The 133,333-nt window shown below is 44.6% G+C and overlaps 3 protein-coding genes across 3 annotated transcripts; all 3 read right to left on the reverse strand.

Annotated features, from left to right (window-relative positions):
* Positions 1-7,832: 7,832 nt before the first annotated feature.
* Positions 7,833-31,757, reverse strand: LOC119394612 (cytochrome P450 3A24). Its single transcript, XM_049415916.1, has 15 exons — positions 31,496-31,757; positions 29,032-29,128; positions 28,302-28,354; positions 27,295-27,391; positions 24,857-24,973; positions 22,083-22,097; positions 21,426-21,514; positions 18,808-18,953; positions 18,382-18,497; positions 17,237-17,381; positions 16,689-16,849; positions 15,242-15,333; positions 14,331-14,474; positions 12,348-12,510; positions 7,833-7,913 (listed from the first exon to the last, which is right to left on the reverse strand). Exons 1-15 carry the CDS (start codon positions 31,561-31,563, stop codon positions 7,833-7,835), a joined length of 1,584 nt encoding a protein of 527 aa, XP_049271873.1. The 5' UTR covers positions 31,564-31,757.
* A 4,159-nt stretch (positions 31,758-35,916) lies between these two features.
* Positions 35,917-94,604, reverse strand: LOC119393453 (uncharacterized). Its single transcript, XM_037660480.2, has 28 exons — positions 94,378-94,604; positions 90,441-90,537; positions 89,424-89,476; positions 87,231-87,327; positions 85,895-86,011; positions 84,404-84,492; positions 84,126-84,271; positions 83,760-83,875; positions 83,540-83,684; positions 82,264-82,424; positions 75,929-76,020; positions 75,074-75,217; positions 74,795-74,957; positions 73,833-73,905; positions 60,929-60,953; positions 56,886-56,982; positions 53,158-53,210; positions 51,078-51,174; positions 47,226-47,342; positions 42,466-42,554; positions 42,018-42,163; positions 41,277-41,392; positions 41,065-41,209; positions 39,449-39,609; positions 37,868-37,959; positions 37,328-37,471; positions 37,048-37,210; positions 35,917-36,105 (listed from the first exon to the last, which is right to left on the reverse strand). The coding sequence occupies exons 1-28, from the start codon at positions 94,440-94,442 to the stop codon at positions 36,025-36,027; spliced, it is 3,084 nt and encodes a 1,027-aa protein (XP_037516408.2). The 5' UTR covers positions 94,443-94,604; the 3' UTR covers positions 35,917-36,024.
* A 2,324-nt stretch (positions 94,605-96,928) lies between these two features.
* On the reverse strand, positions 96,929-121,662 carry LOC119393452 (cytochrome P450 3A41). Its single transcript, XM_037660479.2, has 14 exons — positions 121,437-121,662; positions 117,666-117,762; positions 115,819-115,871; positions 114,143-114,239; positions 111,883-111,999; positions 110,978-111,066; positions 110,705-110,850; positions 107,387-107,502; positions 107,165-107,309; positions 100,069-100,229; positions 98,635-98,726; positions 98,256-98,399; positions 97,977-98,139; positions 96,929-97,118 (listed from the first exon to the last, which is right to left on the reverse strand). Exons 1-14 carry the CDS (start codon positions 121,502-121,504, stop codon positions 97,041-97,043), a joined length of 1,566 nt encoding a protein of 521 aa, XP_037516407.1. The 5' UTR covers positions 121,505-121,662; the 3' UTR covers positions 96,929-97,040.
* Positions 121,663-133,333: the final 11,671 nt, after the last annotated feature.

Raw genomic sequence — 133,333 nt, forward strand, 5'->3', positions numbered from 1 at the left:
CCCAAATCTATGCCATTTAAGCATTCCTTCATTGCTACTAAATCTGCGCATTTATTTTGGTATCAGAAGCACGCCGTCACAATTACTGCAGGCTTGTTCAGTGTTGTTTTCACTGCGGAGAGCGTTGATGATGAAATCGATCACTTTGTGTTCAATGACCCATTCCGAAAAATAGATTCCCCGTGTGCCACAGAGTTAGAAGCTATCACAAGTACAGGTAACTTTAGGCCACTGTAGTAACGCGAAGATACGGCAGATTTGTGCAAATTGTTCTCGTTTAATCGGTATTTCGGGTAAAGTTTTGCTTAGGCGACAACTTTAATGTTACCTGTGAATAGGAGTTTTATAAGGTTGCTATTGTAGGTTATTGAGGTGAAGACGCACTGATTAATATTTCTGACTATGGTGTAACGCCAGAAGTAACGTCCGTTACTTTTTTTTCGGTAACGGTAACGCGTTAACTTTTTTTTATGGGTAACCCAGGGCGGTAACGCGTTCCCTTTTCTTTAGCGTAACGAGTAACGTATTTAGTTACTTTTTTTCGGTAACGCATACAACACCGCTTGTACGTAGCAGGTGCAATATCTAGGTATTTGCAGTTCTACGGGACACGATATAGCTGCATCTTCACACATGCATGCGCTCGCATATACAAGGGGTTTCAAGCAATGCGTCCGAAAATCCACAAAAATAAAAAAATGCGGAATTCGCTCTATAACAACTTTTTCTATGGCGGCGAACAGCTTTAGACTATTACGGCGTTGTAAAATTAAGATGAACTTTTCAGTTAAGTGAGACGGGCGCTTCATGTAAATAAAGCGGCAGTGGACGATTACCAAAGGTGGCGAGCAGACATCGCAGTCCTTATTTTGAGGATATTCAGGCACATTTCTTGAAAGAGCTGTACGACATCATCCATGGCGTCGCATGCTTTTGAAACTTACCAAGCTTGATTCTGATGGATGCCAGTGTGCTCGCTGTATTCGCTAAATTCATAAATCCTGAAAAGGGGGTAATTCCTATACATACAACACGGCGGATGTGTGAAGCCGTGTTCGCAGCTGGACTGTATATGTTTATTCCCGGTTGCTGACCGTGGTGACGCGATGTACTTTAACATGAACTTGACACGTGTTCAAATAAAAGGTTCAAAGAATGTACACGTGCGCACACCCTTATGATTTAGAACGTGCTCTCTTTTCTGCAAGCGTTTCGTGCGGGCACAGCGCACGTCTACAACCCGGCTGGGGGCCTCTTTGGGTCCCGTTCCGGATAATAGACCTCCAGGTAAGCAAGACGCTCACGCAGCTCGTTTGCCCTGCGTTCCAGCAGCTCGATGTAGCTTCGTATTTTCTGCAGGCGGTTGGGTTCCCGTATTTGGGCTGCGCTGACGTTTAAACCGCAGTCCTGGTGACTGCGAGCCTCGTGCTCAGGGTAGCACTCGCGCTGGGGCACTGATCGCTTCGGGGCACTGATCGAAGGAGCGCAGTCCGGGCACGGCTCCATGCTGGGCTCCAATGACTCCTCACGGTTGTTCGGCGACTCCATGGGTTCACCTGAAGAGGCCGAGAAAGCGCAGTTTATTATTTACTATTGCTGTGCAAGCTATGTTCTTGCGTTGCTCGTCCCCGCACGAATACGCCTAGGAACGTGGCTTACACTTCGTTTCGATAACAGTTACGTCTGTGCTGTAACGTGAGTGGATATCTTACGTCGGATCATAAGCTACTCTTCACATGCTGGTGTAGTCGGCGTGCCTGGTAAACACGCCGCCACAGTAATCTAGTGGTTATGGTGCTCGACTAATGACCCAAAGGTCGGGGGAGCGTATCCCGACCGTGGCGGCCGCATTTCGATGGAGGCGGAAGGCTTGAGGCCCTTGTACTTAGACTTAGGTGCACGTTGAAGAATGCCAGATGGTCAAGTATTTCCGGAGCCCTCCAATACGGCGTCCCTCATAATCATATCGTGGTTTTCGGACGTTAAACCCCAGATATTATTATTATTATTATTATTATTATTATTATTATTATTATTATTATTATTATTATTATTATTATTATTATTATTATTATTATTATTATTATTAACCCCAATTTATATTAATAGTAGCTTCATACAAATGTACTGCATAATATTGACCGCAGGCGCTGCACGAAACCAAAAGTATTCCTTAATGCCGATTGAGCGCGCAGGTCATTGCTCTTAGCGGAATGGTTTGATCTCAGCAATGTGTATGCACATCCCATCATAGTTCGATTGCCCACGCATTGTATAATGTCAATAGATAATAAACTGTAGCATGGACACAGATAGCTTGTCGAGCTCTTTAGATAGCTTATTATCAGGCGTTAAGTTTCCCGCGAATAAAACAGTGTCGCTTTTTAGGTACTGTGTTTGTTCCACGTTTTGTTACATAAAATAACATAGCTGGCAATCAGTATTTAAAACCCGTATGCTCTCACTGAAACAAAACTTTCCCATACAGTTAAAAGTGCAGTGTTCCAAGATCAATTGGTTGCAAAGTCGCTGGCATTGAAAGTTATAGGTTTCCAATTCACACCCCTATGGTTATATATCGAGTAATTTCATCATTTTTGTTTTAAATGCGAAGCATTTCTTAGCGAACCTCAAGCACTTTGGCCGTTTCTATCTACGTATCTATCTATCTATCTATCTATCTATCTATCTATCTAGCCGCCTACGTCTGGGCGCTCTCCTGGTCGTCTCCATAACTTGTAATATACCAAAATTGGCACAGCAGGGGATCAGTGTATGACGAACACGACTCACTGGTCATGACATGAATAATACAAAATACCTGTCGCGTACGTCATGAAACCCTTTCTCTCAGTCACGTGTGGCACATACCCGCATATCAGAGTTAATGTAATGCGGGTATGTGTCACAGGTGATACAGAGTCCCAACCGACACAGTAACGGCGAACACACACATTTGCACGCAAGGAAAGTGATAATAATTATAATTGTTGAGGTTTTATGCCCAAAACCACGATATATTATGAGAGATGCCATAGCGAAGGGCTCCGGAAATTTTGACCATCTGGTATTCTTTAACGTGAACCGAGATCGCACAGTACACGGGCCTGTAGCATTTTGCCTCCATCGAAATGCGACTGCCGCGGCCGGGATCGAACCCGCGACCTTTGGGTCAGTAGCCGAGCACCGTAACCGCTACACCACCACGGCGGATGCAAGGAAAGGGACGGAGCTCAAGACAGAACACCTCTGGAAGACGCTCAGCTATCATCCACTCGTCCACGTGGTCTGCAACGTGGACCACGTGGATTAAAAAAAAAACGGGGTCAATGCTTCCCTACAATAAATATGCGGAGAGTACCAGGCCTCTCATCATTACCGGTGACCTCAACATTGACTTATCAAGACCTAACAACGCCTGATCCGTATACTGCGTGAAAGACTGCTTAGATGTGCTTAGGGCATCAAAAGACCTCGCCGCCACGTACAGGACAGGAGGCATCATAGATCATTTCGTCGTAATAGGCCATCCAGGATTTCCACCACCTGTACTATACCTCGCACTTCGCTACACTTAGACCCCTCGTAGCCGCAATAACGAACGGATTCGATAACAAGTCCGGTCCAGCTGCTGGTGCTCACTGATCACCGTGATGATGACCTTGTTCAAGAGCTGTCAAGAACCCATTTTCCATATATACACACAGGTTCGTGAAACTTGCGTGCGTTCTCTGTCATAGCGGACAAGTATAAGCATAACAAGTGTAACACAACTGTAGCAACTGCAACTGTGACTGTAACGTACGTGCAGTGCGCCTGCGCGTGCCACTCTGCTGCGTACCATATACCTAAGGAAACTTTCCTGAATGAAGCATGGTTGTGAGTAACGCCTGTCCTGTGCATCTGTGTTCCTTCTTTGTCCGGTTCGGATTCGTGCTATCCAGTATTGAAGAATATAAGCACTGCATATCAGCTTACTGCGTCTGGTGTTGGTAACACCTATGTTGCTGTTGGCATCGTTACGCAAATGTAAACAACTGGTTATATAATACATATGTGACTCTTCAACATATGAGTGTGCCTATAACACTTCCACATTTGTGTGGCGTCATTCTGTAACGTTTCGCTCAATGTGAAAAATTACGCCACAGTCACCATCCCGCGCATGCTTCGCATAACATCGATTCCCACTGTACGTGGGATCTGCTGAATTTTTTTCTTCCTAACTCTTAACTAGTTAGCAAATAGCTGTGTAATTGCTTAATGTGCCAATAATAATAATTTCTTGTGTTTTACGTGCCAATTACCACGATATGATTGAGGCAAGTCCTGTCTCAACCTGACCTTGCCCTCACAGCCAAAATATTTCTTTGAGCCAATCACACTTTCTTTTTCCTTCATTCATTATCACGTGGTTTATCCAACAATAGAAGAACGACCCAAGCACGTAAAGATTACGAAACAAAAAAAAATTCAGCAGATCCCACGTACAGTGGGAATCGATGTTATGCGAAGCATGCGCGGGATGGTGACTGTGGCGTAATTTTTCACATTGAGCGAAACGTTACAGAATGACGCCACACAAATGTGGAAGTGTTATAGGCACACTCATATGTTGAAGAGTCACATATGTATTATATAACCAGTTGTTTACATTTGCGTAACGATGCCAACAGCAACATAGGTGTTACCAACACCAGACGCAGTAAGCTGATATGCAGTGCTTATATTCTTCAATACTGGATAGCACGAATCCGAACCGGACAAAGAAGGAACACAGATGCACAGGACAGGCGTTACTCACAACCATGCTTCATTCAGGAAAGTTTCCTTAGGTATATGGTACGCAGCAGAGTGGCACGCGCAGGCGCACTGCACGTACGTTACAGTCACAGTTGCAGTTGCTACAGTTGTGTTGCACTTGTTATGCTTATACTTGTCCGCTATGACAGAGAACGCACGCAAGTTTCACGAACCTGTGTGTATATATGTAAAATGGGTTCTTGACAGCTCTTGAACAAGGTCATCATCACGGTGATCAGTGAGCACCAGCAGCTGGACAGGACTTGTTATCGAATCCGTTCGTTATTGCGGCTACGAGAGGTCTAAGTGTAGCGAAGTGCGAGGTATAGTACAGGTGGTGGAAATCCTGGATGGCCTCTTACGACGAAATGATCTATGATGCCTCCTGTCCTGTACGTGGCGGCGAGGTCTTTTGATGCCCTGAGCACATCTAAGCAGTCTTTCACGCAGTATACGGATCAGGCGTTGTTAGGTCTTGATAAGTCAATGTTGAGGTCACCGGTAATGATGAGAGGCCTGGTACTCTCCGCATATTTATTGTAGGGAAGCATTGACCCCGTTTTTTTTTTAATCCACGTGGTCCACGTTGCAGACCACGTGGACGAGTGGATGATAGCTGAGCGTCTTCCAGAGGTGTTCTGTCTTGAGCTCCGTCCCTTTCCTTGCATCCGCCGTGGTGGTGTAGCGGTTACGGTGCTCGGCTACTGACCCAAAGGTCGCGGGTTCGATCCCGGCCGCGGCAGTCGCATTTCGATGGAGGCAAAATGCTACAGGCCCGTGTACTGTGCGATCTCGGTTCACGTTAAAGAATACCAGATGGTCAAAATTTCCGGAGCCCTTCGCTATGGCATCTCTCATAATATATCGTGGTTTTGGGCATAAAACCTCAACAATTATAATTATTATCACTTTCCTTGCGTGCCAATGTGTGTGTTCGCCGTTACTGTGTCGGTTGGGACTCTGTATCACCTGTGACACATACCCGCATTACATTAACTCTGATATGCGGGTATGTGCCACACGTGACTGAGAGAAAGGGTTTCATGACGTACGCGACAGGTATTTTGTATTATTCATGTCATGACCAGTGAGTCGTGTTCGTCATACACTGATCCCCTGCTGTGCCAATTTTGGTATATTACAAGTTATGGAGACGACCAGGAGAGCGCCCAGACGTAGGCGGATAGATAGATAGATAGATAGATAGATAGATAGATAGATAGATAGATAGATAGATAGATAGATAGATAGATAGATAGATAGATAGATAGATAGATAGATAGATAGATAGATAGATAGATAGAAACGGCCAAAGTGCTCGAGGTTCGCTAAGAAATGCTTCGCATTTAAAACGAAAATCGAGGGCATGCGCCTACCTCGTGTAACTGTGCCTTGATGGGTTGAAAATAGCACAATCAGATTCATTTATTAACGATGAACAGTTAACTGATTCATGAGGCTATAGAAAGCGTTTGAGGGGTACTGCGCACTGCGCTACACGAAAATCGGAAGGGCTTGCAAAGTTCTATCCCAGCGAATTCATGCCAAATGTCTGCTCTCAATTATTAGGACTAAGTAATTATCTTGGTGTGAAATGTCGTGTGCTGTTATCTACAGCCCACAAGGCACGTTGCAGTGGAGGCAACAGAATTAATCTTCACCACCTGGTGTTCCTCGAAGTGGACCTATTTCGAAGTAAACCTACATCGTGACCAACTACACTTAAGCAAACAGTGTGAAGACGGTGCTGGAGGACAGTGGCCCTAACCAGGGTGGGGGGTTTCACCTTCCCCCCTCCGAAGCTTTTCAATTTTGCATATGTATATATACACGCACACGTACAAACACATGGGAACAAACATAAAGTATGGCCGGACCCCCTCCTCCCCGGAAAAAAAGATCTCTAGCTACGCCCCTGCCGGACGTCATGTGAGGTCGATGTGCCAGTGTTCTCCGTCCTGGCACTAGGCCTACTACGCTAACTACACGAACTGCGGTTAATCAAGTGTTTCATTTCGCCATTACACAGCCTTACATCAAGTACGCGATGAAAATGAAAGCGAGGACGTGGTTCTATTAAAACATGGCTAACTGGCTTACCTCTGAGCTGGAATTCGGGGCGAATAGTGTCCAGCTTCTGATCTCCGAGTGCTCCCACCAAGCTGGGCGTGTCACTGATGCTCGCGCTCCGCGAGTTTGTTAGACGATGATGATTATTTTGCATTGTCTAGCCAGTCGTTCGGTGGAAGATGAAGAACACGCGCCTGCTCGCCTACGGCTCATCAGTTAACGGCGAAATTAATTTTTGTGTGCAACGGCAAAAACGATAGAGGCCAGCAATGAAATAGTACTGTTATGAAGACAAGAAAAGGCAGTGAAAGACAAATGGTCATGATGGTGAAGGTTGTGGTGATTATAATGAATATGATGATCATCATCATAAAACTGTTATTTATTGTACTTAAATGTTCGTAATTTTTACCCGAATTCTGATAATCCGACAGTCGCTCTTGTAATGGTTAGGCCTCGCGGAACCTTGAGGTTCAGCAGGAGCTCACCGAAATCACATAACTGAAGTGCACTAGAAGCGATCCATGATCGTTCAGCTTAGTTTTCAACATGTAACGCTACATGTTGAAAACAATAGTACGGGGTCCTTCCTTCATTGCTGATGGCATCTATATCGATGGCACATACAAATAGATGTTCACATTGAGAGGCAACTGAAAGTTATGGGATACTCAACACAACAAACTGGTGTAAAGTAAGGGTATCTGAAAAAAAAATGTTGAATGACAGATTTTCATCGCAGTGAAGGTTGTGAGAACGTGAGCTTTGAGTTAATTCCTTGCGCACCGTATGCGATTCCGAATGCATTGGGCGCCGAACAACACAAAGCGGCAGATTAGCAGAAGGCTAATGCACGTCGTTTTTGTTTTCTTGCCTGTTTTTGTTGCGTGAAAGCAAAGGTGTACACACAAATAAGTTTTCATTATTTTACAGGTTTAATCGCGAGAAGAAAATCACTCTCATCGGTCCCGTTTTCGGATTCCCAGTGTGATGTCCTTTGCAGTGAGGACGCTGAAACCGTTTTGGAATTCCAGAGGAACCTGCAAATAAGAATAGTGTCAATATAACTTGCCCGGATATTACAACCATAATCAGACATGCGCTTATAGATTAATAGTGTTTAAAACGCAGATTCCGGCTGGGTAGGAATACTCGAATAATACCAATATATAGGCTGCACCTATCGGAATTACAGGTCGCTATTTGAATAACTGTTATTTTGTGCGTCCTCAATTTCAAGCTGCAACGATCTACGAGCTTCTGGAAATTTATTAGGATTCCTTGCACATTCCGCGTTCAAGTTAGTCACTTATAAAGAAGGGGTACATTATCCCCAGTTTAACAAATGGAGCCATGACACCGAGTTTTATAAGATTGTCTTTTATATTTGTTTTTTTTTCATCATGTTGTACACCACAACACGCAGAGCCCGACACACACAGAAGTGCGATTTTTTAGCAGCTCTATTATTCATGCGACGTTAGTGTTACAGTTGCTTGAACAATTACATGACGTAACAACCCTTTCCCGTGTACGTCACGCGTCCACACCTCCCTTGCTTTGTTTTGTTGTGTCATGAATCAGTTTTATGACACCTGGTGTAATATTTATGGAGCGCTGACGCATTCATCTTCACGTGTCGATAATATATCGAAAGCCTCGAGAACCACTTTCTACGCTTTATTATGTATATGCGTAGTCTCTGTCTGCTTATCAAACAATGGCAAGCACGAACGCCATTTTATACACGTCGCATGAATTTCTCGGATCGCTTATCTGCTGGAAGTTATTACCGTGCTCTCTGATCCCGTATAATGTTGACGCATCGTTCTGTATGACCTATGTACCTCCGGCCGCTGCGTTAGTGGAATACTGCACACCACGTTCTTTTCGCATTCAGCGAACTTTTGTTCGCTGAATGTTCTATTACGCACGCTTTGTTAGTAATATTTCAATTTGTTCATTGTATCTTTGCCGGCATTTATAATTAGATCTTTGTAAGCAGGTAAAGAGGTTTGCGCAACTTGCTCTAGCGGCGCAAGGCTGGAACCAACAGCGGAGTTGGGCGGCCTTCCTGATTTCTCTTTATTTTTCTCCTTCTTCCTTCCTCTCTTTCTTTCTCTTCTTCTCTGCTTTAGGGGCGAAGCACCTTAGGACCTAGCTTTGTCGTCGACTCTCACTGTCCGCTGTCACGGTATATAAAAAAGCGTTGCTGTAGTCGAAGCATATGTGTGTATGTTACGATTACGAACATAAAGTCTCACATAAAAGTCATATGCAGCACTCAAAACACTCCTGAAATATCCAAATAAAAATGAAATCGAATAATAATCAAAGGCACTACGTTCCCGAAATCAACATAGCTGGCCATCACAATTCTGAAGGATGTGCACAGTGGGATGCGGAAGGTGTCGTGCCTGACAGTTTGTCTTCAATGAGCTAAACCCTGAAGAAATGCTTTCATGAGAGCTTGAGTCGGAGACAACCTTAGAAGTTCGCGGCATTTCCTCCTCAAAGGCTAAACATGTGCATGTTGCGATTACGATTACGAAATAAAGTACAAGCACAAACCCTTTATGCTAGTCGGTGACTTCAAAGTAGACATTATGGACAGTGACTGAATTATGCAGTATATGATGTCTCGATACGCTCTACGATGCATTTCATATGACTGGAAACAACCAGCAACCACCCGAGGAACATGCATAGATCTTGTCTTTGCCAACTTTAGATTAGATTCACTCGAAGAACCAATGGCTCTCCATTTCACAGACCACAAAGCAGTAATAACGAAAGGAAAACGGAATCCAGAACTCAAGACGATATACCAATTATTGCAAGCATTCCACAGAACACGCGTGCACACCGATGTTTCAACACACCGTATGTATCTTCGCGCATGCGGACAAGGCCACCAGGGAGATTATGGAGGTGTTTTACATCTTCAAAAAAGGCCCTAGTTGTGTAAGTGTGCCGTCTATCGCCTTGCATGACAGAGAGATTGCTTTCTTGAACTGTTTTGCTTCGTGATACTTTATGTTTAGTTACCCTTTGAATTTGTACTGTATCGCTGATATGGCATCATCGGCGTGTGCTCACGTGGGATAGGTTGTGCTTTAAAATGTGTGATTTCGTTGCTAATAAAGTTAGTTGTTAGACAGCGCTGGTGTTCGTGTTCCTTCTTCTCTGTGTATTCGTCGTTTGCGCTGAAAACCACTCATCATGTTTAACGCAATCCAACTCGCCCAAATGTCGGTTCTTCTATAGCAAGAGGATTAAAATAGAAGAGCATTAAAGAGGAACCAAATAAATAGATTTATGTATATGCACACTTTATGTCACTCAATTTACATTCGCAGTGGCAACGCGCGGGTGGCGTACGATGACATACCGGTACGATACCCAATGCTTCACCACTCGTCATGATTCACATTAGTGGAGATGCGGTGATTTTTTTCTGTCTTCATCTTCTCTTTTTCTTTCTACTTCATTTTTTAATTTCTCTATCTCGGTCTTTCTATCTTTTTTTCTTTCTGACCTTTCTCTCTCTATTTCTTACTCTTTTTCTTTGTTGACCTCTCTTTCTCTGATTATTTCTCTTTCTCTCTTGCTCTCCGCTTTTTCAATCACTTTTTTGTATCTGCTTCTTTGCATCTGTTTCTCTCTCTGTCTGTGTGTTTCTTTGCCTTTGTATCTTTTTTCTCATTCTTCCCTTTCTTTCTCTCTGTTTATCTATTTGTTTCTTTCTTTCTTTCTTTCTTTCTTTCTTTCTTTCTTTCTTTCTTTCTTTCTTTCTTTCTTTCTTTCACTCTCTTCTTTCTTTCTTTCTTCCTTTCTTTCTTTCTTTCTTTCTTTCTTTCTTTCTTTCTTTCTTTCACTCTCGCCTATCCGAGTTATTGCTGCATCTCAAGCCGGACAAAGCGGGAGAGCGCGCGTTGGATGCACGCGTTCGGGGAGCGAAGCAGAAGATGAAGAGGACGAAGAGAGGGCGCGGAGTTCATTGTGATGATAGTTTCGTATCGAGGCGAACCGGGGGTTTGCCAAGCTTAAACAAGTCCGCTGTTAAAACTGCCTTAACATAATGTTGATAAGTGACCTTTTTCCGGTTTCCGAGTGAGATATAGAGAGAATTTTCAGAAGGCACAGAGATCGGCCTCAGCTAGAGTGTTCTATCTTGCTACGTTGCACAGGGGAAAAGGGAAAGGGGAAAAAACGTTACGAAGGGTGATGATGGGGAGAGGGAGAAGTGATGCGTATATACAATAACCACGTAACGTAGTGGTTTTGCTGCAGTCTGCCCTTGTACAGGAGTTGTTAACTTTGTCTCGTCGCACATTGCCGACAAAATACCACTTTCACTTAGCGTTGCCACACCGATTCCTGTCAGCGTTTAAGTCAGAGTTTTTCGTTGCCACACGTAAAGTGGGCAATGCCAAAATAAATGCGCTGTTGTTTCACACACTTGTCAGAGTTCACAGTTTCCCAATTCATCACTGGTCTATTCTAGTGCGTTCAAATTTTGTGCTGTATTGCGTCAATGCTGTACAGTCATGGACAGCCTAAGCTGGAACGAAGTAACAGCAGACAAATACTGGTGGCCCGGCCCATCTGTGGAAAGAGGGCTGCCGCGAGATAAAACATGTGTTCGAGAGTGACCTACGCTGCTGCCGTGCGAATCAGCCGCTCTCGAACACATATTTACTCTCGTCGCAGCTTTCCGTTCTCGCGGCGGGGCTGCGCCACCACTATCAGTCGTCTGCTGTTATTGTTCCAGCTTAGGCTCCCCATGACTATACGAGCTTCTCAGGAACGAAAAAAAAGAACAGAACAACAAAACAAACGTAGTTCGGGAAACTACCTCGTTTTAATTTTTCTATCTGCATTCCCAAATTCGGAGCCTACCTGGGGCGGCGTAGCTTTGTTTACACTTTACATAATGCATGACAAGGACATAGTTCTTTATAATAGTTCCGAAAGGTTAGACTTGCACTTCGTGATGGCTCTTCTCGATGATTAGTGGGGTTTTTTTGGCGCAAGGGCCATGGGTGGCCATGGGTGGTGATGACTCTTCTCCTCTTGTTACATCCAACAGGTATGTTTGTTCCTTGCTGGATATTATTCTCTGTCCAAATTCATTCAACTTAATTTCTTAGCCAGTACTTACGTGGACGTTTGCACCCAAAACTGCACGAGCGCGTTTGCACAGAAGCATAGGAGCATGCAGTCACAGAGCGCATTAAGGCTGTCTTCGATGATTTACTCGCCGCGGGATGTCACCAAGAAATGCTTTTCATAGCACCGAACATTTCGTTACAGTAACAACACGAGAATCAAATAGGCACCGGCAGTACTTTCTTGTGTGTGCTTACTAAGCAAACTTCACGTTCGCTATGGTGAACTGCTAGCTTTTACATTAAATATCACGTAACCTGCTCGTGCAAATGCACTGTGCGTACGCCAGAATTTCTACTCACTTTCGTCTTCTCCGTGCGAACCACCTTGACGTTTCGAATAGTGTGCAGAATAGAAAGCTTCACTGCTTGCAGGGCGAAGCGCATGCCGATGCAGTTGCGCGGCCCAGCACCGAATGGCAGGTACGTGTACGGTTGGATGGAATCCACGTTGTCTTCACTGAACCTGCAAGGAGGCGACCATTTGTCGCTGTGAGCTAAGTCATCTCAAAAATAGACCGTGCTGACGTAGGGTTATGGCAGGGTATACTAGGCCAAGGTTCATTACAAAAAACAAAAACACGGAAGGAAAAAAGAAAGTCGAGAAGGCTCTCCCTGTAGCTCTCCCTGTGCCTCTTCTAGAGGATGAATTGAACTAGATCTTCTTTACTGTTTCATTTTTTAGGAGTTTTTTAAAAGAAAACGCTCAGGCTGTGCAATGTCTTTGAAGTGTAAACCTTTGTTCTTAAAGTTCCGAGACTGAGTCCATTAAAAAAATTGCGTTTAACAGAGACATAATTTTGCCCTTCGAAATATTTCCCCTTGCCGCCTATATGCAGCTTCCAACGCTTCTTGAGGTCTTGGAAACAGTTGGAAAACGCTTCTTCTGGCAGGGCTGTCAGCTCCTTTGTCGTGGAGTCTTGAATGGGTTCCACGCTTCCCATCCAGTGACCTTTTAGGGCTCACTTCACACGAGGAAACAGAAAAAAAATCGCATGGAAGATGTCAGGCGAGTATGGTGGATGGGGAAGTACAGTAATGCTGTGCTTGGCGAGACATTTTGTCACTCTGAGAGCACCATGTTTTGTTTTGTGCAATAATCCTGTCGACGAATGCAGCATCCTTCTCTGCCTCGGAAAGCAAATCAGCGCTAACTGATGCCCGCGTATCCTTATAGTCCTTTGTGAGGGAGTGTGGTACAAGTCTAGCATTCAGCTTTCGTTTCCCCATGTTCTCGCGCAAAATTTGGTAGCATGTTGTCTTCCTAATGCCGAGAGCATCCGATAGCATGTGGACTCTAATGGCCCGGTCTTGCTGTACGACCTTCCTGACGCAAGCCACGTTGTTTTCACTCCGTGAGGTTGCAGGGCACCCCTGCCTTCTGTCGTCTTCCACCGACGTTCTCCCCGAAACGAACCTCTCGTGCCACTCGAAAACTCGCGCCCGCGATAAGGTCTCGTTGCCGTAAGCGTCACGAAGGAGCTCATACGTCTGTGTGGCTGTCTTGCCAAGCTTCACACAGAACTTTATGCTTACACGCTTTTCGAGGTGGACGTCCATCTCTACAATCACTCCCAGTAGAATGCGCAGACGACCAGTGACAAGGTATTTTCCAGAGTTACTGCATATGCTCCCTTTAAGTAGCAGAGTTGCGCATCTGTCTTCCAAACGTCTAGAGCAACCATGCGTTGCGGAGAAGCTGACGCTCGAGCCAATTTTTGCATTTTTTGACGCCGCCGCCGCAGTGAACCGGATTGACACTAGTCATCGACAGTCAAGTTAATCACCGGACTTTGACACGCCAAGCGTGCCGATCGGCGACACGGTAGGCATGTAGCCTGCAAAAAGAGAGTGCAGCTTCGCCGCATAGCTTTGGTTGCTAGACTGACCTATGCGCAACTCTGCTACCTAAAGGTAGCATATACGTGACTCTGGTATTTTCCTACATGTAGTTCCACCTAGCGGCTGCAACAGCAATTAACATAAATAGTAGCTCAGGTTAGCCCGAAAAGTTGGCGCTGCACATACGCACCAAGATTTGTTTTGGGGAATGATTTCTAGAGAAGAAAATAAATCGGTCTCGAAACATCCTTCCATATATATTTCTTAGGTCATACGCCCGTGGTATTAATGTAAGGCCCGTGTGTTTTTCTTTCAACGTTCTCTTTGTTTACAGTATGACATGTCCACATGGGCTGAATTAAAAGGTGTAAATTGCAAGCCACAAAGCACTGAGTGTTATACATGCGTATACCTATATCTTTTATGCGGTGTTTATTTGCTTACCTGTCGGGGTCGAACTTGTACGGATCAGGAAAGTACTGCGGGTCATGGTGCATGGAGTACACGGGGATTGCAATCAGATCCCCTTTCTTCACTTTGATTCCTGTGCCTTCCAGAACGTAGTCCTCTAAGGGCGATCGCTCGACTCTGTCGAAATAAGAAGTGCAGTTGGGTAGCTGTCGTGTATATAATATTTGCACACGTTTGAAGCTTGCATTCCATAGCCATGGCTTTGCTTTGGCGAACTCTGTGAGTATACTTACGTTGGCGTCCTCTTTGTTTTACTTATATCTCTTCCTTGTACCATACCGAAATGTATGTTGACCAACTGACCAAGGCCCTGCTGAACATCCTTGTCTTTTCTTTTTTTATTTGCATGCATTTCGCGCATTGTTCAGATTAGAAGATTATCACCTACTCCGACGTCGCGACCTCTGATATGTCACTATTATGCACCAATTTAAAATGCAATGAAGTTGCAAGTAACTATAATTTAAGGCTGCAGGTTCACATATATGGGAACGCAGTATCAACAGTATCAATGTGAGCACTTTGTTGCGCACGCATATTACGGCACTGGGATTTTTTTTTTTTTCGAGAAATGTAACACCTGTAGACTCAAGTTGCAATTAACACGGCAGGTCAGCGAATATACAATTTGCTAAACGAAATCAAGAATTTCGCTTTAAAATCTAGCTTGGAAATTGAAATCAGCACAAGAACAGCAACCCGATATTAGGTCTTACACAACGAGAGAAAAAGAACGTCACTCTAGAAAAACCCCCGGCACGCTTTCAATTACAATATCAGCAACGCTGAAGCTAGGGATGCAGACTTCGTATTACATGTTAAAGTAACTAACAACTTTTCCTGCCGCTAACATTTTACCATATCGGCGTATCGCATAGCGTTACCTTGTGGCCGGAGGATACATGCGAAGAGCCTCAGAGACGACTCCATGAAGGTACTTGAGCTTCGTGATCACATCCAGGCTGGGGTGTTCTCCCTAGGACGCATGTAGAATACAATAAGATGCCAGAAAATATTCACAGGCACACTGGCTGGCCTTATTCGCCGTATCTCTTGTTCGTGTTCACCTATTCAATGTGGCTCACACCCACTGTGAGGGACTGGCCAGGAATTGAGTGGTTTTATCAATTTTTGTAAAACTTAAGAATAGGGTAATTTATAGAGTATACATGTTAAGAAATTATACAGGAAGCTTTTGCTGTACGACGAAATGTATATTGGTGTACTTCCCTCAAGCGCACTAACATTTATTTCTTCTTCCCTTTTTGTCACTTATGTTGACGCATGGCATAATGCCCTACTGTATTCCGGCAGTATTCACTTCATTGTTGTTTACTTTATTTTACTTTATTTTACCCTTATTAAAAGTTCTGTTGCACTGCTTTTAAATACTGGCAGCCGAAGCCCATGATCAAAGAAGAATGACGAAGTACATCGCATGAAATTTCGCTCGGTTGCATTTGTGGTATGAGTTCCTAGTTTTTCTCTAAATGAGCCAACTGGTAGTGCACAAGTAGTGTTGTCCTCCACATCAATGCTAACCGAGTTCCACGGGTTCAGTATTTCCGAGGTGGTAAGATAAACACAATATGGACATCGCTACAGGTTCTTTGCCCGTTTTGTGCTTACCTCTATTTTGCCTTGTTCCCATGAAGCAGCTGGATTAATAGCTTCAAGGTGGTTTAAATAGCCCCGCACTAACCTTTACGATGCCGCAATAGTCACCGCGCGCATTTCAGTTGAGGCAATCATTTAATTTTCACCAGCAATCTTTTCATGAACACGAGGTAATCTTTTAGGATCAGTGAAAGTGCTACAACGTGCTTAGCCGTTAATGGAACAAAAAGTTGGCAGCATTTGTTAAATGTTCCTGCTATGGACACCGCCTCATATTTCGCCTTATTTTGTGTTTCTGCTCACCTGATTATGTTAATTGCATCGAATATTTTCTCATCTTTCTTAAAGATTCACAATTTCATTTTACTCTTGTGTTCACTTTCACTATAAAAAAAAAATTATTACTAAGTATCCCTATCCCAGAGCATGCAGTTTATGACGTCGTTATTCTATTCATGCTGACTGCAAATAAATAAATAAATAAATAAATAAATAAATAAATAAATAAATAAATAAATAAAATTCTATTAAGATTGCCGTAGCTCACGCTGGCAATAAACGTAGACGTATATGACACTTGTCGTATAACACTCTGTCATTGGTCGCTGCTCGCATCTTAATCGGTGCGAATGAATACGAACTATATAGCCCAATTTATAAACATTCTGGCCAGTCACGCTACACTATACTCAAGCGTAAACTTGGACGGCATACGTGAATATTGAAGCACTCGTCGACTTCTTCCCTCAGTCTTTCCTGTGCCTCTGGATTGATTGCCAACAGATAGAGAGCGTAAGAGATCACAGATGACGACGTGTCCTGGCCGGCGAAGAAGAAGAGTACGCACTGCGCCATTGCTTCGTCCTCAGTCAGTGCTGAAAAAATACATGACGACGGTAGAAATCATTACAGCACTATTTCCAAACTATTTGTTTTGATTTATGCAAAAAAAAGTGATTTCATCGGTACAGGCCGGAACCTTGCAAAGTAACCCCGTTCTTATACTTAAAGCTTTAGCAATTTCTGCGCAGATCAGCTTCGCCACCTTACACGTAATCGTGTAGCTGTGGGGGGGGGGGGGGGGGGGGGGGGAGGGGGGGGGATGTCTACTGTACCGCAAAGCTTTCTTTGCGCACATACATACTATGCTTTCCTTGTTCTCATGATCTTTTTCCAGCTTTCTGGCTTTGTCCGTGTTACTCGACAACGCCTTTCCCTTGAACAAGGTGCGCAGAAACACATGGGGAATCAGAGAAACATACTTTTGTCTGACGAAAATGACGTGTCGGGTTTCAGTTCTGACCCGAGGTTGAACAGCTGGTTGTCACGTTCAGAAGCGTTCTCTGCTGCCGATGAAAGTTTTCCTTCCCTGGCGTCCATCATGAGTTGAAGAAAGTCCTCGTTTCTCTGACGGAGGGGGAGACCGAGAACTTTAGTGCGAAAAAAAAAAGCAGAGACGTCGGAATAACAGCTTTTTTGCGACAGGAGTTAGACAAATAATTTAAGAAAGAGAAAGCCAGTAGTGCGGATAAAAGTGCATAGTACACAGCGTACTGTATGTGTACAGAATGTGTACACTTGCTCACGGAACAGCGATGCACTATGCGCAGGGGCGTGTCATGAAGTTCTATAAGCCGGAGTTCAAAAGTGCACCTAAAGTGTTGGTCTACGGTGCTAGAATTTTCAACCTATGGGACATCTGTTGTCCAAACCAGACCAAGGGAGAATAAGTGTCCGACACCCTTTCATGTAATCAGGTCCGTCACAGAGATAGTGCGTTGCTTGTTTAATAGTGCGGCTGATTTTCGTGACCTATACATGCTATAAAGAAAATGAGAGTGGCGTCTTCATTTAGGCATCCAAATTACTTTGGTTGGTATTACCATCATTATTATCAGCCCATTTTATGTCCACTTCAGGATGAAGGCCTTTCCCAAAGATCTCCAATGCGCCCTATCTTGTGCGAGCTGGTTCTATTTTTTTTCTGCACAAGCTTCTGAATTTCGTCCCTTCATCCAACTCGCTGCCGTCCTCGGCTGCGCCCCCCCCCCCCCCCATCTCCGGCATTTATTTCGTGGCTCTAACTGACCACCGGTTGGTTTTTCTACGCTTTATGTGACCAGTCCAGGCCCTTTTTTTTTTTCGCTTAATATCAACCAGCATATCCCTGTTTATTCGTTGAGCCATTCCGTTGCCTTCTGATCTCTTAACGTTACGCCTAACTGCGCATTTAATCTGATCTTGTTGATGGTTAAGAATAAGCCGAGTATAGTCTTTATTGCACAGCAGAGCAGTGGTGTAACGTGCCGTCTCGAGAAGTCGATAATTGCGGAGTCGGTGTGCGCAAGCTTGGCTTCCGTATAAGCTCTTAATCAGCCTTTTAGAAGTTCGCAGCAACGCTACTTACAGATTGTCTGTCCTGTCGCCCCTTGATAATGTTCAGACATATCTCTTTGAAGTACAGGAATATGTCCGTATTGAAGGGTCGCAGCCCAAGGATTCTCGCTATAGCTGGGAACACAACTGAAAAGAAGAAATAAGGAATTGCGGACGTTAACACTAGCCATCTATCGACGTTAGGTTAACACAAGTAGCCTATCAACCTTAAAAGAAATGGCAATTAGGTGCTCCAAGAAAATATGTCGGAACTATCAGCAACAATTGTATCAAAAATAAAAATGAAGTGCTGTATTTTTTGCTAAACATGCTAACACAGTAGTGTGGAAAGCTGGACTCGTTGGCATGGTAGCATAATTGTAGGACAGCGCAAAAAATGAATGCGTACGCTTTGCCCTTTAGCGCGAAAAAAATGTGACCATGGTGAACTACTCACAAAATACGAAAAGGCGTGGCGTCACGCGTCCGGAAAACGCCTGTCGCGATTTGGTGACAAACTCGTTGGTTTGGTCTGAGTGAGAGTCCAACCTTGTGCCGAAAGCGCATCTTGCGATTACGTCCACCGCATAGTTACCGAAGAACCTGTGTGTCAAAAAAGCAAGCAGGTTAGACGTCGAAGGTTACCATAATCAACACCACTATAACCAGCATAATCATAATCATATTCTCTGCACCCTGCCTGACGAACGCCTCTCCCAAGAATCTCCAATCGCCTCTGCCTTAAGCGAGCTCATGACATTTCATGCTCAAACTCTCTAAACCAAGAAATTCTCGAAGGGCTCGAAGACAGTATAGAAAAAAACAACGGGACGGGCGCTGACTCGCAACCACTGTTTTTAAAATTAATGCAAACCAACTTGCCCAAATTTCCGTTCTCTTAAATTCTCGGGCGTCCTGGGCTGCTGTAGCTTTACCAGGTCGAAGTTGATTTTCCGACCATTACACAGTACAACGATATCGGCTTCGCGTATTTGCTTTCTCATCCGCGCTTCTGTATTCTCTAAGTGTTATATATATATATATATATATATATATATATATATATATATATATATATATATATATAAGTCATTCTGCAAGACTTGCAATCTGCTGGTCAAGAATCTAATAATATATATATATATATATATATATATATATATATATATATATATATATATATTATATATATATATATATATATATATATATATATATATATATATATATATAAGTCATTCTGCAAGACTTGCAATCTGCTGGTCAAGAATCTAATAATATATATTATAATATATATTATATATATATATTATATATATATATATATATATATATATTAGATTCTTGGCCAGCAGATTGCAAGTCTTGCGGAATGACTAATATATAGACATTTTATACCTTTAGTCTAGTTTAGCCGAGGCATGAGACCCATGTAGGGATTTTCAGACATAGCTTGTGACTGCCGTGCACGCGACTACGATGTTATTTTAATCTTGATACTGCTCACAGTCGCCAAGCTGATGAGTATATCTCGGACTCATGGTAGTCGGACTCATATATATATATATAATATATATATATATATATATATATATATATATATATATATATATATATATATATATATATATAAGTCATTCTGCAAGACTTGCAATCTGCTGGTCAAGAATCTAATAATATATATATATATATTATATTCTTGGCCAGCAGATTGCAAGTCTTGCGGAATGACTAATATATAGACATTTTATACCTTTAGTCTAGTTTAGCCGAGGCATGAGACCCATGTAGGGATTTTCAGACATAGCTTTGACTGCCGTGCACGCGACTACGATGTTATTTAATCTTGATACTGCTCACAGTCGCCAAAGCTGATGAGTATATCTCGGACTCATGGTAGTCGGACTCATATATATATATATATATATATATATATATATATATATATATATATATATATATATATATATATATATATATATATATATAATAAGTCATTCTGCAAGACTTGCAATCTGCTGGTCAGAATCTAATAATATATATATATATTATATTCTTGGCCAGCAGATTGCAAGTCTTGCGGAATGACTAATATATAGACATTTTATACCTTTAGTCTAGTTTAGCCGAGGCATGAGACCCATGTAGGGATTTTCAGACATAGCTTTTGACTGCCGTGCACGCGACTACGATGTTATTTTAATCTTGATACTGCTCACAGTCGCCAAAGCTGATGAGTATATCTCGGACTCATGGTAGTCGGACTCATATATATATATATATATATATTATATATATATATATATATATATATATATATATATATATATATATATATAAGTCATTCTGCAAGACTTGCAATCTGCTGGTCAAGAATCTAATAATATATATATATATTATATTCTTGGCCAGCAGATTGCAAGTCTTGCGGAATGACTAATATATAGACATTTTATACCTTTAGTCTAGTTTAGCCGAGGCATGAGACCCATGTAGGGATTTTCAGACATAGCTTTTGACTGCCGTGCACGCGACTACGATGTTATTTTAATCTCGATGCTGCTCACAGTCGCCAAAGCAAAAAGCTTTTATGAAGCGAATTGTTAGTTGTGCCTTCCAACAAACGTTCGCATCGGTGGGATCTCTTACTTTCGAAAACAACCAATCGATGCTCTTCTGCTTTTTCTCATTCCTTCTATAACTATGTGAGTAGGACCCAACATGGATTCGAAAGCTGCGCACTAACGCTAAAGACAAAATTTAGTGCGATAATTCGTCGTAAAACTCGGCACATTATCCATCAGCCAAAACACAAACGCGCTGTGAATGAACATGTCACTTGCAAAGAACAAAAAGGCTGCAGTGTATATTTTAAACTCATTATTGCCTCCTTTACCAAATACCGCGTTCATCATCTTCTTATTGCGAACGATTGAATCTATATCCCGCGTTGTTGTCTTCCCTATTATTTGCTGTCAAAAGTAACATCCTAGGTCAATATCCGAAACGTCTCTAAGAATACGAGCCGTTTAGGCTATTTCTGAAAAGAAAACAAATACTATTCCACGCCCTTACTGTTTGACGTCGATGTCCTCCTCATTTGCAGCCGCCTTTTTCAGATGCTCTGATGTGATCACCGCGCAGTCCTCAATCAGCGCATTCATCTGCGTGTATTTGTTGACGCCACTTATACGTCAGGTGTGACTACGACAACTTCAAAGCAATATTTTTTTCCTCAAGTAAGAATAACTGTTCGGCTAGTTGGTCTTCAGTGGTTATTGGTGGGGATTATCGTAAAAAGCACGCTTCACAATCGAGTCATCCGTTGTGCTGCACGCTTTTGAATGCGAATTCTTGAGCACTCGCCCTTAAAGCGTATGCGTCGTCGTGTGGCATCACTACGTATGATCTGTGCGAATGCGAGGTAGGATGCATGTAATTGCCTAGACTCTTTTCGCTCTAAGCACTTGTGTCCGTCCCCGTGTTTCCAGTGTGTGAGTCATCTTTCCAGTTCTCCTAAACGATATATTGTAATATATAACACACTCGTCTTATTTCCGCAGATATAACTTGACTTCTAGTTTATTTTCAGTATCGTAGATCTTGCAAAATACAATAAAGAAGAAAACGAAGCTAGCTGTCAAGTAAAAAAAAATAGTGGTAAAGTAACGCAACGAATTTGCACTGGTACATTCAAACAACATTTCTGGAGCTTCTATCAAGGTTCCACACTAATAGCGAATTCATCTGGTGTTTACCAAGTTACACTCTCTTCCATACATGCTTTATAATGATACGCTAAACTAAATGTCCTTTTAAGCAATACGAACAAGTCCGTCTCAGAAGTTACACCAACGAAACAGGCGTCCCCTATTGCAAAACCCAGCGCCACTGGGTACCAGCGTCCAGTGCCATGCCTGATTATGGGACCAGCGTCGGGCTGGATACTGGGCCGCTGGAGCGGCGTTTACTGGGAGGCGCTGGGTACTCAAGCGCAAAACGGCTCTACAGCGTTAAAACGGCGGTGCCTACGTGCCCTACATAAATATATTACCAAAGAAAATCATATAGAAAGCATTAGTGCAATAAAAAAAAAGAAAAAAAAAGCCGTATGAAAAAAAAAAAAAAAAGCTCCACTACGAGGACTCGAACTTGCCACCTCTCAATCTCCAAGCGAGCGCTCTACCACTGCGCCACGCTGAAACACGTCAACACAGCTGTAAAAGGGCTAGTCAATACAGTAAGACAGCGTTTCGTTTGACATTTCGGTGTCGCGTATTCAATGAAGACGCGATCTTCCTTTCGAAATCACGCTTGCTTCTTTATTCGACACAAACAAAGGGTGGCCGGCAACGAATTAAATGCCCAAAATAAAAAGAGCGCTAGGTTTCTTTAAGAATTCCCGTTTTAACTCCGAAAAATATCAAATGGATCGAGGTGCCGGGTACAGTTTCACGGCTGTTACTGCCGATTTTTAATAGCCGTTTCTCGCCCTTGCTAATTATGAACATGTACAGAAGCTTTATGATGACTCGTTCGATAAATACGCGCCTACATGAATTCATACTGAGTAGTTTTTCTCGCGCGGGCGACGATATTACTGCGGGGCGGGCGTGTCTGTATTTTGACTAGCAGTTATATCGATACCTACAACTATAAAACCGCTCCGCAAAAACAAATACAATTAGTTGAAAAAAGATGCCGGTGTGTTAGTTCACTAACGCGTACCAATTTACTGGTATGTGTTCTGACGTATGAGTCAGAGAAGTACCGGCGAGTGCGGCCGGCTGCTTTCGGTGAGCCTGCGTTCGTTGCTGAAAGCGCTTCGCATCGATGGTATGCCACCATATCGATGGTCATCGCTCCTTGTGCGGACACCGCACACAAGAAAAAATGGTTAATTTAGGTTAACAGATGTCCAGACTATACTTTACAGTAAATCTTACACGTTGGAATTGCGTGTACTTAAACCAAGAAGCGCCGGTGGCATGTAGACGGACTCGGCCGGTACGCTAGGCCTAACACTCGCTGGGAGCCGCACTGGGTAGGACCGATCTCAGCGCAGATGAGTTGCGATGGCTGAAGTTTGTGCACTTTAGCCTCGAAACCTTTTTAACTGTTACCTAACGCAGGGGCGTAGCCAGGGGGGGTTGGGGGGGTTCACCCCCCCCCCCCCGAAATTTTGCGTATATATGCACGCGCACATACAAATGCACGCGCACGAACATACATAAAGTATGATTGAACCCCCCCCCCCCCCGAAAAAAATTTCTGGCTAATCCCCTGACCTAAATGTATAGCCGAAGTAAGTGGAAGTACAATAATTGCCCGCGATGTGTTTCCGGTGTGGCGACATCGAACGACGGCTGTTTTTCTGGCCTCCGTTGGGAGGGGTCGCGAAGCCAGACCTTTCCTTGCCAACTGCACGGCGATGTAACGATTTGCTCTGTATATTCAGACCAACGCCTCCAGACTTATAAACATTACAATATGAAGTCATTACTGCAATACATCACGGATGCAAAAGTGATATATATGAGCGGCATGCACAAAATGTGTATTCATTGCTCTACGTGCTCCGCAAAAATTAACGACGTTTTTGCACAGCATGAATAAAAAAAAAGCGTGGTAGAAAGCAAAATGATCAGTGTTGGCTGCTTTGGGTTATTAACATATTTTTATCCACATTCGACCGGAAAACATTAAAAGTTACCGTGATTTCACATTTATTCACGTATGTCATGAAAATAGTGCGCACCTCCTCGTCTTTCTCTGCCAAGCTAGAATTTGTGACACATGTTTGGGACCCATTAGGATAGCATCTATCGATACCATCGAATCATACATTCGATATTCAACGATAATAAAAGCATTCTGCCGCGCACGATACTGAAAGCAGCGCGCGGCACTGGCAGAACAGTGCAGGCTCCAGTATATGCCAGCGCACGCCAGTGATAATTCCAGCGTCTCCAGCGCTTCCCAGTGAGCGCCAGCGTCACAGCGGCAAAGCCAGTGGCTCTACCAGTGCGACCAAGCTCTTTGCCAGTGCTTTCACCGGCGTCACAGTGAATTCGAGCGTATACCAGTGTTCCCAGTGCGGTCCAGCGCCAAGAAACGTACTGGTATCACGCTGGGGGTACTGGAACGGCGCTGGTTTTTGCAATAGGGTCGCCACCTTCAGACAAATCTATACTGCAGTGCAAGCCTTATGCATGGAGCACAAAGCGCAGGTTTCTATATTGCCAATGTTTTAACCCGGTCTTTATCCTACGTTCGTGTTAATGGCTAATAACTTTGTCTGCATCTTCGTTCTAGTGAAACAAACTTCAATATCCCGTTAAACGCATACAAGCTTAAAAAATGCGTCTTTGTCTCGATCCCCTGAGTTCTTTAGTGTCGCAATGTTACCGTTTATTGCCTACGAGCTATAACATACAAGTATTACAGCATTGTTATCATGCATTGTTTATCAGCTTATCAAATGTTACAGGGACAACGCCCATCACCTTTCTGAGCTTTCCAGTGGAAAATGCTGGACTCGAGGCTGGCCGAATCTTCCGCCATCGATCCAAGGGAACAATGCTCATCATGTTGTCCAACATTGGGTCGAAGAACTTGAATGTCTGCAACAGCATAAATTGGGCAGCTATAGCTCGGTGACCCATTTGTCGTCCTCTAAAGGAAGTAAGGCCGTGTCGTCCCACACTTCAATGTACTTGAATATACACATGAACAGTGATGCCTTGAACTGATGACACCATATTGTGATGAATTAAGAAAAGGTGACTTTTAAGGGCTCGTTTTTCTTTGTTAGACGCAATGAAAACTAACAGATAATAATGCCAAGGAAAGTATGGGGGATGTTATTTGTAGTAATTAGGTTATAAATATGAAGAAAGTAAAGTGGACGAATAGATAACTTGCCGCAGGTCGCAGGTCGCAGGTTCGGTCCCTGCCGGCTGCAAGTTATCTTTTCGTCCAATTTACTTTCTTCACATTTATATCCTAATTACTACAAATAACATCCCCTATACTTTCCTTGGCATTATTGTCTGTTAGTTCTCATTTACATTATGAATTACGAATTAAGAATGGGAGCTCGCTGCTACCGTTGCTTATTGCTTCTTTCGTGGCGTATTCAGAGTTGTGGAGTCGCCGCAAAATCCGGTTTTACAATATTGTCATTCGTAGTGCGAAAGAAAGGACACGTGCTTTGCATCAGGGCTGGGCAGTATCGCGATACAAGAGTATCGCGATAGTATTTCAGAGATACTTTTAAGTATCTGTATTTCTGTATCGAGATACATTTGAAAAATGTATTTGTATCTCAGTAGTGAAATACATTTACGATGTATCGCCTGTATCGCGATACTATGCTGGACACGGGTATCTCGTTACATTGCTGTTTTGTGTCGGAAATGAGTTGAGGTGTGTTTCCAAAGGGGGAATGGCGTTTTTTTTTTTTTGTGTGAAGACAAGCAAAGGCGCGCCGCCGGTCGCCGACAGATAGGGCGGCGATGGTTTCCGCTCAAGCACAGAATGGTCCATGTGGTAAAGCGCGCGACGCCGCAGACGGCAGAATCGCGGGGGCAGTGTTGTCGGCCTCTGCCGACAAAAGTCGCTGTCTCTCAAGGTCAGTGCAGCACGCCTAATATTTTTCGGGTGGCAAGCTATTACTTCGCGGTCCCCGTGCGGATACCGCCTTGGAGCAGGCTTTGCAGTGGTTCGCGTGCATTCAGTTCTCAAAGCGGCGGCACTTCCAAAAGCAGTTCCCGTAGTCGCGGCGGAAGGGACTAGAAGATGGCTGTCTTTGACGCGCTTTCAGACACATCTCCAATGTCAGGGTGCGTTCCTAATTGATTACATGCGTGAAACGGTGTTTTGTCATAGCAGGCTCCCCCACCGCCGGAGCCGACTTCGCCTGTTGCGGCTTTCTGAAATGGGTGCTGGTAGCGTCGGTGGTGGTGACAGCTTCATTGAAGCCGACAGGGTCACACGGCTTAGGATTCCGAAGATGGGGACAGACTTTGGATTCTGAACAGTCAGAACAACCCAAGTGAGGGCGGAAGCGTTTCGGTATCTAGATGACCCGAGAAATATCGCCACGCTGCAGGGCAATCCGGCTATGAAGGCGATATTTATTCACTATAACACGAATTTGTGCTCGCCTTCAGCGGTAGACAGACTTTTTTTCTTTCATGAGTCTTGTGCTGAGGCTGAACCGACGCTGTTTGAAGACAGCCTATTTGAGAAGCCTACACAGCAACCTTCTCAGCAAAGCAGATCCTATGTGCAAAGTAAATGCATACTTTTTCTCAATTCACTGGTGTTCATTAGTTATTCGAATAATTTGCTTAAAGTGTGCTATTTCTAGCATAGCTTAATTTGTTCGCCAAGTATATCGATTTCGGTGTCCAATCCTTGTTACTGTTGCTGTGAAATAGTGTATTTTTATTGCAATTGATACTTGTAATTATGTCATTATTGCTAATTATGTACTTTGTCCACCCCCTCCCCTGCAATATCTTAATGGCGCTGAGGGTACTGTAATAAATAAATAAATGAACTGAACGTTTCGATGCGCTGTAACTTTAATTACAACATTATGCTGAGAAGACACTAATAAGTGTCTTTGCGTAGTATGAGCATCCTTCAAATAAAAAAAGTATTCCGTATCTGTATCGCTGTAACTGTATTCCGGAATACTTTTCTCGTCTTATTGCAAAAGTATCTCCGAAATATCCCGTTACGTTAAAAGCAAATGTATCTCAGTATCTGTATTTTAGGGTTCCAGTTCATGTATTTCGATATCTGTATTCCGGAATACTTTTCTGAGTATCTCTGCCCAGCCCTGCTTTGCATAGTCAGTCATGTTTCCACACCTCAACGTATTTTCTATATCACAGTGCACGGGGGTGCGGCGGAGCTCTGGCGCATCACATACCCTTCGATTTGGCAGAGAAGGAAAATCCTTGACCAAGACTTGCTTCACCAGTTCGGGTTCGCCCACGAAAAGTGCCCTCTTGCCTGTCTCGAACGTTCTGCACATCATTAAGCAATAGGTCTTTGTGTATAACAGCATTACCATCAAGGGGAAAATCCGACTCGGCAGCATCTACTTAATTTATCTCTAATGCACACCATTTCGCAATGAGCTATGGCTCTCATGAATTGTGCAACTATGTCATGCTTTCTTTAATATTAAATGCAGTTCCTTTTTATTTAAAATATTACGTGGCCGATCGAATGTAACCGCCAGCATTACCGCCGCTCACTTTATTTTGTATAATACAAAGATGCGAGGAGGGGGGAGAGGCTGCTCTGCGTGCGCTGTGACATGCAAGGGCCCCCGAGCGTTTTTCTTTTATTATGTGATGTTCAAACACCGTTTCACATAAAGAAACATTATAACAACTTGTTTATCTTTATTTCTGGTCATATTGTAAAAGAGGACAAAGGTTGGAATGTTATATGGGTTAAAGTGTATTTAACATGAAAAATTAATTAATGAGCAATTGGCTTGCAGAACAATTCACAACTGAAAGCTCCCCCGCCATGCATCGAAGCCCTTGACTTTGTTTTATGTGCTTGAACAAGATTTCAGATGTTTCGCATTCATTGTAGCCTTAGAGGTTAGGCATCACGGGGTTAAGCGGAAACCCACTTGCAATATACTTTAGAGCGTCAAAATAAAAATATATATCTTAATGACATTCAAAGAACTTCTATATGCTGCAACTTGCTAAGCCAAGGAGAAGGAAATACGCCTGTTTCAGCATCCGCTTCATGCTATAATTTTATTTAGGCTGAATTATTATAATAGAAATATTATAAAACATTGGTTCACAGTGCCTGAATGGAATGAACAAAACGAAACTTCTAGACAGTTCTTATACATATCGTCATTTCTTTTTCACAAAAGGAACGATCTATTGTGACTGATAGACTCACCCAAATAATCTTCCATATTTGTTATACCGTGTGGTATCAAGCAAATGAAGAGGCTGCAAAATAAGAGGAGATTATAACGTTCCTTGCGCGGGATAGTGTCTGTGCGATTTTCTGCGATATACTAAAGCACACTTTGCAGCTGTCTCTGTGATCATATACGCTAAGCTTTTGGTATGAAGACCGCAATATTTGCATCGTGAAAATACATAAACCCAATGCGTATGAAAACATGAACTAGTGTATAGGTGCAAGTACCATAACATATTAGAACGGTCCTGTTATCGTATGCAAGTCAATTATTAAGCTACAAATTGTAGCGAATAGTGAAGAGGGGTTTAGAAAATCTTCACCGGCAAGCGTAACTTTGTAGTAGCATGAATGTGGTAAAGGAATGCTTCCTCAACTTTCGTTTTGCAAACTCATCTCGTCATTACGCTTAAGCATAGGAAATTGCATCAGCTGGCTGTAATTTAAATTATAAACATTCTGTGTTATATTGAAAGACCAAGCAGGTAGCTATGTATAAGTTGTCGCACGGTACAGTTAAAAAAAGAGCAAGCGTCTCTCATGCAGCCAAAAAAATTCACGGAGGACAATAGCGTTTTATCAGTAGATCACAAAAACCGGTTGGCACTCGTCAATGTGGACATTCCATCTGCACTTGAAGGGCTACCTTGTATTCAACCTCTTCCGTACGATATTGACGCATATAAGCACTTTCGTGGCTTACTTGGAACATGAGTTTTAGCGTGGGACCAAATATGAGCGCAAATGGCTCTGATGTAACATTCTGCTTCTTCCAGTAGTTGCGATCCCGAGAGGCGTACCTGCGAAGATTGCACAAATAACACTTAGTCGCGTGTATTATTGTTTGTAAGGTGCACTGCTATAAGACGACGTCTTTGCAACGGCACTGTTTTTTTTTTTCTTTTTTTAAGCGAAGTTCTTTAAGCTGTCGGTAACTTGTGCCCCGACGTAAAAAGCTATCATCATCATGAACCACCACGCGCTTTCCTCACTCTCATTACATTCTCCCTCCCCCCACCCCACCCCCGCTTTCACAGTTGCCTTCCCCTCCTTCTCTGTGCAGGTGAGGGTACGAAGCATACACGCACGAGAGCTAAGGAAATTACTTCCAGCCTTGAAGAAGACAAGTCCACTTGTCGAAACGTCGGCTCGAGCACCCACCCCTTGTTTACGGATTTTTTCATCGCAGCTTCCATCTTCCCCTTCCTGCCGTCTTTTTTTTTCTTTTTTTTTATCTTTACAGTAAAGCTGCTTAAGCTATCGGTAACTTGTGCTGTCGTGCAAAACTCCCCAGGGGAGTATGCACCACTGGAATTGGGCAAGCACTACTGCGCTGTAGAGCAGGTGCGGGTGTCAAACGAAAACGAACTCGAGAAAAAGAGAGATAGAAATAAAGAGATAGAAAGTAGAGAGAGAGAAAGAGTGAGAAAGAGAAAGAAAGCGATTTAAAGGAAGAGTAAGGGAAAAATAGACATAAATAAAGGGAGTAATGACATCAAAAGGTAAAGAGAGAGAAAAACGTAGACAGGGAAAGAAAGCGATAGATAGAAAGAAAGAGAAAAATTGAGAGAGGAAGAAAGAAAGGGAAGGAAGAGAGAAATAAATAGAGTGAGAAAGAAAGAAATATAAAGAAACCGATACAAGAAAGGCATACAAGAAAGAGAGAGAAAGAGAAAGAGAAAATAAAGAAAAACAACGAAGGCAGCCCAGCTCCGCACTTCCTTCAGACTTGACACCACTATATAGTGCGAAGCTGCCATAATTCTCTTTCCAAATCCATGCACACCTTAGAACTGGTTGCTCATGTACCACAGAATGAACATGCCGTGTCGAACCCCGTTGATATGCCGTATTAATTAATTAAATAACCCATGAGGCCTATTCGAACGTTACCAAAGTGGTCGCTCTGGGAGCGCCTCAAATGAACGCTCGAATGAGCTCTAGCCAACGGGGATAGAAAATGAAAGACAAGATACCGTCTTTCGTAAAACATTTTTTTTTTGTCAGCGCTCTCAGTTGGGCTAGTTGGTTCTGCATGACGACGATGTGGATGCACTTTGAAGACATAGACAGAAAATAGATGGGACACACAGCGCATTTTGTTGCCATTTACTCACATCGTATCACGACAAAGCTGACTTTTGCACCGCGAAAGAGCTTTATCTCAATGGAGTCATCAAGCAGTCTATAGGATTGGAAATGCGTAGGTCAACATTATTGCACAATTGTTGCCGACGCGCAGGTCGCTCAAGGACGAGTGGAATGGTGTGATTCGTGAGTAATGTATTGCCCTTATAAGACAGAACTTCAGGAGACAACTGATGCTTGATATGTCGGTAAGTCGTGCAACAAGAAATGCCACGGCAACCAGTGTTTCCAGTTCTCTTCGTCAGGGCAGTAACCAATGGTGCTGCCCTGACGAACGCAAGTCTCTTTTTTTTTTCGAAACTTTGGCTGCAGCGACGTTTCCTGTTTGATGACTTATCTTTTTCTCGCGTCTTTCAAAGCTTGCTCATCCGAGAAAGCAGTGCAGGTAGTGTACACGAGTTGACTGTACGTGCGCTCGTGGGTAAACTTTACTGGGATTTACGCGCGTAACCTGCCGAATGTGAGTGCGCTGTAAATTTGGGAATCTCGGATAATTTGGTGGGATTTAAAGCCCGTTTACGTCATTGATGTCAAAATTGAGTAATGGACAAATATAATAGATGGGCTGCTACGTATACTCGCAATATATTGTATGGGACGAGTAAACAGAACCGACGTTAAAAGCGTTAAGTATAAACGTGTGTTAGTGCGCAACAGAATGCGCACGAACAAGTGCCCTGAAGCCAGTGCGTCGAATAATTCAGTATATCCGCACTACACGCATGAAAACGTTTTTGTTTTGAGTGACACAGAAATTATGCATTGCACGCCTTTCACTAACGTGATCAGACCCTTCTAATTGATAATTTATTGTGCCAGCCTAATGAGACTTCTAGCTTACACATTTTCTTTATCAAAAGCTCAACTTGCCCTCTTTTAGGCTCTTGCTTTACTCTCCACTAATTCAATTAAACACCCCCCCGCTTGGCAGGCTGCCCTTTCTGGCTGCCAACGTTACTCGCATTTCACGTTGCCTTTCCTTCTATTTTAGTTCCCGAGTGAAAAGAAAAAATACTCACAGGTACAAAAGAACACAGATCGTTGCCGCGAGGATAAACCAGTCCGGTAATCCAAGGAAGCTCGCCATAATCTGCCTGCTATTGGTCACCTCTCGGCAAGCGCACACTCGTTCACAGGGGCGTTCCCAGCGCCCCACGCACAAGGAACAGGTCCGCTCGCTCTCCGTTGAAGACGCGTCGTTGCCGCTCGTGGACGCGCGCGCTCCGAATGCGCGAAGCGTTGGTTCTGCAGCGGTCGCTGCGTGATAGGGGCGCTAGCGGTGTCGACGTCGCCAGCGAGGCTACGCGTGTGTTGCCTTGAGTACGTAGCGATCTTTCTGCGCGATGAGAGGGAGAGGAGAGGGGGAAATCCGGGGGGGAAACGAGAGGAACACATATAATGCGAACGGCTAGTTGCCAAGGTCGCCTCCCGCCTGTGTATACAGTCGAGGCGGCACGTGCTTAATGTCCGCGTGCCACTGGGTAAAACGCACTCCGCGTACCACATGTGGAAATATCCTTGACATTATACTTTCATTTTTTAGTATCATCTCTTTCTCTAACTCTCTATTTGAACCGTGGCAGTGTTTACCTTCAATAGGTATCGAAGCAGGCTAGAAACGCAAGGAGATTGAATCGCAGGTCAGACAAAACAGCGTCTTTGCGCCCCTTTTTTAATCTTTGTATCAGTGCAGTGAACGTGGGAAAATTTCGGGATCCCGCTCCGGGCCACCGCAAACACATCTCTGCCACCTAAAGGCAACACGTCACCGTCCGGATTGCTCTCTTCACTTGAAACGTTGCTTAATGGGTCGTTGCACCGATCCCTGCTAGACTGAATGAACAATACAAACTTGTTCGCATATGTGTGATATTCCATTTTAGTAATGAGAACTAACGGACAATAATGCCAAGTAAAGTACAGGGGATGTTATTTGTAGTAATTAGGATATAAATGTGAAGAAAGTAAAGTGGATGAAGAGAGGACTTTCCGGCGGCAGGGACCGAACCTGCGAACTTCGAATAACGCGTCCGATGCGCTACCACAGAACTACGGCGGCAGCCATCCTCCTGTCCACTTTACGTGATATATATGTGCATTTGAACCTAGGAGTGTTAGTCAGCGTCGATCGCAGTCATGGCGGCGAGTGTGGAACACTCTTTTTCTGCCTGTTGGCGCCACGTGCTATACGTGACGCGAACAGGCAGAAAAAGAGTCTCCCACACTCGCCGCCATGTCTGCGATCGGCGCTGGCTAACAGTCTCTTATTAGACTTCAGCGCAAAAAAGAGGGACAAAGAAATGACCACATGGGCGTCACTCAAGAAGTCTTGCCCTCATCGCGTGGAAGAAAGTTTTGCAAGACAAGTTGAGTGGCTCAAGCAGTCACGGTTCCCTGAGCGCTATTTAGCGTTCCTAGACGAAATAATTTTGCAAAAGGTGAAGATGGAAGCGAGGGGTGTAAAAGAAGTTAAAAGTAAAGACGTAGCACCTTTTGTGAGCGTCCCGTACCTTCACGGGGTACCCCATCGGTTAAAAAGGTTCGGATGCGGTGTGGTTTCTTCGGCTGAGGACAAGCTTGGCCGCATTTGCGCGGCTGTGGGTAAGAAGTTGTTGTGGCATGAGCAAGCGGCATCATGGGTGTGATATCAAGCACCGTGAAAAATTAGTTGGATGCGGCCGGGGAGTGGTGTATCATATACCGTTATCGTGTGGGAAGTGCTACGTCGGGCAGACGGGCCGGTGTTTGAATAACAGATTATTAGATCATAAGGCTTCATTGAGGGGAACACCTTGCTCGAACCTGTCATGACATTGTAGGGAGTGTGGTTGCGCGCCCTTGCTGTCAGATGGTAGCATGGTTTCAAGATTATAGAGAAAGTTGCGCGCGAAATTGAAGAAGCGTTTTTCATTAACAGATCTGGCGAGACATGTGTAGAGAGGCCCTCTATCATGTTGCGTGCCACCGAAGTGTATTTCTTGAGCGCCTTACACTAAATCAAATCCTGTTTGTTCCTGCTTAGATTTTGACCCCGTAAATCTTTGCATGTGTGTGTTTTTCAATAAGACTCAGTTGATATTTTGCGCTGTGTTCGTGTGGTCCTTTCTTTTTCCCTGTTTTTTGCGCTTAAGTCTAAGAAAGTGCTGAACCAACTCGCCCAACAAGCAACTCTTCTGGACTAACACTCCTAGGTTTAAATGCACATATATACCCCATAAAGTGGACGGGAGGATGACAGCCGCCGTATCTCAGCGGTAGAGCATCGGAGGCGTTTTTCGAAGGTCGCAGGTTCGGTCCCTGCCAGCGGCAAGTTGTCTTTTCATCCACTTTACTTTCTTCACATTTATATCCTAATTGCTACAAATAACATCCCCTACACTTTCATTGGCATTATTGCCTGTTAGGTTTCATTAACATTTTGTCTAATAAAGAAAAATGAGCTCTTAAATGTCAACTTCTTTCCCTCGTTCCATTTTAATGTTGTCGTAAACTGCGTCCAAGACAGTACCGATGAATGCAGTTCGTCGAAAGGCAAACCGCATTATGTGGCATCCTATCTAATGGGCAGCCTATCTAATGAAGAGAAAAAGTTCGTTGGCTCCGTCCTTCATGCAACACCGCTATTAAAGAGTACGGCCATCTTCGGTGAAATCAATAGTTAATGAATGTAATCCATAATGAAAAATCGTTTTCTGCACGCGGATTTGGCGTGTGTTATGTAATCACTAGCGTCCCCTACCCCTCTAGTCACATGTACTTAATAAACGCCACTCCCAGCACGGAGCAGGACAGTATACAATACCCTCAACATGGCGTCCGTTGTCTCTCGTCTCAATCTCGCCCCATCTTTATAATCGCAAGCCATCCAGAAATAACAGCGCGCAGGCTGCGGGGAAGGTATTGAATACCTCAAAACACACGAAATGCCCCTTAGTGGCCACAGGCAGTGCCTGTAACAATGATACCTCGATAAAAAATATGCTTACGCTTATCACTGCGTCGGAATGTTTTATCGATGTTACGTCTTATATACGACAGCTTGATGATTAAATGAAAACTTCAGCTGTATCAGAAATGAGTGAGAAGGACTCACAGATAACGGCGGGGCTGTTTATCCTCCTTGCGTTGCAGCATCAGTACGAACTACGTGTCCTTGATGAGTCGGGGAGCGAGGCACACGAGCGTAGCATATAATACATAATGTGGTGCGTCTTCGGGGCATTAAACGAGCTGGCCTACCCACAACGACGTGAGTCACGGTGATTGTGTCTTGCGAAGGGAATTTCATTGAATGTTCAACGTACTCACGCTCCGCAAAAGGTCTGTCACGTGTAGCGCAAGCTCTTGTTTACTCTGTCGGTGGTAGAGCAGCTAAAAGGCCTTGAAGTGTTAAGAAACATTTGTTGGCATCCAGCATCTTTCAATAAAGTATCCGGAATTTTTGGTTGTAGTGGATAAGACCGCAGTTGTGATTTTTCTTATTTATACGAGGCTCTCTATTTGTTAAGCAGCATGAACGTTCCACTTGTGGCTCGGTCATTTGAAAACGACTTAGAAATGAGGCAAGACTCCTTGTTTGTTTTTATTAGACCGGTAACACATCTTTGTGCAGTGCCTTTTCCCACATTAAAGCGCGTATCTTAGCGCATATCTCAACGCACAGGTCATCCAATAAACGTTGCCGTCCAAGTGCACGTATACTGTCGTCTTTTGGTCACATTTTTCTCATCGCACAGCTAAAGACCAATACAGCCACCACATCACTGCCTTCACCACTTCACCTGATTTTTATGTATGAAGTAAGAAGTCCTCCCTAACATTTAAGAGCTGGAAATGAACTGACTGATAAGGGACGGAGAGGAATAGATGAGGTACCAGGAAAATTTTCTTACGAGGGCAAGAAAATGTGCGACAACTCTTTTAGGCGGCCACTGCATAGGCCGATACGACATTGGCGTGCGGAAGAGAGTGTTCAGTATAAAAATGTATGTGATATCCTTCTGTGACCATATCACTCGTCTTTCACTGTTCCACAAAAAATACAATATCCATCAAACAAAGACGTGACTTATCTCAGCCCCGTAACATATCTACTCGCATTGGTCTTCCTCTTCAGGTTCTACGTCAGCGTGCGCTGCGAAAGACATTTCCAGACTCATTTGTTTTGGAGACCAACTAAATGGTAAGGCTTTCCCGGGGAAGTTCCATGCTATTAGCTATCAAAGGTCATTTCTTAATGCTCTATATGTGATCACCTGCGCTGTTGAAATTCTGTTTATTTTCGTATGCACATGTATCGCATGTTGATTACGTCTATTAACTCTATTATGGCTGTACCACATGTGTTTATATCACTTGCGCCCCCACACTTTATGTGCCACTCCGTTTATTAGAGGCTCTTAAGGAAAACGAATGAAAGATTAACTCAAGGTCAGTCCACACACAAAAAAAATATTTTACTATATATACAAGTGCTTGAAGTCGTTCACACTGTAAGCTACTGACCACCTTTGAAATGTGAATCCATTCAGAAGAAAAAACAGCAAATCTAGCTTCGTTTGCGTATTCCTAATGTGATGTCTTTGGCTGTCAGCACAACGTTGAATCCGTTTTCGAACTCCAGAGGCACCTGAAAAGAAAGACCCAGCAGGTTCCTTAAAAAATGAGCTTGCGGCAATGTGCACAGTCACAATCACCTTACTCAGTCTCACAACGCTATATGTCAACCCGTATAATGAAGATTCCAGGGCGACACGAAGAATAAGCTTTTGTCCTTCGTATAGGACACATACGTGCCCACGAACAAATTTTAACCCGCATCACGACTTGCTAACCACATAGAAGTACAGCGTGTTTCCGTACCCTAAAGAGCGCTACAGGGGAATTTGCAGTCCCCGTTACTTGTGGGAGAGTCGCGTGACATTAGCAGGAACGTCACGTATGACGTCATACCACCACCGAAATTTGAAAGGGAACATGTACTATATACCTGTCATTTCATAGGTATCGCTATTTCGCCAATGTCAATGTTATGCCCGTGTCACTGGTGGGCCAGTAACCTACAAAGTGCCACTCCGCGGTTCTCACCATGTTGCCAGCATCCTATTTGTTGTTAGCCTATTCGTTGTTAAATAAGTGATGTGATGCATTGCTGGAGTCTCACTGGTAAGACACGCGGATGAGAAGGCACCTCGTCTTGGAATGGATGACGCGTTCTTTCAGCGCCAGCTCAAATACATCCTCGCCATTGATATGCCCTCTTGTTACCACGTGCCCAACGTCACTAGGTATAATGTGGGCGGTTTTCAGACATTGGTGTTCTTGATAAGTGGCGGAGAAATCAGTGGCTGCTTTTGTAATGACGATATCCGCCATGAGCAAGTAGTACCGCAGAGAAAGAAACTCCTTCTGTAATAGTCGGTGAGAGACGCTTAGGACTATATAACACCTCTAAGTTCACGCGAGAACTTAAGCTCAACAAGGCGGACAAGGCACCAACATGTCCGGTCGTTTATTTGTCTTTCGGCTTTCAGTGCGCTTCGAAAATTTCTCGAGCTGAACTTCCACTCACTTTTGTCTTTTCAGTCTTAACCAACTCCACGTTGCGGATGGTGTGCAAGATGGACAGCTTCACTGCTTGTAGAGCGAACCGCATTCCAATGCAGTTGCGAGGCCCGTCTCCAAATGGCAGGTACGTGAACGGCCGTATGTTCTCTACATTTTCGTCACTGAACCTGCAACAAATTGTCTAGCCGTGTTACCTTCGCGAAGTCTGCACCTAACCACACAAAACACAATTGGCGCAACGCCACTATATGGACGGAATAGCGCATCTTTTTTTTTCTGCTTACCTTTCTGGATCAAACTTTGAAGGATCAGGAAAGTACTCCGGGTCGTGGTGCATAGAGTAGATGGGAATCGCTATTAAGTCGCCCTTTTTCACTTTGACCCCCGTACCACCGAGTACGTAATCTCGATATGGTGATCGCTCAATTCTGGAAATAAGTACAAAAAAAAACCATTCGATCGCGAAGTCTGTTAAACTGTAAAAACCTGACTTTGTTAACAACATTTCTGAATGACTGTCTCGTAACGAACTGAAAGTAGGACATGGATCGTTACAGGTAATTCTACAGTAAGACATCCATGGTGAAATTTGTAGCGCGCATGGATGACACAGTCAAGTGGCACAGTTGAGTGAGTTAGCGCTCATTGGTCTGTGTCCCTGTCAACTTGGCGCGCTACGAGCTTCACCGTGACTACCTACCAACTCGCCCAAGTATCAGTTTTACTAGAGTAAGGCGCCGATTTCGCACTCGTTTCTCCGCTGGTGCATTGCTCATGGGACACCTGATTTCTTTCGTATTAGCAGGCATAACGAAAGATCTTACCGCATCACTGCAGGATACACTCGAAGCGACTCGGAGACAACACAGCGCATGTACTTAAGGTTTGTGATGACGTCCAGACTTGGATGGTCTCCCTGTATGCAACGTAGAAGAAGACTGCATGTGTATCACGGAAGGTAGCTCAAAAACGGCCAATTTCAAAGTTATCTATTTTTTTTTTGTAAAACTACCACAGTTACTCTCCTGAATTGCACAAGCATTCATATCTGAATCTTATGCAAGCATCGAGTCGCAAATACACTCATTTGCCTAGATTTTTTTCACTCGCTTTGTCATGCCTTTTTGCAAAATAATGCTACTTTAAAACAATGTGCTACATCGTAATAGTACTTCGCTGCTTACTTCACAACTACGTTATCTTCATACTCAATGATTGCTATGACATTGCATCAACTGCATTAAAGGCTCTTAAGTCACTAGGAGCAATACGGGACTGCCAATCGCAGCATTTTGTTTTACATTTAGATCACCATAAGAGTATCCTTCTTATCCAATGACAAATTTGTTAGCGTATGGTATTAGTATGAGACGCTGCTGACTGAAAACCAGCGTTTTATTGTTTCTTCTGCCTCATTTTGTTAAATGGCTGGGGTTTTACGTCCCGAAACAACGCTATGACTATGAGAGACTCCGTCGCGGAAGGCTCCGGAAATTTCGACCACCTGGGATTCTTCAACGAGCACCTAAATATAAGTACATGGTCCTCTAGCGTATCGCCTCCATCGAAATGCTGCCGCCACGACCGGGATTCGACACCTCTACTTTCGAGTCAGCAGTCGAGCACCATAACCACTAGACTAGGCGGGTGTCAGTCTCATTTTCTATGTCGCTATCTGGAATGCAGCTTAAGTGAAGCAACGCTATACTCCTCCACCTCCTATCCAAACAAAACAAAAAAAGAAAAACAAGAAAGGAAGAGTCGTTATATTTGCTGCAATATTAAACTTCTGCTCTCGTACAGAAAAATAATGGAGACATTGTTGCATTATCCTTCAAAGTTCTTCGCCCAAGTTATGACAAGTGCAGAAGCGCGGAACCAAGCAATAAATGCATCCCGCCTATCGGCAGTTACGTTGCGTCCAGAACTCATTGAAAGTGAGCTTAAAATTTGAGAATGTCTACCTGCCACAAGCACTTGATCGAAATCGCCGAGGATAAAATGACAACCAGTTCAGTAAGATCGATAAATTCACTCATCGAGCTCAACATCCCCAAAAGGCATGATATTGTATTGGATTGGCTGCGATAGAGGCCGAGTTACATTGAACCACCGGTACATCTCCATATTCCTACAGTTCATCTATACAACTTGACTTCCACATCTATCGGCGGGAAAGCAAAAGCACTACATCACTGGCGAAATCTGTAGAACCTATAGCAACTTTGCCGCCACTGTACATTGCTTCGGGACAGTAGTATTACTGTTGCTCGTGCTAACAGATTTTACAACAGTTCCGTTAATATGCAAGGAAATATTCACGTCTCCAGTACGTGAAAACGTCAGTGCAAATTTATAAACAACTAAAAATATATAAACGATTGCAAAGAATTCGGACAACGTACGTGCATCTTGAAACACTCGTCCACTTCGTCTCTCAGCCGCTTCTGCACGTGTGGGTGAATTGCGAGCAAGTATAGAGTGTGCGAAATCACAGCGGCGGTTGTGTTCTGGCCGGCAATAAAGAATAGCACGCATTGTGCCAGCGATTCATCTTCTGTCAGCGCTGCAAGTAGGTATTTACATTGAAAGAATTGGAGAAATTGCGTCATCGCTGACCAGAACTAAAAACGAATCACGCGGGAAGATATGTACTTAAAGGGACACCAAAGAGAAAGAATGAATCGGCCTAGATCGATAAATTGTGCTCCGAGAACTCTAATGTCGTTAATTTCACCATCTTAGGTTTATTGATAGAGTAGAAAATCAAGTTCAAAATTTCATTTTTAAATTTCGCGCCAAAATCTCCCCGCATGACGTCACTCATTTCAAACTGTGTCGTATTTTGGCGCCATTGCCTCAACAAAATTACCCCAAACTTGGTATGTTAAGTCTATGGCCCCCTCAGAGGACAACTTCATTTTTACCGATCAGGAACTACGTAGTCCCTAGTAGGCGCCGTCCAAACATGTGACGTCACGGTGAATGGTGCGGAAACTTCAAGGTGGCGTCGCCACCCACATTATGATTTTGCGTGTTTTCTCGCTTACTAAGCGTCTTCTCGCAGCAAGCGTGGTGTTTTTGGTATCGTGAAAGAGTACTTTACTAATATGTGAAAAATCGTGTTGCTCTTTAGTGTCCCTTTAACACAAAATGCTGAACCTTTTGGTATTGCTAAAGGGTGCATTCAAACAACAGATTTTATGCTGGTTTAAAATTAACCTTAACATTCATTCAACAATACAATTGAACTCTAAATACAGATTATCTTCCTTACCTAAACTTGAATATAGCATATTGCTTTTATTTTTGGTCTCTTCCCAACTCAAATAGCAGTTGCAAATATTAAAACATAACTATCACTTACTCTCTATTACAAATGTCTAACGATCCCCGATAGTCATGATGCGTAAACAAAAGTTTGTGTTAAGATCACACACTCTTACATACCACACGTTTTTGTTTCAGCTTCCCCTTGCGCGAAAATGATATTTTTATTAGGTTGGAATACAGATACATATAAAACACAATGTGTTTTAGGCAGATATATATAAAGTTCTATCAAAGTTAGGCGTGCAACAATAATGTACAAAGGCATGACAAAGAAGTTCGAGAAATATGCGCCTAATGGAGCTAATTTCGCGTGCCATACCTACCATGCCCTCCGTAATAATAATTTCAGAAGTTTACGTCCCAAAACCACGATATTATTATGAGGTACGCCGTAGTGGAGGGCTCCTGAAATTACGACCACCTGAGGTTCTTTAACGTGCACCTAAATATAAGTACAAGGGCCTCTAGCATTTCGCCGCAATCGAAATGCAACCGCCGCGGCCGGGATCGAACCCACGTCGTTCAGGTCAGCATTCGAGCACTGTAACCACTGCAGCATGCCTTCGATGTCTTTCTGATAACCCCTAGTGTCCTGTAACAATATTGTCTCTCTGTATCCACGCTATACAGTCAGTGTAAAAGTACATGCTTCGTGTTCGAGAGATTGAACGAATGAAAATATTCTTACTCCTGTTCGACGAAAACGAAGCATCTGGCCTTAGGTCTGAGACAAGGTTGAACTGCTGATTGTCGCGTTCAGCGCCATCTTCCGCAGTATACGCAAGTGCTCCCTCTTGAGCGTCCATCATTAACTGCAGAAAATCTTCGTGGCGCTATGTAGAGAGAGGGCGAGGTGGTTTAGCAGGTATGCTGTCTGAACGTCGAAGAAATGTCACTTACGAATTCCTTGTCCCGTCGGCTCTTAATGGCGTTTTTACATAGCTGCTTGAAGTACAGAAAGATTTTAGAGTCGAAGGGTCGAATCCTTAGCAGCTTTGAGAGCGCCGGGAAGGCGACTGAAACGGAGATAATTATTTGTTGTCACTGGAAGATACGGGTAGATGGGCTTGGTCCGATCAAGAAAGAAAGAAAAAAAGAAAAAAAAGAAAAATAGAAGAAAAGAAAAGGAAGAAAGAGAGAAAGGAAGAGAAAAAATTGGCAACATGTTACACACAAACTGCAACATCTGAAGGCGAAAGCGTCCTGCACACCTGGTAATTATTTAAAATTAATACAACAGAGAGCTCCATGAGCAATTGCAAGAGCGAGTGCATGATCCGGGTACCCGTCTCCCCATTATAAAAGCCGGTCGTTGTCCAGGAGCACTGGGAATCGAACCCAGTACCTACCGCATTGAAGGCGGACGCCCTAAACCCTTCATCTTACTGGTCGCACATTGCATTTCCGTCCTATTCCTTTCCATTTCCCCTGGTCATATACATTTCAACAAAAGGAACAGTTTATCTCGCCTTTTCTTTTCTGGGATTCATAGTTTAATGGCTACGTGTGATTGTTAAACTAAGTCTCTTGATGCAGTACAGCCTTCAAGGACCGCCTTCAATCCTCGGCCACCTCAGGCATGCTCTAATCAAGCTACACGACCGGCTGGTATCGATGGCGCAGTCATGGCAGATCACTTACAGAACACGAAAAGGCGTAGCGTGAGGCGTCCGGAGAATGCATGCGTTGATTTTTTGACAAATTCGTTCGTCTGGTCAGAGTGAGAGTCCAGCCTTGTTGCAAAAGCGCACCTCGCAATGACGTCCAAGGTGTAATGACCAAAGAACCTAGGAAACAAGAACGAATTGAGCCGAATGGAGTTGTTAGGGCATTACGTAACACACGGGAAGACATGTGCAAGCTCCAGTTATCTCCAGTTGTTCCTTAGTTTTTGCTGAAAGCATAGAGGTACTTGTTCTTGTTCTTGTTCTCCTGCAACTTTAGCTCACACCCACTGTGGGGGATTGGCCAAGACTTGAGTGGTTTTATAAATGTTATAATTCTTTAGAGGGGAGGTTACAGAATAGAAAAATTATAAATTTGATAGAAAATTTTGACAGTTGATCAAATATGAAAAATAAATACTTACTGTTTGACATCAATGTCTTCTTCTTTGGAGGCAGCATTCTTTAGGTGTTCCGTAGTTACCAATGCGCAGTCCTCTATTAACGAATTCATCTGCATTCATCGAAACATAATGAATAAATACATTTCTCCGTTGACAGTCGAAATGTTCTGAGACACTTAGCATACTTGAGGGAAATAAGTTAGTAAGGGATAGGAGAGCTTGCATTTGCAGAAAAATATTGTTTGCCACTGCATTTCTTTCTCTTCGCAACTTCTCAAGGTCATAACCAAGTAGAATGTGAGACGTATGTAAGATATGGGGCCTAGACAAACAAACTTAAATGCACAGGGTAGCTTAATATGAATGCCTGGCATTTGCTTATTTTCTAATCTATGATATAGGCATCTATGCCCGTAATCCCAAAATGCCTTCCATAAGGTAACCTGAAATAAGTTTTTTTTTTTCGAAGATATGCACACTGTATGTGGCGCTGGTCTCACGGTATGATTGCAGTTCATCATGCGCTTTGGCGATACTGCAAACATTTATCTGTTGCGCATTGTACTAGAATTTTGAGCCGACTAAACTAACAAGTTAAAGGTGATAACATATGCATGATATAGAAAGAGAACCTAAGGCGAAGTAAGGGACCATTTGAAAGCAATTTTCACACACCCCGTCTTGCTTACTGATGGCGAACTAATTAAGTAGACTAACTGTGGAATAATTAAGTCGTCAGCAGGCGGACATGCTTGTAGTGGTGCTTCATTATGCAGTCACCATAACCTACCTTGAGTTTGTATATACGTATAGAGAAGCAAAAATCAAAGAGGTACATTCAGTTCTTTCCGTGGCCTTTTAAAAGGCTTTCCGCAGCCTTTTTATTTAAGGAGGCATCAGCTCGCAGAGACGACTCTCAAATGTTTGCCATTACATCCTCTCGGAACAATTTTCTGACTTAAGCTTCAAAAGAACCTATATTCAATGGTGGTGAAAATTGTGAAGTCATCATCAGCCTGTCTACGCCCACTGCAGGGAAAAGGCCTCTCCCATGTTCCGCCAATCAACCCGGTCCTGTGCTTTCCGCTGCCACGTTATACCTGCAAACTTCTTAATCTCATCTACCCACCTAATTTTCTGTCTCCCCCTCGCGCGTTTGCCATCTCTTGGAATCCAGTCAGTTACCCTTAATGACCACCGGTTATCCTGCCGACGTGCTACGTGCCCGGCCCATATCCATTTCTTCTTCTTGATTTCAACTATGATGTCCTTTACGCCCGTTTGTTCCTGTCTTCCTGTCTCTTAAGGTTACACCTATCATTTTCCTTTCCATCGCTCGCTGCGTCGTCCTCAATTTAAGTTGAACCCTCTGTGTAAGTCTCCAGGTTTCTGCTCCGTAGGTAAGTACCGGTAAGATGCAGCTGTTATATACCTTCCTCTTCAGGGATAGTGGTAGATTACCATTCATGATTTGATAATGGTTGCCGAATGAGCCCCAACCCATCCTTATTCTTCTAGTTATTTCACTCTCATGGTTCGGCTCCGCGGTTACTACCTGTCCTAAGTAGACGTACTCCTTTACAACTTCCAGTGTCTCGCCACCTATCGCAAAGCGCTGTTCTCTGCCAAGATTGTTCCACATTACTTTAGTTTTATGCATATTAATTTTCAGACCTACTCTTCTACTTTCCGTATCCAGTTCAGTAATCATGAGCTGCAATTCGTCTCCCGCGTTACTCATCAATGCAATGTCATCAGCGAATCGTAGGTTACTGAGATACTCTCCATTAACTCTTATCCCTAACTCTTCCCAATCTAGGGCCCTGAAAACCTCCTGTAAACACGCGGTGAATAACATTGGAGAGATCGTGTCTCCCTGCCGTACACCCTTCTTTATTGGGATTCTGTCGCTTTCTTTATGGAGGACTATAGTGGCTGTGGATCCGCTGTAGATTTCTTCCATTATGTTTATATAGGCTTCATCGATGCCTTGATTCCGCAGTGCCTGCATGACTGCTGATGTCTCCACCGAATCAAATGCCTTCTCGTAATCTATGAAGGCTATGTATAGGGGTTGGTTGTATTCCGCGGATTTCTCTATCACCTGATTGATAGTATGAATATGGTCTATTGTTGAGAATCCTGTACGAAATCCTGCCTGGTCCCTTGTTTGATTGAACTCTAATGTCGTATTAATTCTGTTAGCAATTACTTTTGTAAATAGCTTGTAGACAACGGACAGTAAGCTTATGGGCCTGTAATTTTTCAGGTCCTTGACGTCCCCTTTCTTATGGATCAAGATGATGTTGGCATTCTTCCAAGATTCTGGTATCCTCCCCGTCGAGAGGCACTTCGTATACAGGGTGGCCAGTTTCTCTAACATAATCTCTCCACCGTCTTTCAACAGGTCTGATGTTACCTGATCCTCACCAGCTGCTTTGCCTCTTTGCATTCCCTTTAGGGCTTTCTTCACTTCTCCTGTCAATACTGGTGGGATGTCAGATTCCTCTGCGCTATTACTCCTTCTTACGTTATCATCCTGAATGCCTCGGCCGCTGTACAGATCTCTGTAGAATTCTTCCGCTACCTCAACTATTCTATCCATATTGTTTGTGACCTTGCCTTCCTTGTCCCTTAATGCATACATCTGATTTTTGCCTATGCACAGTTTTGTCTTCATAGCTTTGAGGCTTCTTCCGTTCTTTAGAGCATGCTCAATTCTCTCCATATTATATTTTCTTATGTCGGCTACTTTACGCCTATTGATTAACTTCGAAAGCTCCGCCAGCTCTATTTTGTCTGTTGCATTGAGGCTTTCATAGCTTGACGTTTCTTAATGAGGTTTTTCGTCTCTTGGGATAGCTTACCAGTGTCCTGTCTAACGACTGTACCCCCGACTTCCACTGCACACTCCTTGATGATACTAGTCAGATTATCATTTATTGCGTCAACGCTAAGGTCGGTTTCCTCGGTTAAAGCCGCGTACCTATTCTGAAGTGAAACTCTGAATTCCTGAACTTTTCCTCTCAGAGCTAGTTCATTAATCGGCTTCTTGCGTGTCAGTTTCTGCCGTTCCTTCCTCACGTCAAGTTGAATTCTAGATCTTACCATTCTATGGTCACTGCATCGGATCTTGTTAACTACTTCCACATCCTGTACAATGCCCGGGTGACCGCACATTATGAAGTCTATTTCATTTTCGTTTCGCCATTAGGACTCCTCCACGTCCACTTACGAGTAGCCCGTTTTCTGTAGAAGGTATTCAAGATGCGTAAATTATTGCGTTCTGCAAACTCTACTAGTAACTCCCCTCTGGCGTTTCTACAGCCGATGCCATATTCCCCAACTGCATGATCTCCAGCCTGCTTCTTGCCTACCTTTGCATTAAAGTCGCCCATCAGTACAGTATACTGTGTCTTTACCTTACTCATTGCTGATTCTACGTCTTCGTAGAAGCGTTCAACCATTTGATCATCATGGCTGGATGTAGGCGCGTAGGCCTGTACCACCTTCATCTTGTACCTCTTATTAAACCTAATTACGATACATATCACCCTCTCATTAATGCTATAGTATTCCTCTATATTGCCAGCTATATCTTTATGAATAAGGAACCCCACTCCTAGTTCTCTTCTGTCAGCTAAGCCACGATAGCATAGGACGTGTCCGTTCTTCAGCACTGTATAAGCCTCCTGTGGCCTCCTAACCTCACTGAGCCCTATTACATCCCATTTAACACCCTCTAATTCCTCGAATAGTACAGCTAGACTCGCCTCACTAGATAAAGTTCTAGCGTTATACGTAGCCAAATTCAGATTCCAATGGCGGCCTGTCCGTACCCAGAGATTCTTAGCACCCTCTGCTGCGTCGCAGGTCTGACCGCCGCCTTGGTCAGTTGCTTCACAGCCGCTGGGGACTGAGGGCCGAGGGTTAAATTGGTGTATTCATGTGGGAGGTAGTGGCCAAGTACTACACCAGGGTGGCCAATCCTGCTCTGGTGAGGGGGTGCATTGCTGGCTGTGGTCGCCAGTGGGGCTGCACCCCAGGCCTTGTATAACGAATGCGGGACACTAAAAACTGTGCTCTAGTGTCTCACATGACCCACATGACGGACTGTCTACACGTTCTTGACGGAATAATATCCCACGCACTGATACAGAGCCAACTTCTAGCTTATATAAGAGGGCTCTGTCACGACGAGGCAATCCACGAATCCACGAATCCACGAGGAAATCCACGGTTTTCAAGCAACATGGCGGCGCCCATGTTTGCGTTTGTTTTGCGCTGAAGCGGTGCCCGCCGCCGTAGAGATGACGCCGAAATGTTTGAGCCTTTCGCTGACAAGTGCCCATACGCGGTTCGTTTTACGATGGACGCAGTGGTGATCAACATTAAGCCGGGAGCGTGGTACACGGCGTCGCCCCCTTTGGCGTGCTTTAATAACGCGAATCGTGTGTTATTTCTCGTGGGGTTTGTCCCTCATTTGCCACTTGATACCTACGCATGTGGGTTTGATGACAATGAAGACAGCCGAGCACCTAGCTTCAAGTTGTGCCCACATCGAATGTGACTGCCAAGAAATTTCATGCCTGTTTGACAACAGCTCGTCTGTTGATCCGCTGACATCTTCTGAAGCAGCACCCTGACCAGCGTGTAGCAAGCGGATTGTTCCCCGTATTCGTGGTCGTGGAATTGTGAAGTACATCCTCGCAGTTTCAATTAAGAGGACATCGTCATAAATCTGCTGTCGTTCACAACACGAGAAATTCAACACGGATTACCTTTCGCAGCTTTCCAGTGGAGAATGCCGGACTGGTTGTACGTCGGATTTTTCTCCACTGTTCATCAGAAGCGAAGCTAATCATGTTGTCGAGCAAGGGGTCGTGAAACGTGAACGCCTAGAATGCAAAAATATAGCATTAGAACACTGAAAAATGACTTCCGCGCTCGCCATTATGACACCACGTCTCGTGGCGAACTCTATATAATAATAATAATAATAATAATAATAATAATAATAATATTAATAATAATAATAATCTTTTTTTATTATTTCTGCCTCAAGAAATACATGGACAGGGGAGCTGCAGAAAAAGCTGTAATAGACAGCTTGACAGAGCCACAGCCCCTAAATACGAGGCAACAGCGAAGGCAGATGAAAAGGCAGTTGAAAGCAAACACCGTCGCACACACGTAGAGCTTCATGTTGCCAAAAAAAAAACAGTAAAAACAAAAAACAACAAAAACACTGCATATCAAAGCAGACAAGAAAATGAGCAGACAGAGTGTTATCTACACTTTCTACACACAGCATCAATTGCTTCCTCAAAGTAATAGTAATATTGCCATCCACATTTAATAACATCGCGCCAGTCCACACCATTGCAACTGCACAAACTGCGGAGCAGAGCTGAGAATTCGACTACCACTGTTGACGCTTGGCTTGTGTTTCTCTGAGTATGTGCTGCGGGTTCGCCTGTCTTTGCAAGCGCTCGGCCTGCTTCTGAGGTTTCCGAAGCTGAGGGTTTCCTCTCGCACTCGCTGGCGTTTCGCCTCCGCTTTTCTCTTCCGTGAATCTGCGTCTAATTCACGGCGTGGCGCTTCGCTGGATCGAACAGATGAATTATCCCTTCGGCTACGCTGGCGTTCACCGGAAACCATGCGCTGGCGCTCCAAGCGGGCAGCCTGCTCGGCGTCCATGGTGGGAAAGGAAAGGTGCATTTGTGGTTCACTCGACCTACTTCGGTATTAATTTGACCTGTAGCGCCCTCTTTTGACATATTTTGGTACTTTGAGCGTGAGGCCAAGCGACGGTACAAGACCACAGTGCGGGTCCTTAAAGTTTTCTGCACTTAAAAGGGCCCCCAACACGTTCTCTTCAAAAGCTTAATTTAGGAGTACAGTGAACTGGGCTAGTTGGTACTGGTTCATTATGTTGCAGCGCGACTAGAACGAGGAAAAAAGAAAGATGGTTGATCCCTCTGTCATAGGAATCGGTATAACACGAAAGTGAAACGTGTCGTCACCGAAGTAGTTGATTGCTTTAGTGCATTCGTATACCAGAGCTCGTATAATGTCTATTGTTGTTTGGCAGATGTAGCACCGCCTGATGTGGGCGCACTCACGTTGACGCATAGTGGCACATTCTGTACCAACGACTAACGCCCATGATCATGATTTACCCCTTACGGTAGCTGAAGTTCTTAACATATACGTGGACACCGGATATGGGTGAATCCCACGCAAATATGGCATCAACAAGCACATAATAAACACTGATACTCGGTATGCACTCCTCGAAAGCGTCGTGAAACGCGAAGAGAAACGCTACGCGGGTTGTGTCTTCCCTCTAGCCTGGCAGTTAATACTCACAGGGCGAGCGGGGAACGCGGTGCGACAGCCAGGCGAGCGTCGGAGAGCTCGATATGGATGGACGCTATGAGCGAGGTTTGGGCTGAAGCCACCACCTCGCGGTGTGTTAAACGAAATTACACTTCTATTGGAAACGCGCTGAATGGGACGGTCGCAGCAACAGCGCGTTTTTTGAAGACGATAGTCTTTCTTGGCATACTTAAACGGAGAAATTTTGGTCTGTCTGTGTCTTTCTGTTTGTCGGCACGTCGCTCTATTCGGCCACTCGGCCAAAGTTGAACCACTTGCCCAAGGGCCAGCCATTTTGAACGGCTGACTAGGTTCATACTTGTGTACATTGTCGATCAAAAAGCAAACATTGCGCATATCTGAGGCGCAACATCACTAGGTAAGTATTACGTGGTGTGTTCCTTTAAAAGAAAATGCATACATACGTAATTCTAAAGACCCTAGTTTTAAGCTGCGCTGAAAATGCGACTGCGCTGCAACTTGCCTTCCTCCGTGCCCTCTGCACGAGCTCATTTCGGTTTCGGCTTTGTATTGCACTGTACGAATGTCATGGGGCGCCGTTCTGGCATTCCTGTTTTACCCAGGCGACGTGTAAATAAAAGAGTGTGTGGAGACTACTCGTTGAGTGCGGACGTTTCTTCTGCTTCAGCGCTTCGCGCCAAAACGCGTGTTCGGGATGGCTGGCGTCCCCGCCGGTCGCGGTGGTCACCGCTGGTCTTCGCCTGCTGCTGCGCCGGGACTACCAGCCCGCAACACAGCACTCATGCTTCCAGACGTATTGCCTGATGGCGTCCATATCTCACGCAGAGCCTCTTCTATCGTCTTTAGACGACATTTGCAGCGAAGCACGCAGATACGCGGCCAATTTTTTTATTTTGTTTTTCGAGCCTTGTGGCACACTGTCACCACCCCATTATAAAGGGGACGCTCATAGCATCCATCCATCCATCTATGCAAGAGCACTGTGAGAGGAAAGTGTGAAAGATAAAAGGCGCGTTCATGTAGCCTGCGTTATGTGTTTGGCGGTAGCTCAGTGGGCTACACGCCCGCCAGCCATCGTCAGGAACCGAGAGGTCCTAGGCTCGACTCCTGTCAACAGAACGTTTTGTTATATTTCTTTCTTTGCCATTTGATGGCGTTCATTTTGCTGACGTATTTCCGTGACGCAAATACGTCATGAAAATCTTGGTGGACCCCGGCATAAAACACTTTCGTGTTAAAAAAAAAGCTAAGGTCCCGTCATGTGTACGCCTTAGCTTTTTCTTCGTTCATATTGCGTTGTAACACAATGAAAACCTTAATACTTACTGCGCTTCAGACTGACTTCGCTTCAAAAGCGTATTCAGTTTCGTGCCATGTAATGTGAATACACATGTTCCATGTTTTTTTTTATTTTTTAGAATAGTTATTAATTACCTAAGAAGCGTTATGTTTATCTTCCGAATTTCGACTGAACAGGTTTTCTTTAGCTGCTATTTCTCAAAAGCAATGCCCAATTTATTGATCTATTCTTTTAGTTTCTTCTTCATGTGGGGCTTTAACGCTGAACCTGCGAGTACATTATCTTGCAAGAGCATCACAATTCGATAATGAAGCGACGAAGGCTGGATGGGACACGCTAATAATTCTATGTTTGCTAAAGAATTGCGGCATTGCGTGAACTAGTACAGTTTGCTCCAACTGTCGTGGAATATTGTCCAGTGCATGGTTGATCCCTCTGTGAGCTATCGAACTGTGATCCCTCTGTGATCCCTCTGTCTATGAGCTATCGAACTCTACGTGCGCGTATTACATCCATGAAAGAGGAAAATTGTTCGACTATGAAGCTTACTTTATGAAATATCCGTTTGGAGTTTCCTTTATATAGCAGTGCTACAAACGAGTTGCTTACATTTCCTTTTTTTTGCAAACCTTTCTGTGTTGCATACTATTGCAGCATTAAATTTAACATCTCAATTAATAACTTCTCCCGTATACATTGTGCATATGTATTAGACATTCTTATGCTTCCTTGCAAAAATGAAATCTACCTCACTTACGCAATAAGACTGCTGTCATTTTTTATTATTATTTTTTTTTTTGCTGTGGTAGCTGCCATTTTTGCTATTCATATATCGGCCTCTACATATGCGACGCATAATTCTCCGCCACTGCGCCTATGCTGAGAACAGAATGAAGGAAATTTATTGTAAGATTATGTGAATAACAGCTCCAGAAATATTTGCTTATCGAAATATCCGTAATTTGCTCACCCTTCTATTCGGGAGGTACGGAAAATCCTTGATAAGAACCTGCTTCACCAGTTCGGGTTCAGCCACAAACAAAAGGAGCTTGTTGGACTCGAAGGCACTGCACGTAAAGATATTATTGAACGTTTTGCACCGAAACACAAATAGTCGTAAATACTCACTTTTTTACCATCAGCAATAGCTAAGTTCTATAATAAAAAAATGAAGGGGTACGTCCCTTATGCAATTGCCTAATACGACTCAAAGGCGAAAGCCACCTTTCTTCTCAGTCAATTGTATTTCCTTCTTACCCTTGAAAGCTTTCTGCTCCCAACGTGGGTTTGCCCTGCCTCCGAGATCGGGGGCATTGGAAACTTTTTGCACCTAACGTGGTTTTGCAGTGCCTCCAGGACCGGCCCACGTTTGAAAAGCGACGGTGTCGTGTGGTTAGGTAATCATGTCACGTCACATCAAAGTGGCGTCACGATTACGTCAAATTTTGGCGACATGTGACGTCACCATTATATATATATAATATATATATATATATATATATATATATATATATATATATATATAATATATATATATATATATATATATATATATTGACGTCATCGTGTGGTGATTATCTTTTTGCATCACTGGTGTTGACGCCGACGCTACTAACGCAGATGGTCACTTTTCGCGTTTCATGAGGCATATAAGGCTTCGCCTTAATATATAATATATAAGTGGTGTGTATGTTTCAACTCAGTTCAAGATCATGTACCAAACTGCAGTTTCTGTATAATAGCGCAAGTGAGCAAAATGCTAACGCTAATGAAAAAGACCACGAGGCCAAGTAAAAACTTCCAGAGTTCCCAGTAAAGTAAATACGCACCACATAACGTAATTGCAAGCTGTGTGCTTATTATCCAAACACCACTAATCCCTGTGGCATCAAACAGTTTGTATTTATTTACTGTCGTACCATCTGTACGAAATATAGCCTACAAGGTAAAATGCGCTACTTATTACCCATGAAGTGTGGCAACAAGCGTGGCTTGCGACGTGCATCGCAACATGCAGAGTGTTCAAAATTAATAAGCTTTGCAGTTTTTTTTTTTTAATTCAGCACTGGGAGGTACGTGAAAACCACCTTTGCAGATAAGTATTTTTATCGAGCGGGACACAAAGTGAGACATCCCTGTCAGCCGCCCAATTAACAAAGATTGAATAATCAAATTCTTAATGAGTGCAGCAAGAGGGCATGTTTGTATTGAAAAGTTGGAGGCAGTCGCGTTTCTGCACAGTTCCACTTGCAGGAATTCTAGCACGTCTGTGCCCCCAGATATCCCGCTGCAAAGTATAATATCAGTTTTTATGATTACGCATCCAAGGCGGTGAGGATCGGCGCAATGTTCTTCCCGTATATCACGAGCAGTCATTGCTTGTTATCGCCAGCCGGTAGCAAAAGGGTAACCGTTATCATCTTCGCCTATGACTTCGACTCGTTGTCAGAAAAAACGCCGCATGCAACTGCCGCTGCACATCGGTGAGGAGCTTTGCACCAGTGCTCACTGTCTTGCATGCATAATCATGCACACCGCAATTAAACCTTGCAGCGGGATATCTCGTGGCACAGACATGCTAGAATAATTCTTCCAAGTCGAACTGTGTAGAAACACGACTGCCTCCAACTTTTCAATACAAACCTGCCCGCTTGCTGCACTCATTAAAAATTTCATTATTCAATCTTAGTTGATTGGGCGGCTGACAGCGATAATTATTGCCTCACTTTGCCTCATTATGTATCCCCCTGGATACATAGCGCAAAGGTAGAATTCAGTTCATCCCAGTGCTGAATTTTAACAAAACCAAAAAGCTTAACTTTGAACACCCGGTATAAGAACCTATCTCTAGTCCAAACTATTTTCGCACGCAAAGAAGTGACAGTAGTGCCGCAAGGGCTAAGCACTTATTTCCGTAGCAACAATTTGGATTGTTGTACGAAGGCATACAGGTTAATATGTTACTTTTGTTCAGATAATTGTGTATTAAACATTTATACTTTTTTATTTCTGATCATTCTTTAAAATGCCAGACATAGAAGTCAACTTACCCGAAGAACCTGCCATATTTGTCGTACCGTTCAGCATCAATTTCATGAATTGGCTGTAAGTTAGGCATAAAAAGACAATTAAAACTTCATGTTGACACTTAGTTGTTGATAGCACATTCCATACTACTTTTGATACATCAGGTGCAAGGCTCTGGAAGCTATGCAAAGCGTTCGCTCAGCAAAATGATTTCGGCGTTGTAAACGTGGCCTCCGCGATTGGCTCCGGCTACGCGCTTGCGGAACTGATCGCGGAGGCCACGATATGATAACCAAGAGGCGCTAAGCGATCCGAAACAATTTCTGTAACCGTATAAATGACGGGGTTCTTTTATTTTTAAGGCACAAACCATCCTCATTTATTACTCAGTCTTAAAACGAAAAAAATTACATTATGGTTGGTAAAATCATCGAACTATTTATTCGTGCGAACGCATCTACTGCAACAAGTCTCCCTAGCTTCCATACAGCGTTGCACCTGATGTATGAAACCAACACAGGCGTAGCCCGGACGAGAGTAGAACATTTCGCGAAATTTTTCAATTTTACATGTGCATATATACAAGCGCGCACATAGGCTCACGCCCCAACACACAGAAAGTATGGTTGAACCCCACGCGCCGAAAAAAAATTTCTGTCTGCGCTACTGGAAACTCAGCATAGAAAGCTTTCATTCAAGAACATGCCTTTGAGCTAGCTTGTTTTTCGGCGCTAAGGCCCAACACGCGTGCTTGCTTGTTATTACTAAAAGGGGTGCATACTTGTAAATCATGCAGCACAACAATGACACAGACACAACACGTTAGTGCACTCAATTATAGTAGGCCTACATGCAAAAACAAAGTACCATTGTTTTGCAGTGCCCGTCTCTCAACGCACCGCAAAAGGCACATTTCGCATTTTCAAGCTGATAATTTGATGATAGGCTGAAGCGCCTTAGCTGCAGCCGGCAAAGTCAGACGCTCCACGCCGGCGACGCCTGGCGTGGTTAAAAATTCGGCGCTACCCAACGCGCGCCGTTGTAGCACGATGTAGCTCGAGAGAGAGAGAGAAATAAATTTTTTTTTTCTCTCTCTCGAGCTACATCGTGCTACAACGGCGCACGTTGCTCAAGCACACGTGCTGGAAGCAGCCGCGCCACCGGTGTTATCTCACTTCTTTCTGATAGCCTACATCGTCATTTCCCCGCGTGCGTGAGTGCATTTTTGTATTTTCCCCCTTTTGCATGCGCTTATTCGCCTGCATGCGCAATGCATGTCACGCTGGAATACAGTCTGAGAAAAGATCGAGTAAAAAGGGTGTCCTCTTCGTGCCACAACAGTAATAGGCATCTATCTTGCGTGCATTTCCCTGCATTATCGCCGCGCGCCAGGCACTTCCAGGTCACAAATGGCATGCGCATTATCGGCGTGACATAGCATTATCGATAGGAAGGTGACGAGCGCCGAGATTTGAAGAAAGGAAACGCAAGCAAGCCAGATGACGAATGTTGTGGGAAAAAAAGACGCCCTTTTTACTTGATTTTTTTCTTGGAGTGTAGAATATGGATGTGCATTCGCCATAGCGTATTACTGCTCTATTTTTAACGTAAAATTCGTACAATCTTTCATGTTGGAACTCTGTAATTCTTAACACTGTGTGCAGCTATGATTTTTTTTTATTCGGCGCGCCAAGGTAACACGCAATACCAACCATTCGAATTAAACTTTCCTCGCCTAGCATTTCGCATTATAGCATGGGATCGCGGTTGATCGCCCAATCCTAAAAGCTTTTTATTATTATTATTATTATTTTGAAGGATTGATTGTTGAGCAGAATGGAGCGACATTGCGAAAGGATTATGAAAACGAAGACACGGAAGGCGGCAGGTGACAGCTTCTATGATAGCAAAAGGTGATAGCAGTGATGTGGATAAAAAAGGCCCCAGAAACTTGATTAAAGAGTGCTGCAATTTCTGGGGGCTACCACGCTAACTGATCATCAGTGACAGAGCTATTACTACGCTGATGACATCAACAGTGGGCTTCCTCTCTTCCCTAACTCCCCCCCCCCCCCCCCTTTTCTCATTAGACATTGCAGGGTAGCCGACCAGGATCAGTCCTGGCTAAACTCACTGCCTTTCGTTCTTCTCCCTCCCTCTCAGAAGCCGGTCACCTGGACTAAGTTAAATTTGACGGGTAAAGAAAACAGCCGTACAATAAGCTAAACAATAAACACGTTTGTCATTTTAAATGGATGATCACTGGTATACTAATCAGTCAAAATGTTTAGTGATGCAATAGCATAGCCTTTTTTAAATGCGAAGCATTTGTTAGCGAACCTTTGTGACTGAACGTATATCTATCTATCTATCTATCTATCTATCTATCTATCTATCTATCTATCTATCTATCTATCTATCTATCTATCTATCTATCTATCTATCTATCTATCTATCTATCTATCTATCTATCTATCTATCTATCTATCTATCTATCTATCTATCTATCTATCTATCTATCTATCTATCCGCCTACGACTTTGTGGTCTCCTGGCCGTTTCGTTAATGGTATGTGTACCAAAAGGGGTATGACATAACATGACTGTATGACGAACATAAATGGCAGGTCATAACATGACAATCATGCATGTCATGAGTGGCATGATTTACATGCCACGGTCTTGGGGCTCTTGCGGTCGTTTCGTTAATTTGATATGTACCAAAATTGGTATGACGTGACAAGAGTGCATGACAAACATAAGTGGCAGGTACTATCATGAAAATCATGACACGCATGTCATGTACAGCGCGATTTACATGACATGGTCTCCGGGCAGTCGCGGCAGTTTAATTACACGGATGTATACTGAAATTGATACGACGAGATATTTCTGTATGGCGAACATAAATGACATGTAACATAAAAATCATGACGTATGTCATTCACTCCATGACATACGTGCCCCGCTCATGGTGAGCTTGCGGCAGCTTCGCTATCTTGACATGTACCAAATTTGGTATTCCACGATGTGACTGTATGAGGTACATAAATCACAGGTAGTAACATGAAAACCATGATATGCATGTCATGTACAGCATGATTTACATGCCATGCTCATGATCCGCTCGCGGCCGTTTCTCTAGCTTGATCTACACCAAAATTGGTAGTGCGTGACGTGCCTGTATGACGAACATAAATGACAGGTGGTAACATGACAATCATGACATGAATGTCATGTAGAGCATTATTTACAAGCCGCGCTCATGGTGCCCTAGCGGCCGGTTCGCTAGCTTGGTACACCCCAATATTGATATTTCGTGATGTGACTGTATGATGAACATAAATTACAGGTGGTAACATGACAATCATGACATCCAATAAACTTTGTTGCTGGGCTAGTTGGTGCATAGTTAAAATATAAGACGGTGGCGCAAAAAGGGACAAGGACGAAACAGGAAGAAGAGACGTATACAAGCTGTATACGTCTCTTCTTCGAGCTGCATTATACGGTCATAGTAATAAAAAAGAAAGCTCAATACATCCCTACATATATTAATCACATCATGGTTTCGGAACGTTAAACCCCACCAATCATTGTTATTTGGTTCCAATAGCGGTCAGTTAGACCCAATAATGTTCCGTCATTACACATATCCCGACTCCAGTTTCTGACGTCATCACGCAGCTCACTTCACACGAAGCGATGTATCACATATTGAGCAGAAAGTCATCACGTTTGCTGTAACTTACTTTGTAGAAGAGCTTCAAAGGAGGGCCGAATATGAGTGCATATGGCTCCGATACAACGTCCTGGTTTTTCCAATAGTTGCGATGTCGAGACGCGTAGCTGTAGAATTAATAAGTACGCCTGAAAATCACCGATAAATATTTCTCCGAGCACATTATATCCTTTGGAAAGCAATTTGACTTCAGAACTTCTAGCTTTCTCTCTCTCTGACGCAAAATATTATCCAGCACAGAGCGCTAAAAAAGCGGTAAAAAACAATGAAATTTGATTACAAAAAAGGCTGGCTCTCAAGTAATCCAGAGCGGATGAGAGATGAGCATGCGAATGCTTGCGCAATATGAAAATTCTTGAACTTTATAGAACTTCAACTTTATTTCAATCAATCGGCTACAGTGTACAGTATACTGAATATTGAACTGTGAATGTTCTGAAAATTATGCGTTGTTTGTCCAATACCACTTGTAGCACGACTATTTCCGCATCTTGTCGAGAAATTGTGCCAGTTTCCCTGTGTTTTTAACTCTGCTAATCTCACATCCTTAAAAACCGATTGTTGGGTTGATAGAATAAATAAATAAATAAATAAATAAATAAATAAATAAATAAATAAATAAATAAATAAATAAATAAATAAATAAATAAATAAATAAATAAATAAATAAATAATAAGAACACTTGAGCGCCCCGACAAATTTTATTGAAATGTAGTACCATCATTAGACAGGTAACAATAATATCTTAGTCGGAAACGACGAACTTTTTTTTTCCAATGTGCCTAGTATTTACACTGGAAGAAACAAAGTACTTGCGCTTCGAACGTAAACCAGCCTGTACGACACTCCTAAAGAGGTCTTTCAAGAATTTTCTAAGTAATCATCGAATGACGTCCCTATCAAAGTTGAGAGCCTCTAGAGTCAGTTGTCGCAATAGTTTTTCGAAGCCGTCAAGTACGAGAGGAAATACAAGGATTTATCGCACATTTTGAGTCCAAGTGAGTTATATTTTGGCGAGTCTTAGTGTGAGTGAGTCCAGTTAAGCAAAATTTTGGTGAGTGAGTCCGAGTGAACCCTAAGCTCAAGACATTTTTTTGAGTGAGTAGGTGAGCTTCACAATTTTTGCCGACCTATGGTCGTATCTATTGAACTTCAGCATTACTATGAGCATTATATCCGGCTCACGTTCATACTCACGTCTACTCAATAATAATAATATCTGGGGTTCAACGTCCCAAAACCACGATATGATTATGAGAGACGCCGTAGTGGAGGGCTCCGGAAATTTCGACCACCCGGGGTTCTTTAACGTGCACCTAAAGCTAAGTACACGGGCCTCAAACATTTTCGCCTCCATCGAAAATGCAGCCGCCGCGTACTCACGTCTACTCCCATACACTTCAACGAACTAGCGCTCATACGCCAGTTCAATATTTATTGATCAGAGGCGTGAGTTACGAAGTGTGTGTGTGTGGGGGGGGGGGGGGGGGGGTGACCTTCATTTTACCCCCAGCATATTCTTTCACGGGAACTTCTTGATGATAATATCTCGTGTCAGTCGTGTCTGTCAATGAAGATACCCTTACTGGTAACGCACTCATGAGTCGACTTACTAAGACTCACACAGACTCAGATCAAGCCGTGAGTCTGAGTTTGAGTGAGCTGAGCTGAGTAACAATTTGGTGAGATTGAGTCCAAGTGGGTCCAGCTAAGTGAGAAAAATGTTAGTGAGTCTGAATCCGAGTGAGTGTGGTTGAGGAAAATTTTGGTGAACCTGAGTGTGCCCTAAACGCAAAATATATTTCTTGAGTGAGCGTGAGTGACCTCCACATTTTTTTTTTTTTTTGCCGACCTATGGGGGGGGGATGACAAGGGAGCTAGACGCTAGGACAGCGCGCGTCATAATCTTGAGCATTTTTTTCTTTTTTTTTTCTTTGAAAGTGTCTGCTCACTTTCGGTGTGATCACGAGTTCTCTAGTGCCGCTAATAATTCAGCTAATTCTAGCACACTTCAGAGCGCAGCGCCGCCACCCTGTGGCGGCCGTACGTGGTAACTGTGCGGCAAAAGAATACTCAAATCAGCCAACATCCGCTTCCTTCTCTCCGTTACGTTATTTAAGCCCCTCCACGACGTAATTCGCCGAGAGAAGAGCGAGCGATTTTTGCCTGTCTTTGAAATGTAAAATCGTATAGTCCGTGCCGCGTGCAGTGACTAATATCTGGCTCACGTGTTCACAGGAGCCTTGATTACCGATCGGCGTTTTCTGGCTTCGTTCAAAAACTTTTGTCGTGTCCCTCTAAGATTCGTTCACACTATAGATTCCAGAGGGGGGCGGATATGGCAAAACGCACTAGAAATGAGCTCGCTTCGCCGAATAAGCGGGGGAAAAACGAGGCGGCGACAAGTCCAATTGATCTCGGACCAATTTCATCCCGACAGTGAAAGTGCAACGTTTTAAGAGGCGCGAGCACCGAGCGACACACTTGTTTCTTGAGCAGCACTTCCGTTTCACCTACCGATTTCCGGTTTAGGTAACAATCTGCCAGAAATAGAAAGGGTGGCTATAGTTAAAGTTCATGATAGATATACAAGAGAATACGCTTAGTTTGAAATATTTTCAAATATAGCCTCTTTAATATTAGGAGTCATATAATTTTAAAAAATAACACCGGGGGCTGCTATTTCCTTAGCAGAATTCTATACAGCCGAACTTCCAAAGTGGACTACAGCAAGGTCTACCTTTCGAACTATGAGGTAAAGCATCGCGGATTGACTTAGGGGCTAATGACTGATAGGTCATGACATCAATAACGATATGTTCGTCAGTTACGTGACGATTAACGATACGGCTGTGAGCCAGGGATAGGCAGATGTGAGCCGCAGGCAGAATGAAACAATCGTAAAAAATAAAGAAGAAAGAAAACGAATGAAAAGATAGAAAAGTAACACAAAGAAAAGACAAATAGAAGCACAAGTCAACAGAAAGGCAGCGTCACAAGTAAGAACAAAAAAAAGGGGGGGGGGGATAAAAAGAGAAAGCAAGTGCGGCTCATACACGCATTCCATGCTCGCGCCACACAAAACGCCCAAGTCCAACATTAGGGTCGCCTCGAAGTTTTTTTTTTTTTTTTCACTTTTACAAGAAGCTGAACTTTTGACACTAGCACGTAAGCATGGCAGCCGAAGGGTGGGCGGGGGTTCTCATCGACGCAATCACAAAGTATACTCCCCACGCCGCACGGCAAAGCTCGCCGCATCTACAAGCATGAGTTCGTCCAGAGCCAGAGAAGATTGCCGAGAATTAGCGGAAGCTGCAGCCGTTGTGCGTTGGTGGGTGTACGAACGTATGCGTATCTCGTTCTTGCAGAGCCGACCGAATCCACCGCTGCCGCTACGTTGGAGTCATCTTATTTAGCTTTTCCGGGAGAGTCCAAAAACAACACTCTGATAGGGTCAAAAGTGTTTCTCCCGCATGTTCAGAATGCGTCCGGTGCGAAATAAGCTCAGAAAAGAGCGAACGTTGCATGCGTTCATGTTTCTCGTTAGCTAACAACACCCACCGTGGTAGCGTAACCCGTCGGGTGTCGCGTTACTAAGCTCGAGGGCGTGGGTTCGATCCGCGGCCACGGCGACCGCATTTCGATGGGGGCGGAATGCAGAGAACTCCCGCATGCTCATATTTAGATGCACATTACAGAACCCGATGGGGTGTAAATTGTTACGTGGTCCCCCACTACAGCGTGCCTCAATCATAACGCGGTTTTGGTACATAAAACACCAGCAATAAGCTAACAGGTAGAATTGGCAAAATAGATGGCGGAGGTGGCACAAGTCTGAACGTCTTGAACTAGCGCGCAAAGGAATTTCCGCTCGCTTTGGCGTTTCTGCACTCCTGTCGCTTCTTCAGGGTGAACGAGTGACGTGAAGGACAGGCGAACCGCACTTTTGCGGGCGGCGCCCATATTTATTTTTAGGTCGTAACCAACTGTGACTTTGCGAGAACGGAAAATTTTCAGTCTCTAAGAAGCAAAAAATAAACGGAAGTACTTACAGGTAGCAAAGGACACAGACTGTCACTGCGAGTACAAGCCATTCAGGCATTCCCAGGAAGGACGGCATGCTGCACTAGATACAGCATACGCAGAGAGCAATGAAGTGAGCGCTTCTAGCTCCCTGAAAGCCTATGCGTGGTTGTCGTCTCGTGCTGAACAAAACTAACGTCACTCTGTTTCGATGAACACGTGAGGCTAATATCAGCTTTTAGTCCGTACGCTCGCCGTCGCTTCAGGCCCCAAGTGCCACCGTTGTCGTCCGTTCGCGCTTGACAGCGCATGCGCGGCACGCACGCGATGAGTGAGAAAGAATTGAAATGAGTGCAGCCAGAGATTCAGAATGCGCTCGGCTGCAAAAAAAAAAAAAATACTGGACCGGACGCACCGTCAGCATATGCACACTCGCGTCGAAGTTCCACGTACCGCCGATAAGACGAGCGTTTCCCATACGCGCGCAGAAACCCTATCGTTCACTGAGCTAGGCTGTGTCTCACTGCTTTGAGCGAAACCAGCAGTAAACGTCGAGATAATGCTCCCTATCATACTGGACGCTGACTAAGAAATCATTTACACCGACTCTCAGAGGTACGGCCGTCATTTTTTATGAAAGGGAAAGGGGGGGAGCGAGGCTACCCCCCCCCTCGAAATTTTGCTGAAGTAGGTGTCTTTACACAAAATAAATAAAGAAAATCGGTGCTTTTCTCCAATAGTCAAGTTTGTCAGCGAGTGCCACCCTCCCCCCCCGAGAAAATTTCCTGGCGACGGGCCTTACTTGCAGTATGCATTGTAGGATAGTTTGAAACGGCCAAGGTTACGCGCACAGGCGTTCTTTTCCTTGAAGCACGGTTGAGGTGTCCACTGAGAAACGAATTAGACAAGCCCGATTACGCTATCGCGTTCTACTCTTCAAAGCGAAGGTCAAGAGTCCCCGAAATTTTTGGGACATTTCAGCGAACAAGGACTGTTGCTACCACAGCTCCGGAAGTACTTGGGAGAAACGAAAAGCATAGCAAACTTTTGGACAGATCATACTAGCTTTTACTATCTCACGAGCCGTTGATACAAACACAAATGATACAATAAGAGCACTTCTCATCCTACGCAAATATAACTTAGCTTAGTAGACAAGTATGACATCTGCTATTTGAAGAGTGGCGTGACATCCAAGCACTGCCATGAAGGGGCGCAGGCAGTAGAAGGAATCTCACCGCTCTCCTTTTATTTTCACGCTGCACCATTGCACCACCGAACATGTGAGGTACAAGGCTATTTGCAGCACGCTCGCGTGTTCGCTTTCACAGCGATGACGACTGTACCGCGCTAAAGTTGGTTGTTAATGTTCTGGAACAGCGAAGTAGCAAAGCGACTGGTCGCGTATTGTAGCAATTGATGGACGAGCCACTGTTTTGACTCGCTAGTCAATTTCGCAGTTGCGCGTCGGTAAAACCGAGCGCCGATCGACTCATCCAGAGCAAACGCTGTTCGACCATGAGCGACCTGTCTCAGCGACTCCGATGTGCCAGGGCTTTTGCAAAGAACTTGGTCGTATGTCCTCTGAATGTCGCCGCTGTGAATGAGCCATAACATCGACTCGCAACGATGCTGTCGGCAGTCCTCTTCGCTGTGTCGTTGTGAGACACCTGGCAGCTGCAGGAGCCACGGCCTCTAGATCAAACAAACAAAAAAAGGGGGCTTAGTTTTTTGTGTGCAGTGTTTGCCAAGGCGCTGTTGTCACGCCCGCATATAGCACCAGCGCCTATAGAACAAGCTATTCAGGAGTGTAATTAGTGCAATTAGTGTAATTAGTGTAAATACTTTCAATTAGTGTAAATACTTTTCTCTGTCTTGCCAGGCGGTAGACAAAAAGGGGAGGGGGAGGGCGCTGATGGAGGGAGAGCAATAACTGGCAGTGTTCTTCAAAAAGGTCACTATATTTAGCGATAGCGAAATGATGCTCATGGAGTGAACCTTATAATTCGTTTGGATTACGTTCTAACGCGGCCTATATATACTTTTTTTTTCTTATGAACTTTCGCGCTACTCATATCGACCTGAAGTTACATTGTTCACCCGATGCCATGGTTTTTCTACGCGAGATGCTCGAGACAGAAACGTTAGTTCATTGAAACGAAAGCGATTACCAACAGAATGTCTCTGAATGGTGAAGCCCTGCTGGTATTTGTTTTTTCTAGTAATCTTACTTGCGACACAGGGGGCAACATTAAAGTCGTCGTCAGCGAAGCTGCTAAAGAGGCACTGCCATTTTGTGACAGTAGAATCAGACGCAAGTGTCCTTGACGCAATTGATAAAAACACATTTCGACTCGCAACCGGCCGGTAGCACGGGGTATTGCTGAATTTTAGTCGAAGCACTGTTAACAACGCCGTCTCGTAAACTAGACCTATACCCGCAGTGCACTCTTCTCATGTTCCGCAACTGCATGCGTGGCTACGCAAGGACTTAGGACGTTTTTCATTTCATTTGTCTCCTTAATGAATGAAAAAAAAAAAAAAGAACGACGCTCAAAAAACTCGAGGACTATAACGAACGCGCATCGTTTTGCGCATCGTTTTTTCATTCAGTATGCTACCCGAGCTCGTTCACATCAAGTTCCTTCTGCTTCAGGTGTCCTTAATGGCTCGAGCGCATTACATGAGGGAGGTAACGCCACATTTGTTACATGTGACAAATGCTGCGCTACATTTGTTACATGTGACCAAGTTTTCTCTTACGAAACGCTTGACCACTACATAAGTTGGAGTGGTCAGCGGAGTCCTTCGCTATAATCGATGAAGCAGAAGGCAGAATCTTTCGGTGTTTCTTTTTTTTTTTTTTTGCAGAATGTTTCGGTGTGTTTCCTGCAGTAACTACGTACTTAGATCGGCCGGGCACGGTCGCGCACTCCCTGTCTTGACAGGGATGAGCAGAACGGCTGATACCTGTGTGCGTGCTGTGTTCACAGCTCAGTGTTGCGGTGAAGCGGTAGACAGCATGAACGTGGCTTCGTTCGCTGCAGAGGCCGCGTTTCCTTACGCCAGCGCTTTTGTTGAGTTACGCCCGATCCGATGCTAAAGGAGCTAACTGCAAGCCTTACGTCATATAACATGTCAGTTTGTTGCTATCGCGTTCACTATCTCGCCCATGAGTCGAAACCGTGATTTTTTTTCTTTACAGGTTTTCATCAGCCATCTCATATTTGCAATGCGGTCTCTCGTACTATTACTCGCGTCTTATATACCCCAGCTTACGCTTGAATGAAACGGTCATCTTAGTCAGACGAGTGAGCAGGACTTCAAGGTTACGTAGAAGTTATTTACCCTTCATTTGATGGGGCGTAAGTACGAACAGAGGCGCGTTTCCGCGACGAGTGCGTCAGCGTGACACACGAGTGCAGCGTGCAGACTCTAATGCGGGATATCCTTGTGACATTAAACGAACGTACACACGATGGCGCCAAGGTTAATGGTGTCTAGCGAAGTGGATCTAATTGAATGTGCAGCGCGCGCGCGAGCAGCGCAATGACTCAGTCACACGAAGCGTAATGTCTTGTTTACTTGTTTTATGCTCCCAGTGGCGTACCAACTCGTTCGCGAGTGGGGGGCAAGCGTCGCTCACTCTGTATATATATACTGCACAAACAGATTCTGCAGGCTTGGCCACCCTCTACCGCGACAACACAGCAGTGTTTAATAACATTACGGAAAAATTACCCCCAATTTAATAAAGTACAGCCGCATTTAACCTGTTCTTTACCTGATCATTCCATCTGCAAACTTCATAGTCTCCGTTTGGCGTTGTAAATACGATGAGTATGAAAAACATACTTTAACTCTAGTACCTTAAAGGGCTCATGGAGCACCCCTTGGGCTTGCTGAAAAAACACATCCTGCGGAAAGCAGACACGGCTATGAACTGCTCTGCCAAATATTACGGTCGTGCGCGCCGCGTAATGGCCACAAGCGGAGCGCGAAGTTGACGTTTCCCCAGGCACCCTCTTTTCAAACAGAGGCCGGTTCTCACTCTCGTCGGTGGGCGGGGCGTCTGTCCGTTTACGTCGCGGATCTGTCCGTTTACGTCGCAAGAGACATAGCATGCTTATTGGCCGATAGTCGACGTAAATCGAGAGCGGCGTTCGGATCAGATGCGCTTCTTGCAGCAGGGTGCCGCCACTTGCCGGCGCCGCACTCCTCAGTACACGGTAGCCGCACTCGCGCAAGCGAATCACAACAGGAGAGCGATCGCGTTTCATGACGCGCGCTGACGTAACTTACTTCCCCCATGCCATCCCTCCCTATGTAGCTTCCAGTGCGCTCGCCGGCACGAGAAAAGAGAGAAAGCGCTGGGAGCGCGCGCCAAACCCCCGTAACTCCGCTCATTCTTGACGGATTCGAGAAATTTTTGCGGCAATCGATTCGGGAGGCAGTACACTCCGATACTGAGGCCATTAGATCATTACTTAGAAATGTGGTTCATGACACCTTTAAATTCTCACTTATTAAACAAAGACTAAGCAAGGTACTTCGCAGAAGTCTTCATAATAAGCCGAGTGCCAATTTTTTTTTACTGTAGGAGCCCTCTCATTTAAAGTCTTTCTGAAGAAGCAGACCAAGTTCGGTCGAAATTGTTATGGAAACCACATATGAGCTGGATGTGTATATAAGATTATGAATGACTACGAATTTATATACTAGGTGCCGTTCCTTGCACTCCTACTTTTCCCAGCTTGGGAGGGGAGGGGGGGTGGAGGGAAAAAAAAGCCGGCAGATCCCACGCATTGTGGGAATCGATGTAATGCGAAGCAGCCAGCAAAGAGCTGCATACATCGTCTTGTATGTCATTCAGGAAAATGCGTGTCATGGTTTTCATGTTAACTCCTATTATTTATGTTCGTCACACTCTCGCGCAATAACAACTTCGGGGTCGATCAAGCTAGAGAAACGGCCGCCAGCGCCCCATGAGCGTGGCACGCAAGTCATGCTGTACATGACATACGTGTCATGACTTTCATGTTATCTCGTGTTATTTATGTTCCTCACACGGTCGCGTCGCAAGATACCAATTTTGGTGTATATCAAGCTAGCGAAACGGCCGCCAGCACCCCATGAGCGTGGCACGTAAATCATGCTGTACATGACATGCGTGTCATGATTTTCATGTTAACTCGTGTTTTTATGTTCGTCACACAGTCACGTCGCGCAAAACCAATTCCCGGGTAGATCAAGCTAGCGAAACGGCCGCCAGCGCGCCATGATCGTGGCACGTAAGTCATGCTGTACATGACATGCGTGTCATTATTTTCATGTTAACTCGTGTTATTATGTTCGTCACATAGTCACGTCGCGTAATACCAATTTCGGGGTAGATCAAGCTAGCGAAACGGCCGCCAGCGCCCCATGAGCGTGGCACGTAAGTCATGGTGTACGTGACATGCGTGTCATGATATGATTTTCATGTTAACTCGTGTTTTTATGTTCGCCACACAGTCACGTCGCGCAATACCAATTTCGAGGTAGAGCAAGCTAGCGAAATGGCCGCCAGCGCTCCATGAGCGTGGCACGTAAGTCACGCTGTACATGACATGCGTGTCATGATTTTCATGTTACCTCGTGTTATTTATGTTCGTTACACAGTCACGTCGCGCAATACCAATTTCGGGGTAGATCAAGCTAGCGAAGCCGCCGCCAGCGCCCCATGAGCGTGGCACGTAAGTCATGCTGTGCATGACATGCGAGTCATGATTGTCTTGTTAACTCGTGTTTTTATGTTCGTCACACAGTCACGTCACAAGATACCAATTTTGGTGTATATAAATCTAGCGAAACCGCCGCCAGCGCCCCATGAGCGTGGCACGTAAGTCATGCTGTGCATGACATGCGTGTCATGATTTTCATGTTAACTCGTGTTATTTATGTTCGTCACACAGTCACGTCGCAAGATACCAATTTTGGTGTATATCAAACTAGCGAAACGGCCGCCAGCGCACCATGAGTGTAGCATGTAAATCATGCTGTAGATGACATGCGTGTCATGATTTTCATGTTATGACTTGTCATTTATGTTCGTCATACAGTCATGTTATGCCATACCAATTTTGGTGCACATTCGATGAACCAAGCGACCAGGAGAGCACAAAGTTGTAGGCGGCTAGATAGATAGATAGATAGATAGATAGATAGATAGATAGATAGATAGATAGATAGATAGATAGATAGATAGATAGATAGATAGATAGATAGATAGATAGATAGATAGATAGATAGATAGATAGATAGATAGATAGATAGATAGATAGATAGATAGATAGATAGATAGATAGATAGATAGATAGATAGATAGATAGATAGATAGATAGATAGATAGATAGATAGATAGATAGATAGATAGATAGATAGATAGATAGATAGATAGATAGATAGATAGATAGATAGATAGATACGCTCAAAGTCGCAGAAGTTCGCTAAGAAATGCTTCGCATTTAAAATACGCCTACGTAAACTGTGTAAGCTAAATTTTTCTTTGAAAAAATATGGGCGTATATAACATTAAACTACCCCTCATTGTTTCCTTCCATATAGGTCGTTAGCTGTTAGTGATTGGTCAAAATTTTCTGGGTCATGCTCACAGCACCTGCTCGTGATACGACGCACCAAATGACGCGAAAGGGATCCACCGCGTAATGGCCACCTACGCAAGACCACATCAAAAAAAAAAGAATAAATTATTTTCGACACGGCATATTGTTGCTGATTGGTTTTTCGCTATTTGTAAAAATTTTCGGTGTGCCATTAAAATCGCCTCCTTGTTAGGCGGCATCACACGTCTGCGAAAACTCGCGGCGTTAAAATGAAGCGTGCACAATAAACAGCGCACTACTATGCAGAACAATAACTAAGCTTTTTTTTTTTTTGGAATAGCCAGACAATGCATCATTCTGAACGCAATTAAAGAAGGCTGCCCGTCTATCACGTTGGCAGCGGCTACTTATACGAGCTGGCGAGATGGATTCCTATGCGTATAATAGATACTTTCAGTTGTACTGAAACGATGTTGAGCTGTTTTTGCGCGTATACAACTCTCTGTGAACTCCTCCTTGTTGACTGAGAGGTAGAGAGAGAAATAAACATTCTTAGGAAGAGACACAATCTTTTGCAGGTTGGCAGTCTTCTTAGTCTAGAAAACTGTGGACCCTGAAAATCTCCCCGGTCAGGTAGATCATGTTAAGGGGCAAACATGAAAGCTGGGCTTCTCAATGTGCTCGAGTCCACTGCCCTATTTATAAGCCGCTGCGATCGCTGCACGCTACCACATTATAAGCAAGGTGAGGCAGTTTAGTCGGAGACTAAATCGGGAATCTTTCATAGCTGTCCTGTTTCGGCACAACTAATATGCTCGACACTTCTGCACACTCATCAACTCACAGCAGCTTGGATATAGAGCAGCGGCGATGCTATTCGTTTTCAAAGAAAGAAACTAAATTTCCTGTAAAAGGAAGAGCTTTTGATCGGGCTATAAAACGATTACTGGTTGCCACACGTATTTTCGTCGCCGAGTAAGTAAATTTCAGGCCAGCCAGAACAAAATAAAATCGTGACAGATTGCTCGCATGTTATAACGCCCCTGCTGAGCGGTGGCCTTCTTTGTAATGCTCGAACGCAAGGCGCGAAAGCGTCGCATAGGCACCACAGGGAGCCTACAGTGCGGGGTCATGAGCAGGGTGTCGGAACGAAATGTTTTTCGTTTCGGTTTTAGTTTCGTTCCACCGCAAAAATTTCCGTTCCGTTTCTGCTCCGGAACAAAAAAAATGTTCCGTAACGATTCGTAACGGTTTCTTTATGCAAAAACTTGCAGTTCAGGAAATCATAAAACACATTGTATTTGTGATTTACTTACTTGCCCTCCTATTAAGAAAGTGGGACAAGGGTAAAACACGTTCTTCAGAGGAGCGGACGTAACTGTACCACGAATTCCTGCCAACTAGCCCAAACCAGTATTAATTTCAGAGGAACAGTATTTATTTTCTCAAAAGACAAACACAAATTTTTTTAGTAGGCTCAATGCTTTGGGTCAAGGGAGTGAGCACGATCTCAGAAGGAGCACGTAATTGAGTGTACCTTCTCATGTGCGAGACCACTGTTCTGATAAAAACATCGCCAGGCCTGCGCGGAACACGCAGCACATCACCGCGAAAGCTGGAAGAGCGGACTTTGCAGAGCAATAATACAAGTACACATGCAAGGTACCTACTACGCCATAAGTCATCCCAATTTTTGTGAAGTAGAGAAGTTCCCACTATGCCATTTTTCGTCATTATTCGGAGTCTCGTGGTACACGCCACACATCTGTAAAGCATTATGTGTCCTTTGTGCTGTGACTGATGAGGATAAAGAATTATGGCTGAGCACTTTGCAGTGGGTGGGAAGCAGTGTTCCGGAATGGGCGCCTCCGTTCCATTTAAATTCCATTGCGGGGAACTAGAACTTGCCGCAGTTCCATTCTTTTCAATTCCCCGCGGAATGAAAAAACTTGCCCATACGCACTCTGGGAATCGCCGGGCAGTTCAATTCCATTCCTGTAATTCCTCGACGTAGGAAAGACATCTTGAAAGTTTCATCGATTTAAGAATGAATTCCCCATAAAGCTGATGTCATCAGATGCATTAAGAACTGCAAAAGTACGCAAAACACGTTAACAAGGTCGAGGATCGATAGTAGCTTGGTGACATATATCTCGTGCAGTACAACCACCCTACTAATTCCCATAGGGGCAGTTTTCATGCTATCTGTAGTATTTGCATGGTCAGCATGTTTGAACGAATGGTCGTGCTTCAATATTGTTTATTCCTAAATGTGTCAATGTTAAAATGACGACATAGTGTATTTTTATGCTGACAAAAGTAGTATTCAAGAAGACTAAGCAGTTTTCCCACGCGTCTGGAGCGGTCGTGAATATGGAGAAATCTAACTTCTAAGATTTGGTTAATGGGGAACAACACCCTCTAGATATACTGGTATTAGTTGGAACAGTGCACCGCTTGGGCACCTTGTGCCTTTGCATCGAACTGGGCCGCACTGCCCGTCAGCACTCACGCTTGTCAAGCGCGCCTCGCCAGCATGGATGGGGTGAGGAGAACTTTCTGTATTCGCCTGTGCGCAGGTATGCAGTGTCTTCCTTGTCGAAAAGTTATTTACGTGTGTCAGGTACTAAACTGCTCGTGAGATAAAGATCAGACTGTGCATAGAGCATTCGCCACTTTCGTGTGGGGGTATCAATGGGAACCAACGCGCACAGGCAATTTGTTTCTCACTTCGGTATCTGCTGGGATAATCCATTTGTTTGTACACGAACTTACGCCTCGGTTTGTAGTAGGCGCGTTGCTTATAAATGTACCGTGCTTGTAATCAGCCAAGCCATTTTAAAAATACTGCTTTATTGTTAATTTCGAGGCTCTGGCTTCCTAATGTTTGAAAAAGTGCTCTATTTTCGGAAAAAGACGTAATTCCATTCCCATTTCATTCCGTGCAAAAGGCGCTTAATAACATTCCCATTCCATTCCTCCAAGCGTTGTCCCCATTCCATTCCGGGGTCGCGAAAATGTGGAATGATTCCGGAGTCATTCCAATTCTCTCGGGGCAACTCCGCAACACTGGTGGGAAGCATTAAACCACACACTCTTTGCGCTATTAGCATTGTGTGATGACTGGTTGTTATTTTACTCTTCTGCCATGCTATATTACATACGTTAAAGGGACCGACAACCAACTTTTGTGGTACCCGTTTTCTTGAGTACAACGGGAAGCTTACCGGTCAGAGCTTCTAATCACGGAGTGGTAACGCGGAGAACACCGTAAAACATTTGTAATCAGAGTTTTTCGATCTGCAGCGATTATGCAGTCTTAATATCACATGCTGCAAACAGTGAGAGGTGAGCGCGATAGCGATTATACGCCAGCAGTGGTGACAAGTTATGCCCTAAGTATAAAAAGGCAATGTTACGTTTGCAAAGCCTGCGGTGCCGCGACTACTGCTTTCTAGCCTATTAAATTATTTTACAATAGTTATAGCATTTTTCTGGGGATTCTTATAGAAGTACTTTGGCCGTACACAGGTCGCTTTATCACATTTTAGTCAAGCCAAGCCAAGCTAAGCCTTCGAAAACGAAACAAGTGGTAGGATACACCAGCGGTGTTGTTCATGAAGTGGTAGCACTCCTCCACAGAACAGTAAGTCGATGGCATTTTGCGAGCAGCAGCGCAAACTCGCGTGCTACTCTTCAAAAGTCCGATACGACGAGAGCAGACGAGAGTCGAGTACGCGGGAAACGCCGCCGGACGACGCGCGCATGCGCCGCAGCCTCTGTTTCACTGGAAACCACGAAAGCAGCGCCGCATCTCATGCTTTACTTCTTTTACCTTAGAAACAAACGGGAATTGACAATAACATACATATTCAAAATGTCAGCCCTCGTTCTGGTGCGTGTAAAAGCATTAGACTAGGTACAACAAAGTGCTTAAGACTGCATACGTCTAGTTCATGGCGCTCGCGCTAGGCTGCGCGACATGCTGTTTTTTGTTACTTTTAAACGCGATTTAAACATATAAATCCTACTAGATCGTGAAAGGTATTCTGGAATCTGTCACTATAATTCACGGCCTTTTCATTTCCACCAGGATCTAATCACCCGTTCTGGCCAGTTGTCGGTCCCTTTAACACGATTCCTTGCCCGACATGATGCCTGTATACAGTATTTTTGCGAAGGAGTCACAAGCACCAGCGTGGCACTGTGGTGGAAGACCAGACTGCCACGCAGAGGGGCGGGCTAAAATCCCATCGTTTCTCCCAAAATCCCAAAATTTGTTTCTCAATTAATTTTTTTTATATCACGTGATAGCGGACACGGACACCGGCGGCGACGGGCAACTATAGCGCCAAAATCAGCTGTTGTGATCTCATAACAGCTTTCGCTGTAACAAACTTCAGCGCCGACAATGCCCTCTCCACTTTGACCTGCGTGACATGCGCGCAAAAGTCCACTTGCGTTAACATAAACATCTCTGGTTGCCACTGTTTTCGTTTTTCGCACAATTTCAACATATCTTTGCTTTGGAATTCCTGCCGGAGATATGCTCACATTGCACGAGCTCAGTTGTTCCGGATTGCGAAGTTTTCTTATGAAACGAAAAACGATTGAAAAAATTTCGGTTTCACTCCGGAACGAAATAATAAAGTTTCGGTTACGTTTTCGTTCCGGTCAAAAATATAGTGTTTCTTTTTTTCGTTTTTCGTTTTCGGTTTTTGTTCCGTTCCGACACCCTGGTCATAAGACGCGGAGGAGAGTCGTCACAGCAGAATCGTACGACAACTTTTATTATATATTTACGTGATTGCTGCGTTCAAGTAAAACTTTGACTCACTTGTTAGTTTCCCAGTCTGCAGCCGACAATGAATGACCGCTGTCGAAAGTGGGGGGGGGGGGGGGCCTCCGCCCCTTTAACATTTCCCAGTGGGGGGCTAGCGCCGCCGTTAACCCCCCCTCCCCCTCGGCAGATATGCCTATGTAACAAAATACTCCTTAGATGTTCCGTCGGTGGACGAGGTGATGATACAACCGTCGAGAAGCATTCTAACATCGAAAGAATGCTTGCTATTCGTACAGGACCTTTAGGCATTTTATTATGATTAGCATGTTAGGATAATAAGGTGGAGAGAGCATTGTCTCGGCTGAGTAGCAGTGCATTCAACGCGTCCCGCAACTACAACATCCTGTTAGGTCATATTATTGATGGTAACATGCGGGTCCTTACCGTTTACAATATACATTCTAATCACGCTAAGGTGATTATCATTATTATAACATGTAACGCAATTGACAGCTTATATGGCCGGATCTAACTGTATCGCTGCTTTTAGGCAATGTTGGGTCAATGGGTTTCTGCTGCAGGGTGTACCATCACTCCGATGAACCTGGTTTGCCCAATTCCTGTGGCATCGCTAGGGGTTTTTGCATATACAAAGGCACAGCCTTGGCATACGCAGCTCCGCTGTAAGCTAAGGACACACGGGAAAATTTAAAAAAGGCATTTAAGAAAGCACACAGGAAGGGCATTCTGCTTACAGTCGTTCAGAAAGGCCGGTAGATTGGAAGAAGCGCAGTAGCGCTCGCACGGCCTTCTTCTGCCACTTTAAGTTTTCTCCTAGGCCTAGAAATCTTTCTTCCGACAGACTTCGCAGTAAAACAGCGCCGTCGAAAACAACAGACCAGACGAGAAGGACACGTAACGCAAGGCGCACTAATAACTTTTATAACCTTCTTGTTTTATTCATGTGAAGACAGTATTTATTCTGTGCAGGTACTGAATAAACTTTCGGTTGTTAGTGCGCCTTGTGTTACGTGTTCTTCTCGTCTGGTCTCTTGTTTTCGCCGGTGCTGTTTTACTGCGATTATAAACCAACTAGCCCAAAAGTACATCTTGACAGACTTCGGCTGTCGTGCACCACATTGACATTTAATACACAGCGGAGGCATCTTTGCACAGTGTCATTTCTCTTAAAGTGCATACGTCCAAGAGAGCAGGAGGAAAGAAGAGCAGGTGACATCTAGGTTATCCAGTGCTGTACCTCGCGCTGAGCGCCTTTTATTCACTTAAGGGCTGTGGAAAAAACACTGACAGACGATAGATGGACAAGAGATGAAGGAGAACGAAAAGTTTTTTATAAGCGCGAAGACATATTTGACAGCTGTGTTATGTGGCCTGTGTCAAAGTCCAGTAAACTCAAATTTACTGCAAAAAGCTAAAAAAAAGTCACGTTTTACTGTAGAGATAAGTGGAGCCGTTCCCACAGTGAGCTTTCGACCACTTTTAGCATCTGAAAAGCTTGAGAAAGAAAAGCAGCAGATTGCTAGCCCCGTTTCCGGATTCCTAATGTCAGGTCCTTGGCCGTCAGGACGCTGAATCCGCTCTCAAATTCTATGGGCACCTGAAATAGAAGGCATGAGAGTGGCTTTCGAGAAATCAAAAGACTGAAACATCGTTAAGTACACAGCGTCATCTCGCACTTCCATATACTCTGTAACACTTTCACTATACGTATATGTCATAGGCTAACTTGTATATTGAAGATACTAAGCTGTCTTTAAGAATCAGCTCTGGTTCTTTGTGAAGCACGTATATGTGCTCATATTATCAGCTAACTCTTATTTGCAAAAAACCTTATTCAACAGCTATGAGTAAATGCCTAGAGCCTATTTGTAAAGCCTCTTGATGTATAGCTGGAGTGGGAATCGCGGGCTGCAGGGGCGTAGCCAGAAATTTTTTTCGGGGGGGGGGGGTCAACCATACTTCATGTATGTTCGTGCGTGCGTTTGTATGTGTGCGTGTATATATACGCAAGCAAAACTGAAAAATTTCGGGGGGGGTTGAACCCCCCACCCCCCCCTGGCTACGCCCCTGGCGCTCTGCGTGGTTCAGATAGCACCGCGTTGACGTTGAATGGGTGGCACGCAGACTGTCGCACTCCGTTTTGAATCTCGTAGTTGGTCTTCTCTGTTCTTACAAGCTTCCCAGATGTCACTACATCAATGAGAAAGGCTTCAGGACCGGTCACTCTTGATAACTGACGCTCGTGCAGAGATGTTGCAAGGTATATACGCCCGATTCCGTGGCTACGGCGGGTTGCAGCAATAACGTTTGTGTAATAATACTCTGTTATGACAGGCGCTAAGCACAGCCGCTAAACCTTCTTAGGCCCAAACTGGCCGCAAGAACTTGAACTTAATAAGACGGACAAAGATGGCAACTTGACCAGTCATTTGTTTTTGTCTTTCGCATTTCGTTCAGCTCCAAAAAGTTCTCTAGATTGAACTTACTTTTGTCTTTTCTGTCCTAACCACCTGCACATTGCGGACTGTGTGCAAGATGGACAGCTTCACTGCTTGTAGAGCGAACCGCATGCCAATGCAGTTGCGAGGCCCAGCCCCGAATGGCAGGTACGTGTACGGTTGTATGGACTCTAGGTTCTCGTCGCTGAACCTGCAAAAATTTATTAGCGGTGTTACTCTCATGAGCTCCGCACCTTGACTCATAGAACACGACTGACAAATAACACAGCGACACAACTCGGCGACTGCACAGTTTTCTCTTCTCACCTTTCTGGATCGAACTTCAGAGGGTCAGGGAAGAACTGCGAGTCGTAGTGCATAGAGTAGACGGGAATAGCAATCAACTCTTCTTTCTTAATCTTCACTCCGGTATCACCAAGAACGTAGTCTTCGCAAGGTGATCGTTCAATCCTGGGAATAAGCTCACAATAAATGTGTTTGAACAGCAAATCATGCCTGATGGACGCTAAAAACTTGCCTTGTTATTAACATTTTCTAACATTGTCCTGCAACTAATACAAAGTAGGGGTCAGACCTGATTTCCTAATGGCCCTTGGCACATTACATGATTAGAAAGGAACAGCGCGAAAACCACAGGACACACAGGAAGGGAACGCACATCAGCGCTGTGTGCGTTCTCTTCCTGTGGTGGTGGTAGCAACTTTATTAAGAACTCCGGCAAATTCGTGGCCTGGGCCTAGGCCGCCCCCGAGGAGGACCGGAAACCCTGTCTCCGCGCCGCCTCACGGGCTTGCTGGATGGCACACAATTGCAGGTTCGAGCTGCGCAGCGCGGCCGTCCACCGAGCTGCAGCTTCATCTGGGGAGACGCATGTTCTTCGCCTATAACCACGCATTCCCAGAAAATGTTCCTAAGAGATGCGTGAGTCCAGCCGCATAATTTGCAGTTATCGTCTGAATAGACGTCTGGGTATATCCTCCTGAGGTGAACGGGGTTGGGGAAGGTCTGGGTTTGTAATTGCCTCCAATCTACCATGTCTCCTGTGGTTTTCGCACTGTTTTTTTTTCTAATCATGTAGAACCAACAAGCCCAGCTCTCCGCACTTTTGGCACATTACACGTGAGACATTAAATGTGCAAGGATACAAATTGAAGATCTTACCGCGTCGCTGGAGGATACATTCGAAGAGACTCGGACACAACGCAGTGCAGGTACTTAAGCTTCGTGACAACATCCAGGCTGGGGTGTTCTCCCTGAATACAATGTGAAAATGAACAGTATACCATCCAAGGTAAGTCACATGTTTAATGTTGCACTGAGTCAAAGGCGAAGTAATTCGACGTCCGAATCTCATGCAGGCCTCCAGTACCGGACATAGTAAACAGTGTCCTTCCTTATTATAGTCTTGAAAACTATTCTATTGTTCTTATTTCCAGACGGCAAGAACTCTAAAACAAGGTTGTGCAAGCATACATCTTGTAATGATGTCTCGCTTCGCATAAGCATTTCGCAGGTTTGTGGGGTTTATAACATCCCAAAGCGACTTAAGCTATATGAGAGATGCCGTAGTGGAGAGCTCCAAACAATATCTACAGGCTGCGGTTATTCAACGTGCACTGAAATCGCCCAGTACACTGGCGTCTAGCATTTCGTCTTCGTCGAAATGCGGACGCCGCGGCAGGGATCGAACCCCCGTTTCTCGGTCTACCGCGGCGGCTCGCTTCACACAGATAACATTATCTTGTTTTCTCACTTGATGAACAAGTCGATGTGTACACGCCCTTTCGAGCACAATGCTTTGTGCTCAACTCAAATGGTCCTTGCATTATATTTTTTATCTATCCTCGAAATTCAGTCGGTGTATGATATTAGTATAGTACCTTTCTAATTTACTACATCTAGCATTCTATTAAATTGATATCCTGAACGCAGCTCAGGTTAAATAAGACAGTACAAGATGCACTTCCAAACAAACTCGTTTAAGCTGCTGCAATTCTGAACTGTCCTTGTTAGAAAATGTATTAAAGAGTGGTAACGCCTTTAGCTTATCTTTAAGAGAAGCGTTCTTCATAATGAAAATTCTTCTTGACAACACAAGCGGCAATTCCCAGATTGTGATGCCATGGTTATGCTCTACCACGCCACTTGGACAGAGAGAGCGGAAACTTTATTTAACCAAGGAATTCGGGCATGTACGCCCCAGGGTCCCCGCATGACCGCACTGCGCTATACGTTCATGAGTCCATGCAGTTTCATGACGTGGGCGGCTAGGTCAGTAGCGATCTTCTGCTTGGCCGGGTCCGTCGAGCGCAGCAGGGTCTCCTATTGCTCCCAAGTGGTCAGTGGCTCCCGGCACCGCGGGGGCGGGTCCGCCGGGCATTCAAGCGGAATGTGGAAGTCAGTTGGTGAGCGCCAACGCGGCAATTCTATGCCTAACCATACATCAGCGTTGAGCCTCGCTGTCTAGCGTAAATTCCCGGGACGGGCTCGACCTGTTCACGACAGCGCGCAGGAAAGCCATGGCTCATGGGGTCCTGGACTGAGGACTCCACGCACGCCCAAGGCCTGCTGCTTCTCTACATTTTATTAATGTTTCCACTCACTCCCTCCTGCAAGTGCCGTAATCTCATAAACGCGAAATGGCAAAAATTATTCAGCCTGTCACTCTCTATACGTTATGGAGAGCATTGAAGCTGAACATAGCGTAAAAGATTAAGAACTAACCATTCGGGCCCCAACTTGTAGTAGAAGTGGTGCTGATTAAAGCACTAATGCAAGGTGCATGTTTGGGCTAGTTGGTACTCCATTTGAACATCTAAATAGCGCGAACTTCAGGAACGAAAGACAGGAGAATGCGACACACACAAGCGCTAACTTCCAACTGAATTTTATTGAAGAAAACACATGAATATTTAGTGAAGGAAAGAAGGTTACTCTTAAGGGCTCGTTTTTCTTTGTTAGACACAATATTAATGAGAACTAACAGAGAGTAATGCCAAGGAAAGTATAGGGGGTGTTATTTGTAGTAATTAGAATATAAATGTGAAGAAAGTAAAGTGGACGAAAAGATAACCTGCCGCCGGCAGGGACCGAACCTGCGACCTTCGAATAACGCGTCCGATGCTCTACCACTGAGCTACGGCGGCGGTCATCTCCCCGTCCACTTTATGGGGTACATATGTGGATTGAAACTTAGGAGTGTCAGTCAGCGCCAGTCGCAGCCATGGCGGCGAGTGTGGAACACTCTTTTTTTTTGCCTTTTTGGCGTCACGTAGCACGTGATCTATTTACGAGCAGGCAACTGACCAATAATCCCTCGCATACTACCTGAAGGCATCATGTCTGCCAGAACGAGACCCTCGCTATGAATGAAGGAAAGAAGGTTACTCTTAAGGGCTCGTTTTTCTTTGTTTTTCTTAAGGGCTCGTTTTCTTTGTTTTTCGTTTTTCTTGTAACAAAGAAAAACGAGCCCTTAAGAGTAACCTTCTTTCCTTCACTCATAGCGAGGGTCTCGTTCTGGCAGACATGATGCCTTCAGGTAGTATGCGAGGGATTATTGGTCAGTTGCCTGCTCGTAAATAGATCACGTGCTACGTGACGCCAAAAAGGCAAAAAAAGAGTGTTCCACACTCGCCGCCATGGCTGCGACTGGCGCTGACTGACACTCCTAAGTTTCAATCCACATATGTACCCCATAAAGTGGACGGGGAGATGACCGCCGCCGTAGCTCAGTGGTAGAGCATCGGACGCGTTATTCGAAGGTCGCAGGTTCGGTCCCTGCCGGCGGCAGGTTATCTTTTCGTCCACTTTACTTTCTTCACATTTATATTCTAATTACTACAAATAACACCCCCTATACTTTCCTTGGCATTACTCTCTGTTAGTTCTCATTAATATTGTGTCTAACAAAGAAAAACGAGCCCTTAAGAGTAACCTTCTTTCCTTCATTCATAGCGAGGGTCTCGTTCTGGCAGACATGATGCCTTCAGGTAGTATGCGAGGGATTATTGGTCAGTTGCCTGCTCGTAAATAGATCACGTGCTACGTGACGCCAAAAAGGCAAAAAAAAGAGTGTTCCACACTCGCCGCCATGGCTGCGACTGGCGCTGACTGACACTCCTAAGTTTCAATCCACATATGTACCCCATAAAGTGGACGGGGAGATGACCGCCGCCGTAGCTCAGTGGTAGAGCATCGGACGCGTTATTCGAAGGTCGCAGGTTCGGTCCCTGCCGGCGGCAGGTTATCTTTTCGTCCACTTTACTTTCTTCACATTTATATTCTAATTACTACAAATAACACCCCCTATACTTTCCTTGGCATTACTCTCTGTTAGTTCTCATGAATATTTAGTGTAACACCACGCCTGCGCCGCTTCACATCCACGTAACCACATTCACTCCTAAGTGTCTCCCATAATCTAAAGAAGGTGGGGCAGCACGCAGATGTCAAGGTTGTCATGTCGGCACCCAAGAAATTGTCAGGCCTTTGCAAGATGACTTGCCCAACGGCCAAAGAAAAGCGCACGTGTTCCAAGGTCAATCTAAATAGGTCGCGAAAGTCGGAACGAAAAGTGGTCGGAAACCTATTGCGACAAACATCAACACCCGCGTGACGATTAAAGCGCTACTAGGTGAGGGGGGGACAAATATTGAAAACAAAAAATTAATTAAGCGTTTATTTTCATTAGTTTTAAATTTATTTGTCACGAATTAAATTAGTAGATTACTTTAATCAAACTTTAGTCTTGGGTATGTGGTTGAGTGGCCAATTTTTTTCGTTTATTTTCAGAAACAGCGGGCACATGCAGGCAGTCTGGTAACATGGGCCTACGGTTTTGCGCATTTTGAAATGCAAATGGCGTCGCTCGTTTTTGCGTAGTAGTATGTAGTAGGTTTGTGACTGTCGTCCATAGATATTTCCTCGCATAACCGTTGTTTTCTAGTCGTGGTACTTGGCAGAAGTTAATATAGCCCATCGCAGCCATCGGGAACCGTTTCAGTGACTGTGTTTTGCCAGCGCACGGCCGGCGTGCTGTCGCCCTTCGGGACGATGAGTCCGCCACGCTACGCGAAGAAACGCTGCGCTGTCTACGGATGCAAGAGCAACACGTGTGCAAGGTTTGTGTGTGTGATGATGTGGATTGTGTGGCCCGTGACGGGGCGAAGAGGGAACGACAGTTCTGCTCTGCGGTACGCTTTGGAGGGGAAGACGACGAAAAGGATGCGCGAGCGGGGCGTGCGGCTCGAGGAGTTGGAGCGCGACACGGTTGGAACGGCAGCCGCTGGTCGGCGGTTCGGGTCGCGACATCGCTTAACCAGGCGTCCGGCAGCCATGTGGACCTGGTGAGCCTGATTCCCGCTCTGTGCCCGGTGCTGACACAGAGACCGGCAGCCTAGTCTGTTCCTGGCCTGAGGTCGTGGGGCCCGAGTGGTGTCACGAGGTGGCCGCGGCTCATGTTGGCGACGGGCAGCTAACCTGCGCTGCAGTGGCCTGGTGATCTACCGGCCTGCAGTGCCATCATCACCACCACTACCACCTCGCCACGGTCAAGGCAGCGTGACTGTTGACTGCCCAAGGAGTACCGGTGACGACCGACCTCACCGCAGCGGCAACAGTTCATAACGGCGAGTAGGACAGTTTGTGTGCGATGTGCGTAGGACGTTTAGGATGTAAATAAGGAATGCTGTAGTGTGTTGTGTGCGAATCGTCAGAGTTATCGGTTGTAAAGTCTGTGTTGTGTGTACAGAATCACCTGACTGCTGGTTGAATTATTTCGGATCCTGGGCCCACATTACACCATCACAGTGTGCACGTTGAATTGTTATGCTACTTCTGATTTCTGTGTTATATATATTTTGGGGTAATATCCTGTTCAACTGCAATATTTCGCCAATAAAATACACCTCATTTATCACATCTGTCTTTTTCGTTTTCGCGTTATCTTGCAGGCTTCCATTATGGAGCCGTCATAGTGATATGAAAAAGAACATGCAGCTATAAAAAAAGTAAGAAGCGGCGCCCTGTCAAAAAATTTCATAATTTCGCGCCCATCGCGTTAAAACGTGACGTCATTTCCGCTTCCGGTTGTGACGTCATCTTTTTCTTTTTTTTAAATTCTGTTTGTCCCCTCCTCACATAGATGGCGACTGTTGCAACAACTAGCCACCGGCTTGACACGTGGGCTTCTACGGAAGTTACGCTACCAGTTTACATATACCTTGCGTGTTCTACGAAGCATCGAGTACGCTTTGCAGAATGTAAAGAAGCAGTGGTTTACTCATTTCCTTTAACATGTGGCAGCAGATATGTGGGACAAACCGGGCGCTGCTTAAACGACCGTCTCAGGGAGCACGCGTACAATGTCCGGGGAGGTCTGCAAGGTCACGTGGCGACGCATTGCCGAAACTGCGGGTGCACGCCGGAATTTGAAAAATGTGCTGTACTGTTCGCTCATGATGACCAAAAAACGCGAGAGATAGTAGAAGCAGCAGAGATGGCCAAGGATGTTAGGCATTGTATAAGCGTGCCTTCCATTGCTCTGTCAGCAAAGGAACTATGTTTTTTGGGCATATTGCAAGATAGTGGTATGTGATTTATTAACTTTTATTTTGTTCTATGTAACTGGTGGTGTGCCTTTAGAGAGATAAATCTTATCACTTAAGAGTGAATGTGGTTACGTGGATGTGAAGCGGCGCAGGCGTGGTGTTACCCTATATATTCATGTGTTTTCTTCAATAAATTTCAGTTGGAAGTTAGCGCTTGTGTGTGTCGCATTCTCCTGTCTTTCGTCCCTGAAGTTCGCGCTATTTAGATGCACTAATGCAAGCTTCAACTTGACTGATAATTCGGTTCAATGAGTTTAACACTGATATCCAGGGTCCATGGGATTTGATAGAGAGATAGGTTTATTGACAGAAAGGCAGAGAGGTCGGCCTGAACGATAGTATGCTCTAGCCTGCTACGCTACACGGGGGGAGGGGAAAGGGGAGGAAAAAGAGTGATGAATGACGATGGTGAGTTAGAGGCCGCTATGAAAGAGATCGAGGTGATTTTAACGACAGGGTATCATATGTTCGTAAATCTAAGTAGGCAATTTACATTCCGCTCCGTTCTGCCGGTAACCAAACCCATGACATCATTCCCAGCGACAGGCACACCACAGCAAGTGAACCACCGCGGAACATTTTTTTTTTCAGGGTGGCATTCATGCACAACCTAACAACTGGTTGTCATTTTGTGCTTCAGATAGCACATTCATTCTACGGAATTCGCATAATTGAATTTTACTACTGTTTATAATTGAGGAAAAATGTTTTGTTACTGTAATAAACGATACCTGCTCATGTACACATTCCTGCGCGGGCCATGATGGGCCTGCGGTATCCTCGAATAAAAACCATAACCGTTGGCAGCGTCACAACGAATGGAAATGTCAGCGGGTCGATACAATGAAAGAGACGTCATAAATTATTCGAACAAAATTATGTACATACGTGAACCCTGAAGCACTCGTCCACTTCTTCTCTCAGCTTCTCCTGCACTTCGGGGTGAATTGCGAGCAGGTAGAGCGTGAACGAAATCACCGTTGAGGTTGTGTCCTGGCCGGCGATGAAGAACAGCACGCACTGCGCCATCGATTCATCCTCGGTCAGTGCTGCACAAGAGAGAAATATACGTCAACGAAGTCAGAGAAATTGTGTGGTCCTTATGCATAACTACACAGCAGACAGGTTTTCTCCTGAACTAATCAGGAGAAACGAAGTACTGATCTGTACTGCAGGAGAGAGCCTGAAAACAGATGCAAAACGCAAAATAATCGTAAATCAATAATCAGGCGGCTTAAGCTCGAATACCTTGTGTTGGTTTCCGCTTTCCGTTCACATGGCCCCTTATTCATTTGCCTAAGACGACTCGAAGGCGAAAGCCACCTGCTTCTCCTTTTTCTTTTCAGACAATTGAACTGACCCCCCTCTCCCCACTCCCGCTCCCCTGAAGCCTGCTGCACCCAACGTGGTTTTGCACTGCCCCCGGGATCGGAGGCAATGCAAGTTATCTGCACCTCACGTTGTTTTACAGTGCCTCCGAAATCGGCCCACTTTGACCAAGCGGTGATGTATGTGATGACGTCTCCTTATCTGAAGTCATAGTCACATCATGATGTGGTCACAATGTTTGGCAGCCTCTGACGTCGTGATGACGTCATGGGGTGATGCCATCAGATTTTTAGGGGCGTAGCTCCTCTTAGTCTAACCTTGTCCCATGTCAGGCGTTACCGCGGCAGTATCTCCCGAACAGTATAATATATGGCGCTGTCCCATAGAGATGCATGCAAACTACAGTTGGGTGACGATATACTAGATGGCGCTGTCCCATAGAGATATAAAAAAAATAAAAAATAAAAAATAAAAATAAAAATAAATAAGAATAAAAAATAAAAAATTATTAAAAATATGAAAAATTAAAAAAATATACAAATAAAAAAGAAGGAAAAACTGAAAAAGGAAAAATAATCGAAGCGGCGTATCGCTTTGATTACTGCTGGGCGAAGCCACTGAACATTTCACGGTGTACACATGATTGCTTCAGGAGCTTCGCCCAAGATCTTCATCATTCACCCGGGGATATGCTGTAATATTTTTTTTTTTTTGCATCTCTCGTGTCGACACCGACGCCAACGGCCGCTTTTCGCATTTGATGAGGCGAGTAACGCTTTTGTCTTAATAAAATCCATCTTTTTATTCCAGTTAAACAAAATCAAAACTTTCTTACTCTTGTTAGAAGAAAACGCAGTGTCCAGCTTCGCATCCGAGCCAAGGTTGAAGAGCTGGTTGTCGCGTTCAGAAGCATTTTCCGAAGTAGACGCGAGTTTTCCTTCTTGAGCGTCCATCATTAACTGCAGGAAGTCTTCGTGACGCTAGTAGACAGAAAGACGATTTAACTGATGAACACTCAATGACTGCTTTCCGAACGCCGAGTAAACATATCTTACGGATTGTTTGTCCTGTCGGCCCTTGATGATGCTCTGGCATATCTGCTTGAAATACAGAAAGATGTCCGAGTTGAAGGGTCGAAGTCCGAGCATTTTTGCGAGGGCCGGGAAAAAGACTGAAATAGGGATGTAAGTGGGTCGCTAGAAAGTAGGCATGGTTATATTTGGTTCGAAAAAGGAAAAAAAAAGGATGTGTTAACAAGAGCATGTGTGTCGGCACATTTGACATATTTGCTTTTGCATACACGGCTGCGAACAAGAATTTGAACCAAAGTGGGGCGTAGTGGGAGACAGCAAATATTAAATCAAAAGGTAGCGAGAACACTTTCATCGAACCAGTGACGTGGTTTTAAGAGCGAAACTCACAGAAAAAGACGAGGCGCGGTGTGATACGTCCAGAGAAGGCCTGCCTTGATTTGGTGACGAATTCGTTGGTCTGGTCAGAGTGTGAGTCCAGCCTTGTCGCGAAGGCGCACCTCGCAATGACGTCCAAAGTATAGTGACCGAAGAACCTAAGCAGCAAAAACGAACGAGTCGACAGAAGTTCCTGAGGCACTAGGCAAAACAGTGTAATTCAGATGAGCCAGTCGATGTTGACTCCAGTATAATTCCTTTGGACTTACTCAGAACGGAAAGGCACTTACTGTTTCACATCAATGTCCTCATTTTTGGACGCCGCTTTCTTTAAGTGTTCCGCAGTCGATACCGCACAGTCTTCGATTAACATATTCATCTGCATTCATTAATAAATGCAAAAGATAATGTATCCGTCGAAAAAAAGAACACTGTGGTGCTTTATATAATGAATATGCTCAACCTCATCTAGTTCTCTTAGCAATTTCTCCAAAAATGTAACGAATCAACATTTTTAAACGTTAAAGGTGTACAGAAAAGTCTTTTACACCGGCTGTATGTTTGAGTATCAATTACCAACAAATGATTACTTTGTATGCTTCTACAGTGTGACCATTTTGCTACAATCGTTAAAGTGTTGTTATGGGTTTACTTTTGAAGCACGTTTAGCCTTACTTGGTATGACCGCACGGTATATGACACTGGCCTTGTGGCACGATTCCGGCTGGTTAAGCGTTGCCTCATTTGGGACGAATATACGTGTCGCACCTTCTACTCGCATTTCTGGAGAGAGCAAGCTGGTAGAATTTCGGTAGTCATGTATTCATGATGCGTTAGAAGCTCACGGGAAGGAATGAACCACATATCAATTTTTCATTCGGATCGTCTCGCTTGCTGACGGAGGGCTCAGCCTCGAATCGTAATTAGGCTGTCAGCATGGCGAGTTGTTTGTAGTCCCGCTTTCTTATGCACCTTTGTGCCCTCAGTAAAGTAGAGAGAGAAAAAGCTTCTTATTGAAAAGCAGATCGCTCACTGGCTATTCTGCAGGGAATCGTATGCGCGGTGAAAAGGCTTTTACGACAGTAACATTCAGAGTTAACATGGATTTTACGTAGCTTTTAGTCGGCTCAAACTGGCCTCAGTATGTCTTAGACACATCTTTCAAGTACGCTTCAGTAGTTCATATTGTTGAAACAGTCTTCCTAATGTAAAAGTATGCGCGGGAAAACAGCAGGAACGGAAATTGACAGAACAGACAGTCAACTTATAACTGAGGCTTATCGGAAATTTTTTTCACAAGAGTGGAATCGCGCATGTGCAGCAAAACTTATCACAATGTGTTACCACGCCGGTGCAACATGATTAGCAATAAAACTTTCTTATCAGAGCTGATTAGTGACCGCCACTTTAACCATTTAGATAGCCTGATTCTTTGTCTATTGGACCAACGTGGTAACACCTTGCGATCAGTTAAGCTACACATGCGCGATTCGGTAGTCTTGTGAAAAAAAAATTCCAATAAACATCAGTAGTAAGTACAGCGTCTGTTCTGTCAATTCCTTTCCGCTCTTGCTCTTTTTCCACGCATACTTTTACAATATGCTCCACCAACTGGCCCATCAGACCCCCATCTTGAACAGCCTTCTTACTCGGCATTTAATGTATGCTGTACTGCCTGGGGCGAGAATCATAACGCACGCTCAAACTGTCTGTTCAGGCTATGTCGTCATAAACCTCTGGCGTGCGAAATGTCACATCACGAGAGAAACAACGCTGATCACCTTTCGCAGCCTTCCAGTGGAGAATGCTGGACTCGCGGCTGGTCGAATCTTCCTCCACCGTTCAACTGGAGTGATGCTCATCATGTTGTCCAGCAAAGGGTCATCAAACTCGAACAACTGCAATGCGAAAATATGTGTGAAAGCTAGAGAAACAACCGCTAGAGAAACAACCATTCCCATATTAAAGGGGCCCAGGAATGCCTTCTCGTCAAAATTTGATGCGCGATCGTGTATGTGCGATACTTTTTTATGAAAGTTTGCACCCCAACAGAATTTCTGAAAAAGCATCCTCAAAGCAACGCGACAAGATGTAGACTAAGAAGGTACGAGTACACGAGACGAGTGCTGGTCCTGAAAAAGACCTGTTGATAATACCTGTTATGAAAAACTTCTACCGAGCTGTTCTGAAAACGACCTGTTGATAATCGATTTAAAAAGTCGTTTCGTTAGTTGGGTTTGCACCGATAGCACTTCTTTGCCTATTTCTTCATTCTTACGTTTTATTAAGGCGAAAGCATTAGACGGCTCATGAGAGGGGTCCCTCAACAAAAAACCTGGTGCGTAGTTAAAAAGTGAAATGACCACCTACGCCATCTGCGCGTTAACTTCGTCTTTGCGGTGTTCGCAAAGACGTTTTTATACCACATTAGGGGCAGTTCTGGAGAAAAGTGGACCAATGTGGTATAACAGTGGCAACGAAGTGAAAGGGACACATGAGCAATGCCATCTTCCTGTTCGTTAGGGTATTGGCCAAATGCGTTTGCCCCCTTTTGCTCGGGATTAACCCGTAGTCCTTAAATATGGCCCAATGGCTGTCCTCTATGCGTTTTCCCTTACAGTTGCGTGATCTGAGAGAAGAGGCGTATTCAGAGGTAAGGATAGTATCAAATGGGATTGGTTGTTCAAACGAGACTACGGGCTCCCTAATTGTGTGCAACGGACGAGTATTGGCTTCCCCCACAGCCTCGTGTTTAGATCACCAACATTTTTCTAATGTTCAAGAAATCTTTTAATGCCCCAGAGCAGGGATTACAAATTACAATCATAATGGAAAGCTTGGCGTGTACCCTTCGCGCTAGCATATTGAGATCTTTTCATCTTTCCTTGTGAAAACTACTTCTGTTTCATGACGTTGTTTACTTTTCCTTTCCTTTTGTTGTTGTAGCTGCCTCAGTATTATCTCTTTAACGTTATGTGTTATGTGTGGCCTGCACGGACCGTGCAGGCCACACGTAACACTGTGTGAATGACGGGAACTAAATAAAGTGTTTTTAAGTGATCTAATTTGAAAGGATAAAAAATAATTTGCTTACTGAATTTTTCCAAAATTACTTACCCTTCTATTTGGGAGGGATGGGAAATCCTTTACTAGAACCTGCTTTACCAATTCCGGTTCGGCAACGAACAGAATGAGCTTGTTAGACTCGAAGGCCCTGCACGAAAAGATGTCAATGATAAATAAGCAAGTAATCGTCCATCCTAGAAGTTCCTCCTGTTTAGGGCTCCCCTTTTAACCCCAAACAATTGTGTACCTTGGATATATCAATCACAGCACGCTTTCATAGGCAACTGCATGTGCGCATCTGTTTAAAATCGAGGCATAGTGCGAACTTCAGTCTTTTAGAATGTTGGCACGGAACGGAATGCTAGCTAGTGCGAAAGGCTCGAACGTGGTCTAGATGTGAATGTTAGCAAAGCACCAAGTAAATGAAATACACCCGAAATATCAGCCTACTTATTATCTCATTGTCTGTAGAACACCCACCCAAATTGTATAGGTTTAGATTGTAGCACCCCTCATGCAAAGTACAGCGTCCACGAAGAGATAGCAACCTACGGCCATTTGTAGACATGGCAACACGCATGTCTTGTGATGAGCGTCCCTATATCTCTGAGCCCATTTATAGAGCCCATAAAACAGCTCTTGCTAAGCCTAATTGGGAGCTAACTTCGAAATTCATCGCTCAGTTACCACTGCTACTTTGCTGTCGAAGCATCATCAGATCTATGTGAATTCACATTGATCTGATGTGAATTCATCTGATTCACAGGCATGTAATTGCTTAAGCAACTACACGCCTGAGTCGGAAACAAGGAAACTAAATAACGCAAGGGACTCACGTATTCTGCAAGAGGCTACTCGTTGTATTTTCATATGTGTGTGCATAGGTCGGCAAAAAATGTGGAGCTCACTCAGATTCACTCATGAAATATATTTTGCCCTTAGAGCTCACTCGGACTCAGACTCACAAATGTTTTCCTCAGCCGGACTCACTCGGACTCAAACTCACCAAATTATTACTCACTCGAACTCACTCAAACTCAGACTCACGGCTCTATCTGAGTCTGAGTGAGTCTGAGTGAGGGGACTCATGAGTCCGTCAGCGTATAATTGGCTTTGCTGACCATGGTATGAATGCTCTTTCACACCAATGTCTCGCATAATTTGTGCTCTACTTGGCGCCTTTTGGCCACGTACCTTCAAATATGGGTCATCAGTGGTCGCAATCCAGTAAGGATATTTTTATTGAAAGGGATGACTCTCATGAAATATTTTTATCAAGAATTTCATGCGAAAGAGTACACGGGGGCAGGTCTTGGCACCTCCCTCCCCCCCTCCTTTGTAATTCACGCCCCTGATCGATAAATATTGATCTGGCGTATGAACTCTAGTACTTGGAAGTATGTGTGAGTCGACGCGAGTATAAACGTGAGCCGACATAAGGCTGATAGTAAAGCTTAAGTGGTGTAGATTGAACGATAGGTCAGCAAAAAGGTGTGGAGCTCACTCAGACTCACTCAAGAAATATATTTTGCGCTTAGAGCTCACTCGGACTCAGACTCACCAAAGTTTTTCTCAACCGGACTCACTCGGCCTCAGACTCACTAAAATTTTTCTCAACCGGACTCACTCGGACTCAAGCTCACCAAAATATTACTGACCCGGACTCACTCAAACTCAGACTCACGGCTCGATCTGAGTCTGACTGAGTCTTAGTGAGTCGACTCATGAGTGAGTTTGCCGGCCTATGTGTGTGTGTAGTGTGCGATGTGGAGAAGACATCTCGGTGCATGATGTCTTGGTGCAGCGTGTGCGCAACATCACTGCAAATTTGTGACGGCGGGTGCCATAAACTATTTCCTTTAAAGTTAGCGAACGTGTTGTCTCCCTCCTTTTTCGTCCTTATGTTGCTTCTGCGCTAAATATTACTATGTCGAATGTCTACCCGCGTGATATTTGCGCACTCTAGATTGGATATAATTAATTTATTCATAATACCTTACAGGTCTGTTGAAGGGGCACTGAGTAAGGAGGGTAACAGGAAAAAAAATTAGCATTGAATAAAAAGGCAACAACGTAAACGTCACAATTAGTACAGTAGAACATCATTATACAATATAATCAAAGAACGCCATTAGGTCCCTTGATTATTAAATTACAATTTTCTCTCAAACAGCAGTGTAATAACTAATACGTAATTCCATTTTTTTTAAATCTTGTAAATGTGAGAGTGTGACGCTAACTTACCCGAAGAATCTGCCATATTTATCATACCGCTCGGCATCAATCGCGTGGATGGGCTGAAAATTAAACAGAATAAATGCATAGTGAGAAATGCCATGTTGTGTCTCGGCACAGTTAATAGCACACCGCGAAAAGCCTTCATCTAAGGCCATATCTTCTGGGTCAGCCTCGCTGTTTGCATTGCATTCTTGCGAGTGCTCTTATTCACAAAAAAAAAGGGGCGGAGAGGGAGAAAGAAGCGCTGTTGTAAAACATGTGGCATGATACCTGCTTCTACCAAACTGTGCAGTCCACTGCACTTTATATCATTTGACAGTGTATCAGAACAGACAGTACCAAAGCTTTGCAGAGTCTGCGTCTCAACGAAAGACATGTGGCGCCTTCAGAAATAAATCGGACAACATAATAGCGGCATATTGCAAAAAGGACGGGATACAGTTGTGTACTTTGGGGCTTTTGGCAACAGCGCGTATATAAGCGATGCTTCTTTTTTTATTCAAAGTGCCGCTAATGCACGCTGCATTTACTTTTTAATTAAAGTTTCCTTGCACAGCGTTTCTTCTTCGCTTTCAGGGCAACGCGATCGTGGGTTCCTCACGAGATCGTATTAGAAGTTCGTCATCTTAGCCAACTTAATTGCACAATCAACACCCGCTTTGGCAGCATAACGCCCATACGGTGCTGTGCTGCAAAGCTCGAGGTAATGACATGAATTTTCGGCCGCCAACAAAATGCGCAGTCCTCCCCTCCCCTCCCCCCCCCCCCTCCCACCCTTGCACCTCTTCTCTTCAGCCCTATGGCGGGTCTCAAGGATATCGTAGTTCGGGCACTTGACCAAAATTTAATTTAGTTGCACAGACAGTCGAAAGAGAATTACTATACGCATTCCAAGCTTAACAGAAAAGAAGCTAATTTCAATGAAACATGGAGCTATCGATAAATCAATCAAAATTTATTAGCCATTCAACCGAAGGAACATGTGTAAGGAAATACGCAGATGAATTTACATCTCTGACTTACTTTTCTGTGAAGTTGCGATGTAGGGTTGAATATGAGGGCAAACGGCTCCGATGGAACGTTCTGGTTCTTCCAGTAGTTGCGATTCCGAGAAGCATAGCTGCGACATTATTACGTGCACATGAAAATCATGAACAATTCTTTCTCCACGAACAGTCAGCCACTTGAAAGGCAATTTAATGCCAGAATGACTATAGTATACTATCGTAAGGGGTGGGAAAAGAAACGGTGGCTGAGGAGGAGGGGAAGGAGGAGGTGAGAGGGTAAAGTATAACGCAGTCTTGTATATTATAGCATAGCAAGGGGTGGGAAATGGAAGCGAGGATGAAGAGTAGGGCAACGTCACCAGCCCCGCAGCGTCATCAGTCTTTGCACTACTAGTGCGTAGTTTCCCCAATTTTTTTTATTATTTAACATAATCTTTAGGTTATATGCTTTGTTGGATAGGGTCTGCTTAGTACATGACCAACGTTCAAACGCACGAAAGACCTTGGGCTCCAAGGTCCTTAATCTTGCTTAAAAAGAACTTGACTTCCTTATATTCAAGTGTACGTTGAATAAATCCGCGTGATAAAGTTAAATCACACAGAATATTGCACTACGTTGACTCTTATATTTCCATTGTTCAGATTTAGGACTTTAAATATAGGCAACATTTTACTGTTGCTCCTTCCCGCCCCCCAATTCATATTTGCGGGAGTGTGTTAATTGTGTGCGCGTGTATATGTACAAACTATAAAAAAAAATTCGTCAGTGAGAACCCGCCACCTCAGCCCAGTGGCTGCGCCTACGCTCCAGACGTTCAGGGCATGCAGGAATGTGCGTTGCATCAGGAGATGATACGAAATTCGCATCTGGAAGCTCTTCGGAATTGACAGCAGTTGTCCGCTATCAGACGTCGCAAAAGGTGATCGATTTGTAGCCGGCATGCACGTCGACGTTGCAGCTGGTGAAGAAATTCAGCTACTCGACTCGAGTTCGCACAAGCTAACTTCTGTGTATCTCTCTCTTTTCACTCGTTCTGTTTTTGTGTCTGTTTTGTCCTAGCGGTATCCCACTCCTTGACTGGTCGACGGCTAAATTCTTCCATTCTCCTAAATGGTTAGGTTTTTTTAGGGGCGAAGCTCCTTAAGGCGGCACCCGTTCGTCCCTCGTAGTCGTAGTCGTAGTCGTAGTAGTCGTAGTGCGTAACCAGTCTTACGCTTTGACCTCCAAGGTGGTGCCGGTGGGAGATTTTTCCTGTGCGTTGTTGAACAATAAAAAATTCGCAGCGTGCGCGTTAACTAAAAGCCGAATTCTTCTGTCTCTCATTCCCCATTAGCAGCCATTGGCATGTTCCAGTAGGAAACGTTAGTAGAAGTAGAAGTGTAAATGTTAGCTAAAAGCCGACTTCTTCTGTCTCTCATTCCCATTAGCAGCCATTGTTTACCTCCAAGGTAGTGCCTGGTGCACGGTGTAAGAAAAATAATTTAGGTGTGGACACTCTCCGCCCGCCGCGAAGGAGAGCGCGTCCAGATAATGTTCGCCTTTAATACATGCGCCGGCCGCAGTTTCGTGGGGGGCGCTGCGACATGGGGGCTTAAGAAACCTATTGCGACGAGGCGAACGCGCATTTTTCTTCATTTTTTTTCACCTCATTGCATTTTTTTAACCGTGCACGCTAGCAACTAGAGCAAGGAACGCATACCGCGTTTCTCGCGACCGTGCTCGCTACCGAAAAATGCGACGTGCGGCGAACGCCGGAATTGGCTGCACGACGTTAGAAAAAAAAAAAGGATTATACTTCTTACGTTGCGTTGCGTACGTAAAAGCGCGGCGTCTTGCTTAGAGCGCGTGAGCAGTCTTTCTGCTCGCTGACTTCTCACGTGCGCAACGCCGTTACGGACGCTACGCACGCAGCTCGTCTTCTATAGTACAAGCGCGGGCCGCGGTTGCGTGGGAGGCGCTGCGACATGGGGGCCGAGAGGAGGAAAAAGGCGAACATTATGTGGACGCGCCGTCGGGCGGAGTGTCCACACCTAAATTATTTTTCTTACACCGTGGCCTGGTGAGATTTCTCCTGTGCGTGATTAAACAATAAAAATTTTGTTCAAAACGCCGTTGATTGATGAAATAAACCAACGAAAGACGCCAGATGTTTTGTAAAAGCAAAACGAAAGAACGCCAGATGTTTCTAAAGCAAAACGAAAAGACGCCAGCTGCTTAATGAAAAACGCCAGATGTTTTCTAAAGCAATGGTTTTCTAAACAATGAAAATTCACAGCGTACATGTAAAATTAAAGTGAGCTGCAAGTCGTCATAACTCATCGAACCTTTAGTATAAACGCGCCCGATCTCACGTCGATGATGATGTACTGGGCAGAATTCACGGAAGATTCACGGTTTACCGATGAACCTCCGCAGCTTCGCCCACTCATCATCATTCACTCCGTGGATATGCTGTGATTTTTTTTTTCGAATGCCCGCCGCGGTTGTCTGGTGGTTATGGTGAACGAGTGCTGACCCGAAGGTCGTGGGTTCGAATCCCAGTCGCGGCGGCCGCCTTTCTATGGAGGCGATATGCTTGAGGTACGTGTACTTAAATTTAGGTACATGTTGAAGAACACCAAGTGGTCTAAATTTCCAGAGCCCTCTACTATACAGCATCCCTCATAATTATATTGTAGTTTTGGGACATAAAACCTCGACAATTATTACTATCCTGATCTTGAACTTTTGTCTCTGCATACCGATGATGATCTAGCGGGAGAGAGAGAGGGGGGGAGAGATAAAAATAATGGAATAGGCAGGGAGGTCAACCAGAATTATAGTACGCGGTTTGCTACCCTACACTTAGGGCAGAGGGAAGGGGAAAGAAAGGTGGCCAGCAGTAGTGATATCCGTGCCACACGGGCATCGAAAATGGCATTACCTTCATAACGTCTTAACATTTAATCTCATTGGCGCGGTGCCACACTGGCGAGTCAAATGGCATTCGCCTTACTGCCATTCGCCACCTAATGCCTTCGTCAAAACTCATTCGACTGAGAAATGCGCACTCTCGACGCCAAAGCTTGCTCACTGCAGTGTACGTGAAACATTTCAAATCACGTCGATCGCGTAAAAATATTTTGTAGATGACTTTTGACAAATCTCACGTTATTCTATAGCTGGCTTCGATATGGCAGCAGTCATGTTGCTTCTGGGCTTTCAATTCAACATGCAAATGCCGAAGTTGCTGTTGTCAATTGCGACGTTGTAAAAGGCAGTAAAAAACTCCAGCTAATGTCACCACAGTATATATACTTGTTTAATTTCACTAGTATTGAGCGCTGACTAGACTTCTTAAAATGCGTGTTTAATTTATTACCATAAGACAGCTCAGTTCAGAAGTCACTGTTATCGACAACATTAGGTCAAATTCCATTAAGTTTAGACGTGTGGCAGCTCCGGTGAAAAAAATGTTCTGGAAATTAGGAGTTTCAACCAACCTTTACGTATGTTCGAGCGTGTGTTTGTATGTGCGCGTACACATACACATGCAATACTGAAAAAATTTAGGGGGAATGGGTTGAACTTGCCAGACCCCCGCCTTACACCCTGACAACGCCAATGGCTAGTTGCCACGTTGCCACTGCATCTTAAAATTTTATGTCAGCCGTATTTAAAACGCACTTAGTGGTTGCTCTTTCCCGTCTCTTACGACTGACTGGCCTGTCAGGTTGATGGGAATTTTCTCCGCATACGTCAGCCCCATTACATTTGAATCACCTTTGTACAATTACGCAGACATCTGGCAGAATGTTCTGGGTGAATAATTTGTTTATGTAGTTAACCTTTGACGCATAGACCGCAATATGCAAAAAAAAGTCTACTAGATTCTAAATTCTCTAGTCTAAATTTTCTAGAATGTAACGTTCTAATATCTAAAAAATATAAAAAATAAAGTGGAAGTACTCACAAGTACCACAGGACGCAGGCGGTCACTGCGAGTATCAGACATTCCAGCCACCCTAGGAACAACATTATGCTGCCCAACGTCCGTTAACACAGAAGACCCAGAAATGAATGAAGGAGGCGTTTCCTTTCACTACTGAGCCCCGCGACGTTATGCTTTAGCGCCGGACAAGAAAGGCACGCTCTTTCGCTAAACACGCGAAAGTTACGTCAGTATTTACGCCGAACGCGCACCGCTGTGGCTCATACGTGAGCGCTAGGTGAGTCACCGCGAAATACGATATGGCCGCGGTGTGAGCATTAGCTGGAGCCCGTCGATTAACCAGACGCTTTATCAGCGCGCTGAGGGAGAGAGAGAAAGAGGAGGAGGGGAGTAGGGGGTGTCGCGAATAGACGAGACGAACGTATATAGGTGGGTATTCATCTCTAGAAGGTGGCCTCTCTTTATCGGCTCTCTTCTATCTCTCGATTCCCTTCCCCTTCACCATGCTGCGCCATGCTCCCTTATAGGTTGCAGAAATAAGTGTGTTTCCTAACTTCTGACTACTGCCAAGGTCATCTCCTGGCCTGCAGGACAGGCGCACTTACGCGAGCAAACTTTTGCGCTGCATCACACGAATAAAACCCGTTATGGAAAGTATGTGGGCCGACATTTTGTGACGAAGCTAAATTTCTCAGCAACTCCGACGTTAGCCTAACACGGAGGAACGCACTGCCGCGTTTGTAGCATCAAGCCTGGAAGGCTGCTGTCAATTTAGGTTCATAGCAAGGCGTTAAAGCGAATTGGTTATTTATTTTTTTTTTTGCAGAAGCCCTGGTCTGTATGCTTTTGATCACAATTGCTTGGGACCTGCCACATCTCAATACGAAAAATAAAAATAAAAACACGCTTACCGTAAAAGCCCCATAGCTTCCACAATCGCTTATCCGCATTCATATTGAGCAACTCAACAGATGACAAGTGGTATAAGTGATTACGAATTGAACCTTGAGACCACGTAGTACATTAATGTGATATACTGCGCATCACTTGGCACTTTATGTTCAGTGGTTGCAACGAAAAATTAAAATTAGACGCACGGACGAAGGAAACAAACACGAAGACACTGCTTTCCTTCGTCCCTGCGTCTAATTTTTCACTGCAACCACTGAGCATGCAAGATCACCAACTAGCCCAGTGGCATACCATTCTAACTGATACTCTGTTGGGTCATGACAATGTGCTGTGCGTGGCATGAATTAAAAGTACGACACACATTCAAACATATCGGGCTGCACGTAATCATATAGCTATGGTATTAAGCGGTGACCGAGTGCCCATGATCTCTCTCTATTAATTCTGTTCGTTTCCTTCTACTGCATGAATGAAGTCTTGCCGCTAACAGAGCTTTTTCTTTTCCATAAACTTGCCATAAGTGATCGTCTATACCTGAAAACAAAATATTTCTTGACATTCCAGAAATTTACAGTCTCGGAATCATGGCGGTGCATTCTTGAAAAGAAACTAGTAAAACGTTAGTGACGCAAACATTTACAACCCCCATGTACACTTTACTACGTGTCGCTAAGCTTTTACTGCTATAAAAGTATATGAGATGTACTAAGCGTTGTCATTACTACCCAGCGTGTAAAGTCAGTAAAAGTACTGCTTGCGTCCATGACGGGTTAGTAAACGTTACTATCTCTACTGGCTGTAGTATGTCATGCTGTAATTGTGACTGTGTCCTACGGAAAATAGGCAAACTATGCTTTCCTTGATTATGTTAGAATAACAGTTTTGTGCTTCGTCGTGGCACACGTATATGTTAGTAAAACAGTTTAAGAATCTGGGTCCGAAACAACACTTACATATCTAAGTTCACGGCTCGTCACCGGTACAACGTGTGCTGCTCGGCTGTATGTGGACTTCAAGTTGCTGTTATAGTATATGTTGCGTAGAAGGCTTGATATTCATGTGTGTGCGTGTATGCATCTTTGTTCTCCTTTATGGTTCGTTCATGCCTCTATGTATGCAATGTTATTTTACCAGGGTGACGCCATGAACGAATAAGCGGTTACTCATTAGTGTAACAAGACAACGGCTTTTCTACTACGGTGTCTCTCACAACCTGGCTGGCTCTGAGAAGTTAAGTCCGGCCCAAACTTATCGAGTGTTAGATACGTAGTGTTCGGTAGAGACAACATCTTGTGTATAGATGCGACTCAAGTTTCCGACGCAAGGTTCGATAAACATATTATCTTGTATATACATATGACTGTTTTGGTGGCCGATGAACCCGATCGGTAGTCAGCGCTCGTGTTCATCATTATTTGGCCTCCCCCACCCTTCCCTACCTTTGTATCCGCACTCCTGTGTTTCGTGCTGTGCATTTTGCGCCATACTTCGGGCTATTCGACCTGTATTAACTTGGGTGCTGGGGGTGAAGGCATTAGCAGATAAGAAAAGGGGATATGAGAGATGGCGAAGGACAGCTAAAATATTCTCACAAGCGCGAAGGCAAGTGCCACGATGCATTTGGCGGTCGCTGTAAAGGCTGAATGAATTCGAATTCAACTGCACGAAGAGAAAAATTTATTTTTTGCTCTACAGATACGTCGAACCTTTCACACTGAGCTTTCGACCATTTCCGAAATCTGGATCGCTTGAGAAAGACAAACAGTGAATCGCTAGCCTCGTTGCCGGATTCCTAATGTCAGATCCTTGGCTGTCAGTACAGTGAATCCGTTCTGGAATTCCAGTGGCACCTGAAATAGAAGGCACACCAGCTTAGGAATCAGTGGCTGTTGATAAATGAAAACAGCGAAGCGTTGTTAAATTCAATAACATTTTCGCACTTCTGTACACCCTAACACTTTCAGTATATTGAATTCGATAACTCGTGCGTTGAAGAAGGTGACAATAGACATAAGTTTTGGTCTTTGTGAAGCTCGCGAACTTGTTCATATTCTCATATACTTATATATTGAAACACAACTTTTCCCGCCCTATCAGCATGTACCTAAAACTTATTTGTGATAATAGTTAAAAACAGCTCAAAATAAAACACGCACAGGTAACGACAAAGGTCTGGCGCTGACTGTCAACAGTTTTGGTTTATTGCGAAAACACTGTAATACACCTTGAGAAGGAGTACACAGGGGAAGGTGAAGTTATCAAAACGTTTAGTGACGCATGTGTTCACGGACAAAATTTAGTCAAATAAAAATAGTTACGGAGATAGCCACACTCCTTTTCAGTCAGATTTATCGTAGGCGCGCTGACACATACATGTTTGGAGTTTGTGTTCTCTGATTCTCTGCCGCTGCGTCCGTGTTTGCACGCTCTTCATATTTCGTCATACTTATATTTTTAACGCACCTTTAACGCGCCCGGGCTGAGAAATCGACATCCTCTTGTGCAATACTAGGTACTGTTGCAGCAATAACAGTTATATAATACTCTGCTAAGACGTGCGCTAAGCACAGCCGCTCAACCATCTAAAGCCGCAAAGTGTAAGCAAGAACTTGAGCTCAACAAGACACAGCAAAATGGCAACGTAGAGTGTCATTTCTTTCTCTTTCGGTATTTGTTGCGCTTGAAAAACTTGTCTAGATTAAACTTACTTTTGTCTTTTCAGTCCGAACGACCTGCACGTTGCGGATGGTGTACAGGATAGACAGCTTCACCGCTTGTAGAGCGAACCGCATACCGATGCAGTTGCGAGGTCCTGCTCCAAATGGCAGGTACGTGTACGGTTGTATGGAATCAATGTTCTCGTCGCTGAACCTGCAAGAAATTCGCTAGCCGTGTTGCTCTCATGAACTCCGCACCTTGACGCATAGAACACAAATGGCAAGAACGAAGCGTCGCAAATCAGCTGTTGCACAGCTTGCTCTGCTCACCTTTCTGGATCGAACTTCATAGGATCAGGGAAGTACTGCGGGTCATAGTGCATAGAGTAGACGGGAATAGCAATCAACTCTTCCTTCTTAATCTTCACTCCCGTATCTCCGAGAACGTAGTCCTCGTAAGGCGATCGCTCAATCCTGGAAGTTAAGCACACAGGAACACTTTTGAACGGCAGATCTGACTGATGGCATGTTGACACCCTGGCTTTATTATTAACTGATTCTAGCTGATTGCCCTGTAGCTAGCTTAAACAAAGGATATGGATGTTAAACTCAATTCTGCATTACAAACACTGACTTCAAATTCTTGTGGCCGTTGGAACGTTCGCTATGAGACATTACATTTGGAACGATATGATTTGACGATTCTTACCGCGTCGCAGGAGGATACATTCGAAGCGACTCGGATACAACGCAGTGTAGGTACTTGAGCTTCGTGACAACATCCAGGCTGGGGTGTTCCCCCTGTATAAACGTGGAAAATAACAGCATACCATTGAAGGCAACGAATGCTCCGCTTGCGCAAAATGCGAAAAACATTTGGCGTCCAAATCTCACGTAGGTCTTCAGTAAAGGAAGTATTTTATTGTCTCCTTTCTACAACTCAATTTAGTCTTGAAAACAACGCTGCTGTCGTGCTTTTTTTTTCTAGACTACAGATTCCCTAAAACTAGTTTGTACTAACATAGATAGTTGACTTAAAGATTTCGGTTATACAACACTATCTCACGTGCATTCTGTCTTGATGAACGTGTCGATACTTACTTAAGCTTTCAAGCAGAGCGCTTTGTCTTCCGCTCCAATGATATTTACAATATATTACCTATCCACAGTATTCCACCTGGGTATGATATTAGTATAATGCCTTTCTTATTTCCAATATCCAGCTTTGTTTGGAGTTTCACATTCCATATTTACTACACCCTGAATGCGACTGAAGTTAAAGAATAACATATCACCTTCGCAAAAGTGCTCACTGCTACTATTTTGAACTTCGCCCTTGCTAAAAATTTTTGAAACTTCTGAACGTTCTCAGATAATCGTGAAGCGAAGTTCTTAAGTTCTTCTTCGTAACAAAAGTCCTTGACGAATAGTAGCGTAATCTCAGTAACGCAAGGCGAGAAACGGTTTCCTTCCCGTCACTTCCCGTATATATAACGTGAAACATTAAAACTGAACGTAAAAGATGAAGAACGAATCACTCCCGTCCCAACTTTCTGATGGAAGCGAAGCTCATTTAAACATGAATGTGACCTTCCGTATGGCTGGTCAATCGCTTCAACGAGATTAACTTAATTTAGAAAACGCATGGCATTTGACAGAGGCCGCTGAGGGAGACACGGAGAGAATTTGATATATACGCGACCCATCATCATGTTTATAAATCTACGTACATGATTTACATTCCGCACCCATCTACCGGTAACCGAATCCATGACCTAACCCTTAGCAACAGCATATACCGTAGCTAGATAGCCACTGCGGAACGTTGCCCCAGGGTGGCCGTCATGTTATGGGTGCACAAACTATCAGCTAGTTGTCATTTCGTGCTTCAGGCATCACATTTATTGTACGAAATTGTCAACATCAAAGTTCAGCACTGATAATAATTATGGAAAAATTCATGTTATTCTAATAAGCCAAACATATTCAGAACCCATTCCTGCGCGGTCCTTAACGGGCTTGCAATATATTTAAATAAATAATTTAATGATTGGCAATGTCGGAGCAGATGAATGCGTTAGTAGGTTGATTCAATGAAAAACAGTTATAAATGATATGAAAATATATATGCTATGTTACATACGTGAACCTTGAAGCACTCGTCCACTTCTTCTCTCAGCTTCTCCTGCACTTCGGGGTGAATTGCGAGCAGGTAGAGCGTGAACGAAATCACCGTTGAGGTTGTGTCCTGGCCGGCAATGAAGAACAGCACGCACTGCGCCATCGATTCGTCCTCGGTCAGTGCTGGGAGAAAAAACAAATGTACGTCGGCATAGTTACAGAAACTGCGTGGTCATTAACCCTAGCAATAAACAGATTTACTCCTGGTGACAGGTATACAGGAGGAACTCTGCAGTGATAAGTACTGCAGAAAACCACAAGAAAAGAACAGATTGACCGTGTTTGTTAACTTTAAATAAAATTTAATCAATAACCAGGCGATCTGTCCTAGTTAAGCTCGAATATTTTGTGTTGGCATCCGCATTCTGTTCTGTTGGCAATAGAAAAAGTGAGAATGCAAATGATACAATATGTTTCTCGTTTATATGAATACTATAAATAGAGTACACTGCAAACCGTTTCACACCCTTATAGGTGTATTTGCGATAAAACACCTATCGTACACCCTTTTTTCTGTCAATATTATCCGAAAGGGTGTAATGTCTTCTTTGCACACCCTTCGCACACCCTTTTTTCATTTTTTGGGTGTACAATGGGTGTATGTTCTGTTAAACACCCATGGGTGTTCTTTGGATTTTACACCTATGGGTCAATTCACGCAGTGAATTGACCCATAGGTGTAAACAGGTATCGTTGTACTGCTGAATGCAATAAACTGAGACACTGAACACCACGGGCAACGCCTCCTGAAACCACGGGTCACCACCCTGTTCGACAGAGCGTCTTGGCACAGGATACTGTTTCACGAGGCACCTGAGTGTGAAGCTACCTGCTCGTGAATCAGTAATGGTTCACATTGGTTTGCTAAGCTTGCCACTAAATTTTCATTCTTTTAGTAGTGCATCACAAGTCTGCTGTAATTACAAAGACGCATGTATTTTGCCTACTTTATTAGGCAAGTGGTAGTGAAAATAAAATATAGCATTGTCGTGCCTGAGGTTCTGAATGCAGTGAGTCAACTGATGTTACTTATTTTGAGCTCACATATATTTAAGCCTTTACATCCCGATTTATTTTTGAGAAATCGTTTCCAAAATAATTTTATTTATTGCTTGATTGGATTGACACGTTGAATGAATGCCCGAAATACATTCGGAATAATATATGTATTTGTTTAGCATTCATAAGCATTTGTTCAGTTTAGAGATAGTTGGCTTCACTGCACTGTGATCATCGCAAACACCTCTCCTAACGCTTAATCTATAGCATACATATACAGTGAAATCTCGTTGACACGATTCTGCATAATACGTTTTTCAGCCTAATACGTTCTCCTTTTTATTTCCTGCCAACATCCCTTGAAAATATTGCATTTTCATGCGTTTAATACCATCACACTTTTGCCAAAACTGGATAATACGACCGCGAAAGTGGATCATGACCGATATATCGAGAAATCCTGCGTTTATTCTTCGCTATGACAGCTCCCACCGCGTTCCAACAACTCACGATCTGCGCGTAGCAGAGCCGCTGAGACCACAGCAGCATCAGTTTAGCGGCGAAAAGATCGCTGCTAGGCGATCTTTTCTTTGAGATTATATATATACATATATATTGCCGCTTTGTGAGGGCCCCCCGTCCAGTGAAGGGAGACTTTAAGCCCTGCTTGTAGTCATGCAGCCCTTACTGTGTCGTCGCAATGCTTACTGCGATTCGAATACACTGTGTAAAGCATAACAAAACATAACACTGCCGCAGAAAGAAAGCTGCGCCCACGCGACCCAACAACGGCCGGGACGCCACCTCCTCGGCCGGCGCAGCCGCCGCGGCCGCCGCGCGTGCGCAGCGCGCGGAACAGCTCTATCACCACGTGACTTATGCAACGCGCTCAGACACGTCGCCGGACTCCATCGTTTTCTGCGTGTGTTGTGCGTCGCCTCCCGATCGGTCGAGTTTTGCACTCGGTGTTTCGGTTGTTTGAAGTGTGCCTGCTCTGTGTGCTCGTCCTTTACCTTCTGCCAGTGCTGCTTATTACGAAGATGCACTATACTCAAAGGGAGACCTGCAGCTTCATATCGTGGAGCACTCGAACTGAAACGGTATGTACCACTAACACGTTGCTACGGCCAGCGCTTTGTTAACTCCGAGAGCGCGATCTAATGCCGTTAACTAAGCTTTTCTTAACTGGTTGACGATCGGTGAGCATTTGTTAACGTAGCGAGCATATGTGAGTGCATTGTTTCATCGGGATGAAGGCAAAGTTGTGTGACATTAGGCACGGGCAGGCTTTGCTGTGTTGGTGTTGAAAGCAGTGTGCGCATGCGCGGCTGTGATTCGGAGGGGGATTTGAACGCAGTTGTGGCGGTGCCCGCCTGTCGGCGGTGGTGTTGGAAGGGGGCCCCGCTCTCGATGAACCACTATTTTGATTTAAGAATAGTTGGGTTGTGACGGCGCCTGTTACCTCTAAGCGTCAAGCGTGTCTAAGGCGCGTATGCTTCGGCCTGTTGGTAATTCAAGTGCATTTTTTGTCGCACAAGAAAAAAAAAAAAGAAACAGGACAGAAAACAACGACGTGGTGTCCGCGTCGTTCTTTTCCGTCCGTGTTCGTTTTGTGCGCTAAAACTACCGTGATGCTCGGGTTGATGCGTGTGGGTCATTTTAACGCAGCATGTTGCTTCGTTTTAGGTACGCCGCGCGAAGCTCGCCTAAGTGCTAATACATTCCGTTTCGTTAAATTCGTACCGATGTTTTAATTCATCCGTAACATAGGTTTCCTGATAATGCCGGCACCTGTGCACGGGGAGCCGTTCGTTAAACTTGACTTGTGTTCGAATGAATTTTTCATGTCTATGTGTGGCCGAATCGCCTTGAATACCTGAACTGTGCTCGAGCATCAGTGTGCACTTAGACGTGCGCAGGGTTCCCCATCAGGGGGGATGGAAGTAGGAATGTTAATCGCTGCCCCCCTCCCCCCGCCTTACTAAAAGTCAAAGTATGGGGCAGACGTTGCGCCCCCCCCCCCCCTCTGTCTGAATTGACTAGGGGGGGCGCACCCTCCCCCCTTCGTGCGTACGCCTTAGTGCCCGCATTCGAGCACAATTTATTTATTCTGTTTGTTTCCATTATGTCTAGCTTTCATTATTTTGTTTGTGGTTATTAAGAGTTATATGCGCCTCGCCTCGCTTTGGCGTTGTAACTTCGCTAAATACTTTTACGTGTACAAACATTAAAAAACGCAGTTTGCACGACCACCTCCAATGATATTATTTAGTAAAAGGCAAGCCTAATGATTTATAAGAGATCTTAAATTCTCCAATCATCTTCAAGGCTGCAAGTTGCAGCCTTGAAGAGAAGTCCTTGTGCATAGTTTTGTTTTATATGCTTTTTATCGATGTGCAGGAATCCTTCATGCCACTAAAGAATGCTCCTTTTTCTTTAAAAATGCGGATGATATTTGTCAAATAGTACTTTCTCTTTCCCAAACAAGCTAATTGCACGTGGAAAAGCTGTTAATTCTCTCCAGTTCCATATGGGGCATCTTATGTACTATCGTGAGCAATATGAGCTCGAACATGCGAGCGCGTGGCGAACAGCCTTGAACCTTACGTCGGCTGATTCGCAGCGGCGGCTGTCGGAAACAAAGCGGAAAGGGCGCCGCGCTTCCACTAGCTGTTGACCCTCCCGCTTCGATATTGTTGATGCGAAAGAGCATCTTAGAGAGTGTCCAGGCCGCTAGCGGTGATATGAATTCCCATCAACGCGAACAGCCACATCAGACTAGGTAGCTGCTGAGATATCGGCTGTGACGTAGCCTGCCACGATGCGCAGGCCATGCTTGCGCATCATTATCTCGGTGGTGTCGGCTGAGGATTTTGCCGCGCCTCATTTATTTATTTTGTTATCATTGCTAGCGGTCATTGGCACGCAATCAGCCGACATCTCGCAGCAACGCTAGCGAGGCGGGAGTACCAACAGTCAGCGGAACAGCGCCCCCCCCCCCCCATCCCCTCCAGTTTCGGCAACGCCATCCACGTATCACCCTATCTCAGCTTTAAGGCTATTTTCCACGTGCTCGCATGTTCGAGCCCATATTACTCACGATAGTACACGGTACAGAAACTGTTATTTACTTAAACAAATAATTGAAGTCTGCGTAGCGCTTTCCAGACAATGATCTTTTTATTTTTTATCATGCAGGGAGAGAGCGTTCCAATAACACCTTGCATTGTGTACGATGGCCCCGATCTTCCCTATGCAAGCAAGCTTTTCCTCCCTGTGGACAAAGAACTGCTCTTCAGTGTGTCCAATGCCGAAGAATGAGTAGCTGCACTCATGGCAGCACATTGGCTAAACATTGGTTAAATATCGGCTGCCATCACAAGGTGTTCAACGTTCTCGTCGCTGTTGAATGGCTCCTTCTTGGCCAGTGGGTAATGACTCCGAGGACACAAGTAGTAAAGCTCCTGAACATTTTCAAGAAAGCCTAGAAAATAGGCCTTAGCTTCTGCTTAAAGTATGTCGCCACCTGTGATTAACTCGAGCTTAAGCCATAAAGCTATATTTTCATATGGTAACGAGTAGTTATTTGTTTTACATTATACAGAAACGAATACTATGGCGGTACTAGTATTTCATTTCAATTTCTTGCTCATTTTCTTGTGACATTTTAATTCAAGCCATTTTGTCTGCCGATTTCAACATGTTCTCGCAGGTCATTCCACTTTGTGGTTATTGGCTTAGTTTTTATATTCAAAGGACTTTGTGACTTTTTTGCAGTAGTTTAATAATTGAGATCTTTTGCTATTGAAACTTTAGCTTAACAAAACTGCCAGTACTTGTCAGTGAAATCAGTGCATCGAATATTGTTTTAAAATTTATTTTTGAGCTATATGACAAGCTTTAAGTTTTGTCAATATTTTTTTTAAGAAATAAATACTCGTTTTATTCAATTACCAATGATTCTGTTGTCTTTGCTTGGAAAGGGATAATCTTTAAATTTCTCTGAACATGCCCGTGTAAAATTTGATTCCACTTTTGTTATGTAGGTAATGCTTCAGCAGTGCTGTCGTTGTCATAACGTCCCTATTCCCATGCATTTCCTGCATATATTACCGCATTTAGCATGCGCTGCGACGTGCGCGTCGTGGCCCGATTGCTCACTTTTTTGTGTTGGAGCCACAATCTATTGCTCTTGAGAAAGTGGGAAATATTTCATAATTCCAGCAATGTACACAGTTTTCTACTTCACTCATGTACTTTCCCAGAAAGAGATAATATGGAGGCCTGCTGTGGAAAACGACATTCTGAGTCCTTATAATGTTGCGTGAGTTGTCACGGAGCATTGATACCCTGCTCGTGTATCAGCTACAGCTGTGTGATGGCAGTGTTTACCCTACTAAGAAAGTCGACAGCAGGCACAATGGTGTGGGCACTGCTGGAATTTTGAAACTTTATCAATCCACTTTCTCATCAAGGGATTGCACATTTCTGAACTATCTCCTTAACAGGAGAACGACCAGACCGTACCTTGTGTGTTCCAGTTGATTCCAAAACATACACTGATGTTATGCAGCCCATTTAAGACGATGGCACCTTATTTTATCAACAGCATGAGTGCATGTATAAGAAGTGGCATCAATATTTCCCTTCTTGGGAAGGGCAACTACAGTGGGAAAATTCATTCTGGGGTGTGCCCAAAGGGACCAAGTGTCTGTAGTGCCCCAAGGGGGCTGACAGAGAAGGTTCGTTTGTGCTTCTCCCTGTAACTGCTATCCTTTCGAGGGCGGTTTCATCTATTACACCCCACTCGCACGGGTGTAGCTTGTTCTAAGACCCATACTGCACTATACGGCTGTGTTACAATGAAGCATGTTAAATTGAATTCCTCATTATGAAGTGGAAATAACGCCCTTGCTTCATATTTTGACACAAACGCCTTGGTCATTTGTGCTCCGTCATTTGTGCTCCTTGTTTGGCGGCATACGCGATGCCGCTCCGCACACTCGAGAAAGGTCATTGAATACCGTAGAATTTGTCTCGAATGTACGAGCTCTGTGTTTATTAAAGCTTGACTTTATTTTGTACTATTGGATAACTGTGTGAACATCTTGCAATATGTGTCAACACATCTTAGGTAATAACTTTGTATTCAGTCACGATTGCACTGTATATGTAAGGGCCATATATGCCGTGCTTCATATGCATTATAAAATCTGTGCTGCTGCCAGGATTTTCCCTCTGTGGCAGGAGCCACTATAATAGGTCATGCGCCCTTGAAAGGACTAGCTAAAGGGTAAGCTTTCTAGCGTTTCAATGGGAGCCAACTGGGAGGGGGGAACCACTCGAATTATGGAAATTTTTGCCTGGGTGTTTGGGTGTAATTGTGCATAAACACCTTAACGCCCTTTTCTCGTTTGGGTGTAATGTGCTTTTACACCCTACACCCTTTTTTTCATTTGGGTGTAATATGCTTTTACACCCATTGGGTGAAAGTTTGAAATTACACCCATTGTATAGGTGTAATCCTGCTTGGTACACCTATTTTTTGGGGTGTAGGGGTGTGAGTTATAGACACCAAGTTACACCCATACGGGTGTAAAGTGGTTTACAGTGTACGATTGTACCTGCTAATCACGAAGCAAAATACAACGCTACAATGCACGCAGCAAAACCATTTAGGTAAGGAAATATTTCTTCATTTTGGTTTAATAAAGGAAAACTAAGAATAAGCGTTCAGTCCGTTAACGTTTAGGAAGGAACGACAAGTATTTAATTACCAGAAGCCGGAATGAAGGCTCTAGACATCCGTTTCTTGAATTTGGCTACGAAAGACCCAGCGTTGCTGTGTCAGAGTGAAGTCACAGATGTTGTATTAGCTAACTGTGTGAATTACAAGCTTCGGACATATCACGGAACATCAGCCTTCATTTTTTTTTGACATTTTTGTTTCTCTGTTGTTTTGTCCTCATCCAATACTTTCCGCTCTTCTTCATACGCGCTAGAGTTTGTAACAAAACATGTCATTTCTGTGCAGCTCAAACAAATGGAAATGTTCTTACTCTTGTTTGAAGAAAAAGAAGTGTCTAACTTCACATCTGAGCCCAGGTTGAAGAGCTGGTTGTCACGCTCAGTCGCATTTTCAGAAGCAGACGCGAGTTTTCCTTCCTGGGCGTCCATCATAAGTTGCAGAAAGTCTTCGTGGTGCTGTTGGAGAGAGAGGCGGTGTGTAACTGGCACGCACGCAATGACTGTTTTCAGAACGCCGAGCAAACGTCACTTACCGATTGTTTGTCCTGTCGGCTCTTAATGATGTTCTGACAGATCCGCTTGAAGTACAGAAAGATTTCGGAGTTGAAGGGTCGAAGTCTTATCATCTTAGCGAGGGCCGGGAATAAAACTGAAATGGAGGTGTAAGTGCGTTGCTAGAAAGTAGGCATGATGATATCTGGTTCTATGAGAAGTATTCACACGAGGGAGAAATCCGCGGGGAACACGGGGGGATTGCGGATAACGTGACCGCGACATGACAGATTAGTGAGTGGAAGCGACCCCCCCCCCCCACCATCACCCGCGCCTTTTCAGAGGACACGGGGACCTTTTCCCCGATAGGACAAACGACCCCCTGGCAATGGTGGATATAGCGGAATTTCGGGCTCCTGTTTGGCCACATTGTTGCTCTTGCTCCTGCAGAGAGCGGCAGTGGGTGTCCAGTCTGCAGCTCGCCGTCAGCAGCTGGTGAAACGGGCGGTACAAGCCACCAGAGTAGTCTGGTAACAGTGGTCTCCCCCTCCGTTCGCCTCGTCCGTGTGAGTGGGGGACATATGTGGGGAATTCTCCTCGCGAGTGTCGTCACTAGGCTCCGCCTTTATCCCCCGAGGATTTGCACCCCGTGTGAATACATCTGTACAAGGGAACGAAGAAAGGGCCATAGAGTTTCCTAAAATTAACTAGAAGGGACTGTGGCACTGCGATCGTTCAGCCACCATGGGAATGATGGGTAGTACACGGATTTGCCTGGTCTTCGTGCTTGCGGGCTGAGAACGCACTTGTGGCTTTGTTTATTGGTGTGTTTTGGTTTTCTTTCGGATAAATGAATGAATTGTTGTGAACTTCATGACCAGATTTGAAGTGGCGAGCCTAAAACGGTTAAAGTAATGAAGTGGAACTGCTGACTTTTGCTGAACTTTTGCCGACGCAGAGCCAAGCAGCGCCGTGGAACTGCTGACTTTTGCTGACTTTTGCCGACGCAGAGCCAAGCGGCGCCGAAAGAACGAAGTTTAGGCATATCCGTGTACTACCCATCATTTCCATGCTGGTCGAAGCGCCATGCGTTGCAGCTCCCATATACACTAGCGCCAGAGTTCCCTCTAGTAAGTATTGTAGGAAACTCTATGCAAAGGGCGGACAAGAACTTGTAGTTCAACATCAGTTGACACATTTGCTCTTCCGTATGTGACTGGAATAAGGCCTTAAGGGGCCCTGCAACGCTTCTTCAGCGTGGTCAGAAAACGCGGCTGATCGGTAGTCGAGGCTCTGAGAACTCGCAAGCCAAACATTATAGCGCAGCGCGCGGCCTGGAATTTACAGTTAATTCTCAAAGTCAGCTAGAAATCGTTCCCTCCTTTTTCTACAAATGATGTCATATACAGAAATGACCGCGCCATGTACACAATTTCGCGGCCATTGGCTGATTTGGACATCGTGAGCTGCGTAGTTACTGTGGCCGCCGCGGGAGGCCGCCGCGTGCCGGCGCGCTCACTCGCGATCACACTGAAAGTAAGTCGCGCGTTCGAAGGGAAAAAATAAAAAGGACTCAAGGCCATGACTTGCGCGTGACGTAACTTCTTGCCCTCATGCCACCCCTCCCTGCTTAGCTTCCTGCGTGCTAATCGGGCCGAGTGAAAAGAGAAAACACTGAGTTACAGCATGCGACAAGTTTCTGTAACTTTGCTCGTACTTGACAGATTCTAAAGATTTTTGCGGTGGTCGATTTGTGAGACTCTAAACTCCTTTAGTGCAGCCACTTGATGGTAACTTGGAAAAGCGTTACAGGGCCCCTTTAAGGCAGAGTAGTACGCACGAAGGGAGAGCTTCGTTCCAGGGATTGAGCCAGAGGCATACAAACTACTATGTTCATGGCTATGCTTGCTATAGGAAAGATCTCGTCTCCTCCTGCAAGCTGGCTTCCGCTGCAGTGCCACCATCAGCTATGGCCATCGGATACACGATAACATAACCAAACACTGCTTGAATTGCAGCCTTGCAGGTTTGCAGCCTTGGAATAACAAGGAGTTGAGCGAGTTGGTAGGTATTGATGTTAAAGGACGGGGCGTGCAAATACGAACTTAAAAGTCAAGACACCACAAACGCCTTGATTAAATTGTAGCCTTGGTGGGCATGTGACGCAGTTCGAGGAAGCAAGAACATTTGCTTTTAAAAAAACTCTCATTTCTCTTACATGGCACGTTCGCTTAACACGTTCTTGACTTGTTTGATCGCCACTATCCACGATATTGTTTTCGCCACTGCTGTCTATTACACAAGGAATAACAATGAATGCGTGGACAGGGTCAATCCAGCTACATTAACGTTAATCCGTGGAATATCTTCCTCTTCACATTAAAGGGGCCCTGCAACACTTTTCCAAATAATCGCCGAATGGCTTCGTTAAAAGAGCTTAGTGCCTGATGAACCCACTGCAGCAATAATTTTTTAGAATCCGCTAGCACGAGCGGAGTTACGGGAATTTGCCGCGCGCTTCAAGCGCTTTCTCCCTCCTTTCGTAATGGTGAGCGCGTTGAAAGCTACGCAGCTAGGCGGATGACAAGGGGGCAAGAAGATGCGTCCTTTCTTCAGCGCGCGTCATGATCTTGACTTTAGATTATTTTTGTTATTCGAACGCGTGGCTTACTTTCACTGTGATGGCCTGCGCGAGCACGTGGCGACATTCCATGGCGGCCACGCTAACTGTGCAGCTCACGATGCTCAAATCAATAGGCGCGGAAATCGGGTTTATGGCGCGGTTATTGGGGCATACGGCATCATTTGTCGAGAGAAGGGGGAACGATTTCTAGCTGACTTTGAGAATTAATTCTAAATTCCAGGCCACGGGCTACGCTATAATGTTTGGCTCGCGTGTTCTCAGGAGCCTCGACTACCGATCGGCATCGTTTTCTGATCATGCTGGAAAAGTTTTGAAGGGCTCCTTTAAGCACTTCTCGTGAGAGGGAAGCGTAAACTCCGCTCATGGTTATTTCATTATGACGCTAGAAAGGAGTGGACTATCGAGACTCTATATCTTGCCCTTCAGCCTTCCCGCTACCCTACTGCAGGGTAGCCAACCGGGCTCAGCCCTAGTTAATCTCTCGGCCTTTCTTTTATCCTTCTTCTCTCCCTCTTTGTGGTCTTAAGCTGGACGCTAAACACGACGCTGAGTAAAATATGTAAAGATGTCGCTATGTATAGGCAAAACAATCGGCTTTTCAGCCTGTATTGAAAGCTTTATGACGTATTCGAGAGCTAAACTCTGACCTGTCAGAACCACAGATGCGTTAAGCTAAGAGATCAAGCGAACAACGTGGTTTCGGAACACTACTCACAGAAAAAGAAAATTCGTGGTGTGATGCGTCCAGAGAAGGCCTGCCTCGTCCTAGTTACGAATTCATTGGTCTGGTCAGAGTGAGAGTCCAGCCTTGTCGCGAAAGCGCACCTCGCAATGACGTCCAGGGTATAGTGACCGAAGAACCTAAGGAGCAAAAATAAGAGTGGATGGGAGTCCTGAGGCACTGCGTAAAACAACCGATTTCAGGAAGCCATGCTGACGTTGCCTCCAATGATACCTTTGGATTTGCTCAGGACGAAAAGGCACTTACTGTTTCACATCGATGTCTTCTTTTTTGGACGCCGCTTTCTTCAGGTGTTCCGCAGTCGACATTGCACAGTCTTCGATTAACGAATTCATCTGCGTTCGTCAACATACACCCAAGATGTGGTTGCCACCGAAAATAAGAACGCGCTGGGGCGCCTAATATACTTAATTTAGTTACATTAAAAAGTTATTCGTGGCTTTTACTGACTTAACGTCGTAAAATCCCATGTACAGCGCAGCTGAAGGAAAGCCTCAGCGGTGAAATGCAAAGTGATGCAAAGCTAGGCGAACATGGGCGCTGAAGAGGCCTCCTCTCCGCTTGACCACCTGCGTGCTTCTAACCTGCAACCCGCCTCCCTCCTCCACTGGCCTCCGCTACACTATGTTATACCCTCCTTTCCCTCCTCCTCAACTTCCCTTCAAACCCCTTGATATACTTTACATGGTTATGCTTTACCCTCCCCCTCCTCCTTTGCCTCATATTCACCTCACTTCCCGTACTTAGCCTGTCAGTATGTGCGACTGTTTTGCAGTCCCGCTTCTTTACGCGGTCAATATTAAAGAGAAAACTATTTATTCAAAAGCAGAGCAACAGCCACCATACATTCTCTTTAACGATACTCTGCAACGAATCAGATGGAGGTTGAAAAAAGCTCATATATAAGCTAGCAAAACGCATCACTCCTAAGGGCTTTACTTAGCTTCCTTGTCGACTAAAGCTGGCGTCAGTAAGCCTGAGATGTCTTCCAAACGTCTTTCATTACTTCCTTTTGAAAGTGACGTCGTAGCATTCACAGGTGAAGTTACTCAATGAGGCCGGACTTGGAACACAATCTTGCTGTGTAAGTTTGGGCAATGTCGTCATAAATCTGCTGTGTTTCACGACATGGGAGATACAACACTGATCACCTTTCGCAGCTTTCCAGTGGAGAATGCTGGACTCGCCGCTGGTCGAATCTTCCTCCACCGTTCAACGGGAGTGATGCTCATCATGTTGTCCAGCAAAGGGTCGTAAAACGTGAACGACTGAAATACGAAAATACGTGTAAAAGCTGGGGAAATAACTGTTTTGGCGCAAAGAATGCAAGTCCGGACAATCTCACCTCATCACCACATACATGTTACAGGGGCCCTGCAATGCCTTCAAAATTTAATACATGATGAAGTAGTGCGATACTTCTTCATTCATGCATACATTCGACCAAGTTTTCGAGAACAATCTTTAATTAACAGCTATCATAGGTGTGTGTGCGTGCAGAGCCGGGGGGGGGGGGGAGGGGGCGGCCCCCCTTAGTAATCTAAGTGGTCTTAGTAATCTAAGACGTGCAGGGTGATGGCTATGCAGGCTTTTGAGGATAATGGTGACCAGAACCCCTGATACTGCGTTCCAAGGACTGTTTACCTCCCACCTTAACCCCCGAAAGGCCGGGGACCAAAGACAGGTCGTTGTGAGAAACACGTCATCCCTTATTTGCATTCTTGCTTCCTCTGCGAGGCTTATTTCCTATGGGACTCTCCACATACCTGAAAGAAAATGAGGGGGGGGGGTGAGTGCTGCAGGGATACCCTCCCCCCTATAGCACTCCGCGCTAGCCTACGAAAGTCATTTAAAACGTCACAGTGACGTTTACTCAGGGAACGCGGGAGACGCGCAAGCGAATGGGTGATATTCCCTTGAGCCTTGCCAGTAGAATGCATCTTTATAGGTTAACGAGGATGGCTCTGTCGTCCATGATGTTTCGAGGAAGTCCATGGAGCATAATTTCAATTTGCGCGGGCAAGTTCGCCACCGACCCTTGCATAACCGGTATCCGGGGCCATGTCTTCCCTTACGCAACAAAGAATGAGCTTAGGCAAGTTGTGTGGCTTGGGCTAACACACGTACCCATTGGAAGTTGAGAAAGACGGGACCTGACGTTTCTTAAGCGAGCCTTGGCAGATGCTGCAAACGTTCAAGGTTGTTACGTCAGCCTAGGGAAACTCCAGCACTGGAATCCAGGCCTCTTTGAAGGAAACGATATCTCGCAGATGCCACAGACGTTCACACACAGAGCAATGAGCCCATGTCACTGTAACGCGACACAACAGTGCACATGTTGGGTCGGTCAGCCACGCTACCACCGGAGAGCAACTGGGCGAAAGGTCCGTGAAGGCAAGGCGCTCTGTTGACCTCCTGTGGCAGTTCCGTTGGCACCTGTTCGCTTGCGCGTCGCCCTAGTTTAGAGAGTGAAAGGCCACCATAATTTTTCGGAAAGGGAGCTGAACCGCGACACCTTGCGACGGGTGCGCGAGACCAATGCCGCCTTTCTGTTTGTTAAGTAATTGTAGGAATGCGTTCGTCCCCTTTCTTGCGGGAGTTAGGAACCAATTTACATTAAATATTGCCAAATGGATTAACTACATGGACTGTCGCGAGCAATACCAGGCCTGATAGTATATTAATTGTTGGGGTTTTACGTTCCAAAACCGCCACATGATTATGAGGGACGTCGTAGCGGAGGGCTCCGGAAATTTTGACCACCTGGGGTTCTTTAACGTGCACCTTAATCTAAATACACGGGCTTCTGACATTTCACCTGCATAGAAATGCGGCCGCCGCGGCCGGGATTCTATCCCGCGACCTTCGGATCTGTCTGGCAACATAATCACTAGACCACCGTGGCGGATGGCCTGATAGTAGGGTGCATTGAAAGCATCAAATAAGATTGATCTTTTATGCGATGATTGGTCTTTGATGCGATACTGCAAGCTGTCGCCTGCGGACGACTAGTATTTGGATTACGTAGCTATGGCAGCATCGGCATCAATAACCGACATTTTCTTACGGCGTTGAGATAGCGTAGGGCCCCAGCGTAAGGCCTCAAATCATTACGAACGTCTTGGATTGTATTGTTCGTGCTTGGGTAATAAAAACATTGTTTTGTTTTTGCTTTGTTTATTGTAGGAATTAAGTATACGGGATGTAAGTACACTGTAATATCGTTGAAAATATTTTTCTTTTGCTGTGTTGGCTTTCTGTTTTTCATCCATTTTACGTTTCTTGCATGCGGCACATAACTATCTGGCACTGCTAGAATGGCGCGAACTTAAAAGGAAAGATTTTGTGAGGGCATCTTATTCGAACAGTTCAGGAAATATCAGCTCATTGAATTTTCCTAAATTTACTCACCCTTCGGTTTGGAAGAGACGGAAAATCTTTGACAAGAACCTGCTTCACGAGTTCGGGCTCGGCAACAAACAGAATGAGTTTGTTAGACTCAAAGGCCCTGAAAAGGTGTTTAAAAAAATACAGATTGACACAAATGTTACTGAATTCAGCGATGTTCATAGCAAAGCGCTCATTATTTATACGGCCAACCGAAATTGTGGGACAAGTATATAAATCTGCACACTTTTATCAAACGCCGTCTGTGCTTACTGGTAAGTATTCAGGAAAACTTCTGCAAATTCTGAAAACACGCTGAGGACATCCCACCTGTAGCTTTTTACGCATCATCCTCATTATTTTCACATGTTCTGGAATTCTTAAATGTCAGGCTTTTTTCTTCTAAAATACAGATAACTTCGTATGTGTGTCACTTTCGCTATTAATACTCGTGTACACCTTTTTTAATCGCAGTAACCACTTCATATTAAAGTATTAATAATAATAATAATAATAATAATAATAATAATAATAATAATAATAATAATAATAATAATAATAAACATGGTTGGTCCCTCCGTCATAGGAATCGGAATAACACGAAAGTAATGCGTGCCCTTACAGAAGTAACTGAATGTTTACTGTACATTGATATAAGAGAGCTTGTACAATGTATATTGATGACTGGCAGCTAATGGCACCGTTTAACGTGTATGCACCCACTTTGATGATTGGTAGTACATCTCCATCCCGACGACTAACGTCCATGTTAAGTGATTAAACAAACCCTTGTGGTAGCTGCAGTATAGTGAACGGTGTAAGCGGAATCGGAGAACGAGGTGTGATAGCCAGAACAGCGTCGCATATTGGACGCAGAACTTGGTCGCCATCCCGCGGCATGTTAAAATGTGATTTAACACCACGGCCGGACTAGACGGAAACGCAAAGCGCGTCGTGCCACCCCGGTAGCCCGGCCGCGATTTTTCTCGGGGCGAGCGCGTGAGCATGGAACGCGGTGTTACAGCCAGATGAGGCAGGCGCGCGTCGCAGAGCTATTTTTGGTTTGCATTAGCGTGGTGCTATGAGCGAGGCCGACGCTTTTACGACGCTTGCGCTAAGGTCGCCACCTAGCAGTGTCTTAAGACATTGACAAAGGTGCTAATCGCAGAGGCCACAGTAATCACGAGTTACTTTACCTTACCGCTCCCGGAGGCAACACCACCCCGTCGACCGGGAGAGTGGTAGATATAAAAGGCGCGTTTGTAAAGACTCTAGATTCGGTGACCGTGGCGCAGTGGATAGCGTGCCCGGCATTTCTTGTTGCGGACCCAGCGGTCGTGGGTTCGATTCCCGTTGAGGGAACCTTTTTTCTTTGCCATCTGATCGTGTAAATTTTTTCGACGTCATTTCCGTGACGGAAATACGTCACTGAAATCTTGGTGGACCCGGGCATAAAACACTTTCGTGTTAATAATAATAATAATAATAATAATAATAATAATAATAATAATAATAATAATAATAATAATAATAATAATAATAACAATAAGAAAGTGAATAAAAAGAATTAAGCGAATTTCTATGCATTTGACAATCCACTATGAAATGATAACATTTCTTCAGAAAGCTGTTTAGTAAAAATTGATGCTCATCTTTCTTTTCAGCCAATATTCTTGATAATGTGAAAGAGGCTAACTTACCCGAAGAACCTGCCATATTTATTATACCGAGCAGCATCAATCGCGTGGATGGGCTGTAAATTAAGCAGAATAAAATGACATGATTAAAAATGGCATGTGAAGACTTTTCTCGTTCATGGCACATTACAGAAAGCCCTCATGTGGGAACGTCTATTTTCAGCCAGCACCGTTTTCCGCGCTAAGCCCCAAAACGCGCCCTTGTTAATAATAGAGAGGCGCATTTGCTAAGCATGCGGTATAAGTCTGACACTCGTGTATACACGGCCTTCCGCTACACTTTAAAGCACTGTTACAAGCAAAAAGTTCATCGAACGGTTAAAAATCAGGCAAGCCTGGATGGTTCGCGTTTATTTCCGCAAGCAGTCTCGAGGCAGCACACCAAACGTCGCCAACGGGGAAATGTCACGAGCGGTTGCAATCCACGAAGCATACAGCGCGAATGAACATGAAGATAAAAGGTGGAAAAGAAAAACGACGTTTGGTGTGCTGCCTCGAGACCGCTTGCGGAAATGAACGCGAACCATCCACGCTCGCCTGTTTTAGGGGCGAAGCTCCTTAAGGCGGCACCCGTTGGTCCCTCGTAGTCGTAGTCGTAGTCCGTAACCAGTCTTACGCTTTGACCTCCAAGGTGGTGCCGGTGGGAGATTTTTCCTGTGCGTTGTTGAACAATAAAAAATTCGTAGCGGTAGCTAAAAGCCGACTTCTTCTGTCTCTCATTCCCATTAGCAGCCATTCTTTACCTCCAAGGTAGTGCCTGGTGAGATTTCTCCTGTGCGTGATTAATCAATAACAATTTTGTTCAAAACGCTGTTGATTGATGAAATAAACCAACGAAAGACGCCAGATGTTTTGTAAAAGCAAAACGGAAGAACGCCAGATGTTTCTAAAGCAAGAGGAAAAGACGCCAGCTGCTTAACGAAAGACGCCAGATGTTTTCTAAAGCAATGGTTTTCTAAACAATGAAAATTCACAGCGTACATGTAAAATTAAAGTGAGCTGCATGTCGTCATAACTCATCGAACCTTTAGTATAAACGCGCCCTATCTCACGTCGGTGATGATGTACTGGGCAGAATTCACGGAAGATTCACGGTTTACCGATGAACCTCCGCAGCTTCGCCCACTCATCATCATTCACTCCGTGGATATGCTGTGATTTTTTCAACCGTTTGGTGAACTTCTTGCTTGTGACAGCACCTTAACTACAGTATGTAAAGAAAATATAGCACAAAAAATTCGCAGCATGTGTGTCCAACGGCAGGGGACAAGGCGGCCATTTGGGAATTTTTAAAGCTGGCAACGTAATGATTTATTTCTTGTGTCATAAAACGCATTGCATATTTCGGATTGGGACTGTACACTTGGCAGATCTTCTCAACATCAAGTGTAACCATTCTTTCACTCAGCATGCAACAGGGGCGTACAACATTTACTCTCGTTTACTCTCGCAATAAAAAAAAATCGCAAGACAGCATTTTTCTTCGCATTCGTAACCCGATATCAGGCTTCCTCATCGAATCCCCTTTTTAAATTCGTCACTTAGATCAAGCTAACTTTACAGTCAAACTCAGTGGAATTGCTGCAAGAATGTTGAGCTACAAGTCGCAAAAGTGTTTGGCATTTTCAAGAACGCATAAGAATTTTTTTTTTCGTGGAGGGCTGTTGTACGGTGTAGTAAATAAGGCACTTATAAATATAAAGGCAGCCCTGCAGCGTGGAAGCAGTTGAATTATATTCTCTGATTACAGATATCAAGCTCGCTTTCTGAAATCATCCTACCGGTCATTACGCAGAAGGATAGGCACGCCGCGTGTTGAATAGAAAATTCTCGCATTAACTATGACTTACTTTGTATAAGAGCTGCAATGAAGGTCCGAATATGAGGGAAAGTGGCTCCGACGGAACGTTCTGGTTTTTCCAGTAGTTGCGAGTCCGAGTAGCATAGCTGTGAAATCGACCAATACGAGTAAAAACCAGGAATAACATTTCTCCCCGCACAGATTAGCTGTCCTGTGCCATTATCATGTTACAGTGACATTTAGTCTTGTACAGTAAATATCTCTTCCTTCTCAATAGATGGAAAAGCAGTCACGTGTTTATAATTTTTTTTTTCGCTTGCTTATAGTGGTGGTTGAGTATGTGGTTTGAAACATTCCTCCACTTCTATACAGTTTGAAATATTGTTTCTTTGCTTTGCTAAGAAAAAGATCGTAACAAGATCGTAAAGAAAGAAAGAAAGAAAGAAAGAAAGAAAGAAAGAAAGAAAGAAAGAAAGAAAGAAAGAAAGAAAGAAAGAAAGAAAGAAAGAAAGAAAGAAAGAAAGAAAGAAAGAAAGAAAGAAAGAAAGAAAGAAAGAAAGAAAGAAAGCACAAGTAGTATCACTCAGAATTATTTAAGGGCATCGCAGAATACGTGCGTTGTTACGAGGTTCAGTTCATGCCTCAAGTTCCTGTTAGTACTGGGAGCTCCGTGCGCGGAACACTAACATTATGTTGTACCAAATTGTACCGAATCTCGCCATCGCCGACACGCAGTGAAAAATTTAGGCAGCCTCACGCTAGTGGTACCGAGCCTGAAGAAAGTGCGGAACTGGGCGGCCTGCCTTGTTTCTCTATATTGTTTCTCTCTTTCTTCCCCTCTTTCTTTATCTTTTTGCTTATCTTTTTGTCTCTGTTTATTTCAATTTCTGTATTTCTGTCTCTAGCTATTTCTTTCTCTTTCTCGCTTTTTCTATCGTTGTTTCCCTGTCTCTCTCTCTCTCCCTCTCTCCTTACTTTGCTCTTTTTTTTCTTTCTCTCTCTCTCTCTCTCTCTCTGTACTTGTTCTATCACCCATCAGAGTTATTGCATACCACGCCGGAAAAATCGGCGCACCTGTTATGAGAGCGAAGCAGAAGGTGAAGAGGACGAAGAGAGTGCGTCGCGGTTCATGATGACGATAGTTTTCTTTTCGCTCTGCGCGGACTAACGGTCGACTTAAGCAGCTCAGCTGTTAAAACGCTGTAGGATCCTAAAAGCCTTTCGCATGGGGCTTTATGGGGCCTCCACCTTACTGAGGAAGAAGTTGACCGTCCCCAGCTTCGGGTGTATGTCAAAGAACACGGAGCGATGAAATCAATCCGGAACTCTCCAATATACCGCGACCCTCATATTTCTCGGCATGGCTTAGTTTTTGTAAACTTTGTATCGATCTGTTCTGGTGCACTACTCGCTTTAGGTGTCGCCGTTAAATATGTATTGCTTGTCATTGCTGACTTCATCCTCATTAGTGGAATGCGAATGATGATGAGCACTGCGAATTCTACCAAAGCTGCACCTATTGTACTCGTGTTCTATAGTTACCATTGATCAGCAGCTCGAGAGGTCTAAGGCATGCCGAAATTTGTGCCCCGCATTAAGAGATATAGCGAAATTAGCTATGGACAGATACTTCCCGACAAGCAACCGCAATTACTTGATATTATATATAACAGGCAGCTGACAAGCGCCCGGCATTTCAGCTCGTTTCAGCTCGTGGAAAAATTCAGGTAACTGGTGCGAATAGGCACAAATATTTTTTTTGTCTTGGAGTTATACAGCGTGACTAGTCGGTGGTGGAACTTTTCCCGGACACTAACTATAGTTAGCTTCCCGTTGTTGTTTTGTCCTTGGCATACTAAAGTTACTCAGGCGGGACACACACCGGCAGGGGTGTACCTGAAAGTGTAATCATAAAACCTGTTGAATACAAACCTAAATTAACCGAAGAAGAACTGCCATTTGGGTGAGTTGTACTCTGTCAAACATATTGAGTGCATTCATCGTGATACAATGAGGACAGAGGTGAAGAAGGGACGCGAACAGCGCTGTTGTTCGTGTCCCTTCTTCACCTATGTCCTCGCTGTATCGCGCTGAATCCACTCAATACATTTACCGAATCCTGGAGCGTTTTACACTTGCAAGTCTGTGCATTTGCAATGAATTAGTTCGCATTCATTCGGAATACCGAGGCAATTAATTTCTGACAGTAGTCAAAAGCACCATTTCAGGCCGTCATAGCACTTCATGATAGCAAAAATGCTATAAATCTCAAGACGAATAATTATTTGTTTCACGTAGGAACAGGAAAGCTAAATGAAGACTATTACTTTTTTTCTCTATTGAGCTTACATCGCGCCCTGCTACTCGAAGACGCCTCTAAGGAGGAAGGAAATGAAGGAAAGGCAGGGAGGTTAACCAGACGCGCGTCCGGTTTGCTACCCTACGCTGGGGGGGAAGGGATGAAGGGATTAAAAGAAAGAAAAGAAGAGGGAAGAAGGCACTGTCAGGGTACATATGCACCTGTCCATTGAATGCCTACAAGCGGTCGTTTAAGCCGGTCGATTTTAAAAACAGCAGTAATGCTCGCGTCGCTTTGCTGGCCTGCGATGCGTAGGGCCACGATCCGAGGATCTTCTCTTCGGAAAACGGTCTGTCGTCTAACTTATTCAGCGCATCGCGCAGAACGTTTCGTTCGTTCAAAAAACGTCCACAGAAACCCAGTAGATGTTCTATCGTTTCGTTGCTATTGCACGAGTCACATTTTGAGGTGTCTGCCATTCCTATGCGAAAAGAGTACGCCTTCGTGAAAGCTACTCCTAACCACAAGCGCCTCTAAGGCAATGGTTTTTGAAGTTAGCTTCCGTTAACGAGTATACTAAACGTGAAACCACAGCTTTTTCTTTAAATACCGCATTGGATGCGACAAACGCTAGTTATACGCATCTGTTTCGACAATGTGACCACTTCGTGAAGTCTGTAGCGGCAAAAACGAAGTTTCTTTGCATGAGTAAAGACACAGAAATGCAAGGTCGTGTGGCTTGGTGGCTATGTCGACGCTGCCTCCTAAAAATTCTTGCCTTTTCGCGGTATTCGAAACGAACTTCGTAACTGCGCTTAGTCGTTTGTGACAACTCAGTTGGCTATGTAATGTTAGTGCAGAAGGAGGAATAGGAAGGACAAGCATGTAGGTCAACAAGACGCGCGTCCGGTTTGCTATCCTACTCTGGGGGAAGGGGGTTAAGGGATGAAAAGATAGGAAGATAGAAAGAAGTGAGCATAAAGAAAATTCGCGTAAGCTTAAACAACACTGCTGCATTCCATGCAAGTTCGTATCTTCACAACTTGACACCTTGTTCAAATGATGCCGGCACGAAGATATTTAAAGCCCTCCCACGCAGTCCACTTCTTCAGGCTCAATAAATGTGAAATTAAATTTTAGAACGATTGGTAGCAATATACATATATGGTAGCAATGTATATATATATATATATATATATATATATATATATATATATATATGTAGAGAGAGAGAGAGAGAGAGAGAGAGAGGGGGAGCTGAGGAGCGGGAGTATTATAGCCTCTTCAATAAACCACTGCCACGCAAAATAAAAATCAATAAAACTTTATTAGATTTCTGACGCGACGACAGTTTTGGTTGTCATTCTAATACTGTCAGCAGTGGCCGTGCACAAAGCACTTCAGGACAATAGACTTATTCTGTCTGTTGTAAAGACTGTTAGATTAATGGAGGTATCCCTATTTGTTTTAATCACACTTTTTGGATCCCTAAATAGTAGCAAGGCATACGGACGTACTTACAGGTACCAAAAAACACCTACGGTCACTGCGAGTACGACCCATTCTGGCAATCCCAGGAGCAACACCATATTTCACTATAGGTACCAGCGACGCAGACAGCAATGAAGAGGCGTATCCAGCTTTCTGAGCGCCGCTGCTCTTTGTTTTATCGGCGAACAAAAACAGCACTCCGTTTCGATAAACACACAAAAGCGATATCAGCTTTTAGGGCGAACGCACACCGTCGCGGCTAATCTATGAGTGCCAGCTGCGCCAGCAGCCTCCGCAAAATATACTGGTAGCGGTGTCAACATCAGCCGGAGGCTGCTCGTTGGCTGCTGTGTAGACAGACCCTTCTGTCGTCGAGTTGAGAGAGGGAGGGAGAATGGAGGAAGGGGGTGTCCGGAACGGATGAGTACGTAGCGGTCAAGGTCGTTGTCTCTCGCCCGTAAGCCAACCCTACACATCGCTGCCCTACACTTGAGGAGAGCAAAAGGTGAATACTGGATGTAATAGGTAAAAAAAAAGGCAGGCGAAAAAGGAAGGCGCAGTTTTACAGGTGTGCTTTAAGGTTGACGACAAGAAGTATGTAGAGTTTTATCTCCTGTGTCAGATTGTAAAGCTAAAGAATAAACATTCTGGACAGATGACCGATGGATCAATAAGGACAGGTATAATCGCCAAGACAGAATGAGAACGCTATACCCAAAGTCGCCTTCCGAGATGCATCGCGCGACCGGTACGTTTGGTTATTCGACCACAGTTAAAGCTGCAAACAGCAAAATTGTGCTTCTTGGAATAACGTATAATAACAATCTGGGCGTGAAAGCGAGGCATAACGCAATAGTTGGCGCCGCGCCTTCAGCACAGGTCATGGCACGTGCGATTGCAACATCCCACATGCTCAGAACGACGCATCCGATATATATTAGTGGACTGAACGAGTGCGCCTCAGTGGCTGCGTATGCATGTAGGTCAACCTCCAGCGCGCTCTGGGCTCCACTAAAGGTCGCTGACGGGAACGCGATGAAAGCAAAGGGAATGAGAGAGAGAAAGGAAGAGGAGGAAACGGAAAACACTGGAGGAAGTGAAGATGGAAAACAGAGAACACGTGGAATGGACGGAATTCTCCGGCCCAATCGCGACGCTGGCGAGCTTTCGCAAATGGTGCAACCCGTTGGCAACCACCTCGCAGCTTGGACCAACTGTTTTTTTTTTTTTTTGTCGTTTTTCGCACCTGGCGCGCTATGCGGCTGCGCTTGCATTTGGCGCGTTGTACTATAGCAGTATAAGTCTTGCTTCATTCGTCGCGCGTGAGCTCGGAAATTGAATGAATGAATGAATGAATGAATGAATGAATGAATGAATGAATGAATGAATGAATGAATGAATGAATGAATGAATGAAAACAACTTTTATTAGGTCCAGCAGGGCGCCGGCACATTTTCTGCTGGCGGAACTAAGCTATTCGCCAAGGTAATGTCATCTTATAGTATAGCAGTGTGGATATTTCTGTAATAATGGTCAGACACAGGTGCAACGGGTCATGAATAAAGCCACGACCCGAATTAAGCGGGAGGGCCGGCGTCTGTGGAACCGCTGGAAAACACGCTGTTCTTGTGAAGCTTTGAGTGACAGCTGAATCCGACGCAAGTGCCCTTGACGTGGCCTGGTGACAAGACACTGCGGCACAAGACCATCGCTCGCAACGAACTGAACGGGATATTGCGGCAAGTGAATGCTCGAAAGATGCGCACAGCACCGTCCCTCAAGCTAGAGCATCCGAATTGCACGCGCTTCTGCAACTGCATGAGTTACTGCGTCATTCGGTCTCGTGCCAAAATCAGGGGCGGCGCCAGCGGGGGCGCACAGTGTGACAGCCCCCCCCCCCCTTCCCACATAGAGCAAACATAGTCAAAACACAACGCATAGGTTCCCCGCCTGCCTGCCCGTCCCCCTCACCCCTAAAGAGACTCACTCGTCGTGGGTGCCCTTCCAGTGAACAAAGAATCCTAGCGCCGGCCGCCCCTGGTGCTATTCTGACGCCCAGGGGCCAGAATTGAGAATTGGGATGGGCCAGAATTGAGATAATTGAGAAAATGAAGATGATGTCTCATAAGAAGTTGATTGCCCACCGATTATACGACTGAACCTGCATCTCCAGCCTTAAGTGGGCTCAAGCTTCATCAAAATCAGTTATGGCGACGACCATACGTACGCTTTATTTGCAGTTTACTACTTTATTTGTAGTTTACTACTATCTGTACCGGCACTGGGAGTGTTAACCAGCTCCATTCATGACCATGGCGGTGGATATGGGAGATTTGGATATGGGCACAAGCACCAAGTGGCCAGGGGACTGGTAGAAGCTGCCATGATTAAGGAAGAGACTGACGCGTGTGTTAGCCACCCTGGGCCACAATTATCGGTGGCTGTGGACGCATATCTTCATCGAAACCTGTAAGATAATTTCGGTATCCAGTTTCGTTGACGTTAGCTTTGGTGTAGACAACTTCTTATTTCTGTTTTTCGTGCAAGTTAGAATTGTTTGTATGATTTTGTTTCATTCACGGATGTGCACGCGATGGCTTGCCTTGGTTGATTCGTTGTGATGTTCTTGCCAACTATAAGAAGTGGGATTCTATTTCAATAGACCTCAATTATCGGTCATGGCCTGTCCCGTGTCTTTTTCTCTCTGTCCTGTTTTCTTCGCACTAAGCCTCGCCATGAATCTATACCAGCTCGCCACATTTGTTTGCGTGTGAAGCCCTCAATGACTACAAGTTAAGCATGAAGAATGATTCGAATCATTTGTGTCACTTGTTTTATTATTTTTGTAACTTCGTGGGCCTATTGCTTAGCTGCCTCCTCCTAAAATTCACGCTCTACGTCGTGTGTTCAGGAACTTATGTTACATGTTAGGCCCTGTGACCATGAGTAGCTCTAGATAATACTCCCTGAGCTGCTTCTTGTGTGCATACAAAAACGTTGCAAAAAAGTGGATGGATAGACAGCCGACGCGGCAGCTGAACTGGTGGGGCATCGCATAAGTAGATGGCTAGCTTCAGCTTCCGATGCTGACAGGTTATCTTTTCCACCCCCTTTATTTCTATTTCCTCTACTATTAATATATTTCAGTTAAACAAACTGTTATATTCATTCATGCTTCGCTGCGTTAAGTTTTTGGCGGTTTCATATGATTGTCGACATTGACACTTGTATGATATCTTCAGCTAGACAACACTACTTTGAATATATATACATAAGTGCGAAAGGGACGTTAACGGGAAAGAAAGATGGAAAGAAGATAAGAAAGCAAGCCTGTACAAAAAAAAAAGAGGAAAGGTGAGGAACGGGAGCATTATAATTTGTCTAATAGGTCACTGCTCCGTAAAAAAAAAAGCCAATGAAGCCTTGATAGACTTCTAGTGAGACGACAGTCAGACGTGAGACGACTGCCTTGAGACGACTGCCGGCCGCTAGCGACACACTGTGAGCGCTGTGGCGAGGAAATCGGCGAAGCACAAGCTCAGTGGTTTCCTCGCTGCCGCAGTGATTGCACGCAGCCCTGTCATCCATGCCGATTCGAAAGGCAGAAGACTTCGTAAATGTTGTCTCGCGAGTGTAAAGATGGAAGGCGAGATCGAAGAGACAGATTCAGTCGGTGCCGACGTGACTTCTGGAAACTTGATGTGTTCCGTAAAGACGTTATTGTTTCAATTGCAAGCTTACCAATTCTCATTGCTGCATGCGTTCTTGAGAACGGGATGGATTCTTGTGCGACATTTTCGTATTTTTTGCTGATTACGATATGTATAGATATGTCAGGATGTTAGGGCATTTAATCGGCTTTTCAACACATGTTAAAAGCTCTCTGACGTATTCGGGAGCTGAACCCTGGCTTGTCAGATGCGTGCAGACATCAAGGTGCACGTTCGGAATCAGTGACGTATTTTACGAGTAGCACTCACATAAAAAGAAAAGTCGTGGTGTGATGCGTCCAGAGAAGGCTTGCCTCGTCCTGGTTACGAATTCATTGGTCTGGTCAGAGTGAGAGTCCAGCCTTGTCGCGAAAGCGCACCTCGCAATGACGTCCAGGGTATAGTGACCAAAGAACCTACGCAGGAAAAGCGAACGAGTCAACGGCACTGTTTGAGACACTACATAAAGAAGTGAAATTCAGGTGTGCAAGCTGACGCTGCCTCCATTAATACACCTGCGTTTGCTCAGAACGGAAAGACACTTACTGCTTCACATCGATGTCTTCCTTTTTGGGGGCCAGTTTCTTCAGGTGCTCCTCAGTCGACACTGCGCAGTCTTCGATCAACGAATTCATCTGCGTTATTCAGTATATGTAAATTAAATGGTGTCCACCGAAAAGAAACAAGCAAGAGAGAAAACTACTTATCGAAAAGCAAAGTAACAGCCACCATGCATTCCCTTCCATGATACTCTTCCAGGAATCATGGGCGGGGTAAAAGAGCAGCAAAGTACATCGTTAGTACGATATCTTTTCAACTAAAGCTGGCCTCAGTAAGTCTCAGATATGTCTTCCAGATGCTCTTCACTAGTTCCTTTTGAAACTGTCGCCTTAGCATTCAGATGATACTGTGCTCAATGCTGCCGGAATTGTAATGCATTCTTTCAGAGTAAGTTCAGGCTATGTCATCATAAATCTGCTGTGTTTCACAACATGAGCGATACAACACATGATCACCTTTCGCAACTTTCCAGTGGAAAAGGCTGGACTCGCCGCTGGTCGAATCCTCTTCCACTTTTCAACGGGAGTGATGTTCATCATGTTGTCCAGCAAAGGATCATAAAACGTGAATGTCTGCAATGCGAAAATATGTATAAAGCTGGGGAAATAACGGTTTTGGTACAAATATTGTACGTAATGACGATGTCACCTCGTCACCATTGACCTTATTGCAGGGCTCTTGCAACGTCTTCTCTTCAAAATTTACAACTCGCTGAAGTTAGTGCGATCCTTTTTGATTGATACATGTATTCCGACAAAATTTCCGAAAACAACCCATTATTAACAGCGGTATAAAAAGTTACACTGACGTTTCACTCCATGAACGCGGGCGACGCGCAAGCGATTGGATGTTATCTCCTTGTGCATTGCCGGTAGAATGTCTCTTTAGGTTAACTGTGATGGCCTTGTCGTCCTCGATGTTTCGATAGAGCGCACGGAGCATATCAGTTGCCACGGGCACGTTCACCACTGGCCCCCGTATGCCGTATTGGTCGCCATTGTGGAGAAGCCGGCGAATTTGCATAAACGGCATCAGGAGGGATATCAGCTGCTTTGCAACCGAGTTGAGCTTGGGCACGTGATGTGGTTTGGGCGGAGACACTTACCCACTGGAATTTTAGAAAGATGGGACCTTTCGGAACCGAGCCTTGTCAGGTCATTACGTCAGCCGCGGGAAACTCTTGTTCCAATACGGCAATCAGCGCCTCCTTGGCGGAAACGATGCCTCGCAGATGTCACAGACGACCATATACAGAGTGATGAGTCCCTGTCACTGTAACGCGACACAACGCTTCAGATGCGGTGTTGGTCAGCCCCGCTACCACCAGGGAGGAAGAGAGGGAACGGTGACCTCCTCTGGCAGTTGCGACGGCACCCGTTCGCTTGAGCGTCCCCTGAGTTCGCAGGTTGAAACGTCGCTGTAATGTTTACTGCAAGGGGGCGTGCACGCTCTCCTTTTATCCCAGTATCTGAAAGGACATGTTCGGGGTCATCGACTAAGATGTGTTTGTGTTTGCCTGAGCGTCCAGATACCGTGCTAGTTTCATTTAATTTGTACACGAATGTTTTCTCCGCCTACCCGCATTCTTGTTCTTTGCTAAAAACCGCCTCCTCCGCGACACTTCTTCGCTCCGTCTTCTTTCTCCTTCTCTGTTTTTGACCATAAATGGCGTTGTTTTGCGCTGACGCATCCTGTTGGCTAAGGCGTGGTTGCCAAGCCCACTCGATACAGATGCCTGGCCGCATCATCATCAGGAGCATAGGGTTCCTCGATATGAACCCGCGAAGCCACGATCCGAAGGCGAGCATCGCAACCACTCGGCTATCCAGGCACGCTAGCAGAGCATAGCATAGCCTTGCATAGTATAGTATAGCAAGAGGGTGGAAAGGGAAGTGAGGCTGAGGGGGAGAGATGTGAGGCTGAGTAAGAAGGAAAGGAGGTGGGGAGAGAGTAAAGCATAACATACAAAGATTGAGAAAGAGAGACATAGAGAGAAAGGCAGAAAGAGAATAAAGAGGGAGAATCAAAGATAGAAAGAGAAAGAAATAGAGAGCGAGAGAAAAAGAAAAAGGAAGCATGCGAGAAATAGAGAGAGAGAAAGCGAAGAAAGAGAAAGAAGGAAAGAAAATAGCAAGAAAGAAATAGAGAGAGAAAGAGAAATAAATAAATACAAATAAACACATGAAAAAAAGGCAGAAAAGTCACAGCGATGGGATAAAAAGAAAGAAAGAGGATGAAAGAAAGATAAAACTAAAGAGAAACAGTGCAGGCCACCCAGATCCGCGCTTCGTTCAGGCTTGGCACCATTAGTGCGAAGCTGCCTTATTTTATTTTTTTTTTTTTGTGCGCTATGATTCGGGCCTATAGCCTGCAGAAGTTACAAGAAAGGTGGGGCGACGGGAGCGTGGGACAAATGCCGCTTTTCTGTTTGTTGAATAATTTAAGAAATGCGTTTGCCACCTTTCCCTCGAGAGCAACTGTCCAATTGCTGACGCCCATCTACGGACTGTCGCGCGCGCTAGCATGGCCTGATATCAGGGTGAACTGAAAGCATAAAATAAAAAAAAAACTATATTGGTCTTTCATGCGATGTCGCAAGTTGTTGCTTGCAGCTTACTTGAATTTGGCTTGAGCATAAAAGGCAGCATAGGTACGAATAACCGGTATTTTTCTTACCGTGTTCAAATTGTGCTGTAGTGCCCCAGCGTAATGTATGAAATCATAGCGAAAGTCTTGGATTGTATAGTTCGTGCTTGAGTATGTGAAACGTTTTTTGAAGGAATTAACTGTTCGTGATATACACTGATCTACTGTTCGAATATTTCGTTTCTTTTGTCGTTGTAGCTTTCCCTCTGTCATCCAATTAACGTTCCTTGCGGCCGGCACATAACTCTCCGTCGCTGCTCAAAAGGCGGGAACTTAAGAGGAAATATTTTGTAAGGGCATGTTATTCGGACACTTCAGGACATAACTGCTTATTGAATTTTCCTAAATTTACTCACCCTTCGGTGTGGAAGGGACGGGAAATCTTTGACGAGAACCTGCTTCACGAGTTCGGGCTCGGCAACAAACAGAATGAGTTTATTAGACTCGAAGGCCCTGCAAAGGTGTTTGAAAAACAGATTGACACAAATGTTAGTGAATTCAGCGATGTTAATGAATTCAGCGATGTTCTACTTCTATTCAGTTTAAAATGTTATTGTTGTTTTATGTGCTCAGAAAAATGGTGTGCCAAGATTGTAGAAAGAAAGAAAGAAAGAAAGAAAGAAAGAAAGAAAGAAAGAAAGAAAGAAAGAAAGAAAGAAAGAAAGAAAGAAAGAAAGAAAGAAAGAAAGAAAGAAAGAAAGAAAGAAGAAAGAAAGAGAAGAAGAAAGAAAAAGAAAGAAAGAAAGAAAGAAAGAAAGAAAGAAAGAAAGAAAGAAAGAAAGAAAGAAAGAAAGAAAGAAAGAAAGAAAGAAAGAAAGAAAGAAAGAAAGAAAGAAAGAAAGAAAGAAAACTTGCGTGCGCGTTTGGAACGAATGACAGCTGAGATGGGTTTCGACCCACACTCCGATACACCGCCTCGTCGCACTGATCGCGCTTGAATCGCATTCAACACGGCAAAGCTGCGTGCACCCTTCTCCCAGTGGCGGTACTTCGATGCTGTTTGCTCTTCGAATGCGGGCGCACAGCGAGTGCGGGTTGACAACAAAGAACTAAAGACTAGAAGAAAGGATCGTGGGGCATCGGGCCGGCGTGGACCCATCCCCTGGCTGTCTGCAGCTACCGTGAAAATGCGAGTCTGCTTGGTTGCTGTGTCGCGGTTTCTTGGGAACCTGAGACTACGGGGAGGATACGCCGAGGTACGGCTCGTTGACATACTGAACGGACAGCGAACGGGACTCTCGCCATACAGCGAACACAGGTATCCTAAGCTAGCCGGCGCCAGCATTGTTATCGGAGAAATGCTGCACCGCTGCCTCGGTCGGTCGTGAGAACGTGCCGACGATGCAGTTTCCAGCTGACAAGGCAACACTCGAACGGCTGCCACTCTCAACCGCAACCGGCGATGGTCAAAAGCACAGAAATATTCACGATTTCGGCACTGCTCATGGTGAAGAAAACGCAACCACGCAACTACGAGCAGACGAGCTGTCGGTGAGACCGGAAGTGCTAATATTAATGTTTGTTCGGTGTTTTAACGGCATAACACAATATAAACATACATATTATCTACTTATTGAACTCAAAATTAACAACTAAGGTAATAATGAGGGTGTTATCGTGATTATAACATCAGCCAATGGTGAAACTGCCGACAATCGCGTCATATATTGCGGACTAATACATCATTTGTCGAGAGAAGAAGGAGCGATTTTCAGCTGACTTTGAGAATTTATTGTAAATTCCAGGCCGCTCGCTTCGCTATAATATTTGGCTCGCGTGTTCTCGGGAGCCTCGACTACCGATTGGCAGCGCTTTTTGACCCTGCTCAAAAAGTGTTGCAGGGCCCCTTTAAGCTCGGCGACAAGGAGTGCGTACTGCTATCTCCTGTGTCAGATTGTAAAGCTCAAGAATGGTTTCTGAGAAGTTGACAGACGGGCTGGTTAATAAAGAGCAAATTGCCGAGGCAGACAGAACGTGAACGTTATGCCGGAAGCCGCGTTCTGGAATTAATCGTGCAACCATCACGATTGGCTATTTCTTTTCATCACAGTCAAAGCTGTAAAGAGCAAAGCTGTGCTTCTTGGAATAACGTAATGACGATATGAGCACAAAAGCGAGGCGTAACGCAACAGTTGGCGCCGCGCCTTAAGCACATGTAATTGCAACATTCCACCTGGCGCTCAGAACGACGCATCCACTGTATTATTATATTCTAAACGAGCGCACCTCAGTGACTTCTTATGTATGCAGATCAACCTCCAGCGCTCTCCGGTGAAGGTCGCTAACGGGGACGCGGTGAAATCAAAGCAAAGGGAATGAGAGAGAGAGAGAAAGGGAGGGGAGGAAACAGAAAACACTGGCGGAAGTGAAGAAGGAAAACAGAGAACACGTGCAATGGACGGAACTCTCCGGCCCAATCGCGACGCCGGCGAGCTTTCGCAAATGGTGCAACTCGCCGGCAATCACCTCGCAGTTTGGACCAATTGTCGTTTTTCCTTGCTGTTGTTTTTCTCGCGAATGGCGTCCGCACCTTGCGCTCTTTGATGCTGCGCCTGCTTTTCGCGCGTTGTACTCGCACTGTTGGTTCCTCGCTCCATTCCTTGCACGTGCGTTCGGACCACGGTATATAGTTCGGACATTGCAGGCGGGATTTCCATTGGCGGAACGGAAGCATTCGCCAACGGGATGCCCTTGTATAGTCCAGATGTGTGGATATTTCTGTAATAATGTTGCAACACAGGGGGAACCGGTCACGAATAAAGCCATGACCCGAATTAGGCGGAAGGGCCGCCCTCAGTGGTTGAACCGCTGGAAAACACGTCGTCTCCGTGCAGCTTTGAGTGACAGCTGAATCCGACGCAAGTGCCCTTGACGTTGGCTGGTAACAAGACACCGTGGCGCAGGAGCAACGCTCGCGACGAATTGAACGGGATGTCGCGGCAAGTGAATGCTCGAAAGATGCGCGCACCACCGTCCCGAAAACAAGACCGTCCGCTTTACACGCGTTTGTGCAACTGCATGGGCTACTGCGTCATTGGGTCACGTGCTATTTCAGAGGCCGCGCCAGCGGGGGGCACGGGGTGACAGGTGACGTGCCGCCCCAAAGAGCACGCATAATCGAAACACAACGCACAACCGTACAGTTAATGACATGGAAATCACCGTGGAGGAAAGATACTAGATTTATTTGATATGGCTTTAGATGACGCTAGTATAAGACAGTTTTAAAAACAGGTCACACAATGTAACGTCCGTGCCGCTCAGTGGGCATGGCAAAACAATGTCTACATAAAAGATTCGTTTCTTTTCTTCTTTTAAATGCGAAGCATTTCTTAGCGAACTTCTGCGACATTGAGCGTATCTATCTATCTATCTATCTATCTATCTATCTATCTATCTATCTATCTATCTATCTATCTATCTATCTATCTATCTATCTATCTATCTATCTATCTATCTATCTATCTATCTATCTATCTATCTATCTATCTTCGTCCGACTTTGTGCTCTCGTGGTCGCTTGGTTCATCGAATGTGCACCAAAATTAGTATGGCGTAACATGACTGTATGACAAACATAAATGACAAGTCATAACATGAAAATCATGACACGCATGTCATGTACAGCATGACTTACGTGGCACGCTCATAGGGCGCTGGCGGCAGTTTCGCTAGCTTGATCTACCCCGAAATTGGTATTGCGCGACGTGACTGTGTGACGAACATATATAACACGAGATAACATGAAAATCATGACACGCATGTCATGTACAGCATGACTTACGTGGCACGCTCATAGGGCGCTGGCGGCAGTTTCGCTAGCTTGATCTACCCCGAAATTGGTATTGCGCGACGTGACTGTGTGACGAACATAAAAACTCGAGTCAACATGAAAATCATGACACGCATGTCATGTACAGCATGACTTACGTGCCACGCTCATGGAGCGCTGGCGGCAGTTTCGCTAGCTTGATCTACCCCGAAATTGGTATTGCGCGACGTGACTGTGTGACGAACATAAAAACTCGAGTTAACATGAAAATCATGACACGCATGTCATGTACAGCATGACTTACGTGCCACGCTCATGGAGCGCTGGCGGCAGTTTCGCTAGCTTGATATACACCAAAATTGGTATCTTGTGACGTGACTGTTTAATGAACATATAAATAACACGAGTTAACATGAAAATCATGACACGCATGTCATGTACAGCATGACTTACGTGCCACGCTCATGGAGCGCTGGCGGCAGTTTCGCTAGCTTGATCTACCCCGAAATTGGTATTGCGCGAAGTGACTGTGTGACGAACATAAAAACACGAGTTAACATGACAATCATGACACGCATGTCATGTACAGCATGACTTACGTGCTGCGCTCATGGGGCGCTGGCGGCGGTTTCGCTAGATTTATATACACCAAAATTGGTATCTTGTGACGTGACTGTGTAACGAACATAAATAACACGAGTTAACATGAAAATCATGACACGCATGTCATGTACAGCATGACTTACGTGCCACGCTCATGGGGCGCTGGCGGCGGTTTCGCTAGCTTGACCTACCCCGAAATTGGTATTGCGTGACGTGACTGTGTAACGAACACAAATAACACGAGTTAACATGAAAATCATGACACGCATGTCATGTACAGCGTGACTTACGTGCCGCGCTCATGGGGCGCTGGCGGCGGTTTCGCTAGATTTATATAACCAAAATTGGTATCTTGTGACGTGACTGTGTGACGAACATAAAAACACGAGTTAACATGACAATCATGACTCGCATGTCCTGCACAGCATGACTTACGTGCCACGCTCATGGGGCGCTGGCGGCGATTTCGCTAGCTTGATCTACCCCGAAATTGGTATTGCGCGACGTGACTGTGTAACGAACATAAATAACACGAGTTAACATGAAAATCATGACACGCATGTCATGTACAGCATGACTTGCGTGCCACGCTCATGGGGCGCTGGCGGCGGTTTCGCTAGATTTATATACAACCAA

This window comes from Rhipicephalus sanguineus, chromosome 5 (genome assembly GCF_013339695.2).
Source record: "Rhipicephalus sanguineus isolate Rsan-2018 chromosome 5, BIME_Rsan_1.4, whole genome shotgun sequence".
Classification (NCBI taxonomy): domain Eukaryota; kingdom Metazoa; phylum Arthropoda; class Arachnida; order Ixodida; family Ixodidae; genus Rhipicephalus; species Rhipicephalus sanguineus.

What these genes read in the sequence shown, in the direction of transcription:
- LOC119394612 (XM_049415916.1), bottom strand. Translation starts at nt 31,563, where the DNA reads ATGGCGAGCTTCCTTGGATTACCGGACTGGTTTATCCTCGCGGCAACG. An exon ending in CGCTAAAACTCATGTTCCAA is followed by an intron (nt 28,355 to 29,031) that starts GTAAGCCACGAA and finishes CTTATTTTGCAG; the next exon opens with CCTCTTCATTTGCTTGATAC. An exon ending in AAATATGGAAGATTATTTGG is followed by an intron (nt 27,392 to 28,301) that starts GTGAGTCTATCA and finishes AATGATGTGCAG; the next exon opens with AACGTTCGAGACAGGCAAGA.
- LOC119393453 (XM_037660480.2), bottom strand. Translation starts at nt 94,442, where the DNA reads ATGTTGTTCCTAGGGTGGCTGGAATGTCTGATACTCGCAGTGACCGCC. An exon ending in ACCGCGCCTCGTCTTTTTCT is followed by an intron (nt 83,876 to 84,125) that starts GTGAGTTTCGCT and finishes TCCCTATTTCAG; the next exon opens with TCTTTTTCCCGGCCCTCGCA. An exon ending in ACGAGTGTTTCAAGATGCAC is followed by an intron (nt 37,960 to 39,448) that starts GTACGTTGTCCG and finishes CGTTGCATACAG; the next exon opens with GGAGACCATCCAAGTCTGGA.
- LOC119393452 (XM_037660479.2), bottom strand. Translation starts at nt 121,504, where the DNA reads ATGGTGTTGCTCCTGGGATTGCCAGAATGGGTCGTACTCGCAGTGACC. An exon ending in AAATATGGCAGGTTCTTCGG is followed by an intron (nt 114,240 to 115,818) that starts GTAAGTTAGCCT and finishes ACACCTTTTCAG; the next exon opens with GGCCTTTGAGTCTAACAAAC. An exon ending in ATGAAGTTCGATCCAGAAAG is followed by an intron (nt 98,140 to 98,255) that starts GTGAGCAGAGCA and finishes AATTTCTTGCAG; the next exon opens with GTTCAGCGACGAGAACATTG.